This window comes from Melitaea cinxia, chromosome 9, assembly GCF_905220565.1.
Source record: "Melitaea cinxia chromosome 9, ilMelCinx1.1, whole genome shotgun sequence".
In the NCBI taxonomy this organism is placed as follows: domain Eukaryota; kingdom Metazoa; phylum Arthropoda; class Insecta; order Lepidoptera; family Nymphalidae; genus Melitaea; species Melitaea cinxia.
The window spans coordinates 6345290-6475536 of record NC_059402.1 but is presented as its reverse complement, the minus strand read 5'-3'; the positions used below and the strand labels follow the sequence as shown (position 1 = coordinate 6475536).

General features: G+C 34.5%; 4 protein-coding genes across 4 annotated transcripts; 3 read left to right on the top strand and 1 right to left on the bottom strand.

Moving 5' to 3' along the window:
• Positions 1 to 18807: 18807 nt before the first annotated feature.
• Positions 18808 to 37180, top strand: LOC123656255 (septin-2). The gene is made up of 9 exons (XM_045591964.1): positions 18808 to 18976; positions 19114 to 19233; positions 21266 to 21457; positions 22149 to 22407; positions 26697 to 26847; positions 28152 to 28317; positions 28812 to 28968; positions 29100 to 29184; positions 36940 to 37180. Exons 2-9 carry the CDS (start codon positions 19116 to 19118, stop codon positions 37024 to 37026), a joined length of 1215 nt encoding a protein of 404 aa, XP_045447920.1. The 5' UTR covers positions 18808 to 18976; positions 19114 to 19115; the 3' UTR covers positions 37027 to 37180.
• A 12441-nt stretch (positions 37181 to 49621) lies between these two features.
• On the top strand, positions 49622 to 50768 carry LOC123656720 (density-regulated protein homolog). The gene is made up of 4 exons (XM_045592380.1): positions 49622 to 49974; positions 50051 to 50221; positions 50402 to 50541; positions 50618 to 50768. The coding sequence occupies exons 1-4, from the start codon at positions 49797 to 49799 to the stop codon at positions 50660 to 50662; spliced, it is 534 nt and encodes a 177-aa protein (XP_045448336.1). The 5' UTR covers positions 49622 to 49796; the 3' UTR covers positions 50663 to 50768.
• An 840-nt stretch (positions 50769 to 51608) lies between these two features.
• Positions 51609 to 122616, top strand: LOC123656596 (serine/threonine-protein kinase unc-51). Its single transcript, XM_045592266.1, has 16 exons — positions 51609 to 52009; positions 59319 to 59495; positions 98621 to 98837; positions 99131 to 99204; positions 99290 to 99450; positions 101149 to 101285; positions 106383 to 106579; positions 109965 to 109995; positions 111202 to 111457; positions 114584 to 114765; positions 115369 to 115517; positions 117088 to 117205; positions 117443 to 117571; positions 118050 to 118168; positions 120914 to 121052; positions 121768 to 122616. The coding sequence occupies exons 1-16, from the start codon at positions 51881 to 51883 to the stop codon at positions 121851 to 121853; spliced, it is 2301 nt and encodes a 766-aa protein (XP_045448222.1). The 5' UTR covers positions 51609 to 51880; the 3' UTR covers positions 121854 to 122616.
• A 105-nt stretch (positions 122617 to 122721) lies between these two features.
• On the bottom strand, positions 122722 to 125375 carry LOC123656595 (THO complex subunit 5 homolog). The gene is made up of 5 exons (XM_045592265.1): positions 125280 to 125375; positions 124947 to 125084; positions 124562 to 124852; positions 124141 to 124480; positions 122722 to 124064 (listed from the first exon to the last, which is right to left on the bottom strand). The coding sequence occupies exons 1-5, from the start codon at positions 125373 to 125375 to the stop codon at positions 122848 to 122850; spliced, it is 2082 nt and encodes a 693-aa protein (XP_045448221.1). The 3' UTR covers positions 122722 to 122847.
• Between the last annotated feature and the right edge of the window lie 4872 nt (positions 125376 to 130247).

Below are 130247 nucleotides of genomic sequence, written 5' to 3'. Positions count from 1 at the left end.
ACATCAACGCCGCGTCCATCTAGTGCTCTGTCATCATCTTCTACTGAAAGTATGTTATTTTACTATTAATTAATAATGAGCATTTGACCGAAAATAAAGATACAAGTGTGAATATTACGGAACGAGCGTCTTCCTTGTGTTCAACACCAACTTCACCAACTTCACCATCTTCAAAGATAACTGTCGAGAAACCGATACGTAAAAAAATCTCACTCTTATTGTTATTTAGAAGGCATGTATAGAAAACAAATAAAGAAATGTCATATTTGAGACAAAACAATAGAGCTAAGAAGAGCAAAAGAAAAGTACAGGAAGCAAGCATTAAGACTGAAATATAAAACACGCTACATCCAAAACCAAAACAAAGTCATGATAAAGAAATAGAACCAAAGTATTTACATAATAATAATATAGGGACTACTGTAGAGAAAACCAAACAAGACGTCCAAATTTTTGTAGAGCAAGATGAGAACAGTCGCATTTGTCCTGGCAAGAGAGAATATATTTCAAGAAAAACGTGGTGTGAACTCATGTGTCTTGTCTTGCCCATAGTCACCACGCTGGGCAGGTGGGTTGGAGACCGCAGGGCTGGCTTTGTTGCACCTAAGACGCTGCTGCCCGTCTTCGGCCTGTGTATTTCAAAACCAGTAGTTGGATGATTATTCCGCCATCGGTCGGCACTTCCAAGTTCCAGGGTGGTAGTGGAACTGTGTAATCCCTTAGTCGCCTCTTACGATACTCACGGGAAGAGAGGGAGTGGCTATATTCTTACTGCCGTAACCACACAGCATATTTTCTAATTACCGTTACATTAAATATAAAAATTTTCTAATTACCATAACCATAATTTTTTTAAGTCTCATTATCTAGAAAACCACAATTAACTGGTACATGCCAAATTAATTATTGAATTCGTATTTTTGATTTGTTTCATATTTTAATGTGTTTAAGTCAAATCAGTGAAAAATAAAAAACGTCACGGTAATTAGGCAAAGAACGCCGAATTGGAGAATGACCGTTAAAAGAGAAGTAGGTGAAGTGTATAAGCAAAAAAAGTGATAAAAATCCTCGAAATTAGCTTTTATTTTTTTTATTTTACTACTGACTAATGCACGCCTTAAACTTTCTTTTTCCTTTTCGACATTGCTGACACGCTAACCTTGTTAATATGAATTTGTTATCTTAGACTCTCGTTTTTCTATGAATAAGTTGTTTATAAGGGCCCTTTAATTGTTTTAAATCGAAAATTTGTATATCTAAAGCTAGCTTACAAATAAATAGATTACTTTGAGATCTCAGCCAAAAACAATAATAAAATATCATAATACGACGGATGTACGTAAACGACGAATTATAATTTCGTAACAACGGATATCTACTCGTAGAGAAATAATTTTAGTAAAATAAAAATTATGTACAGAACTAAACTTTACAAATTATGTTACATAAAGATTATTTAAAATTAAATTCCGTGAAACTTATTTACCAGTAAAAGTGAAATTAATGTCAATGTTAGAATCTCATACGGACCTTTAGACCCGTTTCATCAGTTGTGGATAACGCTATTTGACGGATGACCAGTACCCGACAGTCAAAACTTTTGATTCATTATTCTTTTTTACCATCGAATATATTTATATATCACCTATGAAACTGCCGTGTTTGATGAAATAAGTTAACGCACTTTTTTTCTATATTTTATATTTTTATTATTTATATTAGGTAACTTATTGATGCCTTTCTTGAAAAACTCTGCTGGATGGGAGGCAACAAACTCTTCAAAGGCATTTTGTACTGCCTCTCGGATATTTAATTTTTTCCCGCCAAAAAGTTATCCAAATTCTGGAAAAGGTGGAAATCTGTAGGAGTAAGATCTGGTGAGTATGGTGGATGTCGGAGAACTTCCAACCCCAGCTCTTGTAACTTGGAGACTATCTGCTGTGCAGTATGAAGTTGCGCGTTATCATGCAGGAGCAGCGGAGCCGAGTGATTGACCAAAGCTGGTTGGAGACATGCGAGCTTCATCATCATTGTGTTTAGTTCTTCGCAGTGCACATCTGCAGTAATGCTCATGCCATTTGATAAGAAGCTATGATAAATTACCCCGGCGCTAGACCACCAAACAGTTACCATCACTTTCTTAGGGGTCATTTTTCGTTTAGGGCATTGTTTAGGTACTGATCCAGGATCTAACCAACTAGCTGAGCGCTTGCGATTGTCGAATAGAATCCTTTTTTTGTCACAAGTAACAATGCGATTCAATTAATATGTCTTCGTTTGTGTGTCTGTTGAATAGTGCAAGGCACGTCTCGACGCGTATTTCGCGCTGGCGTTCATTCAAGAGGCACCCATTTATCGAGCTTCTTTACCTTGCCAATTTGACGAAAATGGACCAATATTTTTTTAGTGCTAACTTCGAAAGCTGCTGCTAATTCAGCTGTAATTTGAGAATCATCAGTCTCCATAATTGCCTTTAATTCGTCATTGTCGACCAACATTTTCAGCCGACCACGTGGTTCATTTCTTAGGACAAAATTTCCGGAACGAAAGCGAACAAAATAACGAACGGTGGTACGATCGTTAGTAGTGTTCGCACCGTAAACGTCATTGATGTTGCGTGCCACTTCTGTCGCTTTGATACCACGACGGAACTCATACTCTATATTAATCACTCGAATTTTTAACATATCCATGATGACGAAAAACGTATAAATGCGATGAAAACAGAACGCTAACCATTAAACAAATTACTAATTATAAAAAAAGAATTCTATCATTGGCCTTAGTCCGTCTACTGCAGACGATTTAGACAGTGTCAGACAGACACTGTGTCGCCTAGGACACTCATCAGGAAAACGCAGAGTTGCCTAAGCTCTGCGTCACTCTCTCGACCTCACTGACTAGGGCCACAGGAACGACGAGTCGACACGTGTGGAGCCAGTTCGGCTGTAAGTCTTTCGCATTTTAGAGCTATGCCACGAATGCTTGACGGCGACCCCATTCCAGGTTTCAAATGAAGTTTTCCTTCTCCAGGACCCTGATGATTTTGAGCCAGGTTTATCCCTCGGTCGCCTTTTACGACTCCCACGGGAAGAAAGAGGGAGGTGCTATAGAATAGCATATATATGTATATATATACAAAAATAGTTCTATATTTGTAAAATAAAAATAATTTGAAATTCGAGTATTTAGCGATTTTTTTTAAAGTTTTGAAATAGCCAATACGACGAAACGGCAATTTTATAGGTAAAGACCTAATATATCCAGCTTTTAAATTGAGGATAAACAGGTCCTACTGGCCTATTCTATGTGCCGCTGTTTAAGTCTATTTGTATCGTCATTCATCAAATAGAACTCTATTTAAAAATATATCCATAACAGCTGCTCGGACAGACTTCATTCTATCAAAAGTTAAAAGTTTTTTTTTTAATTTTTAATTTGTTTTTTATTATTATTAAAACCTTCCGTGGACCTTAAGAAGCATACAAAAAAAAAAAAAAACAAGCCGAATTGGTCGAGTCTTTCTCGAGTTATGCGCTTAGCAACATTCATTTTTATTTATATAGGTAATATATTATATAGGTTGCTTAATTTTGATATTGTATTTAATTTATACAATTTTTTATTCAAAACAGTGTGGAATAAGCAAATATTTACGTTTCATGTTTTGATACTGATTAAAAAGTGTACTGAATATTCGATTTATGTAATTTTTACATTCATCGGATATTCAGTACACTTTTTAATCAGTGAAAGTATCGAACTATAAATACATATGTAAGTATGTAGGTATAAATAACACTGACTGCCTACTATGCATCTATCGTAAAGTGCACTATATATTTTAGCGTGTACCTAATAGTAAACCGTAAGCTTGTAATAAATAATAAAAAAAATCTTCCACTTCTATGCACATTTCACTGATTAGGAGACAACTTTTGAGCGGTATTATGTGTTATAAAATATAAACGAAAGTAGAACAATTTGCAGATTAATAACTTTTAACGGCAACTAAATATATCTGATATTTTTCCAAGGTTGGAAGACAGGTTAAGGAAAACCACTTTACACAAGCACCTAATTAACACGGAACTTAGGTTTCGTATATATGTAAAAATTTGTAAAAAGTTAATAAGAGATCTGGGATAAGAAACAATGTGACATAAAATATATTTTTTATAACAATTAAATTGATAGAACGAGCACTTACTTTCAAAATGGATCGCACCGAATTATATTAAACTGCTAAAAACTGTTTGTTGTCATTGATAGTTAATTTAAACTTTCGTTACATAGGAACGAAATGCAGTCGCGTAAGTGTTGAAGTTGTTTTAACGGCAAATGAGCACTGGTTGTAGTCTTTGCCAGGGAGCGTATAAAACTCGACTGGCAGTCGCGTCGCTTAGGTGCTCCTGCTAGCTGTGAGCACGGCATCATCTGCGTCATCCAAGCCGCCACACGACCGTAAAGTGCTTTCTCTCAAAACAACGTTTCTAAAACTGATCCTAATTCCAAGGAATAAGGTTCGTACTTCGTTCACGTATACATAGAAAAGACTAAAATTGGGAATTTTCTTCTTTACTGCTCTGATTATAAAATTGAATTCACTAAAATAATTAATGGACTCGGCAAGTGACGTAGCTTCGCGCCTTCTCATCTGGCACTTTTCCCGCAGATAGAGTTTCTCGTCTACTCGATATATAGGTAATATGAGAAAATTCTAAGTGAAACTTAATAAGTGTCTACATTGTTTTGGTCCCTTTACTTTTGTTTGTTATTGTGTTTGCTGCAGTTTGTTATTTGGAAAATAATATGAGATTATTGACTTTGAAAAATGTCTCTAGCATAATACATGTTTGTAGAGCTGACATCATAAATAAAATGATTAAAAAGCAGTCTTATATATCTTATTGCATTTTAGTCAGTTTCAAGATGGTTTTATATATCGACGCGAGAAAGCAAACACGTAGTAACCAACACCCATCGAAATATTTTTTTATTGCGTCATTAGAATAAGAAAAAAATTACGCGTCGAATGGTATATGTCAAGTAACTGTACGACTGATAATAAAAAATATAGGATTTTCAAAAAAGCCATATTTTTTTCATTCTTGCACCAATAAAACGATGTAAATAACAAAAAAACAGGTATTATTTCTTACTCTGTGTCTTACGACAATTTGTTTTCTACAAAAAAAACTAATCTAAAAGTTACAACATCAATAATTCCATATCTAATGCGGGTTACTACAGTTTTGCTGCTCGTAAAATTAAGATCACTTGCGTTTAATAGCTTTTAGTAGGTGATATTTTTTTATATTGTGATGCTTATAACGCTTTACACGGTTTATTTTAGTTTTTCACTTTGTTTACACCATTTACAAGGATTCAATGAAACAAGTAACTTTGTTTCACAACACTACTAAAGATTTTAGTTTCAACACAACGCATATATACTAAACTAGCTGTGCCCGCGGCTTCGTCCGCGTTTAAATCAGTGAGTCACAAAGTTTTCCCGGCAAACTTCCAGTGAAACTCAAAATCTCATCAAAATCGGCTTAGGCGTTCCGTAAACCTTCCTCTTGAAGCCCTCTCTCCATTGGTAAAACCGCATGAAAAGCCGTTCAGTAAATTTTGAGGGAATCGATCACATACACTTTTGGGGACTTATTGTTATAATACACTAACTGTTGCCCGTGACTACGTTCGCGTGGTTATGGAGATATAGGTACATTACAATCAAGATGTTTGAGCAAATTATTTTTTTATTTCAGTCACTTGAAATGCTTATCACTCTGAGTAACTTTTTCTAACGCACAATTTAGTATAATTTATTAGTTATTTTTATAAAACCTCTCTATACACCACATTTTTAGTTTTATTTTCAGGCTGCAGTATAAATAACCTAGCAGGCGAACTTATAGCTGCTGTATATGTTTCATACAAACTATTAATCCCAATCAAACGCCCTTAGCAGTGGAATATCAAAAAATCCGTTCTTATCGGACGTTTACTAACTATAATCTACCTCCCTGCTAAATTTTATCTTTGTCCATCCTGGATGGATGTACCATCCAGCGGTTTTTGAGTTCTCGTGATGAGTGAGTCAGTGACCCTTCTCTTTTATATATATATGTAGATTACGATACATTATTTGGACTCCTTTTCACCATCTATAGAGCATACATTTTAAATTTCGTCTCTTACTTTAAAAACATAGGCCTTTCATACAAACTTCCGACCCCCGTTTTATCTTTTACGTCCTATACAAAACCTATTTGCCAAATTTCAAGTTTGTAGGTGTTATAGTTTCGGAGATTTCGTGATGAGTGAGTAAACCTACGATCCCCCGTTTTAACCCCAAAAAGGGGTTGATTTCTAAAGATACATTATTTGGACACCTTTTCACCATCTATAGAGCTTACATTTGAAATTTCAAGTCTCTTACATCAAAAACATAGGACTTTCATACAAACTTCCAACCCCCGTTTTATCCCCTTAGGGGTCGTTTCTCATAAAACCCCACCCCTTTGTGACCCCAAAACAGAAGTTGTACTCTTCAAAGTTGCCAATTTGTCAAAAGAAATATGCAGATTTAAAAAAAATTGTAGAAAAACTGGTAATTCCGAAAAGATTCGCTTTCGCAAAAGAATATTTAGATTTTAAGACCAGCGCAAAAGTCAAAGATTGTTTACCTGACACCGATGTTGAAGACGATTGTTAAAGTAATTATTTTTAGTTTATTGAAGCTAAAGAAAGTACTGATTATTTTTAAAGGTTTGTAGGGTTTATTATAACAAAAATTGTTTTTTATTTATACTTATATGTTATGACAGAAACTGTTGATTGTTAATGTTTTATGGATTAATACGTAATAATGATTGTTTTAATTTCGATTAGTGCAAGAAGGTACATCATGTTTTGTTTAGGGCTTATTGTAATTTTTTTTTCAAATATTAAATTAAACTGATTTGTATACTTAAATTCATCATTACAGCCTATACAGTCCACTGCTGGACATAGGCCTCCACAAGTTTACGCCAAAAATAACGTGAACTCATGTGTTTTGCCCATAGTCACCACGCTGGGCAGGCGGGTTGGTGACCGCAGTACTGGCTTTGTTGCACCGAGGACGCTGCTGCCCGTTTTCGGCCTGTGTATTTCAAAGCCAGCGGTTGGATGGTTATCCCACCATCGGTCGGCTTCTTAAGTTCCAAGATGGTTGTGGAACCTTGTTATCCCTTAGTCGCCTCTTACGACACCCACGGGAAGAGAGGGGGTGGCTAAATTCTTTAGTGCCGTAGCCACACAGCACAGTGCCGTAGCCACACAGCACTTAAATAATCAATCTTAATCTTAAATTCAATTGGTCAAATTATGGTCTAAAAAACGAAACAATATGTTAAAAATACTTTCTGATTTTTTTACATAAACATAATATCAAAAGTACATTTATTTCTATTATATACGTTATATTTCTTTGACTCTTACTGCAGGCTGTTTAGCAACCTCAGTTCAATTGATTTACCTTTACTACAATTAGATTTTTCGGGTTATGCAAAATAATACTAGTTACTACGTACTGATGACAAAATATCAAACATTGTTCATTATTATGAGGTTTTTATAGGTGATGTTACCTAAAGTAATGATGGTTACCACATTTTTGCTTTCCAAAAAAAAGTGCGATTTTTGTCGTTCCATACGTTTACTTACTTCAGTTACTACGTTTTAATGGATTGTAAAATATATTGTCAAATGTCGTAACCCACAAAATATTATTTTAAATAAACTTTAGGTTAAATCCATTTAAGATAAGCTATTTAGCAAAAAATCATAAATATAGTGTCAAAAAATGGCAACTCTAGGTCCATAATAACGCAAGTTATGATTAAAATTAAAAAAAACAAAAAGTTTTTCTGCTCTGGTGAACAATTGTACTTTTGTGGATTACTACCTGTTTGCTTTCTAGCGTCGATATACACAATGGCAAGCATATATACGAAATAATGATCATAAAAACATTTAAATGTTTTTTTTGCATTATTATTAGCCAGGTATATGAATCCGTACGAATGAGTTTTTTTTTTTCAAATTTATGAAGATTAGTCTTTTATAGTATTTAATTTACACGCATAATTTAAGAGACAATGTAAAATCAAATGAAACGACATCGTTTGGCGCCGCTTCGGTGTTAGTTGACTGAGTTGCACAGTAATGGTTTTAGAAAATAGTTTAGTACGTTTTTTCCTAATTACATGACGAAGCAAAATGAAAGTCCCATCTAAATAAGTCACGGCAAACTTAGTCTACGTAAACCGAAGGCGCCATCCCCTGACGACTAAGCCGCAGCTCGTGACGTCACCGCCGTATTAACGAAAACGTAACGTAGTGTGCACTGCCTCCTCACGGAATCGTTTTTTTTTTTAATTTTATAGTAACACTTTTAATGCTATTTCTTTTTACTACATCTTCTATACACGCATCTTACAATTTTTCTTATTTATTATATTAATATATATTAGCGTTTACTATTATTGTAAATATTAGCGTTTATTATAACTTATTGTATTTAGATTCTATTGGCCAGGCCTAGAGAGCGTAAATAAATATGTCAGTCAAAATAACAAACGATTTAGAGTTAGTACCACAGCACAAAGGTATCCAATTCCAATTAGAACATGAGTTATCAGAAATAAATCACTACAACGATATTCTTATGATTCACAATAAAAATCGTAGGCTAAAAAGAGGTTTGGTTAATGGCAGTGGTTATTTAGCAAACAGCTTATTTGGTGTACTCGATGACAGGTTCTTAAAACAATACGAGAAAGACATTGAGAAAATTATAATCAACGAAAGTCACTTACAAATATTGTTAAAAAACCAGACTAGTGTTATAGAAGCACAGTCTAATATTTTACGTAGAAATGAATACATAATGAACAAACATATTGATTGATTTGTTTTGATTATTCAAGATTATATTAGAATTGAATGATGTTCAGTTACATAATAGAAATGCATTGTATATTTTATATTCTTTTTTATCTGCTTAAATAATTATATCAAATATTACGAGTGTTCAACAAAATTTAATTAATACTGTAACCGATATTTGAAATTTAATATGTATCTATTTTATTTTATTTTAATCCGTATCTGCTCTTATTTTCTTTTTGGAGTGGGCAGTATGTACAGAGTATATATGTTACGCTCAAAGATCGAAAACGCTCATTGAGCGGAAAAATAGCTCACAACGCGATGTGGTCACAGTAAAACATCCACATAGCGAAATTCGTGTTATGGCTCCAATGAAAACGCGCACGACGCGTTGTGGCAATCAAAGAAAGACCAAATAGCGAAATTCGTGTCGTGGCTTACATGCTATTCGATCTCAACGCGTTGTGGCAATGAAGAAAAGCCATGACGCGTTCTGAGCATTCATTGTGTTAACCATATCACGACGGACAGGTTGTAGCTTTTCGGTGTCGGCTCGGGTGCAAAGACGCATTGAAACCTCAGTTTTATTCATTTCTTTTCTGTTTATGAGAGTGAATTTTAATGTCAGCGCTAATTATGACGAATAAAAAAGAATTGTTTTACGATAAATTACGTGAGTTTGTGAAAACAAGCACTGATCGCAGTTTCATTATGACTACAGAAAAAGTAAAGAGAGCAAATGTAACTTGTAAGCTCTGTTTCAGAAAGAAAAGCATAAACGTTGAAAGAGAATGTGCTAAATTAGGTCTACAGGAACAGGCAAACAAAATGGTTTCATTGTCTAATTTGAAATTTCCCTTTGTTGAAATTGGTACTAACGTTTTAGTTAGAGTTCCTGAAGTTGATAGAGGACGTGCAGCACCCAGGAATGTTATGTGTGTTGTTATGAGCATTAATCCATCAGGGCTCCAGTTAGGAAACAAGGAAGGTACACTCGATAGACTTTATGCACGTAATGAATTTACACTTTCTGAAACCAACTTTATTAACATTTGCTATATGCCCTCAACTTCATCGTTAACACTTCGCTCGGCATCTATGTTATCGTCTGGAAGTAAGCAAGGGTTTATAATGTGCCACTGTAAAAGATACTGTATTGATAAAAAGTGCAAGTGTCGCTAAAAGAATATAAAATGCAACTCAAAATGCCACAGTAATAGTTCATGTAAAAATAAATAGCAATCAAATACTTATTTTTCACAATTATAGTTATTTCTAATATAGGTACATTGTTGTTGTTTATTGGTGATCAATAAACATTTGTGTTAAATATTTTTATTTCTTGAAAGAATTTTAATTGTCATGATAAAATTAAAGCCCTTATCATTTTATGTGAATTATGAGTAATTTACAAATGATATGAATATTTTGTGTTCAGTGATTTATTACTTAATACATTGATTTTTTTAAATATAAAGTAATCTCAATAAATAATAAATATCGTTTCATTTTAATTTATATAATTATATACTTAATATATTTGATAATGAGAAACACGTTATGCCGTGATTTTATAGAATGAAAAATATTTCTTAAGGACATCTACCAAAACGTTTCCAGCCTAGGCTAGGATCTATATCGGAAAGTAGTGTGCGTTGTAATCAAATAGTATTCCATACGCGTCATGGCTTTTCTTCATTGCCACAACGCGTTGAGATCGAATAGCATGTAAGCCACGACACGAATTTCGCTATTTGGTCTTTCTTTGATTGCCACAACGCGTCGTGCGCGTTTTCATTAGAGCCATAACACGAATTTCGCTATGTGGATGTTTTACTGTGACCGCATCGCGTTGTGAGCTATTTTTCCGCTCAATGAGCGTTTTCGATCTTTGAGCGTAACATATACATAGTACATACATACTCTGTACATTAAATTTGTTTCAATATATATTTTTATGTTAAATTTGTCTACTAAGCGTTTCTCATACATCGTGTATTTAACGTGTATTAACATGAATAAACCAGTGTAAAAGCAGCACTCGTGGAGTAAAGTCATTTCGCACCTTAACTCTTCCTGTAATATCGTACGTGTACAAACAGTTCCGTACAATCTGTTTTTTTTTTTGTGAAAATATATTACACGTGCTCAAGGCCATATCAAGGTGTAGTCTTGACTAATTGACTCTGTTAGCTCAGCACGATGATATATGTATGTGTATAAAAGTGCCAAAGATTTGCCTTGGCTCCGTTCCTCTAAACCGAATTCGTTCAAAGCCGAGGTGCGACCTTGCTAGAAAACGCCCTGAGGACGAACGAATATAACGAGCCCTCTAAAAGGGCTTCCCTTCTTCTTTCACGGCTGGGTCTCAGTACCCGGCCACCTCACCCGGTGACGCTGTTAAGGCGATAGATACACAATCCAAAAAAAATACGAGTGTGAGAAGTGCCTACACAAGTCTACTTTAATTGTAATTATTTATTGAATAAATTTTGAAATTAATCACTACAAAGTCTTTGATATCATCACAGTAATTATAACATTTAAACATTAAAACATTTGACATTGAAAACTTTTAAACAAATCATAACATTTAAACGTTACCATTCTTACCTTTTAAATATTTTTTACGGCAGGACTAACTGCAGTACGTACGATTACTCACAAGCATCAATATTATACTTACTGCCGATAAACATAACCTTTTAGAAAGTCCCCGAATTTTTTCGACTTATGCCATCTTAAGCGACCGGCCATATCACCCTAAATTTCGCTATTATAGTATGTATTAAGTCCGAGAGCATGGGCGTATTTACCTTGGACTAAAAGTACCATGTCCCGGGGCGACATCAGAGAGGGGCGGTGCAAGCCGAGCATTCGAATTAGGGATGTGAAAAATTTATCGTTTTTTTACAAGAATGGATAACAAAAAAAAAGTCAGTCTGGATATTTCTCTTAACTCAAAATTATTTTATGGAATTATTGAATGGCCGGTCAAACAATTACAAAGACCCCCGAAAATTTTCACCGAAAATAATCGATTATTTACTAATACATCCCTAATAAACATCAATATTATTAAGTTACTATTATTGGTTCGGACTTTATAAGTGTTACGGAATTCTAAAATGAAGAAGTTGTCGACGAACAAGTACATATCTATTCAGAATCACTGATGAAAGGTGTTTGAATGATTTATGTTTTGGTCGTTCAGATTTTCATATAAGTATTCTTTATTAAATAATCAAATGGAAGTGTCTTTAATTCAATCAACATTTTGAATGTGATGATTTTGATAATTCTATGAACATATGTGTATCAAATGCTTGGAAACCTAACGACATTGTATTTTCGAGGTCGTGATAACTCTCACCTCAGCTACGAGGTCTTGCATCCCTATCGCATTTGGGTCAGGGTTAAAAAGTTCTATTTTCAACAAATACTACCGTCCAATTAAACACATTCACTTTAATGAACGTCAAGACTACGTAGCTCCACTTCCATTTGACCTCAAGGGAAACTCTACATTTATTTAAAAAATATTTGTGACTCAACTTCGCTTTTATTTTAAAGTTAGATATAGTTATAAAGTGAAACAAAACCTTTTTTCCCACTCGCTCAGTAAAGTATCGGCACATTTTTAAAAAACAAAAATTAAAAAATTTACACAATAACTTGGTTAACTACTGAGCAAAGGCCTCTTTCTCCATATGAAGGGTTGGAAGTTCATCCATCGCTCTGCTCCACTGCCAATCGGCTCGAACATCATACTTTATACAAGAATAGAATAAAAGAATCTATTTTAAGTAAAACTTTGTCACAATGTATATATATCTGTATAGATAAAAATTTCGTGTCACGATGTATGTTAGCGATAAACTCCGAAACTACCGAACCTATTTTTATCCAATTTTGTAAGCATCTGTAATTTGGTCCAACTACATGTAGATAGTGTAGTTTTTATCTCAATTATTGATCACTTAATTATTGATCTCAATATTTGTATTAAATGTTTATTGTACGACTTTAGTGTGTATTTATCGGTTAGTTCTATAAAATCCGAATAGATGGCGACTTCAAGTTGCACTTATATCCGGTAGATGGCGCCGTATTTCTATTTCTAGATTATAGATGGCGCGTTTGAATATAGAATTTACATATATTTTAATAAATTGTAATTAATGAGCCACAATAATTCGTGGCTGGGTCAGCTAGTGTAGTAAATAAAAATTTGTATTAGGAATAGAAGAAAGTAGTCGATAATAAATATAGTATATACATAAATAAACTTATTTATTTACTTAATCATTATTTCACACAAAAAAAAATAAGAAACAATTGTGTTGTTGAAAAAAAAATCGACTTTCATTACATACAATGGAACTTTCATGTCATCCATTCATTATGTCCAAGCCTATCCCTTATATTCGTAATAATGATAATTCCTATTTTCTTATGAATGGCATTAGGATCAGAGTATTAAGATTTGATATATAGAGGACTAAAAACCAAACAATACTTTCCTTTTTAACTGACTTCAAAAGATAGCAGATTTTCAATTAGACTGTATTTTATTTAATGTTTGTTGTGTTGTTCTCTTTTTTAATCGAAAGGTAGTGCTTGTCATGTAGTCCCGTTTAAATTTGATTGAGATCTGAAGAGCACTTTTTGTTTTATCACGTATTAATTTGACTACTTTTTCGTCGACCTACGTTGTATTATACTTTTTAAATTTTTACTGGGTGTACTGATTATGATGATTCTTTTTTGATCAAAAGTTGGTGCTTACCATGTAGTTTAATTTGATAGAGATGAAACGAGTAGGTACTTTTTGAGCAATCTTTGATAAAGCGTATTTACTTGACTATTTTTTCATCTACCTACGTTGTGTTATCCCGACTAGAAAAAAGGTTAGGCTCAACCAGATCATGTATCTGGACCGGATCAGGATAGAATGAGGCATGCCAGATCCGGCAAGCTCTATCAGGACCAGGTCTGGTCCAGACAAGGATAGCCTGATGTAAAATACTGGATCAGGACCCGGTCCGGTCCAGATCAGGATAGCCTGAAAAAAATTACGCGAACTGAGCCTGAATCGCGCTATTAATGTTTTTAAGCGCACTTAGTATATATCCAGTTATCAGGACAGTCTAGCAGGGAGTTCATTTCTATACAGTGGAGCAGTCGTAAGTAATAGGAAATAGTTAATTAGTAGTTAATTATTACAAGTTAATAAATAAAATTTAATTAATAATAATAATAATTAATTAATAACATAAAAATAAATAAAAATAATTAATATTTAAAGTAAAAACACAAATAAATAATACACTGAAAAAAATAAAAGGAAACAAATATCATAATAATTATGTTAAGTAACATTTACAATATCAATTCGCTGTTTTTTGTTAAACAATTTTTTCAAGAATATACATTCATGTTTTTTAAAAGGACCGGACCGAACCGGCTGATCAGGATGAGATAAGATTTCCTGATCTGGACCGGATCAGGAAATCTCATCTCATCTTGATCAGGTCCAGACCAATCATCTGCGTTACGTGCCTTATCTAGTCCTGATCAGGCATGCCTGGTCCGGTCCTTCTAAGGAAGACGAAAAAATTTCTACTCGGATACTTGTCAATGTAATTGAAGTCGGTTTTTTTTCATTTGCGAGCAAACACAACTATGTATCATTGCAAAGTAGGTAATTAGGCTGTTATCAGTTTTTTCAACTCGAAAATAGCGTGTTTCACTGAATACTGTCATATCAAAAATAAAATTAATGTTAGATTTTATTTAGATCGTCGTGGGTGTAATAAATTTTAGGAAATGATATTAACCCTTATCATGTTGCGTCTACTGGGTTTATCTTTAATTCCGATCTAAAATAATTTTGATATATGATCATGTGATGTAGAGAATTAATAGGGTAAATTTAGCCGTCGGATATTTCGAGCCCGAGGAGGGTTCTGGCTGTACAATTGTACATGCTGCGTGATTCAAATAATTTACCAGTTTTAATTTAGTCTAGTCACCGTGTTAAACAGAGATAAAGGTCCTTTAAATATGATATATTATTAATTATATATATTATATATATATATTATTATCGTTTTGAACTGATGTATTTTTGGAATGTAAATCTATTTCATTTTACACATATGGTCTTGGCTAAACTAGCTGCGCTGTTTAACATTATTATAGTTGTCTCTAATGTATTTCCTATATTGACAAAAATTGTAATAAATATTATTTTGCTATATGTACCATGTATACCATACGTATTCGTATATACATCCAAATGCATTTATTAAATAGCGGTTATTTTAATATTACGAACAGATTTCAATTTTATTTATTTGTATAGATTATTCAACTCATGTAGAACCTTACTTGAACTTTATGCCAAATTGTAGAGCTACCATGACTAATTTTATCTACTGTAATAATTTGAAATATAGAATTATGATTCTATTTACATTCCAGAAATTAAAAATATATAGACTCGGTAACTTAAGCAAAAGATAGATTTTGCCATCGTTATTATAAGCTTCTTGATTCTTTTCAGTTATCGTCATATTTTTTAAAACTCAAGTTACAAAACTAAACAACAGACAATAAATTGTTTTAAAATACAAACTTGTGTTTGGTAGAAGGACAGCCATCCAAATAGGAAAGAAATTTTCGTAAAAATACAAATATTCATCCCGAGCGGAAATCGAAACCGCAAACTGTCGGTGTTTAGGTGGTTTACATACATTATATACATATTATAGTAGACAAACGCAAGCCTGTAATATCACACTGCTGGGCATAGGCCTCTTTCCATGTAGGAGATGGATCAGAGCTTAATCCACCACGCTGCTCCAATGTGGGTTCCCTACTATGAGTAACGATCGCTATCAGGTGTACACGATAATAACCGGGACCGACGGATTAACGTACTCTCAGATACATATATTTTTAAATATCTCGTATACATCATATATTTGTAACTATCTCAAAAATGACGAGATACAGGATTTTTTTTATATTCCTTACATAAAAAAATGGACGATTTAATCAGTGTTCCGTTAATAGAGTACAAAAGTATAGCAATTTTTCTTCAATATCAAAATGATGATACAAGTGAAAACAAAGCATTTTTCTGGTTTAAGAGTTGGCTATACATTAACAACGACCTTGAAATTATTGGAACCTACATTTGGGGCAACGTAGAATTTGAGCAAAATGCAAACTCGTATATACGCGCGAGCGGGGTAGAAGAAAATCGTGCATGCGCTTAAAGCTCTGCAGTATCGATTTTCCTTCGCCCTTAGCAAGTAAGTGCGCGCGTCAGGGACGCGAGTCGCGGTCGGCCTCTCGCGCAGCCCCGGGCGCCGCGCGCCGGGCGTAGGGGAGGGTCTCGAGGACGCGAGCGAACCCCGGGCCCTCAGATTACGTAACGCACACGCACAGGACGGCGCACAAACAATGTGATTTAATTTTACTTACTTTTTTTGTACTGTTTTAGAATATACAATTTTTAGGATTAGTGTCGTTATATATAGTAGTTTACTCGCGTATTTGTTTTAACTTAGTGTCCCTTTTTGATGTGTAGTTTTAAATATGTCGACATATTTCGCAAATTTTACCGGTGACTCTCTAGAAATCTAATAGTTTATAGTGAATTTTACTCTTATTTTGTATGTTTAGCAAACGATGGAAACAATAATAGGTAGATGTATTAATTTTTACCATTGTGAGAAAGTAAATGTGTAATAAAAATATTATATGTGACTTGTGGTGAAGACGAAAGTAGACAAATTGATAATCCCGGGAAAAAATGATCGAGTTGCAAAAATTAAATAATAATATTAAAATGAAAGAAAAAACATTCAGAAAATTTAATTAAAATTTTCGCTCAATACTTCACATAAAGTTAACGGAAGAAGAAGAACCTCACAAACATGAACGGTAAGGCAAATGAATTGTATTCCTGTACAAATATAATTCTTATAGTTCTTGATACTTGATTTTAATATATATATATATATATATATATATATATATATATATCATATTTTTTTATACATATTTTACATACATCATTGGGATGACGAACCGGGATATCGGTCGCGAACTTGGGGAGGTCTATATGTCCAGCAGTGGACTGCAATAGGCTGAACTGAATGAATGAATTTTACATACGATAATAATCATCATCAGCATCGACGATACGATTTAACCTGTAACATCCCACTGCTAGGCATAGGCCACTTTCTTAATTTAGGACCTCACATTACATACTGAAAAGTATATGTGTACCTACATATTTTGCACAATGTTTACGCATTTCGGCATTAACAATATCAATCCTCGTTCGTTGCAACAATAGATATAGATTTATGAACAAAGACAATATGTTCCCGAACCCCACTACTATATTTACTAAAGTATTACATAAAGCCATTGTTTATGTATTTTACTGCGTACATAGTAGGTACATACGTTACACTGCTTTACGCAACGGCTTTCAGTCAAATTCGGAATTCGGCTCACTTATATTTTCTTTATTGTAGAAGTTATCGCTCTATTCCCAGAATAAAAACCGCGGCCATTAGCTATGAGAGCTATTATAATAAAAGGAATATAGGTATATTAAAATATACGGACTCGTATGTTATGATAGTCACAATTTTGACATAAATAATACGGCGACCATGTTCATTCGTCCCCTCTGTACAAAGTAATACAAATCAGTTGATTTGTTTGGTTTTTAGCCGATTTCCAATAAAGGAGGAGGTTTTCAATACGATTGTATTTTTTTTTAAGTATTAAATGTTACATTAGAGCTTTTGACTGGGTGAACTGATTTCGATGAATTTTGTTTTAATTGAAAGGTGTTGCGTGTCATTTGGTCCTATTTAAATGTAATTGAGACCTGACAAGTACTTTTAGAGTTATATATCTAATACTCGTGATGCGTATATCATCATTTCAGCCTATTGCAGTCCACTGCTGGACATAGGCCTCAACAAGTTCGCGTCAAAAATGGCGTGAACTCATGTGTGTTGCCCATAGTCACCACGCTGGGCAGGCGGGTTGGTGACCGCAGGGCTGGCTTTGTCGCACCGAAGACGCTGCTGCCCATCTTCAGCCGCGTATTTACTTGACTATTTTTTCGTCGACCTCCGTTGTATTAAACCGAATAAGTTTTTTATTGGGTTTATCGATTTTAATGATTCTTGCTTAATGATGAAAGCTTATGCTTGTCATGTGGTCTTATTTAAATTTGATCGAGATCTGATGACTATTTTTGGAGTAAACTTTGATAGCGCGTATTTACGGGACTATTTTTTCGTCTGTTTACGTTGTATTACTAGTCGATATAATTGAAGTAGTTTTTTTTCGTTTGCGAGCAAATACAATTATGATAATACTCGTATTTGTCTATGGTTCTAATGTTTACGTGTTTCAATACCAAACAACAACATAAATAATGGAAAACACACAATAATGGAATCCAAAATACAATAGAATACAAGCAAATTTAGTAAGTAAAACATAAAGTCGCTACATGTTTCTTTGCACCGAGAAAATTGCTATATATGTATTACTTCACTTCTCAAATAAATATTATCATTTAAAATATATGCGTGATTACTCATTATATATATATTATATTACATTACTCAGTCTTCTTTTTTGTAAAAGTATTTATACAACGTTTATAATAAAATATATAGATATATTTCCTCGTTGATATCATTTATAATTGAATAAAGATGGGCATATAAAAGTTAATTCAATTCAACTGAAGTTAATTAATGACGTAACGACATGCCTGTCTAAATCTCACAAGTGACAATATGAGTTGTCGCTTTGTACAAAGTAGCCAAAGTAGGTGCTATCGTGCAGTTTCGTCGCGAGCGTAGAGCTAGTAGAGCGCGCGAGTGGCTGCCGTCGGCGCCTGCGCCGCTCAATGCGTTTATATCCATTATACCTAAATACGTAATTCCTTGTATTATAGAAATAATACAACTCATATTGTGTAGTTATTTCACACTATTGCTTAATAGTTTTCCCTAGTTTTTATTCAATCTCAAATGTAATATGCCGACATAATAACACCAAAAGAAAAGTATTGTCTAATCAATTCGTAGGAATACGTATAAATTATATTTCCAGTAATGGAGCAGAGCGAGTCATACGCAATATTAGATATAAACATATATGATAAGGATTCGGAAAAAACAGAAAACAATGATAACAAGAAGAAGACACCTCTCACAACTGTAATAAAGATTCGTAAGTTATTTATAAGTAAAAGAAAATTGTACATCTATGCATATTTTATAGCATATATAACAAAAAGACTAAAAGGCTATTATTGTTTTTAACAAAATTTCATACAAGGAGGAGGTTCACAATTCGATTGTAACTTTTTTAGCATATGTTACGTCGTTACGTTGGGTCGTCCGATTTCAATGATTTTTTAACCGACTTCCAAAAAAGGAGGAGTTTCTCAATTCGACTGTTTTTTTATGTATGTTACTTCAGAACTTTTGACTGGGTGGACCGATTCAACAATTTTTTTTTAATCGAAAAGTGGTGTGTGTCAATTGGTCCCATTTAAATTTATTTGAGATCTAACAACTACTTTTCGAGTTATATCTAATAATGCGTTTTTACTTGACGCTTTTTTCGTCGACCTACGTTATATTATACCGCATAACTTTCTACTGGATATACCGATTTTGATAATTCTTTTTTTGTTCGAAAGAAGATATCCCTAGTTTAGTACCATGATAAGGAAACCTGGATCTGATGATGGGATCCCAGAGAAATCGAGGGAAACTCTTGAAAATCCGCAATAACTTTTTACTGGGTGTACCGATTTTAATAATTTTTAATTTAATCGAAAGCTGATGTTTGTCATGTGGTCACATATAAATTTTATTGAGATCTGATAACTACTTTTTGAGTAATCTTTGATAATGCGTAGTTACTTGACTATTTTTTCGTCGATCTACGTCGATGTAATTGAAGTCGGTTTTTTTTTCGTTTGCGAGCAAACACAATTATTAATCTAAAGGTGGTGCATATCGTGTGGTTCCATTTAAATTGAATTGAGATCTGATAGGTAGTTTCAGAGTATATAATAATGCGTATTTACTTAACTATATTTTCGCATAACTTTTCAATGGGTATACAGATTATGATGATTCTTATTTCAATCGGAATCTGATGCTTGCATTATGGTCCTGTTTAAATTTGATAAAAATCAAATGACTACTTATTGAGTAATTAATAACGCGTATTTGCTTGACTAGTTTTTCGTGTAAGTTAGGTATATTTCTTATCGATGTAATTGAAGTCGGTTTCTTTCGTATGCAAGCAAATACAATTATAATAACATCAAACAATTCACAAAAAAAGTTATCATGTCGTTATTTCAAATAACAGTACTTGTTTTCGTATTTATGTGAGTCTATCGGAAAATATAACAAGTCTATTGTCTTTATGAAGATCGTGTGCGTGGGAGTTTTGAATAGTTGTATTTTTTAATGTTCCATTTCATAAAAGAACACGAGTACTTGAATCCATTGAATTCTTTTTACTCGAAACTGTTGTTATATATGTAGAACTAAAATGAACTGCCATCGCTATGTTGCAATTAAATAGTTTAACAACAACATAAAATGTTACATTGATGAGCACGTATGTCGTTTCCGCTCGTTGTCCTTAATATTTGATGCGCACGCGCTGTGTCCCTGGGGCCTGGTACTCAGGAAACCCGACGTGTTCCGCTTCGTCGCGCCCACTGCACTGAGAGTCAGTATTTACATCTTCACAAAAGAACAACATAATATGTATAAGCGATTTGCCTTACCTACGCTTTCTCGTCTTATATGAATCAAATAAATGTTCTAAAGTGGTCACTATTATCTACAGGAAGTCGCTGAGTTCGTATTTCCGCATTAGTTCGCAGTAATCAAATATGAAAGAATGCTTACCTACATAAAAGTCATAAGCTTGTACTATAATAATATTTATGATTTGTTTTGATGAGCAGAATATGATGAAAATGTCTGTAACTGTAATTGTTATAACCTTTTAAAGTACCATAACTAGATAAATACCTACCTATATTTTTAATTTAGACAAAAAAAAAACGTTATTATAGACTTATTTATTATTTAGAAGAAAATTTTTCATTTTGATTTAACAAGTGAATAATTTTAACAGAGGATGGTCTAGTGTTATGATTTCTAGCTATTGTAGTCGATATTTATAATAAATATTTACAGGTCTAATATAAATAAAGCCTTGTTTACAGAAAGAGAACGCGGTGAACGCGATTACATTGGATTTGCGACTCTACCAGAGCAAGTACACCGCAAATCTGTTAAAAGAGGTTTCGACTTTACACTCATGGTAGTCGGAGAATCTGGGCTTGGCAAGTCGACATTGATCAATAGTCTCTTTCTTGGAGATCTTTATAAAAATAGAAAAATATCCGATGTGCAAGGTAAGAATTTTAAAATAATGTCATACTATACTTTAAACCAACTCGGTCTAAAAACCTTTTCCATATAGAATTAACTAGAACAAATATAGGTCAATGCGCGCCACTTCACAGAATGTGTGTCCTACACAATCGTTTATTTAATGAAATAGATATGTTTTCCTGCTCCCGGCGTTTTTTTAAGACTAAAGTTAGGAATTTATTTGTTTAGATCAATTAGTTGCCTTGGTGTTTTCATTTGTTCTAAACTATTAATAGTAATAATCATCATCTTTACTGTCCTTGCTGAAAGTGTTATCCTTATGTTCTTAGTGAGACATAAAGGGGACAATTTGTATCTATTTTTCTGTTTTATGCTACGCTGTTATTCTTGTAATTCTTTCTGTACCGTTCTCCAAATAAATAAATATAATTCTAGGATTCAAATAGCTGGAGGTAAGTTTTTTGTTCACAATACTCAAATTTTCTTTGATTTAAGACAATTTATAAATCGAGAATTGAACTGGTTAAATAAGGCAACCATTGATTAAAATTGATGATGTTGTGCATTTTTTATTTCATTGACAAATAGGCTTTCTGTGCCGGATCTGTATTCGTCTATCATTCTATAGTCTGAGCGTTTCATTTGCATATAATACGTAAGTAAAACCACTTTTGTAATTTTACTTTTATTAATATTTAATTACTGCAATAGACAGAATCGAAAAAACAACAACAATCGAGAAGAAAACTATGGAAATTGAGGAACGTGGTGTTAAGCTACGATTAACAATAGTAGACACACCCGGTTTTGGAGATGCTATCAATTGCGAAGACTCGTGGAGGGTGTGTTCTGCATACGTCGATGAACAATTCCGACAGTACTTCACGGACGAGAGTGGACTAAACAGACGCCATATGCAGGACAATCGAGTTCACTGTTGCCTCTACTTTGTTCCGCCGTGGGCTCACAGGTAGGAATTATTAACAAATAAATAGATACTTATTCTAGCACACGTAAGCTGGAACTGATCTTCATACTTTACGATACATTTAGGTACATTTCAACCATAGAAGTATATGATAAAGTCACAAACATTAGAACACTTAACAAACTAGTAGAGTTTCTATATTTATAATTCAGTACCTGGGTGACCGAGCTTGGCTCGGTATTTTTAGTAAATCGTGTTTTTTGGAAATAATATTTAAATACGAATTACATATATCAATATCAAAATATGAATAATATTTTTCGATTTTACCAACATAATAATAAAACATATGAACTGGCTATTTAGATTATAAATCATGAGTGCAATTAGAAAAAAAAGGAAAAAAATAAGCGACCAGACATGGGGATTTGAACTGTGGTCTTCTTGGTCGTTTCCGACCGGCCGATTTCCCACCTAAGCTATTACAACTTTATTAAGAGGTGCCAAATTTACCTTCGTATTCTAAAGATATTGTAGCCATGAAAAATCGTTGCCTAAAAACAGGGTAAAACAACATTTTCTAAAAATGAATCCTAGCTATATCTATTTATCGCCCCCGAAATCCCTTGCATACTACATTTCATGAAAATCGTTGGAACCGTTTCTGAGATTAAGATTATAGATATATATATATATATATATATATATATATATATATATATATATATATATATATATATATATATATATATATTATAAAATAATTGCTCGTATAATAGTATTAGATAAAAAATATGTATTTGATGCGAACCCATTTTAATACGTCCGTAAAATCGATATTAAAAAAAAAATAATTTGTTTAGGTTAATCTATACAAATGAATAAAATTGGAGTGTCTGTTTATAATATTAAATTAACCGCTTTTTACTAAATTTATATGTATGTATACACGGAACTTATACCAAAATAACATTTTTTATAATTTTTGTTTATCTGTCTTTCTGTTTGTTCCGGCTAATCTTTGAAACGGCTGAACCGATTTTGATTTAGTATTATAATATACGTAAACTGGCATTGCACTACAATGGTATTAAAGCTGGGTCATGTAGTGATGAAAGAATTTATAGCGCCGTCTTTAGGTATAGTAATAGTCAATAAAATCTCGTTGCGTTAATATCCCTGATAGCCTTGCATGGCATTTCGATTGATACATATTTAGTTATTTAGTCACAACAGATAATGACTATCAATCAATAAACATGTGTGATATCGAGCAATCACATTAGGTGAACGATGCGTAGATTTATTTAATAATAGATACGACTTATAACTTTTTACGTTTTTAATATACCTTCGTTATTATAAAACAGTTAGTTTTTAGAACATTTTACACAAAGATTTTCAAAATTCATTATTCAGCTGACCTAGAAATAGTTCCATAGTTAAAACTAGAAAAATATAACCTAGCTCGAATACATTATTTTCATACCTATATACGCTATAGAGGCTCAAAGAGTGTAAACTTTAAAATACTATAATCGATTTTGAACACAATTTTATTATGGTTTCTGGTAATAATGATGAGATATGTAATTCCTGTTATTCTGATTTAATAAAATAATAAAAAAACAATATCCATTATTTTATTATAGGTATATTCGGCTATATTTACTATATAAAACCTACGAAACTACTTGACCGATTTTAATGAAATTTTGCACAGATTTTAATGAAAATTTGACAGAACTTTGTCCAACTTAAAATATAGGCTATGCACCTTTTTGTTGATATAATAAATTTTTACGCGAGCGAAGCCGCGGGCAACAGCTTATGTATATATATATATATATATATATATATATACACAGGGTTACAGGAAAAGTCGACCTAGATCCGTTAAGGGCGTGTAGTACACACCATTTCTGAATGATTTCACTATGGAACCCCCCATCCTAAACTTAACCGTTTTCGAGATATTCGAGTTTTAATTTTTTTTATGAAAATGCCCAATTCTTCGGCTATTGAATTGAATATTTTGAATTTTTTTGACTCTTATGATTATTTTTTTTGTTTTTTACATGAAGAATGAGATGCTTAATGACCTCAATGACTAAAATTGCACGTAAGTTAACTAAATAGGTCGTTGTAGACGAACGAAACTTAAGAAAATAAGTACAAATTATAAAAAAATATTTTTCTTTTCTGGATATCTCAAAAAATTATTATGGCACTTGCTCTGCAGATGTGCTTAAGAACATCTACATTTTATCAGCTATCCAACGAAGTATAACACTCTAGGTTATTTACTAACCTCAAAGGTGAAACTTAGTTTCTAAGACTACATGGCAATCAGAATAAATAGCGCTTATTTAATTAATTTGACTTAAGTTCAGCATCATCATCATTACAAGATCGTCGGTGATTGTAGTAAGCTAAATGAAACAATAAATCAGTTCAAAATAACATTTATTCACCTAATGTTTTTGAAGTTCATGTTCCACGTGTCCACCTCTATTTCGCACACATTTTCTCATTCTTTCACGTAGTCCACTTTTCACTACACCAATGGTTAATGTCCTTCTTATGTCGTCTTATGAGAACTTCCACTGACGATATGGGGTTGGGCTCACTGTAAACGAGGCTCTTCATGTGCCCCCATACATAAAAATCGATGGGGGTCCGATCGGGACATCTGGCTGGCCAGGGTAAAGGCCCACCTCGTCCAATCCATTTGTTAGGATAGTTAGTGTCCAACCATTCCCTAACGCTTCTTCTGAAATGAGCAGGGCAGCCATCATGTTGAAACCACATGTCCCGCAGTAATTTTAATGGGAGATCATCTAGAAGGTCACCTAAGTCACCTCTTAAGAAATTTTCATAAGTATCACCATTCAGATCTTGTTTTTGCACATTATTTTTCTCACTCTCACCTGCATAAATCTTAAGTTGTCTCGCTCACACGCACCGGATTAACTTGAAGGACAATAGCCGACCTACGTTAGACCTACTACCTGAACCTTTTCAACTATGTTTTTTTCTATGAGTTTAAATACAACCCTAGGTTGTTATACCTCATTGGATAGCTGATAAAATGTAGATGTTCTTAAGCACATCTGCAGAGCAAGTGCCATAATAATTTTTTGAGATATCCAGAAAAGAAAAATATTTTTTTATAATTTGTACTTATTTTCTTAAGTTTCGATCGTCTACAACGACCTATTTAGTTAACTTACGTGCAATTTTAGTCATTGAGGTCATTAAGCATCTCATTCTTCATGTAAAAAACCAAAAAAATAATCATAAGAGTCAAAAAAATTTAAAATATTCAATTCAATAGCCGAAGAATTGGGCATTTTCATAAAAAAAATTAAAACTCGAATATCTCGAAAACGGTTAAGTTTAGGATGGGGGGTTCCATAGTGAAATCATTCAGAAATGGTGTGTACTACACGCCCTTAACGGATCTAGGTCGACTTTTCCTGTAACCCTGTATATATATATATTTATATATATATATATATATATATATATATATATATATATATATATATATATATATATATATATAAGCTGCAAGCATATGTTATATCATAAAAAAATAAAAAATTTATCTAAAAATTAAAAAAAATTAGGGGTGAACTACCTTTAACATTGAAGGGGGTGAAAAATAGATGTTGTTCGATTCTCAGACCTACCCAATATGCGTACAAAATTTCATGAGAATCGGTCAAGCCGTTTCGGAGGAGTTTAACTACAAACACCGCGACACAAGAATTTTATATATTAGATATATATAGCAAAATAAATTTTTATTTCATTGTAAATTTTATAAAATTCTGTAAATCAACGTATGTGTGTATTTATGTATGTATGTATATTTGAATATATATATATGTATAGATTTATCAAATTTATTATCTTTTCTTTTTTTTACGTTTTTTTTTTCTAGTTCTTAGTAAATCTTCTTGCACTGTTTGCCTCGCTATATTAAACACTTACTAATGACCATGGGTTGACTGGAAGAAATCTCTTTCAGAGATAAGTCCATCTTTGCCATAAATATTATTCTTATGTTGTTTTTACATGTATTTTTTGAGTGCAATAAAGTATATAATAATAATAATAATAAATCAATTATTTATAAAAGAGTTAGTTTAATAAACTATATTGCAATTCATCACTACGAACTATTTTTTGTGTACTAAAATATTATTTGGAGTACCACCTGTACACTTTTTGACCTATTTATAGACAATTGCTATGTAACTTACTAAACGAGCTTACAATTATTTTTATACAATCATAGATTTACAATGATTAATAACTTACAGTTTGCGTCAAGTGGACCTGGAGATGATGAGACGATTGCATCGCAAGGTTAATATAGTAGTTGTGATTGCGAAGGCGGATTCGCTGACTGCTGCAGAAGTAAAGCGACTGAAAACTCGCATACTTAACGATTTGGAAGAACATCAGATTCAGGTAGATATTTCAATCTTTCACATTTCATAACAGAATAATAATGGGTAAGTATTCATTAATTAAACAATAGTTTAGTCTTTACCTATATTCAAAGTTTGTTGAATGGATTCATTTATTTCCAAAAAAAAATCTTCAACATTGAACTTCTATAGTAACTTATTTATCCTTTTTAATTACCTTATGGTTTGGGTGTCCTAAAAATAATGGAAATAAGAAAAGTAAAAACAAAAAACTAAAATTGGTTTGCGAAAATAGTTTTATTAGAATAACGAACTTAATTTTCATAGTTTTTCAACCGACGTCAAAAAAGGAGGAGGTTTCTCAATTCGATCGTATATATTTTTTGTGTTCGCGGATAACTTTGTAGTTTATGAACCAATTTTGATGTTTCTTTTTTTTAATCCCAGAGAAATCAAGAGCAACCTTCGAAAATCGTAGTGGCGACTAGTGCGTTTTGCTAGCAAACATAATTTTTTCCGTATAATTATGTACTAGGGAAATTCAGGTAAATAATAAGGACAACAATAATTGTTGTGACAAAAATTACATGAACATAGACGATCAAGTTCTGTGTCACCTTGAGGAAATAAAATCAAAATTAGTTTAAAATTGACAACGACGTACTAATATCTGAAAAATGTCGATGATCATGCAAATACATAGATATAGATACATATACATGAATGTAGAACGAAAGTAATCGTTTTTTAAAGTAGATTAAAAATAAGTAAAGCTATTTTGGTTTAAAAAATATACGCAAATCTTTTTTTAATATATTCTATTGACCTGTTAGGTATATTTCGTTTTGTTTTGAGTGTCGTCTAAACTTGGTGGTATGTACGTGCTTATATAAAACTTATTCTCCTTCTATCGCACGAAGCAGTTTATGTTTTATCATTTTGTAAACGCAATACAAAACCTACGTATTGGTTTTTATTTCACTTGTAGTGAGGATAATATAATTGTGTTGCTCGAAAATGAAAAAAAAAACCGATTTCAATTACATTGGCAACTACCTAATACAAAGTAGGTAGACGAAAAAATAGTCAAGTAAATATGCAAGTAATTTACATGCATCAGCTTTCGATTAAAAGAAGAATCGACAAAATCGCACAACATCAAATCGACCAAATTAGAACAAGTATTAAGTTATGGGGTAACACATAAAAAACAGTCGAATTGAGAATTTTCTTCTGTTTTGACATCGGTTAAAAAGTTTAGAAAACGTTTAGTAATAAATTTTTATTTGAATTTATTTCAAGTTTATGAATTTATTTCAAGTATTCCCCAACTTCTTTCTTTAGGTGTATCAATTCCCCGAATGTGATAGCGATGAAGACGAGGAGTTTAAGCAACAAGATCGCGAGCTCAAGGCAGCGGCTCCTTTTGCCGTCGTAGCGTCAGACACTGTGCTGGAGGTGGGCGGAAAGCGCGTGCGAGGCCGACAGTACCCCTGGGGTATTGTTGATGGTAAATATATATTTATACGTTTCTCACTGTTCTCCACGGTTTCGTCTTTATAAACTCTTAAAAATTTCTAGATATTAGGTAGACTATGTATTGATACGGGACTTTCATTATCTATTCATATATTTATTCGTATTTACAATTATTTTTTTCCGTTTTGGATGTATATCCTTGTGAGTCTCACCACCGTATCACGTTATCATAGATACCTGATAGCGATCGTTACTCATCATACAAAATATTTCCGCCAACCCGCAGTTGAGCAAGTGGAGAACAGCAGTGAGACATGACTCATATATTAACTTTAAAGTTCATTACTTTTTTTAAGCTTAACAAACAAAAATCGTAAGATATAATAATAAACTTAAACAAAAAAAGGAAATTCCTAAACTCTTATTATTATATTATTTTTGTTGCAAAGATTTGGTATATTTAAATAAGATTATTATATTAACATTTAAGATTAGTAAAAATGACAATAACAATTATTTGAACAGTGGAAAATCCCCGTCACTCCGACTTCACGAAACTACGGACGATGCTGATCTCAACCCACATGCAAGACTTGAAAGACGTAACGCAAGACGTCCATTACGAAAACTTTCGAGCCCAGTGCATATCCCAGATTTCCCAACATGCAATGCGAGAAAGAGGGTATGATTGATTAGACTATTCCTTGAAATAGTAATTAATTAGTCGATTGTAATACCATCTAAACATTGTCAAGATTTTTATTGAGTATGACGGGGAGATTTCCTTTAATATGATGATATTTTTACCAACAGAAAACTGAAGAGAGATTCGATGGGAAATAATACCGATGTCGTGTTTACGGACACTGATCGTCTACTATTGCAGAAAGATGAAGAGGTTGGTATTTGTAAGGGTTGTTTTTTTAGAGGTACATAAGTTTAAAATTTTAATATTAACGAAACGGGCTTTATTGGATAGAAATTTTTATGACATTAATGTTTCGGCCATGCGTCTGCCACGGCTGGTGCAATCTGGAACACCTATTTTCACTTCTCGCAGCATTCGCGACCGTATTTCGCGAATAACTCTTCGAATGTTGATTCCAGGTGATCAATTGTCTCTGGAATATCGACGTAGACAATTGACTTTACATAACCCTAGAGAAAATAATCCAAAATAAATAAATTAAATCACACGATCTTGATGGCCAATTTATTGGAACCCTGACGTGAAAGTATTCTTTCATCTAAAGTTTCTTTGAGTAAATCAATTGTAGCGCGCTCTATGGCATGTGGTTCCGTTCTGTTGGAACCACGTGTTAGCAAGATTAATGCTAGCTAATTGATGTACGTAAAAAATTCTAATCATGTCTCTATGCCGTTAATTTTTTGTGGACGTAATGGTGTTTCGACAAAAGTTTGTGGGTTATTCTCACTCCAAATATGACAAGCTGCTTGTTTACATACCCATTCAACCAAAAATGGGCTTAATCGGAGAACAAAATTGTGAATGGAAATTTCAGAAGCCCATTCGCTGAATTGGTGGCTCATACGACGGTTGTTTGGTTTAAATTCCTGCATAAGTTGAATCTTGACATCTTTTAAGTACTTTTTACTTACTTTACTTTTTAATTACTTCCGTAAAATATTCCATAAAGTGGAAGAACATAACCCTGAGAACGGCGACGAATTGATTGGTTTGGATCTTCTTCATTGCTTTCCTGTACAGCGTCTACTTCAGTGCGTACTGTTCAGCATCTCACTTGACGCATATTATCATTAAGTAAACGTAGACCAAAAACGATCCATTGTTATTCGAATTAGTCTCGAAGTCTTCGAATTAGATAAGTTTGGCGCACCGAACCATTAGTTTAGTAAAAAATTACAAAAACATAAATACAATTTGCAGGAGTTCCTCTAGTTTAGATTGATTCATTAATTGATTTAACGGCTTTCGGTTGTGCTAGTGGAGCAGGATTGGTTCCGCCAATGTCAAGTAGAGTGGAACACGAAGGAATATTGATATGTACACGAAGGAATGATTAGTGTGGTTGAAAAAACACCCTCAATATACATGTAAAAAATATCTTCCTCTGGTGTATGGAGTGTAGAAGGGAGAAGCATAATTTTTATATAGCAGAAAGTGTCCGTCGAAATATATTTACATACATTAGGGTGGTAGCACAGTAGCATTAGAGTAAACCTTAAATGGAGATGGCGGGTATAACTTGTAGTTTTTAATTCAATACCAAACGAAATTTTCCAATTTTAGAATCTCGCCGGTGTCTGCGAAATTAGATAAATAAAAAATTATATGCTTTCGTTGGTTAAAAGAATTATAAATTAAAATTTTTATAAAAAATGATTTACGTACTGTTGGTTGGAAATACGATCTTTCTAGCTGGCTGTGGCGAACCATTTTTTTTTTGTTTTTGGATTTACGCCACTTGGACATCTTTTCAAAACACAAATTTTACCCATAACTGTTGTTATTCACATACTTTTCATGAAATGAAATGTTTATAAATCAATGAGCGTACCTACTATTCGGTTTATGAAATTTTAGGTAATATTCATATAAAAATGAATGTTTGCCTGTATGTCCTTTATAGAATCGTAAAGAATGTATTTGATCATGTTATAATCTTCAGCAAAGTGTTGTGCACGAGCGCACAAAGGTTTCTGAGTTGGTACGACCAAAAAAAAAGTGTAGCAATGCGCGCAGGGTACAGCTAGTACCAAATATTTTTCGAACTCTGCATATTTCGGCTTACTAAATTTGGTACCACTTTTTTCGATTTTTGATTATCTGTTCGTTGTTTGTTCGTTATTGTTCGAATGTAAACATTGTTTGTTCGTCTCTTATTTATTTATAATTAATTAGGTAAACAAATGTTTAATTAATTTTTACCTTAAGTTGACCCCTCTACTAGCTATCTTTATTTTTGTCGCTCAGATCAATTAATTTTGATTAATTACCGTTTGTTCGACCACTATTGATGATTGTTCAATCGTAAAAAAAATTTAATTTGTAATTATTGTTTTTGAAAAATCAATTTGTGTTATTAATTTAACAAAGAATCATTAAACAACGAACAGTAGCTGGTTTTATATTCCATCATTTTTTTACAAAATAGAAAAGAAATATTCACACTAAAGAAGCAAAGCGCGTTCAATAATGTTAAATATGTTAAAAGATACTCAATTATTCGGAACAACAGAAAAACAGCTGATCGGGTTTACAACTCGTTTAATCCCAAAACATCTGACAGAAATCCAATCTACCCACAACCTCGATATTATAAAAGACAGAAAATATACAACAACCCCTTCCCCTTATAACAACAAAACATTAAAAAATAAGAAAATTTAAAAAAAAACGCTTATAATCTACAGGCGGTCGCTCGCGTTTGGATCTTTGTCTCTGATAATCAGTGGTAGCTTTGCTTGACACAATAGTATCCTCAGCAGATATTGTTGTGGTGTTACTTGGCGTATGATCTGACCCACTGAAACCCGGTTCCATACACTCCGATGTAGAGGGAGGTGAAGAAGAGTCATCTCGATTGGAAGCCGATACTACATCGGTGGTAACTGATGTGGTGTCATTTTTAATATCTTCAATAACATCCGGGTCCCACGCATTCTTTCTTTCTTTGTGCCTTGAATTCAAAACCCTTGCATGAATTTGATCAATGTGCCTTATAACTTTACCACCCAATTCCGGACAATCAATTTCGTACATTACATTTCCACATTTCTTTTTAATTACTCCCTTCACCCACGAAAATTTAAAATTACTTGTAAACTTCTTTACCCACACTGCTTGTCCAATTGTAAACGTCCTGAACTCACTTTTACATTTCTCCTGTAAGCACTGTTTATTGTTCACTGAGTGAGAAAAATTTTTGGATGTGGAAAGAACAGGAAAACGTCGCGTTGGAACAATTAAATCTAATCTAGACCTTAAGGGTCGACCATACAACAATTCTGCAGGTGACATGTCTGTGGTACTGTTTTTCGAGTTTCTATAGTCGAATAAAAATTTTGCGATTTGTGTCTGCATAACTTTATTATTAGGACTACTTAAAATTATACTTTTTATTCCCCTCTTTACGATTTTTACAAAACTTTCCGCCTGGCCGTTACTCGACGGATGATATGCCGGTGATAGTATGTGTTTTATTCCATTAATCAAACAAAAGTTGGAAAATTCCTGTGACGTAAAAGATGTACCATTGTCGCTAACCAGTGTGTGCGGAATACCTACTCGAGACATTAATTCGCACAATTTCTCTATTACCGATCTAGACCCGTAAGACGCATTCATTGAGTAACATTCCACCCATTTCGAAAAAGCATCTACAATTATTAAAAACATTTGATTATTTATTGGACCTAAAAAATCTACATGTATTCTATAAAATGGGTACGGTGGGGTAGGCCAAGGCGCCGGCGGAGCACGTGGAGGGGAGGGGCGAAGCGCAGCGCACACTCCACATGTTTTAGCCATTCGCTCCAATACTGCGTCGATCCCGGGAAACCATACTCTCTTTCGAGCCTCTGCTTTCATTTTGACTATTCCGAAATGACTACTATGAAGCTCGGTACATATTTTGTCACGCAAAGAAAACGGAATAACGACCTTATGTCCACGCATAAGACATCCATTTTCAACCGATAATTGTAACCTACAATTAAAATACGGTTTTAAATCAGGATCCAGTACTTTCCTAGGCCAACCTTTAATGACATAAGATATGACTTTTCCGAGTATTTTATCATTTTCAGTCTCACGGCGTAAACTATTCAATGTAACGGGTAAACTACCATTCATTACAAAATTAACATAAGCTGCGCGATCCTCACAATCAACGACTTTACTACTCGCGCAGGTCTCCCGTTCTAGGCTACATATAGATGAGCGAGACAGATAATCCGCATTGTTATTACAACTTCGAACAAACTCAATAACGTAATTATAAGCCGAAAGAAATATTGCGTATCGCTGTAACCTGTTTGCAGATATTTCCGGTATACCTCGATGCGGTCGAAAAATACTAATGAGAGGCTTATGGTCAGTTCGCAAAACAAACGGATCGGAACGTCCGTAAAGGTATTGATGGTATCGTTTTACACCAAATATTATAGCAGTTGCTTCTTTTTGTATTTGCGAATAATTTTTTTCTGATTTTGAAAGAGTACGGGAGGCGTAGGCAATAGGTCTTTCTATACCGTCGTAACATATTTGAGACAACACGGCACCCAGCCCCGTCGGCGAGGCGTCTACTGTCAAAATCAGCTGTGCATTAGAATCAAAGTGCGCTAATATTTTTTCTGATGCTAGTAACCTTTTTATTTTTTGAAACGCCTCATCGTGAATTGACGTCCATTGCCATTTTGCCTTTTTATGCAACAAGTCATACAGTGGACTGAGTATCGACGCCGCATCGGGTACAAATTTCCTATAATAATTAATTAATCCTAGGAATGACTGTAACTGAGAAACATTTTCAGGTTTACGTGCTTTTAAAATAGCTTCAACTTTATCAGGTGATTTCCTTATACCATTTTTGTCTATTATGTGCCCTAAATAGGAAATTTCGTCTTTGAAAAAATCGCACTTACTTTTTTTTAGAGTTAATCCAGCCTCCTCTAACCGTCCTAAAACTGACAATAGTCTATTTTCATGTTGCTGTCTATTTTTACCCGTAATTAAAATATCATCTAAAAATACTACCACCCCTTCAAGACCCGATAATACACATTCTATGGTGCGTTGAAAAATAGCGGGTGCGCTAGATAATCCGAAAACTAATCTAGTGTATTTAAATAAACCTTTATGAGTATTTATACAAGTGAGGCTTTGCGATTCTTCTGATAAGCACAACTGATTATACGCCATAGATAAATCAAGTTTGGTAAATTGCTCGCCACCGTGTAATTTTGCGAAAAGATCCTCGACCGTCGGCAACGGGTATTGTTCGATAACTAGATATTTGTTTATTGAAACAGAAAAATCTGCACAGATTCGAATCCCACCGTCTTTTTTTAGGACCGGCACGATTGGCGATGCGTACTCAGCGTGATCGACCGGCTTCAAAATACCTAAATCTATCAGACGGTTTAATTCGGAATCAATTTTATTTTTCAAAGCATATGCTACTGGCCTAGGCTTAAAAAACATAGGTCGAGCATCGGTTCTTAAGTGTAAAACTATTTTAAATTTGTTAAAGCAACCTAATGAGTCTGAAAAAAGCTTTGGAAATTTTGAAAATATTTTCTTATCGATAAATTCATCCCCAGCATGTAAATAATAATTAGTATCGTTAGCAGATACGGGTGCGAGTTCTAAGTTAAACTTCCGAATAAAATCACGACCGAGGAGCGGCGGCCCGCCATCCCGTACTACGTACATATCCAATACGCGTGTAACGCCGCTATACGATACGGGCACTCGCACTACTCCTAACGTCTCGATGATTCCCCCCGTGTAATTTAATAACTTCTTATTTGATGTTGATAAAGTTAAACCTTTAAAATAAATATTAAATGTTTTTTCTGACAATACACTGACAGCAGACCCACTGTCGATTTCAAACTCTAAAACCGTACCACAAACATTAACCCGCTCCGTCATCGGTTTACCTTTTACGCATCGAATATTATAAAACAACTCACCGTCACAGTCCTCATCCACATTACTTTTCTCGATAAAGTGAACCTTGTTGCCGATAGAACACATCCTACGTAAATGACCTTTTTGACCGCACTTTTTACACTTATAGGACTTAAAACGACATTGGTTAGCTTTATGACTCGTATAGCCACATACACTGCACCTTTCCCCTTTGAAAATTTTGAACACTACGTCGTTCGCTGCGCCGATCACTGCGGCTGAGCCGGCCGGTGCCGCCTGCGCGGCCTGGCGCGCACACCGCACGCTCTCTGCCAACTCCACAGCCTTTCCTAACGTTAGCTCCTGTAGATCTTGAGCATATAACTTGTCACGCTCAGGACCTGCTACCATACCCATGACAAATCTGTCTAAAAGTGCTTCTTCCAAATTTTTAAAACCACAATGTGCAGCTAATCCTCTAACCCTAGCCGCCCACTGGGTATGCGTTTCACCCGATCGTTGCGTCGCCGAACGAAAATGGTGTCTTTCTGCAAATCCACTTCGCCTTGGTGTGAAGTGATTATCCAAGAGATGTAAAATTTCTTCGAAATCGCATTCTTCTAACTTTTTCGGTAGCGATAAATCACTTGCTAGCTTGTAAGAAGACTCGCTGAGCGCGCTGAGTAGTATCGCCCTGCGTTTGACCTTTACTTTGTCAGACACGTCGTTAATGTCATTTGCGATAAACCATTGTTGGATTCGTGATTTGTATGTATTCCATTCTTGCGACAGGTGATCGAATGTTGAAATCACACCAAACGATAATGCAGCCGACATTTTTACGTAGATTCGCTCGTCGCCACTTGTTAAATATGTTAAAAGATACTCAATTATTCGGAACAACAGAAAAACAGCTGATCGGGTTTACAACTCGTTTAATCCCAAAACATCTGACAGAAATCCAATCTACCCACAACCTCGATATTATAAAAGACAGAAAATATGTACAACAAATAATAATAATTTAAAAACTAATGAAGATGGTTTTAAATTACAAATCTAATCTGTCTGTGATAATTTTGTTACCTTTATTACGGTGACGTTAAATATAACGTTATATAAGTAAATACCAGTAAAAATATACCAATATAATGGATCCAAAATAACGTTATTCAAGGTATCGGTATTTCATAAATAAAGTTATATCTGCTGAGACAAATTAACTTTACCGAATTTTCAACGGTTTTCCAAGCCCTGCTTTACAGGTAAAGATAGCAATTAACGGTGAGAGTATAGATATATAACGTTATATATACTATATATATATATATATATATATATATATATATATATATATATATATATATATATATATATATATATATATATATATATATTTATATATATATTTTTATTTAATGACAACATAGGTAATGTTACTGATATCGTTACCAAGCCCCGATTTAAAATGTTAAAGAAATGATTCATTTAAATGCCTTAACAAAAACGAAGTACATAATTTCTATAATGTTTTATGATTTTTCACTACATATAGGACTATCGTGGACCTCGTACGTACGAACAAGGTGAATGGTTTTAAGTAAAAGCATTAATCCTGTTCATAAACATAATACAACATTTATTAGATGTATTAAACATAATGTCATCCCAACTAGACTTATACGTAGGTACATCTTAAATTGTAAGATAACGCATGGATCTCTTTAGGTCAGGCGGTCGGCCTACGAACTCACGAAATTTAATAAAATTAACGACACACTCATCTTAACTAGGTTATATCATCAGTATATAATGCATGTGTTTTTACGAACTAGTAGATATACTAAAACTAGAAATATACATAATAAACTACAAAAATACTAAAAATATAAAGTCTTTTAACATATTATATTAGATATTACTGGTTATTCTGTGTTCATTTTTCCCTTGTACTGGTAAATTTTAAAGTCTTGAAATCGCATGCCAAACTTTCACGTATTATATTTTATAATAATACACTAATTTCATTTTCAGATTCGACGTATGCAGGACATGTTGACGCAAATGCAAGAAAAACTCAAAGCTTCCGATAAGAAACATGACAGTATTATCGATGTATAGAATATAGACTGCGAATGTAGCTGAGTACTGAAGTAATGTTTTTAATTAGTTGTAATTATAATAATAGAACATGTGAAGGAAAATTGGAGAATATTAATTTATTGTAGTCTGTTAACAATTAAACGAAAAAATGTGTTAAGTGAGTATAAGGTAATTGTTTTTTTTTTTTTTATAGAATCGATTAACATTCTACATATATTTATTTATTCCAAACTAAATAGGTATATAAAGGTTTAATATTCTTAGAAAGTAAAACGGGTTAGGAGCACTTTTGGTGAGACTTTTAATATGATTTTTAATATGATTTATGTACCTAAATAAAATTCAAGCTATGGACCTACTTACTAAAAATACCTAAAGCCCTTCTTATCTTCACATTTCATAAATACTGTTGTATTTATTTTTGTTAATATGAGGTAATGTCACTTTAGTTTAGTTATCTAGCTATGTACCTACTTGCTCCCTCCTCATTAAATATTGGATATAAGGTAGGAACGAAGTTCTTTCGGATAGTATAGGAGCAACACAATTCGAAAAAAAAAGATATTGAATGTTATATATATTTTCTAGTTCTTGATTTTTTTTTTAAATATTGTTGATTGGTTTTTAATTAAGTACATAAAAGTATTTAGGAAATTTAGTATTTTAGAAAGTAACAAATACCGTAAAATAAAATAAATCAAACATAATAATAATAATAATAATTCAAACTATTCAGTGAAATAAAAAAACATGTGTCTTTATTTATTAATACACTGTAATACTTTAGTTTTACAAACGTCATATTATAGAGTCGTGTGACTGATATTACGTCACTTCCGTTATATATTTTTCTTACGGTTTTAGTATCACATTTATTTCAGTTCGGTCTCCCAGCCAAATGTCAAGCCTGCCGTAAGGAACTTCGTTCGAAAAATATGAAGTTTAGTGTATTTATTTATATATATTAATAAAAATATTATTAACATCAAAAACTAACAAATCTGTACGACCCTTTTTATTTACTGCATTTTATTTGAGACAAAATATTGTATAAAGAACAGATAATAAAAAGAGATTCTTATTTGGATATCGTTCTAACACTCCTTTACAATTTTAAAATTCAATTTTGGGAAATTTTATGTATATAAAAATATTTATTATCTTTTTCTGAATTTCGTGAATTTAAACGTCGACCAAAAACTACTCGAGAAACGAAGAAAACATAAATAAAAATATATTTTTTGTTTGTAACATTACTTTGTTTTATACAGATGGCTAAAGAATTTTATTATAATTATTTAACTGAGGAATGATTCTCTAAAAATATACCGATACCAAAGGATTATAAGCCTACTATAAATTTTGTATTAAAATTATTACAGTAAATTGATACTTTACTTATTATTGGTTTTCTTTCATCATGACAGTATTTTTTACCTACCTACGTATTTTATATCGTACCTACATGTTCCTATTTTAAACAGTCTTGATGAGTAAATTTTGAATTCATAACAGAAAATTCAAAGTAATGATAAGGATAATATAGGTTTTTTTAAATAGGTATCGAAATTGAGTAATAGAACTAAATCATACATTTCACAAGCTATCACAACTTCGGATAAATATTGGTGAATACAACGACTTGGAAACTGAAAAAACAAATTAGATTTTTTCTGGTATTTGTATAATTTTCTACCAGTATAATCTATAGATTTCATTAGCACTCCGCTCCTACTAGTCTTAGCGTAATGATATATAGCCTATAGCCTTCCTCGATAAATAGGCTATCTAACACTTAAAGAATTTTTCAAATCGGACCAGTACTTTCTGAAAATAGCGCGTTCAAACAGAAAACTCTTTAGCTTTATAATATTAGAAAGAAAGAAGGAAAGAAAGATTTCTTTTTTATTGTTCACTATAATAAAAATTAAAACAATACAAATACGGTTTACACACAGGTATTACGAACAATACAGGCAGCCACTCAATATTTTCCACACCATTGCAACAATGGTGAGACGCTGATTTTCAGTGACTCCTCATTGTCACTCGCTTAGAGCGACAGCACTGACAGCACACAACCAAACACACACTCACATATATTGTAGCTCACTTAACCGACACCAACATACACCACTAGTTCCCTGCACTTATCAGAAAAACAAACATTCACAACTGCCACACACCACCTACACCCACAAAAAGAGAGCAGCACATTCACACTGACAATAAATATAAGTACATTTGTATACACGTGCATATACACATACATGCACACATATACACGCACACACACATATATATATATATATATAGAGCAATTAGCGATAGTAGTGTTAACATGTCCTTTATACGTACTAAAGGAATATTATGTTCTATTCTTTTAACCTGACTAGTGGACCAGCGTGTTCTTATCAGATCATGAAGAAATAATTCCAAGTCACTTTTAAGCTTCGCGATTGCTTGCTGTGTCTCAGAAGGGCGAAAAGATATATAAACTAGAATATCATCAGCATATAGGTGATAATTGCTGTAATTAATGCAATTGACGGCGCTATATAGGATAAAAAGTAAAGGTTCCAGAATAGAACCTTGAGGAACACCTCGATTAACTGCAGAGCACTGAGAGAAACACTGAGAATCATCCTTTTTTGTAACTACTACTATTTGAGATCTAGTTTTTAAGTAGCTGTCGAACCATGCAATTGTAGATCTACTAAAACTATAATAGCACAATTTTGAGAGCAACAGGGGAACATTAATGGAATCTAATGCACGTGAATAATCGAGCAATACAAGCACTATACCCATCCCTTTATCTTATGAAGTTATGGTGTTGTCGACTACATCAATTAATCCACCAACAGTAGACCTGTGTCTTCTGAAACATGATTGCATTTCAGGTAGAATCTTATTAAGCTCCAGATACTTTAATACTTGCATATGAACGATCTTTTCAAGGATTTTAGACATACACGGAAGACTTATAGGCCGGAGATCCCTGACTTCTAGAGGATTCCCGTTTTACGGGATAGGCTTTACCAAAGCCTGTTGCTAGATCGCAGGAAAGGTATTTGTTTCAATAGATCTGTTCATGATATGAATGAGATGGGGTAATGCTTCTAATGCAACAGTATTAGTATTTATATCAGCTATCATTTCTATAGTACGTAGATATAGTCTTCTTATGAAGTAAACTTTGTTATTTTTTTAACATAAGAATTCATAACCATATGTACCTATAGTCAAACTGACACCAGAGTCGGAATGTAGATTTTGTCAGGGGAACCACCAAGAAACTTAACATCTTATTTATATATATTTATACGTATACGGCACATATTATTTTTGATAAATTGGAAATCTAATAAAGTACCTACATCACAATTTGATCAACCTCATATTTTCAACGATGCCGTCTTTTTCGATATTTTATAGATAAAATAATAAAATATTTTTACAAAAACTATTATAAATAGACACACAAAACCTCCACTAGAATTTACTCGTCTTAGAGTCCATCAGAAACATACAATATGCAAGAGAGAAAGATGTAGCAGCCCAAACTGGGGTAACCTTACATAAGATCACAGCTAAATAATACTGCTTTCAACAGTATTGTGTTCCTGTTGGTCAGTAAGGTGACCAGAGTTCCTGGGGAAATCTGGCAACGATCTGACCTAGATAGAACTAGGATCATATTTAAATCGAGCTTTAGCCTTGTTTATTAGGTCCTGCAATGCTCTTATTTGAGCCGTGAACCATGGAACGGGAAGATGTTTGATACGTACTGGTTTTACAGGAGCATGTACGTCGTACAACTGGGTTAGCAAGGAATTAAAAACGTTTAATTTTTCATCCACCGTAGACGTGCTAAATACCTCAGACCAATCAATCTTTGTAGCATCGTCACGTAAGCAATTCAAATCCATCACCCCAAAACTGCGCTGCAGAAGAACTCTTGACTTAGCTTTTGGTGGTCTAATTTTATAAGAGATATGAGATCATGGTAGGAAAATGCATCAGCTGGACATTGTCCATGCTTATCAACATGGTTTAAGGAAGAGACAAGAATGAGGTCAAGAAGAGAAGGAGAACAATTAGGAAAGGAATGGGTAACTTTCAGAGGCAGGATATGCAAATTTGCAAAATTTACAATAGAGCTAAGACGTGAGGCTCTATTAAATCTTGTTTAAAGAGGCAAGTGTTAAAATCACCCATCACCAGTGTGTGACTCTATTGAAGTGAGTATACTTCTAGGTGATTCTCCAAAGAAGCAAAGTAGTCAACAGCAAGTGATGGGCTATAATATACACCTAAAAGGAGTTTGGTTTTAGAGATAATAATTTCTAGGAAGAGGTGATCTGGACCATGCCCATCGTTGGATACGGATTTACTGATAATAGGGTAGGGAATATGCGCGCGAAGGTAGATGGCAACACCACCCCCTGGACGTCCAATGCGGTCGTTTCGGATTAAATGGAAACCGGGAAGGGAAAAGGAAGTTGATAGCAAACAAGGCTTAAGCCAAGATTCACTCACCGTGATCGCATGAATATTTTTGTTTTCAAAAGAGGACAACATATCGAGATAGTGCGCAGGAATACTTTCTGCATTAATATGAACAATATTCAAGTTTTTGGGAACCTCCTAATTCGAAAGTTTCGCTAAGGGAGGGAATGCTGTTGAAACTTCGGTCATCGCTACACACCTCGGATGATGAAGAAAATGAATGAAAGATATCGCCATCGTCACTATCCATAAAAATAAGTATAAAATAAAATTGAAGAAAAAAAATATATAATTAAGTTATATAGAATAAAATAAAATACAGATTAAATTAAATAAAAAATTACAAAGACGAAATTAAATAATAATAATATAAGTATATATAATAAACGATATATATAATAAACGATATATATAAATATATAATAACAATATAATAATTACAACAAAAAAATTAACTTTTCATAAAATGATGTCTGTACACCCGCCAGCTTACACGATAAAAAATGACACAAATACATGATTCACAAAACGCAGTATAACAGAAAAATAAAATTTAAATAATTAGTACAATTTATTAACTATACTGAGAATGATTCCGAACAAGTGACAAAGACTACAAAAATTTGCTATATTGAAATGTCTATATTGCTACTTTTAAGTTTAATAGTAGTGGGTAGATGTATAAACAGATTTGAAGTCTTTCGACTCTTGCAAGCTCTTTCCATATTTGCAGGGCGCGGACGTAGGTTATACTTGCACTGTTTACAATATTATGTAGGTAGTACTTAAAAAGGTTATAACAAAATTGTTACGTCCACCGAACACGTGGATGCGTACGCGCTCATCGGCGTTCCGATCGAGACTATCGTGTGGCGGAGGGAGTAACTCAGAGCAGTGCCTACGACTTGCGACCCAGGTGTAGGTTTGAAGAGATTCCCTTTTAGATGCGCATCAACGCTCACCTTCACTGCAGCTGAGTTTTTAACAATTAATTCGTGTGTACAAATTAATTATCGAATGAGTCTAGGTTAAGCTACTAGCAGGATACAACAAGTGTATCGTGCCAAGCCAGAGCCAAGACTGCCTTAGCGGCGGTTGCACTGTTCGTTTTATACACGTCAGAATAACTCGAGTAATATAATAAATGAGGGTAGGTGACTATCGAACGATATGCTAGGTGGCGCAATCGGTGCATCTGTTGTTTATAAATTCCTTTCTAATTGCGTATGACGACAGATGAAAGTAAAATTAACCATTGATTTATCAACAAAAAATAACTATGAATAGCAAACAATTAAAAAGAAACTTACAGATACAGGTAAAAACTAATGACATAAAGTTGAAAATTGTAAAATTAGAATAAAAAAGTATATAAAACGAAGAAATATAACAAAAACATATCCGCTCACAATATCTTATTTTTTAAACCTCGCTTCGTTCGCGACGTTGTAGCCCGCTGATCAGCAGCCTTAGTAGTTGTACTATTCACCTGGAACGGAGACTTCTGTGAGCACTGATTGGGGACATCATCCAGATCCATAAGACATTCCGCCCTGTGATGCTGACCATCTGATGTTAAAATATGATCTGTCATGTACATATGTATAAAAGTCCCAAATAAAGATAAAAAAATAAAAAAAAATAAAAAAATATGAATACAGCCGTCACGGGTCCAACAGTTTTTGACCCCAAATCGCTGTCTCGCTTCCAAGAACACCTGATTGTAATATATTTGATGATTATAATAATAATAGTAACTACGAAAATGAAAAGAACGGATCGTCAGAGAATGTGTCGCAGTGTGGCACGCAAAACGTGCATTTCAAGACATGTGCAATAAATAGGATTTGGTCCTAAATACAGCTCGACATTTCGAAATAGATAATATCGTGGCTCTGCGACTTGTCAAATCAAAGGATTTGACGGTGCACACAATTTTTCATGTAAAGCTAGAATGTCAAGTTTGAATTTACCATCTAATGACCAGGAAATACAGGCACCACGCGTGCCCAAAGAAATTTGTTCTTATACTGGAGCTAGTAAAAACCTGTATTCCTTAAGTAATTCCAAACATCTGTGTCTAATTTTTTTATTAGGTATAGCTTCTGCGCGCGATTTCGTCCGCGTGTAACAGAGGCGCGCACAATACTTGATCATTATTTTGCTGCGATGTTATTATAAAACTGCGATATCTCCTGAGATACTCATTGAAATCGAATTATGTAAAAGGCTATTATGTTTTAAATTAAATACTTGTGATGAGTAACGTATTTATTTAGATAAGGAGTAATATCATGTTTATAAAAACATCTTCGCAAATAATGCATTATTTTAGAACAAACTTGGTGAGCATAAAAAAGGTTATAGTGAGCCAACCTTAAAAGATAGATATATGCTGTCGCGGACTTTATTTTAGAACTTTTAAAGAGGATCAATTCTGTCATACATGATTTTTCCGAAACTTTAACTGTTTTCACAGCGCACGCAGCGGAAGCTCTCAAAAGGAAAAAAGAACCCCCGATTTTGAAACATTCTTCATTACTGCTCCGCTCCTTTTGGTCTTAGCGTGATGATATATAGCCTATAACCTTTCTCGATAAATAGGCTACTTAACACAAAAAGAATTTTTCAAATCGGACCAGTAGTTTCTGAGATTAGCGCGTTCAAACAAACAACAAACAAACTCTTCAGCTTTATCTTAATACTTTTTAAATTACTCAATTATCTATAATCTATAATATATATAAACGCGAAAGGTCACGATTCATCACGAAATCTCCGAAACTATAACACCTACATACTTGAAATTTGGCAGGTAGGCTCCTTATAGGAAGTAGACATCCGCTAAGAACGGATTTTACGAAACTCAACCCCTAAGGGGGTAAAATGGGGGTTGGAAGTTTGTATGAGAGTCCCATGTTTTTGACGTAAGAGACTTGAAATTTAAAATGTATGCTCTATAGATGGTAACAAGGTGTTCAAATAATGTATCTTTAGAAATCAACTCCCTTTTGGGGTTAAAACGAGGGATGTTACGTAGACTCACTAATCACGAAATCTCCGAAACTATAATGCTTACAAACTTGAAATTTAGCAGGCAGGCTCCTTATAAGGCGTAATCTATTGCTAAGAATGGATTTGACAAAACTCGACCCCTAAGGGGGTAAAACGGGGGTTGGAAGTTTGTATGAAAGTCCCATGTTTTTGAAGTAAGAGACTTGAAATTTAAAATGTATGCTCTATAGATGGTAACGAGGTGCCCAAATAATATTTCTTAGAAATCAACTCCCTTTTGGGGTTAAAACGGGGGATGTTACGTTGACCCACTCATCACGAAATCTCCGAAACTATAACAGCTACAAATTTGACATTTGGCAGGTAGGTTCCATATAAAGCGTAGTCATATGCTAAGAACTGATTTAACGTAACTCGACTCTTAAAGGGGTAAAACGGGGGTTGTAACTTTGTATGAAAGTCCTATGTTTTTGAAGTAAGATATTTGAAATTTAAAATATATGTATAGATAGTAAAAAGGTATCCAAATAATGTATCTTTAGAAATCAACTCTCTTTTGGGGTTAAAACGGGGGATGTTACGTTGACTCACTAATCACGAAATCTCCGAAACTATAATGCTTACAAACTTGAAATTTAGCAGGTAGGCTCCTTATAGGGCGTAATCTATCGCTAAGAATGGATTTGACGAAACTCGACCCCTAAGGGGGTAAAACGGGGGTTGGAAGTTTGTATGAAAGTCCCATGTTTTTGAAGTAAGAGACTTGAAATTTAAAATGTATGCTCTATAGATGGTAACAAGGTGCCCAAATAATGTTTCTTAGAAATCAACTCCCTTTTGGGGTTAAAACGGGGGATGTTACGTTGACCCACTCATCACGAAATCTCCGAAACTATAACAGTTATAAACTTAAAATTTGTCAGGTAGGTTTCTTATAAGGCGTAGACATCTGATAAGAACTAATTTTACGAAACTCGACCCTTAAAAGGGTAAAACGGGGCTTGGAAGTTTATATAAAAGTCCTATGTTTTTGAAGTAAGAGACTTGAAATTTAAAATGTATGCTCTATACATGGTGAGAAGGTGTTCAAATAATGCATTGTAATCTATATATATAAAAGAAAAAGATCACTGACTCACTCATCACGAGAACTCAAAAACTGCTGGATGGTCCATTCAATCAGGATGGACAAAGATGAAATTTGGCAGGGAGGTAGATTATAATTAATAGACGTCCGATAAGAACGGATTTTGCGATATTCCACCGCTAAGGGGGTTTAATTGGGGTTGATAGTTTGTATGAAACTTATACAGCAGGGTCGGTTTAAAGCAAAATAACCGCGTTGCAACCCTATGTGTTCAAGAAACATTTATATTGATCACTTATACACTTCAGCCTATCGCAGTCCACTGCTGGACATAGGCCTCCCCAAGTTCGCGCCACACATCCCGGTCTTCCGCAATCCTCATCCAGCCTACACCGGCAATTTTACGTAGATCGTCGGTCCAACGGGCCGGAGGACGTCCCACACTGCGTTTGCCAAGACGCGGTCTCCACTCTAGGACCCGTCTACTCCAACGGCCATCGGTCCTGCGACACAGATGACCAGCCCACTGCCACTTCAACTTGCTAATTCTGTGGGCTATGTCGGTTACTTTCGTTCTCTCGCGGATAGTCTCATTTCTAATCCTGTCTTTGAGAGAGACCCCAAGCATAGCCCGTTCCATTGCACGTTGTGCGACTTTAAACTTGTGGACCAGTCCCTTGGTCAGTGTCCACGTCCAAGGTCAATCAATCCAATCAATCAATATTTACACATACACTTATAAGTACATACACTTATAAGTAGTACAAAAAAATATATTTTTAAACATTTTTTGAATATCATATCAAAAATTGACCGCTCCAGCGGGATTCGAACCCGCGTCTCCGACTTTCGCTTAAACCGTAAATAAAAATCATCATATCAAGAATTTCGCTCTGGCGGGTAAAATGGCAAAGCCCCGATACTGTGACGAGGAACGAGATAGATTTCATCATAGCGGATAAAAGGCATATATTCAGAGATGTCTCAGTGGTTAACAGGTTTAACACCGGCAGCGACCACTGGCTAGTACGGGGCACTCTGAATATATGTCTCCGAAAGGAGCGGACCCGCTTGATGAAATCTACTCTCCGACCTACGCTGCCCCAAATACTATGTGGCTCCGAGCAGTTTCAGTTGGAACTCCAAAACCGATTCGATTCGCTGGAAACTACTAGCGACGTGGACGAGATAACCGACAACGTGGTGAAGACGGTGTGTACACTGGGTCGCAGGCACTTTCCACCAACAAAGCCAACGAAGCAGTCCAAACTTTCTCCCGAAGCCTTGGATCTGATGCGGCGGAGGCGCGAGTTGCCGGCTGCTTCGCCAGAACAGAGGGCTCTTTCCAAGAGGGTACGGAAAATTATTCGCCGAGACCTCCGCTGCTCAAATACGAGAGAGGTTGCTACTCTGATAGAGCAGAATAGGGGGTCCAAAGTTTTCCAAAGACCATGTGGGAGAAGCCTTCTTGCGAAGCTTAAAACAGCAGATGGCAAAACCGTCTGCTCTCGCCCTCAGGTCCGAGAAGAGGTTGAGAATTTTTATGGACAGCTGTACTCGTCGAGCGCACGCAAGCCTGCGACTTGGGACACCGAAGATCCACGGGCACCATTGTTGCGCCATTATTCGGAGTGTATCCCGGACTTCGAAGAGGGTGAGATTGGTGCAGCGCTCGGGCAGCTTAAAAACGGGAGGGCCCCGGGGGATGACGGAGTTACCACTGAACTCCTTAAAGCCGCAGGGCGACCTGTCCTGAAAGCCTTGGCAAGACTATTTAACGCCGTCATCCACCGAGGTACCACGCCGGAGGCGTGGTCCAGGAGTGTGGTGGTGCTGTTCTTTAAGAGAGGCGATAAGTCTCTGTTAAAGAATTACAGACCGATCTCACTTCTGAGCCACGTCTATAAGCTGTTTTCGAGGGTTGTTACGAATCGTCTCGCCAGAAGACTCGACGAATTCCAACCACCAGAGCAGGCTGGGTTTCGAAATGGCTACAGCACCGTGGACCACATCCATACTGTTCGGCAGATTATCCAAAAGACGGAAGAATATAATCAACCGCTGTGTATGGCATTTGTGGACTACGAGAAAGCCTTCGAGTCCGTTGAGACCTGGGCTGTCCTGGACTCTCTGCAGAGATGTCATATCGACTGGCGATATATCGAGGTACTAAAATCTATGTACGACGCGGCGACGATGACCGTTCATGTCAATGACCAAAGAACAAGACCTATTTCCCTCCGGCGCGGGGTAAGACAGGGGGATGTAATATCACCGAAACTGTTTACCACTGCGCTAGAGGATGTTTTTAAGACCTTGGATTGGGGGGAACGGGGCATCAACGTCAACGGTGAATTCATCTCTCACCTTCGTTTCGCCGACGATATTGTCATCTTTGCGGAGACGCTGGATGAGTTAGGCCAAATGCTGGCCGGCCTAAACGAGTCCTCCCGACGTGTCGGTCTCTGTATGAACTTGGATAAGACGAAAGTTATGTTTAACAACCAAGTCATACCGATACCGGTATCGGTCGGTGGTACCCTTCTCGAGGTTGTTCAGGATTATATTTACCTAGGCCATACTATCCAACTAGGCCGCAACAACTTCGAGAAGGAGGCCGATAGGAGGATTCGGTTGGGCTGGGCGGCGTTTGGCAGACTCCGTCGAGTCTTCACTTCGAAGATTCCGCAATGCTTGAAGACAAAAGTTTTCGAGCAATGCGTCCTGCCTGTGTTAACATACGGAGCCGAGACGTGGACACTGACCAAGGGACTGGTCCACAAGTTTAAAGTCGCTCAACGTGCAATGGAACGGGCTATGCTTGGGTTCTCTCTCAAAGACAGGATTAGAAATGAGACTATCCGCGAGAGAACGAAAGTAACCGACATAGCCCACAGAATTAGCAAGTTGAAGTGGCAGTGGGCTGGTCATCTGTGTCGCAGGACCGATGGCCGTTGGAGTAGACGGGTCCTAGAGTGGAGACCGCGTCTTGGCAAACGCAGTGTGGGACGTCCTCCGGCCCGTTGGACCGACGATCTACGTAAGATTGCCGGTGTAGGCTGGATGAGGATTGCGGAAGACCGGGATGTGTGGCGCGAACTTGGGGAGGCCTATGTCCAGCAGTGGACTGCGATAGGCTGAAGTGAGAACAAATTACACTATTTTTTGTGGGCGTCCAGGTTAGTCTGCTATTACAATTTTTTTTCCATGTATCCCTTAAATTTTGATTTTTAGAAAACCTGCCAAATTTTTATATAAAACATTATGGTCGAAGTTCACATTAAGTAATTCTAGTAAAATGTATTAATACTCATAATACGTGTATTATATTTAGTTTAATGCAATTTTATTATATAACAATGTTTATTAAAAAAGCTAGCAATATAATATTTTAAATAAATCAAAATCTCAAAAATGTCTGTCTCCTCTTTTGCCTTTGCCGTTTTTATCGATAACCATCTACAAACAAACCGGTAACAACACTATCGCTCGTCGACAGTGACTTCTCGGAAATAGACTCCGATCAGTCGCTCGACCGATCCGCATATTGTATGCGGGCGAACGGCCTGTGTTGGTAAGCAAATCGAGTCAACACGAACGATAATATTTGTAATTTTTAAGTTTAAAAAAAGTTTAAAAGAAGTATACAAGTAATAATGTGATTAAAAAATACTTACGTATGAAAGGTAACGTCATGTTATAGTAAATTTGACGTGGCAGATCTTTTTTTGCAGCAAAAAACAGAACAACTTAGCATTTTTTGAAGGACGTTGATTCAATCGCGCAACTAGATTTAGTCTAGTGATCGGTGCGGCTGCAACTAGTTTTATGTTTGCATATGGCCATTTGGCCTTATATCTTGACAGAGGGGAACGCCTGTACATGGCTACTCCCCTCCGTGTTGCTCTTTGAACTAACCATTGAAAGATTGGGCTTAATTTCCTGACCTTTATATAAGACCGTGGTCAAAACTATCAAAGAGACATTGACACCTATTAGACAATAGACACTGCTGTCTGTTGTCTCTTGTCAATTGTCATTTGTCAATTTTCGATTCCAAAATCTTGAACATTCATCTATCTACCCAGACTTTTTTATAAAAATTGTGTAGAAAGTAAATACTTGTCTTATAAGAAATATGTCTATGCAATAATTTTACAGAAAAAAGAAAACAATGGCGGATAGAGATTTGTCGCTAGGTCCTAGGGAAGGTGTAACGTACCCAATAAAGGTACAATACTGTGGGAATTGTTCTATGCCGATAGAATATTGCGAATATTATCCGGAATACGACAAGTGTAAACAGTGGTTAGAAAAGAACTTACCGACTGAATTTGAAAAAGTAAAAATTGGTAAGTTCATTGAACTGGTGGTCTCAAGTTATGTAAGGTTATTAGAATTTATTTAATGAAATTTTATCTGTTATAGATGATGATGATAATGCTGGTGGTGAAGAAGAAAAGAAAAGGCAAAAACGAGGTGGCAAGGGTATGCTTAAATCGAAAAAAAAAGAAGATGTTCCAAAATTAGTACAAGTATCTCGAGCTCCACGAGGCAAAAAGAAATCAGTAACTGTTGTGTCTGGCCTTAGTACTTTTGGTACGTTGTACATAGACTGCCACATGTCTTTATTTTTTATTTTTTTGAGACACATTAAATATGTGTAATACATCTAAGTATTAATCTAAGTATTAAGTATATAAGTATTACACTTATTTATCTAATGTCCCTTCAAGTTCACATTAAATTCAATAATAACCATTTTTTAAACTCTGGTAGATATAGATTTGAAAGTAGCAGCTAAATTCTTTGGAACTAAGTTCGCCTGTGGATCATCAGTGACAGGAGATGATGAAATAGTAATTCAGGGAGATGTAAAAGATGATCTATTTGATGTTATTCCTGAGAAATGGCCTGAGGTAATTTATTTAATAAACTTTATCAATTATTTATTTTTTTACTCTAATAACTTTACTAACTAATATTTTTTTACAGATTGATGAAGACAGTATTGAAGATTTAGGAGACCAAAAGAGATAGTCATTATATAAAGGAGCTTATATTTCCTGCTTCTGTTTTTCAAATTAACGTGACAATTATTGTTGTATGTTTTTTATCAATGTGAAATATAAATGAACTCTTGTCATTTTTTTTTACTTTCCTAATTTTTTATTAATAAACTGGTACTTTAAATTACTGTCACGTATCTTAAATTTTTATAATATTCTTTAAATTTATTTACTATATATATATAGGTAGTGTAATCAATATATATATATATGTATTTGTTACACTACCTTTGTTTCCTTTGTATATCTATGTGTTCTCTAGCAAAAACTTCAACAAGCTTGAATACAAGGACGTTTTAATTCTTACTTACATGAAATAAATACTAAATTATTAAAATACATAGATTACTTAGGTGTATACAGAATTTATATTTTTCACTTGTACTAAACTGGAAAATAAAATCAAATATTAATACTGACTAGCAATAGCTGTGCAAATAATTCGCTCTAAATAATTTTAATAGTTACCTAATTAATTTTCAAAAACTAAGGCAAAGATAAGTTTTTAGTTGTGGATGCTGGTAGAGCAAACAATTATCTATAAATTGATATTTAATTTATGTGGAGTAATTGTGAAGTTTTTTTTCTTAAAAAGGCAGGCAAATATCTGAGCGTTTTAATTATATGATAAAAAGTATGTTATAATGAGCAAAAAGTAATTGAAAATATAGTAGCGACATCTGTTATGTGTCAATAAGATCAAAAACTATTGACCTAGAGTAGTACAACAGATGGATGATCTTATATAGGACTTAATTCTAATATTGTCAGATTACTAACTACAGTACCCCTGTAGATATTAATTCACTTTTATTCTATAATCTTTTCGTATTTTATATTGTGAAAATTAGATATAGATAATATAGAACTGATAAATGTATACCGTATACGTTTATAATATTTCATATGGCAATACAGTCTTTACTTCGCAAAATCAAACACAACACCATAACACAAAATAAAATCACTTTTATGCGTTTTACGTTCAATGTATGTAGTGTATTTCCAGAGAAACAATGGTTCACTAGTGCTGTACTCTAATAGTTTATAGATAATACGGAGAAGCTAACAGGAAGTGATTAGGAGCTCTAAATCAGAATGTAGTGCTTAGTCAAGTTCCTTAAACGAGTTTCTAAAATTGTATTATCGATCTTTGTCTTTAGTAAAGTGTTATTTTATCAAAACCAAAATGTCAGTGGTAAAAGCAAAAGCGCTAATGAAAATGGAACTTATCCAAGTTGGTGAATACGAATACACCAAACAAGACATGTTAGGTCATGGAGCTTTCGCAGTGGTGTACAAAGGCAGGAAAAGAAAGGTATGCTTCCATCATGCGGTTCTCTGTTTTCACCGTTAACTAAATAGACTAAGAAACGCAGTATCAAATGCTGTCCGAAACAAAGAAACACATTTTTATTTACGATGAAAATATTTATTGATTTGTTTTACCTCTGGGTAGGGTAAATGTCATTTTGCTTGAGATGAGGCAATCTTATAAAACGACATATTATGAAGTTGATTTATATATATATATACACACAATTAGTGGGACTGTAACTATTGTTTTCCATAATATTTTTGTTTTTAAGATTATTTAATTCTATAGCCACCATCACCTCAGATCATTCAGTTTTAACAATAAATAGTATACAATTAAAAACCTCAATGTAAACAATAATATGAACATGACAAAACCTGGCTTGACATATCCTTGAATAGCTTGCTAAATGTTATGTCATGAATATTAAAAACATTTTTATCAAATACCTATTTGGATTATCATATTTGAGAATTCATTATATATATATATATATATATATATATATATATATATATATATATATATATATATTTTTTTTTTTTTTTTTTTTTTTTTGTATATTTTATTCATCTAATTTAATGTGAATCTTAAATAGTTATATAAGATTCAATAAATAAAATTATAAAATTAGCAATTTCACTGCTTTTTTTTCTTTTAAATATGTATAATTAATAAATAAGTAATTTACATTGCCAAAAATCTGCTACAATAATATGCGTATTTTATTTTTAACTTTACATTCTCTTTAGATTTGTTTGCTTCTTACATAATATGTTTATCCAAGTTTATGTCTAACAATAATAACAACACGTATAAAAATAAGGTAGGTAGATAGGGTAGCCATAAATTAATTATTGAATTTATTATTGTTTCAAAAGCAAAAACTAAACTAGACATAATAATAGTAATTTAGCAATAAGTCATACATTAGTAACTAAATACTAAATAACAAAAAAAATGTTTCACAATAATAATAAAAAATACAGTTCATTAAACTGTTTAAATCATCATCATGTAATCATTATTTAATCATGATGATGTTCATTTAAATAGTTTGTCATTTCTGATTATCTCTCCTTATAATTTCCATTGTATCAATAAAATATTCTTGACATTATTTGTTTATAGAATATAAAATTATCATTATTTAAATATAAGTAATATATAAAACAATACTAAAATAATGAGTGATTAGGTAAACATTCAACAGCCAAAAAAAGTGTAATTTCATAATATGTTATTTTTTTATTATATTGGTTTTTTAATTTTCTTTTTATATATTTTATTACTCATTTTTATATACATGACATACAATGAAAACATTTTAAAGACTTCATTATAGCTACTTATCATTTCCTTAATAGATTTGAAGATGTAACAAAATATGGTTGTGTGTGGTTTCATTCTCATTTAATAGTTCATCAAAATTGGTATGGGAGATTAGTAAAAGAAAAACAGTAAACTAGTAACAAATGTAATAGAAAACTAGTGCTTATCATATTTTGAGCAAAATTTGTAAAGCAGAGATTGTCTGTATTTTCTTAATGTTTTGTTGTCAACAACAACAACAAATATAATTAAGAGTAGTTAATTTTATTGTTATTTATAAATGAAATATGATCACACACACACACACACACACACACACATTAGGCCTCCACAAGTTCGCGCCCAAAACTCGTGTGAACTCATGTGTTTTGCCCATAGTCACCACGCTGGGCAGGTGGGTTTGTGACCGCAGGGCTTGTTTTTTCGCACCGAAGATGCTTTTGCCCATCTTCGGCCTGTGTATTTCAAAGCCAGCTGGCTATCCCTCTATCGGTCCGCTTTATAAAATAGTCCAAGGTGGTCGTGGAACTATGTTATCCCTCAGTCGCCTCTTACGACACCCACGGGAAGAGAGGGGGGGGGGGCTATATTCTATTTTATAGTTATTTGCTATTTTATATACACACACACACACTTCAGCCTATCGCAGTCCACTGCTGGACATAGGCCTCCCCAAGCTCGCGCCACACATCCCGGTCTTCCGCAATCCTCATCCAGCCTACACCGGCATATATATATAATCTGAATCTCAGAAACGGCTCCAACGATTTTTATGAAATTTAGTAAGGAGGAGGTTTGGGGGGCGATAAATCGATCTGACGAATCGAATGACGAAATGGCGTTTTATCCGTGTTTTTGGGCAATGAAAAACTGCTACAATATCATTAAAATACAAAGGTAAATTTCGACACCGTCTATAAGGTTATAATAGCTCAGGTGGGAATCCGGTGCTAATACCAGAAGACATTGGTTCGAATTCAGATGTCTCCAGTCCTATTATTTTTTCCCTTTTTTTTCTTCAAGTTCTAAGGACTATTATCGGGAACCCCTTTTTTTTTGTTGACCCAGAAGAAATCCCTAACGAATGCCTCCAGTCCGAGGGAGCTGAAGGGTATGTCCGACTCGCACGGACTAAAATCTCTGGGGTGTTCCTTCGCTCTCCTAGGGTGGGATCACGGGGACGCTAAACACTTCCGCGATCCCGCCGGCGTTGCCCAGTTAGGGGCCGTCACTATAAGCCATCGCTCCTCGGGATTGTGAAATGCGAACGATGGATCCCCCGGTCTATCACCCGCTGGTTCGGCGTTATGGCAGCAGGTTGGCTAGGTAAGCCCTGCGTCGCCGATCGCGCCTTCCGCGACGAGCCGAGAGCGAGTTTGGGTTCTATTCCTGCTCCCACTTAGCCGCTGCCTTCCGCAGGATTACGGCGCTGCAGAAAGTGGAGACTGCGTCCCAGCTTTCCTCACTGCCGACCATGGCCATTATTGGGAAACCTTTATTAACACATCTAATTCGTATATGAAAAAAAGTTCATATTTTTTTATTATTATTTAAAAGAAAAAAAATACATTTTTGCTATTGCACGTAGCATTTATTACTATTACAGTTTGTTACTAATACATTAATATAAAACCATTAAAAATAAATATATAAAGCTTATTTGAAGTGGTCTTCATTGGCTTCCAGTATAGTCCTTACAGTTACACAACTTTGAGGCCAGTTATCAATAGAAGCACGCACTCTTTCCATGGGATAATTCCTTACTGCTAATCATATGGATTGTTTTAGGGATTCCAAATTATCATTGCATTTAGAGAAAGCCATACTCTCTAAAAATCATAATCCAGTGGTTTAAGATCGGGCTACATGACGGTCAGTTTTCACTCTGATTAAGTCCGATATGTTGGTTTCTAACCAAGATTGGGTGGATCGAGCTTTATGACCCGTCGCCGAGTCTTGCTGAAAGAACCATTCTTGGTTATTGAACATTTTGTTAAGGGGCCTAACTACCTTCTTAAGAATGGTATCTTGATACACTTGTGTCAGTGTTTTGATACTTTTTTCACAAAAATATGGCATAGTCACTACTTAATAGCTAACACCCCACCAAACCATCACTGAAGTCGGATAATGCCCACGTCGTAGGGCCGTACTCTGTTGATTAATTGCGAAGCTTCCTTAGTAGAGATTTGAGCATTAATATGGTCATTTTGTTTGTTTAAATATTATTCAATTGTAAAAAATTTCTCATCCGTAAACAAAAATTTTCTGTGACCTCCCTTTGCGTACTGCTTAAGTAGTTGTTGTAGTGATTTTACCACCCTATTCTTTTTTAAATTATCAGTTAAGAAATGACCAGTGCGTTTCGTATAAGCTGCAACTCCCAAGTCATATTTTAACGCTATCCTTATCTCCCGAGACAAAAATTTTTGCTTTCGGACAGGATTTCTTCGAATTCTTCCCTTACTGCTTTGATCGTCTTTTTAGTACGAGCACTACGGGGACGGCCAGATCTTTTTCTGTCACAAATAGATATTTCATTGTACCTATCAATAGTCCGTTACACAAACATTTGACAATACCAAGCGAATGTCGAGTTTTAAAAGTTGTATTTGCCTCCATATCTATTTTGTGTAATACAATCACAGCGATTCGGTTCTCTTTATCACCCCACTCCATTTTAATATCACAAAATATTTTACAATGTATTGGCACGAAAATGAGAAAACACAATGAATGAAATGAATCATACAAAAATGACAGATTCCAAATTCAAATGTAATATTTTGTTTATTTTTACTTGTAACAGTGTTGACGGTCAGACTATGTATTTATAATTCCTAAAAAAAAAACATGATACATACCATTTACCAAAAAAAAAAATACCGAGCAAAGTTTGGTCATCCAGCTATTATTATTTATTTATAAATCAAACTGAAGACAAAGGTATGACGAGTCTATTTTTTTTTTACCTTTGTTATACAGTTAACTTTTAAGAACTAAAAATACTAAAATAATTGCTTCAATTATCTTTTATAAATAAATATTCTAGACATTCATAATAAATAAAAAGCATATTCTAGACATTCATAAAGATTATTATCAGTTGTTTGTTGTATCATTCTTGCAATAACTGGAATAGGAAGACTAATATTTAGGTAACATGTTTTTTTTTTTTACTTTAGCTCATCTCTGTATGCTTCAATATGCAATTCTAAAAAATATTGTAGGAAATATTCAAAGCAACAGCTGACTTATTGAGTCTGATTAGACGTAATGGCAATAATTAAAGAAGAAATAATGCATTAAATATGTCTCAATATTTTTTGCAGGTGTCAATCTTGTATACTTTTGCCATCCATATATACTAATGTCTGTCTCTCTCGTTTTATCTGCACGTGTCTGTAATTTACGAGCGCGCTACATTAAACCACTCCCAACAGCAATTCATGTGGTATTTTATTAACTGTTGCAACTTGCAGACTTAATCCTTGCCCTACTCAAATTGTGAAAGTTTGATTAGTCTTTATTTTGAGAACTTATTATTGATATTCATAATTTTATTTCATACTAAAAATATAACTGTCTTACAATATAATAATACCGAAGAATGTTACTTACTTGTTACTTCTTCATTATTACTATATAGCAAAACAGATAATTAATAAAAATAATCCAATTTAATTTTTAGAATGATCATGGTGGATTTTGTTCATTAGTTCGTTAATCCTGTATTTAGAATGGTAGTACGATGCATTGTCTTAGGATTCAGTTTCACAGCTTTGTGTATAACCAGTGCAGACAATGCGTCGCTGCACAATACGACACGCGCAATGCCCTCCAAGGGCGTACTATCATAAACACGTGCCATGTATAACAATCAAAATATCATCTGATTCATTATATTTGATATAAACATGTTACCCTCGGCCAAAACATAAGGTTTATTATTTTATACAAAAATTTGGTATTTAAATGACCTTACGTTTTTTATTTTAATGTTATTATGTAAATATATTTCGCACGTCCAAAAGATTAAATATTTATTAGATAACTCAGTACCATTTATGCTTATGCCTGCCCAACAAGTTTTTCTTATCTTTAAAATGATAAATTTGCTGAAATTAGGTCAAATTGAAATCGCTACATGAGCCTCCCGAGTTCGGAATTTAGGGCGGGCTAATGTTAGCACAACTCCGGCGCACCACCGACTCCCTTCTGCATGTATAAGCAAATAAAACAGAATAAGCTAATAAAGCAGAATAAGCCCGACGTCCCCTGCTAAATATATCCTTAAAACAAATATTCCTCATGCTTTTATAGATAGATACGTTTGATATTTATACATTGCTACGTGAAGCAAAAACTTTGTACACCTTTTACGAAAATTGCGCGAACGGAGGAGTATAAAATTTGTCTTACTTATAATTTATATAGAGAAGATGTGCAGAATGCTAAATTTTAAAACATGCATAAAAATATATTAAATCAATTTAAAAAAAAAAACATTATACACTACCATGTATGATACACACACGCATATTATACTCTTTTGTTGATTGTTTTAGTCGGTAGTCAAATTGAATTTTTTATTTATTTAAATGTTTAAATATGGTCGAATTTCGACCAAAAGGCGACCACTAGTTTAAATTAATTTTTCAATATATTTACTTTTAGCAAAAATGTTTGCTGTATTAATTTCGTTTATTATGATTAACTACTATACTACATTATATGATTAACGTACTAGTTACTAAACAAGAAAAAAGGTAAAAAAAGTAGTACTTACGTCACTTTATGTCCTCAATATAATGTGAAACCATATAGAATATAATCAGCGGACAATTAAGACGCTTTTAATGATACCTCATTTGTCTAAATTTGGCAAGTAAGTTGGGAAATATGAGGGAACAGATGAAAATACTTACAAGTACATACAAACATAGACTGTTAAAATTATAACCCTCCTTTTATCTTTGCCATAGTCGGGTAATACTTTTTAGCTTCTACCCTGAATATGATATAAGGTGATGAAGACTGTCATAGCCATATATCTCGTTATCGTTTTTATATATATGTACATATGTATGTGAGTTATATAACAACGCAATTATTCTCAGTAACTTTCTGTTTTATACGTTTATACTTTAACTGCGAGATTTATACGATAAATAATCACTACCCACGCAACAACTTAACTTATGCAATTGTATCCAACCTTTCATAAATGGATATTCATAGTGTCTTATTACGATTTTTTATACAAGGACATCAAGAAAATATTTTATTATTAAAATACTATTTATTGAATCACAAAAATACTACTGTATTCAGCTCTCGGATACTCACCTGTTCACAATTATGTAAACATTCATTTATTACAGCACATTTAAATGCGTATAAATTATTTCTGTAATTAAATTAAAAATTTAAGGGACCAACCTTTAAGTCAAATAATATAATCGCCTTTATAAGATCTTTTGATTTCTCTAGCAAAAGCATTTTAGAATTCCGTGATGTAAAACGTAGCGCGTTTGATACTTAGCATTTTAGAATTCCGTGATGTAAAACATAGCGCGTTTGATACTAGAATTTGTGTCGTTTTTTTTCTATACATCTTATATTAAGAGTCTGCTGAGTCGTTTTTCATAATTGTGTTACATTTATATCTATGATATTTAGAATCATCAAGGGCTATGAAAAAAAAACCTTACACTTCACAGGAGTAATCGTAGATGTTTATCTGCCAAGGAAACCAAAAAAATATCTTAGTAATTTTCTTTTATACCCAATGCGTCGAATGCTTCTTATTGACCATTCATTATGGGGATTAACGCAAAATCCCTGTAAACCTATGATCAATAGTTGTAAATGAATGCATCTCGACAACAAGTAAACGACACATCAAACGGCAACCTTAGGCAAACCTTACAGGATTTATTTGAATTTTACAATGTTTTTTTTTTTTGTAATACAGAATCCATCACAATCAGTGGCCGTTAAAATGGTCACGAAAAAGGGTATTCAAAAGGCGTCAGAGATTCTCGTCAAAGAAATCAAAATACTGCGCGAGCTGACGGCACTGCACCATCCCAACCTCGTCGCCATGCACGACTGCATGGACAGCCCCGCTTATGTCTACGTCGTCATGGAGGTGAGTCTCTTCATACATTTTAAAATATATGGAAGACTATTTATAAACGCTATACAAACTTATACATTATAATGGAACTATTTTCACTATCTGAGAACATCTATATATACAATTATATATGACATGCACAATTTGTAAGGAATAAAGAAAGCAGATAGCCCGAGATACTGCTTATATGTTTTACGGGAAATATACGTATGTACATTTACGATAGAATTAAAGTTTATTAATATAGGGTAAATATTATTGTTTATTAAAATATAAAACCTTTCGTGTTGAAATCATTTAAATAAGTAACGCTAAATATAAATAATAAACGCTTCACATTCATTCAGTCTTTATAAGATATTTTACAAAAATATGAACGAAATCTCCTCCGAGATCTCGAAAACCTACCGAGATAAGCCTTCATATCCAACCGTAATGTCTGTCATTGAAACAAGTGAAGTATGTACTAAAATTTTACAAAAGCAAGTTTAAAGACTTTTTGTAAAAGTTGTTTAAAACGTTCTGTCCACATCTACAAACATATGTAAGGATTCAGATATTTGTATGAAACGGAACCATTAAATTAACACACAATATCACTTTGGTTCATTTCCTTTGTTTAATGCGATGCTTTGTATAGCAACAACAATAACCAGGAAATGTTATAGTTGTTAACGGGCATTAGGTGGCGTCCGTAACCCACTGGCCTTGCCCTTAATCCGTCCATCGATAACGTAGTTACGTAGTACATATCACATGTCGTTTTGACGCAATAATTTTTTCTTATTTTAATCAAATATTCCATAGCAATTAACCTCATTAAAAAATACTCTTACAGAATACTCAAACAAGTTCAAAGTTTATTTCAACAAATTTAACCATTAAAACACTTTTATTAAATACACGAACTAGTCAAGTACCAATGAATTTGAAAATATTAAAATTATCAATCACATGGCCTATAACTACGTGTCGAATAGTCTATTATTTGCGATAAGAAAATCGTCTGTGCGTGCGAATTTAAAACAGCACGCTGTCGAAGCGTGCTGCTTCGATACCAGCTCCAAAACTCGCCGAGTATTTAGTCGAGTCGAAAAGCTCAAGATAAAATACGCATCGTATCACCAAACCAAATACCGTATTGGGTTAATTATATATTATTATTTTAAGATTTATGTAAGTAACTGATAACGAGGCATTATCTCACACACAAAAGCTACTTGGCACTCTTAGTTCTGCCCTTTCGCTGAACGTTGTCACTGATGCCCCACTAACCTTTATACATATATCGTTTACTCACTACTTCAAAACTCTTTATACTAATTATCAGTTGAGATAAGCCTTTTGTTATGCTTTGTAAAATACGTTTTGTTATTTACTAGATTTACAACAAATCAATTTACTATTTTGTATTAATTATTATGAAATTTTAGATTATTATTTAAGTTAGGAATTAGATTGGAGCATAAAATTCATATAATAACTAGCTGACCCGGCGAACTTCGTATCGCCTAACAGTGACTTTTAAGTATTATCACAAATCTTTTGTATGGGAGTATAGAAAAGTGTTGTTTTTAGACTTTTTCAGAAAATTTAAAAAATTTTTTTTTAGAATTTTTCTCTCCGTAAGAACCATCCTCGTACTTCAAGGAATATTTAAAAAAAAAGAATTAGCGAAATCGGTCCAACCGTTCTCGAGTTTTGCGCTTAGCAACACATTCAGCGACTCATTTTTATATTATAGATGGACAGACACAAATTACAATGACATATAGTTTATGTTGACGCGCTTATTTAAGTAATTTTTATCCTCAAAAATGCGTATATTTAATGTTTCTTTCTTTATAATTAATAATTTTAATCAAGCAAGTTTATTTTAAAGTATGGAATTCATAATATCTCATGAAAATATAACGTATTTAATAATTTACTAAATAAACAGAACTTGTTATTATTATTTTGTAAAATGTGCAGACAAAGTAATCGTCATAAGTTTTATTGAGGAGAATGAGTAGCAACGGTCCATGACGCAATCGATTCCTGCCCCGTATAAGAGCTAAAAGGTAGAGGCTAGAGCCACGTTTCGCGGGATTGCACGCGCACGTGCTGACTCCAACCTCGTGTAGGATATAGCAATCTGCGCCAGTCTAGATTATTGCGCAGAATCTGCAGACACGCGCCGTCATAGCTATCACTTGAGAAATTTAAATGATGTGAAAGTTTTGAATGATTTTTATATTGATAGTAACACTAGTATTGCTAGCTATTGCAATATTTTTCAACAATGCTACCTATAACTGTGCAATTTTATTTAGTCATTGGATATCCTATAGAATATTATAAATAAATAGATCTCTATGAACATGTGATTGTTATGTTTTCATACCATTTTTTTAATGTAGATGTCGGTTTAAATTTTTCGATAGTAAAAGTGTACACAACATAAGTTACATGCAGACTATTATAGCTAGTAGATTTGTGGCAAGTAAGAAATACATTCCAATGTATATTTACAACTTCAAAATTATAAAATATTTATTTAATCATTTCTGATTAACTAAATCAAAATACGAATTACTTTGTACTAAATAAATTTTTGTGCTGCGTGGCTACGGCACTAAAGAATTTAGCCACCCCCTCTCTTCCCGTGGGTGTCGTAAGAGGCGACTAAGGGATAACAAGGTTCCACAACCACCTTGGAACTTAAGAAGCCGACCGATGGCGGGATAACCATCCAACTGCTGGCTTTGAAATACACAGATCGAAGACGGGCAGCAGCGTCTTCGGTGCGAAAAAGCCAGTACTGCGGTCACCAACCCGCCTGCCCAGCGTGGTGACTATGGGCAAAACACATAAGTTCACGTTATTTTTGGCGTAAACTTGTGGAGGCCTATGTCCAGCAGTGGACTGTATAGGCTGTAATGATGAAATAAATTTATTTTTCACTTTTTAGTTTCCTGTTTGAAGTCGGTTTTTTTTTGTTAAAAATTATATTATAACTCCCCCATATTTCATTACACCTTTTTTTACATTAAAAAAGTTCGACTATACCATCGTTACACGCGTATTTATTATATATCTGCTCATTTCATAATTATATTTAGTAAAATATTTTACATGTGCGCAAAAAATACTGTCGTATGTTAGAATTGGATTCCATTTTAATAGTAAATAATTGTACTCGCTCACAAACGAAAAAAAAAACGACTTCAATTACATCGACAAGTAATATAATGTAGGTAGACGAAAAAAATAGTCAAGTAAATACGCGATATCAAAGATTACTCAAAAAGTTGCTATCAGATCTCGATGAAATTTAAATGTGACCACATGATAAACATCAGTTTTCGATTAAATTAAAAATCATCAAAATCTGTACTAACCCAGTAAAAAGTTATGCGGTATAATACAACGTAGGTCGACGGAAAAATAGTCAAGTAAAAACGCATTATTAGATATAACTCGAAAAGTAGAGTTGGAAGTCAGCTAATGATGTAGATAGCCGTTCGTCCTTGATTTCTGATTCCATAAAAATAAAACACACCTACACAGAGACTCACAAACACCTTATTGACGGTAATAATTATTCACATTTTAAGAAACTTGGCCTCGAATTTATATTGTTGTCTTGGAAGTTTACTTGACAGCGTCTACAAAAAAATTTTACTCAACCTAAGTACATGTATCAAGATAACTAACCTTTAAAATTAGTTTAACGGAACTATTATTAGATCTTCAAGGACGACATATCGCACCTTTAATAAAACAAAGATGTAACTCAAAATTTGTGGATTTGGAGATTTTACAAGAAAACCCGTCTTCGTCGCATAAAGAATAGGTAGACTTCGACTCCGGCGTTTTAACTATAAGATACAGAGAGATACGCGACTGTTGCTCTCTTTTCTATGAACTGGAACTGACAAGTCAGTTCTTATAAAGTGGCGTGATTCAGAGATGCACCGGCAGTGATCGGAGATTAAAGTGCTGCCGTTTTGAGTAATATCAAATAATTCGATATTAGATTAAAAGGGATTTAAAATAAAAAGATGATTTTTGTTATACTTCATTCTCTCAGAAAACACATTTGATAATGATGTGTAACATTTGGATTTACTTCGGTTTTGTTTTAAAAACTGACAAATTTTACAAAGTTAACGCCTAACACTTCAGTTTTATATTGAAATATATGCCTTAGTTGTTGGAGTAATTGGTTAAGTATCACTTTATTGTAATAAATAAGGCTATTTATAAAAGTCACTTTTGTTTACTTCTTTTTATTATTTAGAATGACGAAAGATAAGTAAAAACTTTCAACATTAATTCCCTTTTCGTGTAAAAGTTAAGAATAACTTGTAACTGTTGTGCTTATTTGTATAGGTTTTGAAAACGGAGTCGTCTTAGAGCTCACAATTTTTGTTAAGTTTCAGCGTATCGAGCGTAAAAGTTATAAGATAAACATAATAGTGTATCATTACAACCTATACAGTCCACTGCTGGACATAGGCCTCCATAAGCTTTCGCCAAAAATAGCGTGAACTTATGTGTTTTGCCCATAGTCACCACGCTGGGCAGGCGGGTTGGTGACCGCAGGGCTGGCTTTGTCGTTCCGAAGACGCTGCTGCCCGTCTTCGGCCTGTGTATTTCAAAGCCAGCAGTTGGATGGTTATCCCGCCACCGGTCGGCTTTTTAAGTAATATAATAATAATGTAATAAGTTATAATTTTTTTTCATCTGATTACTGTAATAAATGTGAAAGTTTATGAGGATGACGTATGGATGGATGATTGTTACTCTTTTATGGCAATACGACTGAATAGATCATTGTCATTCAACAATGCTGCTATTTTGACATTAAATAATTATGATTATTATTCATCCTTAAAATATACTACAGTGTTATCAATTATTGTTATATTAGACTAAAGAAGTTATGCAGGTTGAAGAGGAAAATCAACAAAATACATATATCTCCAGAGGCCAAAAATGTAACTGCAGAGCTGACAAAAATGATGACACCGACTCAATATTTTACTGTCACTTATGAGTTGACGAGAAAAATGCCACCTAAATAATACTAGCCATTTACAGTCCTCTGGTTCGTCTTCAAGATCATCTTAATCTAGTTCCGATTCATCTAGCTCATCATCGTCAAGCTCTTCTAGCTCATCTTCATCCAGTTTTTCAAGCTCCAATAGTTCAATGCCTACCCAAAACCCTGCGCCACAAAACTTTACAACGGATTGTGAAGAAAAGACGTCTTACACCAATTAACCACAAAATACTGAGCAAAATATGAGCAAATTCAGCTGAGAGAGCGACGAAATTACAATAGTGTGGCCAGTTACAATATTTCTCCAGTATAATACACAGATCTAAGTGACGTCGACCTGAGTGACGACGATGCACTGTAGATTTTAATACGTTGTTTAATAAGCCTGTCAACAGAAGAAATTTTATGTTTGAAAATCAAAGTTCTTCTGACTCTGACTGCAATAATAAACCAAATATTTGTCAGTCAGTTCAGCCTATTGCAATGCACGGCTGGACATAGGCCTCCCCAAGTTCGCGCTAGACATCCCGGTTTTCCGCAATCCTCATCCAGCTTACACCGGCAATCTTAGGTAGATCGTCGGTCCAACGGGCCAGAGGACGTCACACACTGTGTTTGCCAAGACGCGATCTCTTCTCCAGGATGCGTCTGCTCCAACAGCCACCGGTCCTGCGCCACAGATGACCAGCCCACTGCCACTTCAACTTGCTAATTCTGTGGGCTATATCGGTTACTTTCGTTCTCTCGCGGTAGTCTCGTTTCTAATCCTATCTTTGAGGGAAACCCCAAGCATGGCCAGTTCCATTGCACGTTGAGGGACTTTATATTTGTGGACCAGTCCCTTCGTCAGTGTCCATGTCTCGGCTCGGTAATGTTAACACAGGCAGGACGTATTGCTCGAAGATTTTTGTCTTCAAGCATTGCGGAATCTTCGAAGTGAAGACTCGACGAAGCCTGCCAAATGCCGCCCAGCCCCACCGAATTCTATCGCCTCCTTCTCAAAGTTGTTGCGGCCTAGTTGGATAGTATGGCCTAAGTAAATATAATCCAAAACAACTTAGAGAAGGGTACCATCGACCGATACTCGGTATGACTTGGTTGTTAGACATAACTTTCGTTTTGTCCAAGTTCATACAGAGAACGACACGTCGGGAGGACTCGTTTAGACCGGCTAGCATTTGGCCTAACTCATCTAACGTGTCCGCAAAGATGACGATATCGTCGGCGAAATGAAGGTGAGATGTATTCACCGTTGACATTGATGCCTTGTTCAAGGTCTTAAAGATATCCTCCAGCGCAGTGGTAAACAGTTTCGGTGATATTACATCTTGCTGTCTTACCCCACGCCACAGGGAAATAGGTCTTGTTCTCTGGTCCTGGACATGAACGGTCATCGTCGTTGCGTCGTACATACATCTCAGTACCACGATATATCGCCAGTCGATATGACATCTCTGCAGAGAGTCCAGGACAGCCCAGGTCTCGACACAGTTGAAGGCTTTCTCGCAGTCCACAAATTCCATACACAGCGGCTGATTATATGTCTCTGTCTTTTGAATAATCTGTCGAATAGTATGGATGTGGTCTACGGTGTTGTAGTCATTTCGAAACCCAACCTGCTCTGGTGGTTGGAATTCGTCGAGTCTTATGGCGAGACGATTCAAATGTGCAGAAAATATTCATTCCGACGGTATTTAACTTAGGGTTTCACCAACCAAAAAAAGGTCAGTGTGATATATGTGTATCATATGATAATTCAAACAATGAGCAAAAACAAGATGATAGACAATATAAGAAAGAAGAGACTGCTGATTTTTATACTATTTACTAGCTGACCCCGCAAACGTTGTTTTGCCATATATGATAACTTAGGGGTATGAAAAATAGATGTTGTTCGATTCTCAGACCTACCCGATATGCACACAAAATTTCGTGTGCATCGGTCTAGCCGTTTCGGAGGAGTTTAACTACAAACACCGCGACACGAGAATTTTATATATTAGATTATTTGTGGTTAGTAATTATTTGTGATTTTAGGAGATATTTACTAGAGACTCATCATCATCATTACAGCCTATACAGTCCACTGCTGGACATAGGCCTCCACAAGTTTACACCAAAAATAGCGTGAACTCATGTGTTTTGCCCATAGTCACCACGCTGGGCAGGCGGGTTGGTGACCGCAGTACTGGCTTTGTCGCACCGAAGACGCTGCTGCCCGTCTTCGGCCTGTGTATTTCAAAGCCAGCAGTTGGGTGGTTATCCCGCTACCGGTCGGCTTTTTAAGTTCCAAGGTGGTAGTGGAACTGTGTTATCCCTTAGTCGCCTCTTACGACACCCACGGGAAGAGAGGGGGTGGCTATATTCTTTGGTACCGTAGCCACACAGTACCCGTAGCCACACAGTACCCGTAGCCACACAGTACCCGTAGCCACACAGTACTAGAGACTAATAGTACCTAATTCTTATAATAGTGTATAGTTTTTGTTTTGTTTAAAAAACAATATTTGTAGCCATAAAGAGATATATAAATATCGGATGATTAATAAAAATTTGTTTAATTTAAAAAAAAGGTGATAAATTTCAGTTTTCGTTTTATAAAAAAATGATGCATTAGTACATACAACATCATAATTACAATTAAATAATCATAAAACGAAACATTGTGATTTATTTTTAAAACCTTTTGTTATGTTTTAATACTAAAGAGATTTTCTTTGAAATACTACCTAAATTATTAAGTAATTTTTGGCATTAAGAGATTTAAGTCGGAACATTTTTTTCATCTCCATTTTACAGCTATTATAGATTTTAACACAGTTGTTTTTCTATTATTCTATTAATCTCTGTACTTTAAACTACTGATATCAATAATAAAAGTCATTAAAAGCATTACAAATAATTGGTAATTTTTAATCAAACACAATGCGGAAAAAGTGCTAAACTTCAAACGCCAATTCCCACAAATTGCGATTTTTGAGTTACATCTTTGTTTTATTAAGGGTGCGATATATGTATCTACGCTTCGTTTTTAAACGAAATTTAGAATACGAGTATAGCAGCTTCTCCGTAAAAACAATACAAATCTAAAAAAATAAATAAAATTGGAGTGTCTGTTTGTAATGTTAAAATAACCGCTTTTTACTAAATTCATACACACACACAGTATACACGGAACATATATCAAAATAAAATTTTTTATTTTTTATTTTTTGTTTTTTCCGGCGAATCTCTGAAACGGCTGGATCGATTCTGATGGGACTTTCACTGACAGATAGCTGATGTAATAAGGAGTAACTTAGGCTAATTTTATTTTAATTTTTTTTTATATTATAACTGCAAACTGAACAATAACTTCTTTGTTAAATTCCACGCGGACGAAGTCGCGGGCACAGCTTAGTCTAACAATAAAAAAGTTAAATTTGTAATTAGAAAGATTTTGATCTATATAATTTGATCAACTTAACAAAACAATTTTACTCAATATATCGCACCCTTAATAAAACAAAGATGTAACTCAAAAATCGCAATTTGTGGGAATTGGCGTTTGAAGTTTAGCACTTTTTCCGCATTGTGTTTGATTAAAAATTACCAATTATTTGTAATGCTTTTAATGACTTTTATTATTGATATCAGTAGTTTAAAGTACAGAGATTAATAGAATAATAGAAAAACAACTGTGTTAAAATCTATAATAGCTGTAAAATGGAGATGAAAAAAAAGTTCCGACTTAAATCTCTTTATGCCAAAAATTACTTAATATTTTAGGTAGTATTTCAAAAAAAATCTCTTTAGTATTAAAACATAACAAAAAGTTTTAAAAATAAATCACAATGTTTCGTTTTATGATTATTTAATTGTAATTATGATGTTGTATGTACTAATGCATCATTTTTTTATAAAACGAAAACTGAAATTTATCACCTTTTTTTTAAATTAAACAAATTTTTATTAATCATCCGATATTTCGCACCCTTAATAAAACAAAGATGTAACTCAAAAATCGCAATTTGTGGGAATTGGCGTTTGAAGTTTAGCACTTTTTCCGCATTGTGTTTGATTAAAAATTACCAATTATTTGTAATGCTATTAATGACTTTTACTATTGATATCAGTAGTTTAAAGTACAGAGATTAATAGAATAATAGAAAAACAACTGTATTAAAATCTATAATAGCTGTAAAATGGAGATGAAAAAAAAGTTCCGACTTAAATCTCTTTATGCCAAAAATTACTTAATATTTTAGGTAGTATTTCAAAAAAATTCTCTTTAGTATTAAAACATAACAAAAAGTTTTAAAAATAAATCACAATGTTTCGTTTTATAATTATTTAATTGTAATTATGACGTTGTATGTACTAATGCATCATTTTTTATAAAACGAAAACTGAAATTTATCACCTTTTTTTTAAATTAAACAAATTTTTATTAATCATCTGATATTTATATATCTCTTTATGGTTACAAATATTGTTTTTTAAACAAAACAAAAACTATACACTATTATAAGAATTAGGTACAATTAGTCTCTAGTAAATATCTCCTAAAATCACAAATAATTACTAACCACAAATAATCTAATATATAAAATTCTCGTGTCGCGGTGTTTGTAGTTAAACTCCTCCGAAACGGCTAGACCGATTCACACGAAATTTTGTGTGCATATCGGGTAGGTCTGAGAATCGAACAACATCTATTTTTCATAACCCTAAGTTAAAGGGGGGGGGGGGGATTAAGGGGTTTAATAACATATATGGAAAAACAACGTTTGCGGGGTCAGCTAGTAAATAGTATAAAAATCAGCAGTCTCTTCTTTATATTTTTTTCTTATATTGTCTATCATCTTGTTTTTGCTCATTGTTTGAATTATCATATGATACACATAGATCACACTGACCTTTTTTTGGTTGGTTAAACCCTAAGTTAAATACCGTCGGAATCAATATTTTCTGCACATTTGAATCGTCTCGCCATAAGACTCGACGAATTCCAACCACCAGAGCAGGTTGGGTTGCGAAATGGCTACAACACCGTAGACCACATCCATACTGTTCGACAGATTATTCAAAAGACAGAGACATATAATCAGCCGCTGTGTATGGAATTTGTGGACTGCGAGAAAGCCTTCAACTGTGTCGAGACCTGGGCTGTCTTGGACTCTCTGCAGAGATGTCATATCGACTGGCGATATATCGTGGTACTGAGATGTATGTACGACGCAACGACGATGACCGTTCATGTCCAGGACCAGAGAACAAGACCTATTTCCCTCCGGCGTGGGGTAAGACAGCAAGATGTAATATCACCGAAACTGTTTACCACTGCGCTGGAGCTGCGCTGATCTTTAAGACCTTGAACAAGGCATCAATGTCAACGGTGAATACATCTCTCAACTTCATTTCGCCGACGATATCGTCATCTTTGCGGACACGTTAGATGAGTTAGGCCAAATGCTAGCCGGTCTAAACGATTCCCCCCGACGTGTCGTTCTCTGTATGAACTTGGACAAAACGAAAGTTATGTCTAACAACCAAGTCATACCGAGACAGGTATCGGTCGATGGTACCCTTCTCTAAGTTGTTCAGGATTATATTTACTTAGGCCATACTATCCAACTAGGCCGCAACAACTTTGAGAAGGAGGCCGATAGGAGGATTCGGTGGGGCGCGGCGGCATTTGGCAGGCTTCGTCGAGTCTTTACTTCGAAGATTCCGCAATGCTTGAAGACAAAAGTCTTCGAGCAATACGTCCTGCCTGTGTTAACATACCGAGCCGAGACATGGACACTGACGAAGGGACTGGTCCACAAATATAAAGTCCCTCAACGTGCAATGGAACTGGCCATGCTTGGGGTTTCCCTCAAAGATAGGATTAGAAACGAGACTACCGCGAGAGAACGAAAGTAACCGATATAGCCCACAGAATTAGCAAGTTGAAGTGGCAGTGGGCTGGTCATCTGTGGCGCAGGACCGGTGGCTGTTGGAGCAGACGCGTCCTGGAGTAGAGATCGCGTCTTGGCAAACACAGTGTGTGACGTCCTCTGGCCCGTTGGACCGACGATCTACCTAAGATTGCCGGTGTAAGCTGGATGAGGATTGCGGAAGACCGGGATGTCTAGCGCGAAATTGGGGAGGCCTATGTCCAGCAGTGGACTGCAATAGGCTGAACTGACTGACAAATATTTGGTTTATTATTGCAGTCAGAGTCAGAAGAACTTTGATTTTCAAACATTAAATTTCTTCTGTTGACAAGCTTATTAAACAACGTATTAAAATCTACAGTGCATCGTCGTCACTCAGGTCGACGTCACTTAGATCTGTGTATTATACTGGAGAAATATTGTAACTGGCCACACTATTGTAATTTCGTCGCTCTCTCAGCTGAATTTGCTCATATTTTGCTCAGTATTTTGTGGTGAATTGGTGTAAGACGTCTTTTCTTCACAATCCGTTGTAACGTTTTGTGGGGCAGGGTTTTGGGTAGGCATTAAACTATTGGAGCTTGAAAAACTGGATGAAGATGAGCTAGATGAATCGGAACTAGATGAAGATGATCTTGAAGACGAACTAGAGGACTGTAAATGGCTAGTATTATTTAGGTGTCATTTTTCTCGTCAACTCATAAGTGACAGTAAAATATTGAGTCGGTGTCATCATTTTCATAAGCTCTGCAGTTACATTTTTGGGCTCTGGAGATATATGTATTTTGTTGATTTTCCTCTTCAACCTGCATAACTTCTTTAGTCTAAAATAACAATAATTCATAACACCGTAGTATATTTTAAGGATGAATAATAATCATAATTATTTAACGTCAAAATAGCGGCATTGTTGAATGACAATGATCTATTCAGTCGTTTTGCCATAAAAGAGTAACAATCATCCATCCATACGTCATCCTCATAAACTTTCACATTTATTACAGTAATCAGATGAAAAAAAAATTATAACTTATTACACTATTATTATATTACTTAAAAAGCCGACCGGTGGCGGGATAACCATCCAACTGCTGGCTTTGAAATACACAGGCCGAAGACGGGCAGCAGCGTCTTCGGTGCGACAAAGCCAGCCCTGTGGTCACCAACCCGCCTGCCCAGCGTGGTGACTATGAGCAAAACACATAAGTTCACGCTATTTTTGGCGAAAGCTTGTGGAGGCCTATATCCAGCAGTGGACTGTATAGGTTGTAATGATACACTATTATGTTATAACTTTTACGCTCGATACGCTGTAACTCTTCATTGTGGTATTCAGTTTCTGAATTTGGTATTAAACTTAAAAAAAAAATGTGAGCTCTAAGACGACACCATTTTCAAAACCTATACAAATCGCACCCTTAATAAAACAAAGATGTAACTCAAAAATCGCAATTTGTGGGAATTGGCGTTTGAAGTTTAGCACTTTTTCCGCATTGTGTTTGATTAAAAATTACCAATTATTTGTAATGCTTTTAATGACTTTTATTATTGATATCAGTAGTTTAAAGTACAGAGATTAATAGAATAATAGAAAAACAACTGTGTTAAAATCTATAATAGCTGTAAAATGGAGATGAAAAAAAAGTTCCGACTTAAATCTCTTTATGCCAAAAATTACTTAATATTTTAGGTAGTATTTCAAAAAAATTCTCTTTGGTATTAAAACATAACAAAAAGTTTTAAAAATAAATCACAATGTTTCGTTTTATGATTATTTAATTGTAATTATGATGCTGTATGTACTAATGCATCATTTTTTTATAAAACGAAAACTGAAATTTATCACCTTTTTTTTAAATTAAACAAATTTTTATTAATCTTTCGATATTTATATATCTCTTTATGGCTACAAATATTGTTTTTTAAACAAAACAAAAACTATACACTATTATAAGAATTAGGTACAATTAGTCTCTAGTACTGTGTGGCTACGGGTACTGTGTGGCTACGGTACCAAAGAATATAGCCACCCCCTCTCTTCCCGTGGGTGTCGTAAGAGGCGACTAAGGGATAACACAGTTCCACTACCACCTTAGAACTTAAAAAGCCGACCGGTGGCGGGATAACCACCCAACTGCTGACTTTGAAATACACAGGCCGAAGACGGGCAGCAGCGTCTTCGGTGCGACAAAGCCAGTACTGCGGTCACCAACCCGCCTGCCCAGCGTGGTGACTATGGGCAAAACACATGAGTTCACGCTATTTTTGGCGTAAACTTGTGGAGGCCTATGTCCAGCAGTAGACTGTATAGGCTGTAATGATGATGATGAGTCTCTAGTAAATATCTCCTAAAATCACAAATAATTACTAACCACAAATAATCTAATATATAAAATTCTCGTGTCGCGGTGTTTGTAGTTAAACTCCTCCGAAACGGATAGACAGATTCACACGAAATTTTGTGTGCATATCGGGTAGGTCTGAGAATCGAACAACATCTATTTTTCATACCCCTAAGTTATCATATATGGCAAAACAACGTTTGCGGGGTCAGCTAGTAAATAGTATAGAAAATCAGCAGTCTCTTCTTTCTTATATTGTCTATCATCTTGTTTTTGCTCATTGTTTGAATTATCATATGATACACATATATCACCCTGACCTTTTTTTGGTTGGTGAAACCCTAAGTTAAATACCGTCGCAATCAATATTTTCTGCACATTTGAATCGTCTCGCCATAAGACTCCACGAATTTCAGCCACTAGAGCAGGTTGGGTTTCGAAATGACTACAACACCGTAGACCACATCCATACTGTTCGACAGATTATTCAAAAGACAGAGACATATAATCAGCCGCTGTGTATGGAATTTGTGAACTGCGAGAAAGCCTTCAACTGTGTCGAGACCTGGGCTGTCCTGGACTTTCTGCAGAGATGTCATATCGACTGGCGATATATCCTGGTACTGAGATGTATGTACGACGCAACGACGATGACCGTTCATGTCCAGGACCAGAGAACAAGACCTATTTCTCTGCGGCGTGGGGTAAGACAGCAAGATGTAATATCACCGAAACTGTTTACCACTGCGCTGGAGGATATCTTTAAGACCTTGAACAAGGCATCAATGTCAACGGTGAATACATCTCACCTTCATTTCGCCGACGATATCGTCATCTTTGCGGACACGTTAGATGAGTTAGGCCAAATGCTAGCCGGTCTAAACGAGTCCTCCCGACGTGTCGTTCTCTGTATGAACTTGGACAAAACGAAAGTTATGTCTAACAACCAAGTCATACCGAGACAGGTATCGGTCGATGGTACCCTTCTCTAAGTTGTTCAGGATTATATTTACTTAGGCCATACTATCCAACTAGGCCGCAACAACTTTGAGAAGGAGGCCGATAGGAGAATTCGGTGGGGCTGGGCGGCATTTGGCAGGCTTCGTCGAGTCTTCACTTCGAAGATTCCGCAATGCTTGAAGACAAAAATCTTCGAGCAATACGTCCTGCCTGTGTTAACATTACCGAGCCGAGACATGGACACTGACGAAGGGACTGGTCCACAAACATAAAGTCCCTCAACGTGCAATGGAACTGGCCATGCTTGGGGTTTCCCTCAAAGATAGGATTAGAAACGAGACTACCGCGAGAGAACGAAAGTAACCGATGTAGCCCACAGAATTAGCAAGTTGAAGTGGCAGTGGGCTGGTCATCTGTGGCGCAGGACCGGTGGCTGTTGGAGCAGACGCGTCCTGGAGAAGAGATCGCGTCTTGGCAAACACAGTGTGTGACGTCCTCTGGCCCGTTGGACCGACGATCTACCTAAGATTGCCGGTGTAAGCTGGATGAGGATTGCGGAAAACCGGGATGTCTAGCGCGAACTTGGGGAGGCCTATGTCCAGCAGTGCATTGCAATAGGCTGAACTGACTGACAAATATTTGGTTTATTATTGCAGTCAGAGTCAGAAGAACTTTGATTTTCAAACATAAAATTTCTTCTGTTGACAGGCTTATTAAACAACGTATTAAAATCTACAGTGCATCGTCGTCACTCAGGTCGACGTCACTTAGATCTGTGTATTGTACTGGAGAAATATTGTAAATGGCCACACTATTGTAATTTCGTCGCTCTCTCAGCTGAATTTGCTCATATTTTGCTCAGTATTTTGTGGTGAATTGGTGTAAGACGTCTTTTCTTCACAATCCGTTGTAAAGTTTTGTGGGGCAGGGTTTTGGGTAGGCATTGAACTATTGGAGCTTGAAAAACTGGATGAAGATGAGCTAGAAGAGCTTGACGATGATGAGCTAGATGAATCGGAACTAGATTAAGATGATCTTGAAGACGAACTAGAGGACTGTAAATGGCTAGTATTATTTAGGTGTCATTTTTCTCGTCAACTCATAAGTGACAGTAAAATATTGCAGTTTGCTCTGCAGTTACATTTTTGGCCTCTGGAGATATATGTATTTTGTTGATTTTCCTCTTCAACCTGCATAACTTCTTTAGTCTAAAATAACAATAATTCATAACACTGTAGTATATTTTAAAGATGAATAATAATCATAATTATTTAACGTCAAAATAGCAGCATTGTTGAATGACAATGATCTATTCAGTCGTTTTGCCATAAAAGAGTAACAATCATCCATCAATACGTCATCCTCATAAACTTTCACATTTATTACAGTAATCAGATGAAAAAAAATTATAACTTATTACACTATTATTATATTACTTAAAAAGCCGACCGGTGGCGGGATAACCATCCAACTGCTGGCTTTGAAATACACAGGCCGAAGACGGGCAGCAGCGTCTTCGGAGCGACAAAGCCAGCCCTGCGGTCACCAACCCGCCTGCCCAGCGTGGTGACTATGGGCAAAACACATAAGTTCACGCTATTTTTAGCGAAAGCTTATGGAGGCCTATGTCCAGCAGTGGACTGTATAGGTTGTAATGATACACTATTATGTTTATCTTATAACTTTGACGCTCGATACGCTGAAACTTAACAAAAATTGTGAGCTCTAAGACGACTCCGTTTTCAAAACCTATAAAAATAAGCACAACAGTTACAAGTTATTCTTAACTTTTACACGAAAAGGGAATTAATGTTGAAAGTTTTTATTTATCTTTCGTCATTCTAAATAATAAAAAGAAGTAAACAAAAGTGACTTTTATAAATAGCCTTATTTATTACAATAAAGTGATACTTAACCAATTACTCCAACAACTAAGGCATATATTTCAATATAAAACTGAAGTGTTAGGCGTTAACTTTGTAAAATTTGTCAATTTTTAAAACAAAACCGAAGTAAATCCAAATGTTACACATCATTATCAAATGCGTTTTCTGAGAGAATGAAGTATAACAAAAATCATCTTTTTATTTTAAATCCCTTTTAATCTAATATCGAATTATTTGATGTTACTCAAAACGGCAGCACTTTAATCTCCGCTCACTGCCGGTGCATCTCTAAATCACGCCACTTTATAAGAACTGACTTGTCAGTTCCAGTTCATAGAAAAGAGAGCAACAGTCGCGTATCTCTCTGTATCTTATAGTTAAAACGCCGGAGTCGAAGTCTACCTATTTTTTACGCGACGAAGACGGGTTTTCTTGTAAAATCTCCAAATCCACAAATTTTGAGTTACATCTTTGTTTTATTAAAGGTGCGATATGTTTTAGCATCAAAACATTGTTCGTTGCATCGTTAATTTAGTCTAGATAATATCGCACCCTTAATAAAACAAAGATGTAACTCAAAAATCGCAATTTGTGGGAATTGGCGTTTGAAGTTTAGCACTTTTTCCGCATTGTGTTTGATTAAAAATTACCAATTATTTGTAATGCTTTTAATGACTTTTATTATTGATATCAGTAGTTTAAAGTACAGAGATTAATAGAATAATAGAAAAACAACTGTGTTAAAATCTATAATAGCTGTAAAATGGAGATGAAAAAAAAGTTCCGACTTAAATCTCTTTATGCCAAAAATTACTTAATATTTTAGGTAGTATTTCAAAAAAATTCTCTTTAGTATTAAAACATAACAAAAAGTTTTAAAAATAAATCACAATGTTTCGTTTTATGATTATTTAATTGTAATTATGATGTTGTATGTACTAATGCATCATTTTTTTATAAAACGAAAACTGAAATTTATCACCTTTTTTTTAAATTAAACAAATTTTTATTAATCTTTCGATATTTATATATCTCTTTATGGCTACAAATATTGTTTTTTAAACAAAACAAAAACTATACACTATTATAAGAATTAGGTACAATTAGTCTCTAGTACTGTGTGGCTACGGGTACTGTGTGGCTACGGTACCAAAGAATATAGCCACCCCCTCTCTTCCCGTAGGTGTCGTAAGAGGCGACTAAGGGATAACACAGTTCCACTACCACCTTGGAACTTAAAAAGCCGACCGGTGGCGGGATAACCACCCAACTGCTGGCTTTGAAATACACAGGCCGAAGACGGGCAGCAGCGTCTTCGGTGCGACAAAGCCAGTACTGCGGTCACCAACCCGCCTGCCCAGCGTGGTGACTATGGGCAAAACACATAAGTTCACGCTATTTTTGGCGAAAGCTTATGGAGGCCTATGTCCAGCAGTGGACTGTATAGGTTGTAATGATACACTATTATGTTTATCTTATAACTTTTACGCTCGATACGCTGAAACTTAACAAAAATTGTCCAGGACCAGAGAACAAGACCTATTTCCTTGCGGCGTGGGGTAAGACAGCAAGATGTAATATCACCGAAACTGTTTACCACTGCGCTGGAAGATATCTTTAAGACTTTGAACAAGGCATCAATGTCAACGGTGAATACATCTCACCTTCATTTCGCCGACGATATCGTCATCTTTGCGGACACGCTAGATGAGTTAGGCCAAATGCTAGCCGGTCTAAACGAGTCCTCCCGACGTGTCGTTCTCTGTATGAACTTGGACAAAACGAAAGTTATGTCTAACAACCAAGTCATACCGAGACAGGTATCGGTCGATGGTACCCTTCTCTAAGTTGTTCAGGATTATATTTACTTAGGCCATACTATTAAACTAGGCCGCAACAACTTTGACAAGGAGGCCGATAGGAGAATTCGGTGGGGCTGGGCGGCATTTGGCAGGCTTCGTCGAGTCTTCACTTCGAAGATTCCGCAATGCTTGAAGACAAAAGTTTTCGAGCAATACGTCCTGCCTGTGTTAACATTACCGAGCCGAGACATGGACACTGACGAAGGGACTGGTCCACAAATATAAAGTCCCTCAACGTGCAATGGAACTGGCCATGCTTGGGGTTTCCCTCAAAGATAGGATTAGAAACGAGACTACCGCGAGAGAATGAAAGTAACCGATATAGCCCACAGAATTAGCAAGTTGAAGTGGCAGTGGGCTGGTCATCTGTGGCGCAGGACCGGTGGCTGTTGGAGCAGACGCGTCCTGGAGAAGAGATCGCGTCTTGGCAAACACAGTGTGTGACGTCCTCTGGCCCGTTGGACCGACGATCTACCTAAAATTGCCGGTGTAAGCTGGATGAGGATTGCGGAAAACCGGGATGTCTAGCGCGAACTTGGGGAGGCCTATGTCCAGCAGTGCATTGCAATAGTCAGCCTACTGACTGACAAATATTTGGTTTATTATTGCAGTCAGAGTCAGAAGAACTTTGATTTTCAAACATAAAATTTCTTCTGTTGACAGGCTTATTAAACAACGTATTAAAATCTACAGTGCATCGTCGTCACTCAGGTCGACGTCACTTAGATCTGTGTATTATACTGAAGAAATATTGTAACTGGCCACACTATTGTAATTTCGTCGCTCTCTCAGCTGAATTTGCTCATATTTTGCTCAGTATTTTGTGGTGAATTGGTGTAAGACGTCTTTTCTTCACAATCCGTTTTAAAGTTTTGTGGGGCAGGGTTTTGGGTAGGCATTGAACTATTGGAGCTTGAAAAACTGGATGAAGATGAGCTAGAAGAGCTTGACGATGATGAGCTAGATGAATCGGAACTAGATTAAGATGATCTTGAAGACGAACTAGAGGACTGTAAATGGCTAGTATTATTTAGGTGTCATTTTTCTCGTCAACTCATAAGTGACAGTAAAATATTGAGTCGGTGTCATCATTTTCGTCAGCTCTGCAGTTACATTTTTGGCCTCTGGAGATATATGTATTTTGTTGATTTTCCTCTTCAACCTGCGTAACTTCTTTAGTCTAAAATAACAATAATTCATAACACTGTAGTATATTTTAAGGATGAATAATAATCATAATTATTTAACGTCAAAATAGCAGCATTGTTGAATGACAATGATCTATTCAGTCGTTTTGCCATAAAAGAGTAACAATCATCCATCCATACGTCATCCTCATAAACTTTCACATTAATTACAGTAATCAGATGAAAAAAAATTATAACTTATTACACTATTATTATATTACTTAAAAAGCCGACCGGTGGCGGGATAACCATCCAACTGCTGGCTTTGAAATACACAGGCCGAAGACGGGCAGCAGCGTCTTCGGAACGACAAAGCCAGCCCTGCGGTCACCAACCCGCCTGCCCAGCGTGGTGACTATGGGCAAAACACATAAGTTCACGCTATTTTTGGCGAAAGCTTATGGAGGCCTATGTCCAGCAGTGGACTGTATAGGTTGTAATGATACACTATTATGTTTATCTTATAACTTTTACGCTCGATACGCTGAAACTTAACAAAAATTGTGAGCTCTAAGACGACTCCGTTTTCAAAACCTATACAAATAAGCACAACAGTTACAAGTTATTCTTAACTTTTACACGAAAAGGGAATTAATGTTGAAAGTTTTTACTTATCTTTCGTCATTCTAAATAATAAAAAGAAGTAAACAAAAGTGACTTTTATAAATAGCCTTATTTATTACAATAAAGTGATACTTAACCAATTACTCCAACAACTAAGGCATATATTTCAATATAAAACTGAAGTGTTAGGCGTTAACTTTGTAAAATTTGTAAATTTTTAAAACAAAACCGAAGTAAATCCAAATGTTACACATCATTATCAAATGCGTTTTCTGAGAGAATGAAGTATAACAAAAATCATCTTTTTATTTTAAATCCCTTTTAATCTAATATCGAATTATTTGATGTTACTCAAAACGGCAGCACTTTAATCTCCGCTCACTGCCGGTGCATCTCTGAATCACGCCACTTTATAAGAACTGACTTGTCAGTTCCAGTTCATAGAAAAGAGAGCAACAGTCGCGTATCTCTCTGTATCTTATAGTTAAAACGCCGGAGTCGAAGTCTACCTATTCTTTACGCGACGAAGACGGGTTTTCTTGTAAAATCTCCAAATCCACAAATTTTGAGTTACATCTTTGTTTTATTAAAGGTGCGATATGTAGAATGGAATTTTTTTAGTTTCTTATTTATTTTTTATTTAATGAAATTTTATTAATGAAGGACTAAATTACCATATGCTTTTCATAACGTAATACAATACAAAATCCACTTTCGTAAATTATTAAATGATCCAATAAAACATAAAATACTCGTAAATTTTGTAACCAATATTAATTTTACGTTGATACAGAAGGTTAGTCTAATTTCAATGCTTTCGTTACTTGATTGTAAAATAAAATTAATTATAATACATATAATTATTATGTCATTATTTGTGTTTTATTATATTCTGCCTACATATTATAACGTCCTCGCTTTAAGAAAATATGTAGGAGGAGCAATAGATGATCATCATCTGACGACGATGAATTTTAAGGAGATATTTAGACATCTAAATCTCCAGTCATTGTTTAAAGATATATATAACAATGGCATATTAAGTTTTTGTATTTTTATTTCTCATGTGCAATTCATTCAACAGTAATTATAGGAGGTAGCAGTAAAAGAGAGAGAACAACAGTTACAACAATGATAATAATCTTTCGGAAAATAACTTTACTGTTCGTATAGACTGCTTGAATTAAGAGGAAAGGGTACCGAAGAGACTTTTCAAAAATAGGTATTTGAATAAAATGTTTCTGTCGCGCTGCATGCTGCTACCGCGCCCCGCGCCATCTCCACTCCGTTTTTTCTATGTGTGACTGTCGTGTTGTTAGTGTGCGTGCGCCGGCTATTCTGACGATATTTTAGTATTCGCATCTTTCGTTTGTGATTGACTACGAGTACATATAGCGCATAGTGCTATTTTTCTGAATTTGGCTTGTTTTATTGAATTTGTTCTGCATCGTATTGCTGTGACTCGGCTTACTATTATTGAATTTCGTAAACTACTTATTATTATGTTTTATTATTTTGACTTGGATACTCTTTGTGACTTGATACATGTCTATATTTTTGTGGGTAATTATCGAAATACTTAGGTACTTTATTTATGAATTAGGTATGTAATTACATGGTTGAGGTGTGTGTAAGAATGGGTAATGAAATACATACATAATTATAGTGTATACATGTAGTACATAGTATAAGTGTAAGTATAGTATATATATGTAATGTAGTACATACACAGTATAAAATGTTTGCCTTAGTACCTATATAATTTGTAATGTCTCATGTTTGTCGCAGTTATTAATACATAGGTATAGGTTATATATATTAATTAACATATAATTGCGGCGATATAACAATGGTTAAAAATAATATTATAATTAAAAAAAAAAAAACAAGAAAAGCCGCCTGCGTGAAGAACAACTATTAGAAAGTCAATTGAAAAGGCTGGAACAAGATAAAAATTCAATAATTACACAAAGATAGCTAAATAAATCACACCAATTTCATACATTATGTACTGTACACTTACAAAAGTCATGAAGGCGACTTTTTCAATTATTATTTTATTTATGTTTTTTTAGTTAGGCAAATTACGTAATCGATTGAATTTTTTTAAAGAGTGGTTGATTAACATGACATAACATAACAATACACTTTATTGTACACCAACAGAAAATAATAATAGGTATCAGATTGATTTTTAACCGACTTCCAAAAAAGGAGGAGGTTCTTAATTCGACTGTATTTTTCTTTTTTTTGTATATATGTTACTTCAGAACTTTTGACTGGGTGGACCGAGTTCGACTTGTACGCAAAGGAAAAAAGTCGACTTCAATTACATCGACATGTAATACAACAAAGGTAGACGAAAATATAGTCAAGTAAATACGCGTTATTAAAGATTACTCAAAAATTTGTTATCAGATCTCGATGAAATTTAAATATGACTACATGATAAACATCAGCTTTCGATTAAATTAAAAATCATCAAAATCGGTACACCTAGTAAAAAATTTATGCGGTATAATACAACGTAGGTCGACGAAAATAGTCAAGTAAAAACGTATTATTTATATAACTCGAAAAGTTGTTGTTAGATCTCAAATAAACTTAAGTGAGACCAAATGACACACACCACCTTTCGATTAAAAAAAAATTGTAGAAATCGGTCCACTCAGTCAAAAGTCCTGAAGTAACATACATAACAAATACAGTTAAATTGAGAGCTTCCTCCTTTTTTGGAAGTCGGTTAAAAATAGAAACCGATTTTACACGTCTATAGAATTCCTAAGTCGACAAGCTTGAACAGTGAAAGATTTAGTATAAAAGAAAGAGGAGTGAGAGGGAAATTCAAGAAGTAAGCTTTCCTCAGAACGAAAACTGCGTTCATTGGAATCACTAAGAAATTTAAATCGTCGTTTTAGATAAGCAGGTACAACAGGGTTAAAAAGAATAGTGTAAAGTAAGTTGAGAATATACGTATTCCCGAAGTAGGGAATTGGGTGCCACTCAGGGCGTAACTACTGCCGTATCAGCCGTATCAATGATACGGGGCCCCCTATTTACAGGGCCCCTAAGGTGTGTAAGCAAAAATTAGTAAAATGTTATCCTCAATGTCACTTAATCTTGTGCTTCCTGGAAAAAAGAATAAAAAAACTGTCATACATACCTATAGAGTTTTCACTTCAGAAATGACTGAAGTCTGAAAAGCAGTCCCCTTTTATCCGAGTCAAGCGTGCGCCCAATTGTTGATAACATTCTGTATCGTTTATTTCGGGATTCAGTTAATCATTATGAACAATGAAATAATCTTTTTTATATAAGAATGGGGCACACAAGCAGACGAAGCCATCTGATTTATAACGACTACCGTCGCCCATGGCCTTTAGAGAAAAGATGTAGACACTAGACGCTTTAAAACCCCCAAATTTTAGCAAGGTCATTCCACACTTTGAATGTACGCGGAAACATTGCGCACGAAGCTCGCACATTGGTTGCAAACCACTGGTGGATACAATTAGCACCACTAGACTTCTTGACATCGAAAGAATGCAGAACACGACAAACGACACTGCTCATAGTGCACATTACGCATCGCGTGCTCGCACCGTGGAATGCTCGATGGTGCTTTTCCCTCATCGTCAAGAGTTGAATTCGACGCAAAAAGAGTGCAAAGAATTTTCGCTTACTTTTTCGCATAATGTGCCTTCAGGTTCGCGCAATGATGGAAGTGCAGACTAAAAAAAGTTACCTTCGACAGCTTTTGTAAGAAACAAAAGGCACGAGTTCCATTTGGAAAGCCCAATAGTCTCTCGCCAATTCTGCTGTGTTTGAACTTTGCCCTAGCGATTTACTACCTGTAAGACCTGGCAGCGTTGAATCTCTTCTTCAGGTTATGCGCCTGTGAATCCCCCATATAGATGCGGAAGATTCATAGGAATTCACTAATAGTATTGGCCTCACAGGCTGAAGCGAACGATCGCCCGCATCTATTGCTGCAGGTCAAGGCTAATAACTCTCCAGCTTGGAACTACAAGCTCTTTAAATCAGCTTAAAATCCGAAATTCAAAACATTCATTCAATTAAAGAACTCATGGAATTATTACTGATAAAATTCAATAGCCTTGCATCCAGTTTTCCGGAGGTATTAACTTGATGTTTTTCAAAACTAAAACTGATAAAAAATTACCTAAGGATTTCGATGGAACAGGAACAGCTACAGTAGACTACACTCACTATTGTCTATTCTAGGAGGAAGTTATAACTTATAATCAATAAATATTTATTTTAATTCAATGCAAGCATTTTTTGTGAGAAATCTTTACCCATCATTTGCCTGCCCCCCCCCCACTAATTTTGATACAGGGCCCCAAGGTTCCCGGGGTTCCAAGGAATGCTACGCCAGTGGTGCCACTTGAGTTTTTTACGCAATTCAGAAATATGATTCTATTTGCGAAGTCCAAATACGAATCGCATAGGTACATAGATTCGACCAAATTTAATAATCTGCTCCTCAGTAATGTCAAGAAAACAACTAAGCAATTCTTTACCGATGAAAAAAAACAGAGGAGGTTCTAAAGTCGCCACGTACCTGTATTTATTTATGTTTGACCATGCATAGCTTTTTACAAGGTATTCCGAAATTGATAAAAAAAATATATTGGAAGAGTAAGTTGTTTTTCGCCTAGGAGGTGAGGAAGAAGCGCGGCTCGCAGCTTGCTTGGCATAGGCATGGGAAAGAGCAGTCCTAATTTTTTAAACTTTCTTATTGTATTTTTTATTAATATTACGGTAATAATAATCATAATATACTTTTTTGAAATCCTGTATTGAGTCCTTTAATTTGATACCAAAAACAAACAACACAGTTATTTACCATAATTATCATTGTTATTTGTTAGCGAAACCCTTCGTTAGCCCAGGTTTGCACAGTGTTACAATAAAAACCGCATATACTAATACGGTTTTATTGTAGTTATGAAAAGAGAAATTATTTAATTTTGTTAATACGAATTTTAGAAAATATCGACTAAAAATTACATCACTAGTGTATCGATATAATTGTCGACTATGAGGCATCACTTCGCTGGCGTATATACGTATTGCTTTGACCCTTCCCTCCCCCAGACCTATCCCCCAAAAAGCAAGAAAGGGACAACTGCAGCTCAGACCGTTTTAGGTATATAATTTTTGACCAAAACAGTGTTTCGTAGTCGACTGTTTTCTCCTCAAAACATGGCAATTTTTTTTACTTTTTCTTTTAGAAAATAAAAGAAGACTTCGGCTATGCCCCTATGTTTTCATTTTTTTGAAAATATGCATATATTTTTTTTAATGAGTGTCTGAAAATGTACAAAAAATTATGCAATATTTCGAGTTTTTGAAGTCTCCTAATTCCTATGATAATAAGAATATGAAAAAAATCAAAACATAGGGGCATGGTCATGGCAGCAAAGAGTTCTATGTCACAAAAATATTTGATCTAGTGTCATTATCCAGGGAGAAAACAGTCGACTACGTTTGTATGGAGAAAGACCTGGTACCCTTTCCTCTTAAAGAGGAATTTCTGTATTACTCGCAAGGTTAAAAAATATTTTGCCCGTATATAAGAACAAACGCTTGTTCTTATATTAAAATAGTTATTCAACTATAATAGTATAGGTGAATGAGGAACTATTCAAGAGACTAGGTATCTTACATCACTAATTTCTTGGAAAATTGTGTTATATAAATAAATAAAAAAATGTCTAAACTTACAAGAAATGCAAAAATATTGCACAAAAATAAATGGACATATTTTTTTACTCTTCTCATTTTACAGATTGTGTTTGAGATCTAACACCTCGAACTGTTAGAAAGTGACCTTCTTCCGCTAATTAGAACAATCAACTTTGATGGGATTTTGTAATAGTATAAAAGGTAATAGCATAAACTTTATCATTGTTAAATTGAGATTACACAACAATGACAATATTCTAATTGATAACATATTATTTTATTTATAGAATTTCAATTACAGTACGCAACATAACTAATTTAGTTTCAATACAAATCTCAAGCATTGTACATATCAATCGATTTATGTTTTGAATATGTTACAAGGGTAAAAAAAATCTAGATATTATTTCGTCATCGCGATAGTTATGCAACGATATATATAGCGTAATATTTTAAAAAGCTTTCACCGGCTGCTTTGTTATCTTTGATTGGCAGTGTGCCCTACAAAACGTCAAACTAATTAGTAATGTACTTCTGTCGTCAAAAGTTATCTTTTTATATGAACGGGTGATTCGATAACCTGTTTGAATCAAGGTAAAATTGTGCATGATTGCGCCAGATCGGTTTCTCTGTGCGTTGAAACTCGATTGAGCTTGAAAGTGAGGCACAGGAAATCACTTATCTTTCAGCTTTCTAGCGAACTACTAAATTATTGACGCCGTTTGTTTTGTTTTTAGCGCTTTTTTATTACAAAATAAAAATGTCAAACAGGCATACAACCAGATAGTTTTTAAATATTTAATTTGTAAAGTGATTTATCCGATCCCTGAGTTCTGAAAATAATTATATAGTTTTTATTTTATTTTTACCCTTCACCGATGATTTTTGATATAATTATGTTGATAAGTTAATCAGTATATGTGTTTTCACATAGTCACACATAGATAACAACGGTTTAATAATGGGGACAGTAACCTTCGAGTCGCAAAAAGTACATCTTGATAAAAACGAAGCAGACGATATAAATATAGCGCATTACCACCGAATTATTGCCACTGCGCAATACGTAATGCATTGGACTTAGGCCTGGCGCTCTCTCGGTCATCAACCCCTTTCGGATTAAACTATATCTCGGCAACAGAAACCCTATCCCATATTTACGTCAAGTTCAGTGACCGATACATGAAAAGACTTTTTGCGATATAAGAAAACATCGTTGACCTAAGTCATGCTATATAGTTCACTGTCGGTTAACGGAACAGCACGGTTTGTCTCGGTAAGACAGGCACGCAGTCAAGCATGCATCCGCCCGCATCTTTGATCTTAACGCGACCTGTTCTTTGAGCACCAGTCAACTGCACATTAATTTGGTGCCTTTCATTTTAACCTTTCAACTTCTATTCTTTTGTCTTTTACTAACAAATATTATTATGTGTGTGTTTGAGGTCGAAATATAGTGTACTGAACACACTAAACCTAAATTAAGATATATCTAGTGCACACACTCTAATAATTAATTATTAACCCAGTTTAATATTTTTGGACTTAGCATTTGGGAATATAAAATATAATAATTTAGTTTCAATACAAATCCTAGCTAGATTTATTTATCTTCCCCGAAATCCCCTGCATACTAAATTTCATGAAAATCGTTGGAGCCGTTGGCTGCGTGGGTTATCGCAACACACTCGCATTGGAAGATGATATGGATACTTGATATATTAAATGTAACAATTATTCTACTTGCAACTAACTATCTATGTGCGGAGTGTTATAGAAACATAGTAAAAAGTTATGAAAATATAGTAAAAGGCACCCCACGTTTTTTACTCTGAATTCAATTATTCTCTTAATAACTTAAAGTTTATTATAAATTTACTAGCTGACTCGGCAAACTTGTTGTCTTTCCGCTAAACGCTATTTGGAAATAGGGGTTGATTGTAGAGGGTTGAAACTTTAGGGTCGTATCTATTTTTTAATGTTGTATCATAAAAAACTAAAAAATAAATAATTTATCTACAAATTAAAAAAAAAAAATTAGGGTTGGACTACCCTTAACATTTAGGGGGATGAAAAATAGATGTTGTTCGATTCTCAGACCTACCCAATATGCACACAAAATTTCATGGGAATCGGTCAAGCCGTTTCGGAGGAGTTTAACTACAAACACCACGACAACACGAGAATTTTTATATATTAAATTTTGAAGTAATTAATTATGATTCATTGTTCGATTTTTCTACTGCTGTAATAAACTCTTTGTAATTAAAAATTATTTTCTACTTTTTAGTTCGATTAGCTATAAAAGCGTGGTTTTTTATTTTTTTTTTAAACTATAATTCAGTAATATTTTTAACTAGCCCGTTGGCGCAGTTTGTAGTGACCGTGCTTTGTGCTGCGGGGTGGGCTTGTGAGTTCGATTCCCACCCCCGAGTCTGGGTGTAATATATATATATATATATATTTATTTATTTATTTACATGTGTATTATTTTTATGTATGTTTATCGAAAAAAAATGTAGCTATACCAGTCGACTGTTACCTATAACACAAAGCATTAAGTTGCTTACTTTAGGAACAGATGACCCTGTGTGTATGTTGTAAATATTTAATAATTTAATTTAATATCTCCCTTTGGCATAAGAAGTGTGTTGTGTGGTCACATTTAAATTTTATTGAAAACTGACGTGTAGTATTCGAGCTATTTTTAATAATCTCAAAAGCGTCGTTAACGTCTATTTTAACAAATTGATGACCCTGCCTTGTTGTAATTATTTGTAAATTGTTTTCAAATGAAAATTATGCTTATCGTTGAATTCAACGTCCAATAGAACGCCAAAGACTCAGGGAGGATCTTTGCTTTCAAATCCGCTTTTTACCTGACACAACACTTATCAATTGCTTTTTTTCACTGTTTTAACACTGAGAGTGTGAAAATACAACTTTAATATTATTAAGAAACTAAAATTTATGATTGCTCATTTTTGTGCAGGATTTATAAAAATAACACTTTCTAGAGATAGCCATTCAAGGCGACGACTACTAACTATTAGAATATAATTATAACCTGTGTAAGAATTCGATAATGTATGTCTAAAACCTATTTGAAGATAAATATTTTTAATTTAACAAAATTACAGTTTCTATCAAAAAAGGACCAGAAAGATTAAGCTGAGGGAAAAGGAATTTTATTTATGTATGCATGCCTGCTGACACGAAGTTATCATTGAAAAAGTACCCAAGTCTGGAAATTGTTCATTTAATTTTTGTTACATATCCAATAAGATAAGGGATTAGAAACTAATATAATTGTGGATCTTTTTATAATTCCAAAAATAAAATAAAATTCACGAAAAAAACGCTGGTTATTTTAGTATTCTTTTTTTAAAACTTTTTAAGACTGAAAGGTTTTTGTTTTTAGTCAATAAAAGCAAAACCACTGTGTATTTTGTTTTTATTGTATATGTTGCAGTCAGAACTCTTAACCAGTCAAAAGTACTATTGACTAGCGAAATCAGTCAAAAGTACTTTTGACTGGACAAGTTGGTCAAAAGTGGTTTTGACTGAAAATTATTGGTTATTAGGACTTTTGACTGCAAATTCGCGGTTAAAAATACTTTTGACTGACGCTCTCCGTCAAAAATAGTTTTAACTGCAAAAATGCGTCAGTCAAAAGCACTATTAACTCGTTAGATGTGAATAAATTTAATCAAATGATCCTGATAAACCATAATAAATTTATGCCCGCGATCTTCTTGCGACTGCATGTCAATTAGATCGACTTGGCAGCGGCTGTTCATTTCAGTGTGCAGTAATGGTGTTTCCTTTTCATTAAATTTCGCGTCTTCCACATCCATTGCAAACTTTTCAAATTTTTCTTTTGTCATCACATTGAAATGACTATCTTTCATATCTTCCATCGCTAAAATTCTTTGCAAAAAGCCTTCTTTCTTTTCGTAGTCACTCATTTTTGTTCTAATATCAGCACGTTCTCCACTAATAATGAGTAATATAAAAGTTTATATGTGCGTTCGTCGTTATTTTTATCGACCACCTTACTTTTTAAGAGTTTTGACTGATACAACCAGTCAAAACCACTTTTGACGGAATCATTTAGTCAAAAGTACTTTTAACCAGCTCCATTGGGCAAAAGTACTTTTAACTGTTATTTTAGTCAAAAGTATTATTGACTAAAGCAAACGGTCAAAAGTACTTCTGACTGATTTTGCTAGTCAATAGTGCTTTTGACTGGTTAAGAGTTTTGACTGCAACATATACATAACTTATTTCGGTTCTAAATAACCAAGAATTGTATGAACAATTAATGAATGAAAGTTTTCAAATGGTTGTTCTAGTTCTCTTTCAATGTTCTATACGCATGTTTCTTTGTTCCATGACCCAGAGACACGCTGCGCATATCAGCCAGCACATATACTATATAACATTTTATTAAATGTAAATCAATGTCCGCACTTATTACAATTATTATAATCCGTTCATCCTTCCTTTCCACGTGGTACAAGTAAATGTAACATGTTAGAAAAGCTTAGTATTAATCTTAAAAGAAAATTGGATTATATTTTAATACTAGCGACCCGCCCCGGCTTCGCACGGGTGCAATGCTGACACTAAATATACTACAGAATGTCTTTATTTATAGTATGAAGCTAGCTATAGCATGGTTATTAACATAATAACAACATTCAAATATGCGTCGTTAGATTACACGTTGTTACAGAATGCGTTGAAGAAATAAAGATTCACTGCTCGTTCCCCGTAGGTGATAGCGTGATAATTTGTAGCCTATATGTTGACCCGACTTCTTAATAATATTCGTGCCAAATTTGAAGTAAATCCATGCAGTACTTTTTGAGTTTATCCCGGAAAACATACAGACAAACAGACAAAAATTCTAAAAACTATATTTTTGGCTTCGGTATCGATTGTAGATCACACCCCAAGTATTCTTTTACAAAAATATTCAATGTACAGTTTTGAATTTCCTACCATTTTATTATATGTAGAGATACTAATAATTATAGAACGTATAAAGCTAGTGGCTACCTAAATTGTCTGACTTTGTACTAAATATGTAATTTATATGTACTCATAATAATTATGTTACTTAATTGTTTTCAAATGACCACGTTAATCAATCTATTTATCATAAATGTTTTATTTAACGTATACTTAAGTATTGCTAGACTATAATCATTAATGAGTTATCACATTTAATTTGAAACTTTTTAATTATTACATTACCTTATCTATAAATACAACAAAAGTAAAAATTCTTTTCAAGTTTAATTATTATTAGATCAAAATAAATTAAAATTAAATTAATAACAAGTTTTATTTTCATATTTCAACGTAACACCAATTTGTATAAAACGAAAAAACTGCACCGCCTGTAAATATATTTACATTACGACTATCTTATTATTTATACCTTATTCTAGTTTAGTGCCTATACAACATATTATTGTATAGTCTTCCACTTACAACCGAGCAAGCTCAAAACTTTGGCTCAATCGCTAATTTTTTAATCATAAACATTTTTTCGTTCAGATCGAATCCCATTCACAACATTGTTCATTCAAATTATTGTCAAACATTATAGTAGTGTTTTCTTGTTTTAGCTACTAAACAGGCGATTTGTCTGATTTTTCTTGTAATGGAACCTCTTCAGGTGCGGTACCGTTTCCATTTGCTTCATACCTGTCAGCTGGTCTGTTAGGCGTTGAACTAAACCTTTTCTTTATAGAGCTCCAATTTTTCTTTATTGTTATTCCAGCTACGATCACTATCATACCGGCGACAACGATACCAATTACAACTTTGTCAACTCCACCGCCTATTTTGGTGTCAGATGTTGTAGCGCCAACTTTTACGTGTGGTTCCTCGGTAGATGAGTCTTTAGAATGGTCGGAAATGGTATTAAGCGCTGTTATCTTTTTCTCCGGAACATCTTTCACAGCGGTGCGTAAAGAAAACTCGTTAGCAGATATATTGTCTTTCGAGCTTGATGTCTCAAAAGATGTTGTTTGTGTCGATAATGTTGCTGGTGGTGATGATGTCGCGGGTGGCGAAGATGTTGCAGGTGGTGACGATTTTACTGAGGGCAATAATGTTGTTGGTTCCGATGATGTTGTCGTAGAGGCGTTTTCTTTTTCTGAATTTTCAGTTTTTTCAACATCTTTCACAGCGGTGCGTAAAGAAAACTCGTCAGCAGATATATTGTCTTTCGAGCTTGATGTCTCAAAAGATGTTGTTCGTGTCGATAATGTTGCTGGTGGTGATGATGTCGCGGGTGGCGAAGATGTTGCAGGTGGTGACGATTTTACTGAGGGCAATAATGTTGTTGGTTCCGATGATGTTGTCGTAGAGGCGTTTTCTTTTTCTGAATTTTCAGTTTTTTCAACATCTTTCACAGCGGTGCGTAAAGAAAACTCGTCAGCAGATATATTGTCTTTCGAGCTTGATGTCTCAAAAGATGTTATTTGTGTCGATAATGTTGCTGGTGGTGATGATGTCGCGGGTGGCGAAGATGTTGCAGGTGGTGACGATTTTACTGAGGACAATAATGTTGTTGGTTCCGATGATGTTGTTGTAGAGGCGTTTTCTTTTTCTGAATTTTCAGTTTTTTCAACTGAGCCTTTGTTGGATTCAAGAGGAACTTCATATGGAATCATACCAGGTAAAGTTGCATCAAGTAAGTCATCATCAATAATGTGTGGTGCATCTGGACAATCTACCGTTTTAGCATCGCACGTCTCTATACACACCGTTTCCAAAGTTTTCTTTAAAGATTTGCATAAATCTAAGGCTAAATCAGCGGAACTGCCTGCAGGCAACGTAATTTTTCGGAGTGTTTCAAAATTAGAGAAATTCTCAGAAGAAAGAACCTGAAAATTAATTCAAATAACCTCAAATTATTTTATTAATACCAGAAATTATTTTAGTTCATGCAAATACATTTCTTTTAAAGTAAAATATACGAGTATAGACAATGCATATTGGCAATAGCTTAAATAGTAATAAGCTTTCACATTAGTTTTTATTGTTCGTTAAAACAATGCAGCATATATATTTTAACATAGTGCCTTCAATAATATTATAAGTCATATGATAGTATCTGAAAATAGACATACTGTACAACCTTCTTAATTTCTTACAACTAAAATGTCATTTCGCATGTTAATTTTTTTACATATGCCCCTTCTTTTATTATTTTCGTATATCATATGTTTACTAACTTTTGTTGTAACGTCAACGTTTATCTTCTAAGGAGAGATTCAAATATGAAATATATTTCCTCTGTCCTTTTTTACAAGAAAAAAAGGAAATGCTATTAAAATTGTGTGATATAAATAAAATAATACATTCTACATTACCGATCTCATGTCGTTGCCCCCTAAATCCAGCTCTTCTAATTTAGACAAAGAGATACTGTTCTTTAAGTCTTTTGGATATTCAATTAGTCTGTTACTGCCCAATTTTAGGACGACTAATTCTGGTAGTTCACTGACTGACTAAAAATGAAAATAAGTAAAATTATTAAATATTATTTTTGTATAGATTAAATATAACTATTACTAATTAACATTATTTTGTACTTACTCCAAGTGCTAAATCCATTATTAAATTATTATTTGCGTTTAACACTTTTAGGCTTTTTAATTCTGATATTGTTTTTGGTATTTCAGTCAATTTATTGTTATGTAATTTTAAAGTAGTCGTCCTTGGATCTATTGGAGATGGAAAGTCAGTGAGACCATATCCTGAACAATCTACTATGTAATTAGTTGTATCGCCCTCTGTGTTACACACACATGGTTTAGGGCACGGCAACTGAGTAGAATTGGAAACTGTGGCAGAATCATTGCTTTCATTGACAGATGCTCGTAAGCCTTCAACGCTTTCAAGTACAGGTATTACTTTAGATTCAGTAGTACTATCAACTATTGGTTCTTCGACTGCTCCATTTCCGCTGCCTTCAATAATACTATCTGGTTCTGAGTGATCAGGAGGAAATTGGTTGTCAGCCTCGACAGGTATAGTTAAATCATCTACGTTTTGCGAAGTAGCTGTGAACGCCCTGAAAATTTTGTTATTGACATAATTAAATTTTAGAATGATTGAGATATTGAATAAATGGGTATCATTTGTTTATCATTACTAGCTGACGTAGAATTTCTAGGTACAAAGATAAGCATCGAGATAACTGTAAGGGTGTATCGAATAGAAGTCTCATTAATTAACTAGCCTTGCCTGCGGTTTCACCCGCGTTAAAACGTACAAAAATATTTTGAAACCATTACTGGGGCGACATAAACGTGCGGCGCGACGCCACGTCATTTACATTGATTGTCCAAATGAATTGCTATAAAAAAGACAATGTCTTCATCAAATTGCCCTGTTGATAAAATCATTTTCATTCCTAAAGCATACGCTTGGCTAATACCCTTTAATTTTTCGCGATTATTAATTAATTGCAGAGTTAATTTAAAACTATGACATCTAAAATATTCATTGAAATCATTCGATTTCGAATTATGTGATTAATACCATGTTTATTTGGAAAAGGATTTATAGCATGTCTATAAAACCACCTTATACTTAACATAATGTCTATAAAACTTGATTACCATAAAAAAGATTGTAATGAGCTAACCTAAAGAGATACTTTTTTAGAACTATTAATGCCGATCAATTCCGTCATACCTACATAGTTTTTGGGTAGGTTTAACCGTTTACGCAGCGTACTCAACGGAATCTTTTTAAAAATAATATTTTTTCCCCTTATCCGTAACATTTTTTATGAGTGATCAGCTTCCTCAATTTTTTTTTTTTTTTTATTTAAAGATTTTGATCCACGGGCTCAAAGTACCCATGCCTTTTGTTAGTCATGCATGCATTATAATAATACCACAGGCGATTTTTCTTTATTACTACAGATCGACAGTCCTGTGACTGCCAAGTAAAACTAGGACGTGGTCCGACGCTGGCAACTTTTTTTTCCTTACTAAATACTGTTTATGGAGAAGTATACACATAATTTCTTTCTAACTTCTGAACATTATTATTTTTCTTATCTATGTCTATATTTACACTTTTTTGCTAGTTATCATATATGTACACTTATTTCCTAGTTACCATATATGTACACTTATGTTCTACTTACAATATACACTTAACCTATGTTACTGTTAGTAAGGGATTTTTTTATTATATATATATATATATATATAATAAAAAAATCCCTTACTAATATCCCTCCCTTATATATATATATATATATATATATATATATATATATATATATATATATATATATATATATATATATATATATATATATATATATATATATATTAGTTATTATTTATTTTAGTTATTATTAATATATATAGTTATTATTTATATTTACCTATTTATAATTTATTTATTTCTATTATTTACTTAATTTAACTACATAATTATTTATTTATCTATTTATTTATTTTATTTTATTTTTTAGGTACATCCACAGAATACATATAAAACATTGTATATGATTCACTATTACATTATTACATAGCTCCCTCTATTGGTCGTAAGCGTAACGTAATATTATATAGCGCGTTGAAACAAACAAACAATTTAACTTTCTAATATTAGTATAGATGAGGTTAAAATTGATTTTTAAATGTAACTTCGACATATCTATTAATATATTATTTGTTAATGTTATTTATATAATGACAAATATTCAAAACATATTTTCAATAGTTTAAAAAAATCATATATGATTATGTCATAATTTGTTTTCTTATCGGTCTAAATATTGCATATCGTTTCAATGAGTATTTAATTGTTACACAGACTGAGATCATTTAAAATGTATAAAATTATATTCATTTCATATATTATTTAAGTAAACATTTAAATCTTATTAAATTTTTATTTAAAAAATATTGAGTTGTCTACGTAACACGTAACGTGATATTACTTTATACGTACTATTTTTGTTTTAAAATTAAAATAAGACGAATCTCTAATTGAGGTACATAAAGTTATGAAAAACTGTGCACAATTACTTACATCGCAACCATCGCCAGTAACACGTAAAAAGGTTTCGGCTTCATCATTGCTTTTCCTAGGAGTATCGTTCAGGTGTTTTTGCCTGCAGTAAACTAGTTCTTTCGGATTGCAGAGTACGAACTCACTGACACTTATAACTATTATCATTCAATGATAAGATTACCTGCGGCATGGCGCAGCTTATCGCGAATCAAACTTGATAACATGATACGAATAGACGGCAAAAATGTTTTGGACTTTACTAACACTTTCTTTAGAAGATCATTAAAATATTATACTATTTGTGTTGCAGTCAGGTATCAAAATAAGAAATGATAAAAAGCATACCTCATTTCAGTCGTCTACTATATGTATATTGTATGTATGTATGTAATATGTATAATTATATTCTACTTATGCTTATAAAAATGATGGATGAGATGCAGTCGCCATGTTCGAAAACGTTAAAATTGCGTTCTTATCAGACTTACCTGTATTTTTATAAATGAATAACACTACCCATCTTTTGTCGGACGTAATGCAATTTATCTGTATTTAACAAATTAATCTTAAGCCTAACTGAAAACTTGCAGTAGGTTTGGTGAATGTGTCACTTTGAATGCATGTATATAGAAGATGCGCAGGCGTAAATTTTTATTGCTTGTGTAATACTTAACCTTTAACTTTTTAAATCATTCAACTGGGTATTTCCACGTAACGGAATACTACTTTTCCCATTACCATAGAAAAAAGTAGATAGGTTTGAGTTGAATTGATTTTTTGTTGATTTGTACTTCCATGTTATTATTATGCATGCTGTATTAATCTTAAAAGGCAGCACATTTAGTTTTAAGTTTATTTTTGTATTTACATTCATTGCTTTGTGTTGATGTAATTGTCACTGGTGGATTAAATAAATAAAACCCCTACATAAAATGATTATATTAATACTAGCTGTGCCCGCAAACGCTGTTTTGCCATACATATTATTAACCCCCTTAATCCCTCCCTCCTTATAACTTAAGGGTATGAAAAATAGATGTTGGTCGATTCTCAAACCTTCCCTATATGCACACAAAATTTCATAGAAATCAGTCCAGCCATTTCGGATGAGTATTGTAACCAACATTGTGAGGCGAGAATTTTATATATAAGATATTCTATAGCTGATTTTATATGGTACATAAGAAAAAGACTCGAATGAAAACTTGGTTAATTCAATATAAGTATAACTTTTATAAAGCTAACTATATATCCATTAATAAGGAGATTAGCGACATTCCTTGGGAGGATACATTGGAGAACGCTGAATCTGTCGAAGAAATGGTTGTGATGTTTTACTCTATACTGAATAATATTATTAGCAAACATGTTCCAAAGATGCGAGCAAGCAGACGTGAACAGTATCCAATTTGGTACAATAAAGGCTAAATAAATTTGTTGAAAGAAAAAGAAAAACTTTGCAAAAGATACAAAAAGTATAAGAACCCTATTGACAGATACGAATTGGCCAGATCCAGATGATGACATCTCGATTAAATCGTCAGATTAAAATCTCATATTCCATATATTTGAAAATATTGAAAATTCTATTAATAATAATATTAAGGCATTTTGATCCTTTATAACATCTAAACGTAAATCAAGGGGTCGTTATTCATCTCCCATTTCCATTTGTGACGCTTTCGCTGATCAACTCTCACAGGCTTACAGAAGCATAAGAGTGCCGCCTACCTTAAGTACTGCAAATTTACACACAGATATAAATAATCCCCATAACGCCCCTTGTCGTTGCATTAGCGATATTACCATTTAACAAGATGCAATCGAAATATTAACAAAAAAATAAAGAAAAATACAAGTTCTGGGTCTGATCATATTTCGGCTATTTTTGTTGTAAACTGTGCGTCAAGTCTCCCGGCCCCTTGAGTGGAATTTTTGCTTCAACACGGAAGAACGCTAATGTCTCTCCAATTCCGAAAGGTGGGGATGCCAATATTATTCAAAACTACAAGCCTATTTCAATTTTATTTTATTATGTGACTGAAGTAATAAAAGCCATCGACAGAGGGGAATAAATTGATGCCATTTACACTGATATTGGTAAGGCTTTTGATAGGGTAGACCATTCCTTACTTCTGAGTAAATTAAGCTATGGCATCCATGGAAACTTACTAAAATGGTTTTCGTCATATCTGTTACCTAGGTTACAAAAAGTTGTGGTTTGTGGCTATGAATCTAAGGAATTTGAAATAACATCTGGTGTTCCACGAGGCACACATTTAGATCCTATTCTATTCTTGTTATTTATAAACGACTTGTCAAATGAAATTCGCCACTCAAATTTTTCTTTATTCGCGGATGATCTTAAAATTTTTAAAACGATTAAATGTCCATCTGATGCTGGTTTGCTTCAAGAAGATCTGAGTCGTATTTTTGACTGGACGTTAAATAATAAATTATCCCTTAATATTCAAAAGTGCAAGCATTCACATTCACACATTCACATTCAACATTTACTAAACAACAAAAACCTATTTTAACAAAATACCATGTCAAAAACGATTATTTAGACGTAGTCGATCAAATTCACGATTTAGGAGTAGTACTAGATAAAAAGATATCCTTCACTACTCACATTGATTCTATAGTCTCCAGATCCTTTAAGATGCTAGGGTTCATATGGAAAAACTGTAAGGACTATAAAAATAAAACTGCTCTAAAATGCACCTATAATGCCCTAGTTCGTTCAATTTTAGAATATTATTCTAGTGTTTGGAACCCGCACTACCAATGTCATATTGGTCGAATAGAGCGTATACAGAAGAGATTTCTTTTCTACCTTGCGGTTAACCAAGGCGAGAGAACGAGAACTAAGAGAACTGCGTTCCTATGAGGACCGGTTAAAATACTTAACATCACCGCATTGGTCGATCGCCGTTGGATTGCTGACCAAATCTTGTTGTACAAGATTTCTAGAGGCCTATTAAACTGTCCACGACTGTTGTCTCGGATTAGTTTCGTTGTTCCTAGGCGTAACTCTGGGATTGTTAACTTTAAGCCATTTTATGTCAAAGGATATAGAACCAACTTGGGCTTCAATAGCTTGTTACTGAGAATTTGTCGGGATCATAACGTTTTTTATCAAAAAACAATGATAGACAGTAGTTTTGGTGCATATAGAAAATTAGTCAAACATTTTAAAGCTCGTAACTTAACCTAAAAAATGATTCTCTTGACTTAACCTTTTATAAATATTCTCTCGCCTTAATTATTTTGACTTGAAATGAAGAAGCTGTTACCTGTAATTGGATCTACATCCTAACATGATGATTTATATACACCGTACTCTTAATACTATATTTGATATATATCTGTTGGTAAACCATTAAATAAAATAAAAACAGCAACTTATCTAACGTTTGTTTTTTTTTTTGGTATTTGTGTACTCGTACATCATATCTTAGGAAATGAATTTAAAAAAATGCTTCAAAGAGCCTCTATACTTTACATCATTATATTCATGCGTCTGTTCTCTCAACTCCGAGTTCCATGCTTGAAATATAAAAAAATTACGTTTGTCGCGTATAGTACTGTAACGGGGGTGACCTGGCGGACTACCTGCAAGCTAACGGGCATCTCAGCGAGGGTACGCTCCGTATCTTCCTCCGGCAGCTGGCGGAGGCAATGCGAGCAATGCATACGAAGGGCATCGTCCATCGAGATCTCAAGCCGCAGAACATACTCCTTACACACAATGTTATGCCGCCCCGCACGCCACATCCTAATGAAATTACTCTCAAAATCGGTAAGTTTTATTGTAAAAGTAAAGCTGTACATCCATTTTTGCTTTTACAGACAGAAATATTATTCCTTTTTTCTACCAATTTTGCCAATCTATCCTTAAGTATTGTCATAAAAAGTTATCAAGTGTGATTCGAACGTCGAGGTAGATATTTTTATGACTAATACTGAAATTTGTTTGAATATGTTGTTGTTTCCTCGAATTGAAACTAAATGATGAAAATTTAAAGAAATGGTGTCATTCTTATATATCCAGTATTGAAATTTCTAAAGTTCATTAATAATTCCTATTATCAGCCGACTTCGGTTTTGCAAGATTCTTGGAGGAAGGAAACATGGCCGTTACACTCTGTGGATCACCAATGTATATGGTAATTAAATTTTCAGCAACTATACTTTATTCGCTTTTGTTCAATAAAAACAACGTGTAGAATATTACGTTTTATTTCTGTTTAGGCACCCGAAGTGATAATGTCATTAAAATATGACGCAAAAGCAGATCTATGGAGTCTGGGCACGATCGTGTACCAGTGTGTGACTGGCAAAGCACCATTCGTAGCGACCACGCCACAAGAACTCAGAGCGATCTATGAAAAAAGCGTCGACTTACAACCCAAGTAAGGCCTGATAGTTGCAAAAAAAAAGTTACAGTTAACCACGTTATATAATTATTTATTATAATTAAACAACTCTTTCGCATTTTATCGCGGTTTATTAGGTTGTCCTCCCGTGACCATGGTTGCTGTAAAGTATCCGAAACGTCGGAAATTTGAAAAACCTGAAAACCGCGATAAAATGCGTAAAAGTTTTTTCATTAGATAAGTGAAATTCGCGTAAACATTAGAAAACACGTTACATAATCTTTAAAGCATTATAAAACACGTGGTTTTATTAGTTCAAATGGCGACTCATTTTTTTTTTTTGCTAATTTTAACCAAATATCTGCGCAGTCAGTGGGCACATTCAAGGTCTATTTTAAAGTGCCCGATATGAGTGTCGCTTCCTTGTTCAACACTGTCTTGCTTTGCAAATGAAGCCACGAACAAGTTATTACTCACAATTCTGTTCGTTTAAAAAAGAGCTTATATCGTGCTTTGGCTTAAAACAAATATGTATAATGTATATATTTAGATATTTATTTAGTACATACGATTATTACTGAAACATATGTGTTTTGTTTTTGTTTCAAAGTTCTTGTTTGTTATGACGTATTCCGTACCTTCGTACGTAATTCTATTTCAAGGCATAATAAATATTCGATAAATATCGTTTCCTAAATTAACGAGATTAAAATGTTCGTAAATTATATACATGTCACTATAGCGTCTTCATACTTTAACTTGATGATTAGATATAAAGTTTTTTATTTTTTCTATAATTCTTTATGTTATTTGTATTTGACTGGAAAAAGATTCGATGTTAATTTTAAGATACAATGAAACCATGTCAGCTCTATATTTATTCCGTCTTTGTCTAATTTTCGTTCAGGATAATGACAATAATGAGAACGCAACGCGAACATTAACGTGGAGCTTGGTTATGTACCGTGAATATTTACTGTCTGACAAAAATAATTAACGTTATATTAAGATTTATATTCAATGTTAGAAATGGAATGGAAGTGACTCAACATAAGAATCTTACAAAAACAATGTGTTTCTTACATAAATATAATAGATACGATTTGTGTCAACAGCGCTAGATATCCCTTTACCTACTGTTCTATATGCATTCGAAATATCTGGGTTGTTATATTGAGTAAAATTTTATTACCAAGTTACATAGGACACACCAATGTTTTCGTTGAGTATATTGATGTATTGTAAACCAATTTCTTTTAATAACAAAAAATATATTTAAATTGTTAACCGTCTTAATCAAGTCAATTTATTATTAAAAAAAATAAACAATTAACTTCATCGAATACAAATTGTTGGTGCTTTTGTCAATTATACTTGACGTATGTTCACACATAACCGTTTAATATACTTGTTTTAATTATTCGAAAAATAAAGCGTATTCTTAAGATAGAAAAATTAATGTGAATTTATTTCGTTTTAGTTATTATAAGTATTGTAATAAATCTCCTAATAAATTTGTTTATATTCAATTTTTATTAAGATTTTGATTTTATTATTCTGGCGTCGTTTGCTCTCATTAGAACTAATTAGTGGCCTTCTTGTAGACAAAAAACTGTATACATTTTTGGCATATTCATATATGATAACCTTAAATTAATTAATCATAAGTTTAAATTTTATCAGTTTTTGCAAGAAATATGAAAAATGGTTATTAAAAATATTTACAATTTGCAGATTGCCGTCTGGGACTAGCCCCGAGCTAAGCAATTTACTCGTTGGTCTACTGCGAAGGAACCCGCGCGAGCGCATGGCTTTCGAGATCTTTTTCAACCACCCCTTTCTACAACGACAGCGAAACACGTCTATCACAAGTACGTACCATTTTGTGCTACACTTCCGTTAACTCATACTTTCCTGGTAGCTTATCATTTTACACGTGTTTTAATATTGAAAGTAGATGTCTTTTGACCCACATTATCTATATAATTGCTTCTTATTTTATCTTAATTAATGAAATAAATCCGTAAGTAAGCACACGTACGAGTGCGAATTGTGATAAATGATCGTATTATATTCGGCCACTATTTACTCCACCCTATCGTAGACGTAGTATTAAATAAAATATTGACCCTTATTTACTATACAGTATACACGCTCACCAGTTGTGGCATATTTTTTTTGAGTTATTATTATTCACCAATATTAATATAACCGCTGTGCCGTTTGGAAGAATAAGTTTAGCCTTTTTCAGTCAAATGACACTGCACAATAAGGCTTATATTTGTGTGCTTAAGATTCTATTTGGGTTAAGTGAGTTCCTTTCTTGTAATAAATTCAGATACTTATCTACCCAAGTGACTCAGTGGGCACTATTCTATTGTTCAGTTCTTTCGAAATTGTACCAATATCTAATTATTTTACGTAATTTAACATTTATCCGCTTTACTTAACTCTTTTTAACACTTATATAAATGAGTTGTTAGCGGAGCTCAGCAGTACCAGAGTTGGCTGTTACATAGATGGTGTATGTGTGAACAACATTAGCTACGCTGACGATATGGTGCTGCTGAATGCGTCTGTCTGTCGTATGAGAAAGTTATTGTCAGTATGTGAGTCGTATGCTAAGTTACACGGCTTAGTTTATAACGTCCGAGGCAAGTGTACGAAGGAACTATCACCGGTATTTCTAAATAATTGTATTCTGGATAGGGTGGATAATTTTAAATATCTCGGACACTATCTGACTTCCGATCTCAAAGACGATACTGATATTGAACGGGAGCGGAGGGCATTGTCGGTGAGAGCGAATATGCTTGCTCGTAGGTTTGCACGTAGTTCACCCAACGTTATGATAAAATTATTTAGAGCATATTGTACATCTTTTTACACGTGCAGCCTATGGACGGAATATACTCAAAAAGCTTATAGTGCTCTCCGCGCTCAATACAATAACGCGTTCAGAGTGTTGTTGGGGCTGCCTCGATACTGCAGCGCCTCAGGGATGTTCGCTGAAGCGCGTATTGATTGTTTTTACGCCCTCATGAGAAAAAGATGTGGTCTCTGGTGCGTAGGGTACGGGGTAGTGCCAACGGAATTCTGGGCATGATATCTAGTAGACTGGATTGCATAATCATTTATGTGCCGTTGCAAATGGAACGGTGTAGCGGTGATTCGTGTGTATTGTAACATTTACTTGTAAGATTTATTTATTTATTTAAAAAATTGTAATAATTCAACTAACATAGTATATAGGAAATATTGTTTACTAACCAAAATGAGTCACTGGTTGCTTTAATAAAAAATATTATTATATATATATATATATATATATATATATATATATATATATATATATATATATATATATATATATATATATATATATATATATCTTTGTGACGTTTGAAATGTATAAAAAATATACCCACGTATATACGTGTAATTTAATGTGCTAAAGTAATCCACAATTTAAAAATAAAATTACCTACTTGTCTAAAACAGTAGTAACAGCACTCGGTTGTAAAAAATATGACCACTTAAAATATCAGTCATGTTTTTAGTTCATTGACCTTTTCAAACAAAAATTGTATGACATGACATGCGAAACTGCGAACATAATTACTCTTATTAACTCTTGTTTTCTTAACCGTCGTTTTAATTTAAATGTAGAGTTTTTAAAATATACAAGTACCAGTTATATATTAAAAATTAACTTTGAAAGAATGGTAGGTACTTAAAAACTAATGAAAAAACTTGAAAGTTATTTCCACAACACAGGGAATCCTAGTGGGAAAATTTTATCTTGTATTTTTGCAATAAATAAATAAATTTAAGGTTAACTGAGCAGAAGAATTTAAAGTTTATTGAAATATACGATTGTGGTAAAATCCCTTCCTTTTTAAATAATTTCTAATCAAAAATTATATACATCAGTTATAGTTTTTTTTTTAACCTAAGCTCTCTTTTTCTGGAGGTAATTTTCAAAAGAAATCAAGTGTACTTATTCAAAAATCCTCGTTTGTATTAGAATAGTTTTTGAAATAGGTATAATGATAAAATTATTTACTTTTTTTTAGAATAAATGACATTGGTACCAACGTGGAAATATCAACTAGTAAATTTTGTTAAAAAAGTTTAAAATAACTGATCTCTTTTGAAAAATACCTTTAATTTTTCATACAAGCACCATAATACACATCACGCTTCCTCGTCCATGAATTTTTGAACACTCGTATAATTAGGGTAACCAGTATGCTTAAGTTACGGTTTATGAATATTGTTCAGGTTTGGATTCGGATCTTCCCGACATAATGGAAAGCGATATCGAAGGCTGTGTCGAAACTAACTGTGTCCTAGAGAAGACTTGGTATAGTCAGGGTATTTACTTGTTTATTAAGCTTGATATGTGCATGGGGTGGTACTGTCTTCTGTATTCGTATCCGGATAGTTTTGATATCTACCTTATATGACCGCATAGCAAATAATAAATCGCTTAAACCGCATGGCTTTTGTCGACCTGGATATAATTGGGCAAAAATAATATCACTTTACCGCTCGGTTCAAAAATTTAAGGGACTAGATAATAGGTGTATCTCACTAGCTCGCCGTTTTTTCTTTTGTCGCATCACCGAATCTTGATACGCGTCGCGACTTGAACGCTGATAACTCGAATGACCTTCAACGTTCAGAATATTTTGATAAAACTAAAAACAGTCGCGCTGTATCAAGACCTAGAAATGTTTATCGATTTGTTTTATTAGTAAGTTAGTGGGTAAGCGATTTTATTAGTCATTCTAAAGATGATACAAGATTTATCTACAAAAAATGTACTCTTGAAATCTTTGTAAATTTTTGCACATGATGGGTTCTATTGCACCATAATAAGTGTAATACTTAATTTTTAGTATATACTAAAATTAGCCAAAACGTCGAAAACAACAAGGTTTTTAAATATAGATATTATACATTTTCGAGTTATCGTTGGTTACCTTACAACAATTTCAAAATTTAGTTTATTTACATCTCTCATGTTCGGTAAGTAGGTTCTTATTATGGCCTCCAAATGGGGCTTGTAGGTGACTAATTAGCGCTCTAGGGTAATAATGTAGCTAGAAAAGCCCTTGGGTGGTAAGTAATTAAAAAAAACACTTCTTTCTTTCAAAAAGTTCGCGTACATCTAACCATCATACTGGCAATAGACATCATGCATTCAGCCCAATGACCAAAGAGGTCGCTTTGCTATTCAGCCTTGTCTTCGTGTGAGTATAATAATCATCAATTTTAAATATCGAAAGGCGAAGCTCAATTTCGATCTTGAAAAAAAATTTTTTATTGAAACATTAATGAAAAAAGGCGGGAATAGAAAACTTTTACTTTAAATTTGTTATATCTCGGGCTGCAATTGATGCCTTACAGCCCTTGGCTACTAATCTACTATTAATTATTTCTCGTTTAAACAAACGTAATAATTCACATTCTGTAAAAAGTTTAAGGTACCACTTTTAACGATTTCTATGGTAGAGTCTAGTGAACAGGGAAGGATTGATAATGAGGTCAAAATAACATAAGTGTAAAAATTTATACATTTTATTAAATAATCCTTTATTATTATTCTTGGGCTTAATGGCTTTCAGTTGTGCCAGGGGGCACTGCCGATTTCGCCAATGTCACGTGCGATAGAAAAGACACGAAGGAGAATGATCAGTGTGGTTGAGATTGTAAGCTATATTGATTATTGCAGACAGAGAAAAAAAAATAGTCAGGCTTTTGTTGTTAAACCACAACCTGAAACAACGGACAATAACATTAAAAGTACATCTAATATTCTAATTATATTATATATTATACATACTAAGAAAAGAAAAAACAGGACGTTCACATAGTCTACCTACAACTTAATTTTAATAATCCTTTATTTCTCTCAAAAATTATTCTTTATTTTGGTAGTACTGTTAACGGTGTCATAAGCATAAAGTTTTAAATTATATCAGTTTTGTATTTTTTAATATTCAAGGTAAAAAGCAGAGATATCAGATAATCTCGCCTTTTTATTTGAAGATTAGAAGATAGAATATTTATGTAGGTACCTACGTATATTTTTAATTATTAAATAAATGTAAATCTGGAAGAAAAGTGTTGCCTTATTGTATGTAGATTTATATATTTATTACAACTAACAAATCATTCATTGAGATATGGAATCAATTTGTAATTGATAATGATATCGATCGTTGTACTGGTCACCAGCGATAAAAATCAAATAACCAAAAAGAAATCGCTTACCCACTATTTAAATTTTATGACAATGTAATAGCTAACTAACTACACGTAAAGCACTATTCTACCCGATGTCACTTTAGGTTCTGTGTTAGAAAATACACGTACATACGTTCGTGCAGTAATAAAATCGTTTTTTTTTTTTTTTCTAATAAAGGTATGTGAAGTTTAACAGCAAATTGACTATTCAAATATACAGAGTATTTTAGTTGTATGGAAATTCACGTCAGACGTGTAAAATTAGGTCTTAAATAATTGTCCTTGACTACCGCGACTAAAGCGATTTGTTAATTAAATTTCGCTCTATCCGAATGCTCTGTGATGGTATTCTTTAGTTTTGTACGATCGTGTCTACTACAAATTTTATATCTCTTTTTTTTTTCGTTTAATTCTTTCACCTTTACTCATCATTCATCAATATCAATTAAAACAACGACTCTTATGAAGCACGTGTGCGATTTCTACAGCTCTTAAGCCTGGTTCCTATATTCAATTACTATTCGTTTCGCCAGCGAACCGTCAAATTATCAAACGACAATCATGTTTGAAATGGAACGGTTTGTGTCTCCGGTTGCTGTTTTCATATTTGGAACTTTTTTTTTTTTTTTTTTAATATCGAATCCGGGTTTTAAAATATATATCATTATCTTTTTAAGAATAGTAAGTTGTATGGTAGTATTTTATTCTTTCAGAAACTCATTCGAGTAACGCAATTCCCACGTCATCGAGCCCTCGCGCGCCTGTGTCGGTGCCGGCGCCGGCGCCGCTTCCGGTCGCTCATCCGATCAAGAAGCCACAGCCTACGTCCTCTGGTAATTCCCTTAAAAATCTCTCTGCAGAATCTACATTCCGAATTAGTAGCAGCTTCACTTTTAAAAATAATAATAATCAATAAAAATTACAAAAAAAATTATGTGGTGTCATGGGACACCAGGTAGGAACGAAGTTCCTTCGGATAGTATAGAAGTAACACAATTTGAAAAAAAAAATTTTGAATTTTATATATATTTTCTAGTTCTTGATTTTTTTTTGTTTGGTTTTTAATTACGTACATAAAAGTTTTTAGGAAATTTAGTATTTTAGAAAATAACAAATACCGTAAAATAAAATAAATCAAACAAAATAATAATAATAATTCAAACTATTAAGTGAAATAAAAAAACATGTCTTTATTTATTTTTGTCGACAGTATAAAACTACATAAATAATTTTAAAAAAGTTTACTAGTAATATTTTAGTTTTACAAACGTCATATTATACAGTCGTGTGACTGATATTACGTCACTTCCGTTATATATTTTTCTTACGGTTTTAGTATCACATCTTTTTCAATTCGCTCGTCCAGCCAAATGTCAAGCCTGCCGTAAGGAACTTCGTTCCAATATTTTAATTTGTAAAATTTATGATTCGAAAGTGCTTTTGAAGCCTATTTGAATAAAGTTATATATTGTTATGCTGTGTGGTTTACGGCATTAAAGAATATAGCCATCCCCCTCTCTTCCCGTGGGCGTTTTGGAAGGCAACTAAGGGATAAGACACGCCTTCAGTCAAATACAATCTACTGCTGGACATAGGCCTCCACAAGTTTGCGCTAAAAATGTAGTGAACTCGTGTGTTTTGCCTATACCTATATCACCACGCTGGGCAGGCGGGCGGGTTGGTGACCGCAGGGCTGGCTTTGTCGCACCGACGATGCTGCTGCCCGTTTTCGGCCTGTGTATTTCAAAGCCAGCATTTGGATGGTTATCCCGCCATCGGTTGACTTTTTAGGTTCCAAGGTGGTAGTGGAACTGTGTTATCCCTTATTCGCCTCTTACGTCACCCACGAGAAGAGGGGGGGTGGCTATACGATTTGCTGCCGTAGCCACCCACCACAAGTATTTAACGTATTCTAAAATATACAATCTAGCCACTGTGTAATTTTAATGTATTTAAGTTTTTTATTGATTTCGATTTTGATTAACCAGTTTGTAGTGGCTCTGGTTTCTGCTTCGAGGGTTGTGGGTTCAATTCCCGCCTAAATGTGGATGTATTATTTATATTTAACTATATATTCATTATTTCTATGTATATTTATCTAAAAAAATATATTTAGCTACAAACAGTTTTCTGTTACCTATAAGAGTAGCATTAAATTTCGTTGCTTACCTTAGGAACAAACAACCGCGTTTGTGTTAAGTGTATTATATGTATACATACATTTGATATTTTTTTGGTTAACTTTGCTTTGGTTATTTCGTTTTTGAGTCTTATGTTTCACAAGAAATATGAGTAATTATCAAAACTAGTGGTCGTCCCGTGGTCGAAATTCGACCATAAATACCTAATTTAAATGATTTGTTGTACTTATAAAGGTTCTGATGACAAAGACTACACTTCTATAATAATAAACAAAAGAGTATATGTATATGCGTGTGTGTGTCAAATACATGGTAGTGTATGTAATGTGTTTATTATTTGTGTGTATGTGTAATGTGTATTTTTTATGCATAATTAAAAAAAATATTAGCATTCTGAACTCTACTCCTTCTCTATATAAAATGTAAGTGTGCGAAATTTCATACCCTTCCGTCAGCATAGTTTTCGTAAAAATGGTACAGTTTTTAACCGACTTCCAAAAAAGGAGGAGGTTCTCAATTCGACTGTATTTTTTTTTATGTATGTTACATCAGAACTTTTGCCCGTGTGGACCGATTTCGACATTTTTTTTAATCGAAAGGTGGTGTGTGTCAATTGGTCCCATTTAAATTTATTTGAGATCTAACAACTACTTTTCGAGTTATATCTAATAATGCGTTTTTACTTGGCGCTTTTTTCGTCGACCTACGTTGTATTATACCGCATAACTTTCTACTGGATGTACCGATTTTGATAATTCTTTTTTTGTTAGAAAGGAGATATCCCTAGCTTAGTACCATGATAAGGAAACCAGGATCTGATGATGGTATCCCAGAGAAATCGACGGAAACTCCCAAAAATCCGCAATAACTTTTTACTGGGTGTACCGATTTTGATAATTTTTAATTTAATCGAAAGCTGATGTTTATCATGTAGTCACATATAAATTTTATCGAGATCTGATAACTACTTTTTGAGTAATCTATGATAACGCGTAGTTACTTGACAATTTTTTCGTCGATCTACGTTGTATTACTCGTCGAAGTAATTGAAGTCGGTTTTTTTTTCGTTTGCGAGCAAACACAATTATTTGTTTCACGTATTAATAAGTATATAGATGTGTACATTTTGAGATTGTCAAAATGTATACGTTTTGAGATACGGAGAAACTGCTGTTATTTTTATATTTAGATACTATTCATTTATCACTGGATTTGATATGTTAATAAGCATTGAAAAATTATTATTTAAATATAATCAGGTACTACATTTCGTTTTTCGACGAATTTACAGTGAATGAATCACTAAAATTACAATTGTTCTGAAATACTTTGTATAATCACTTATTAATTAACGTCTCTTTGTCTGACATTCGCAATAAAAATACTTTGCTTCATTTTCAATGACCTCTGCCACAAACTTTTACGATTATTTATTCAAACCTTTAATTTTGTAATGTCGCCATTAAATGCGCATTTTGTAAACATATAAATTATGAAAAAAAAGTTAATTAGTAATTTAAATTTATTACTCATTGTGTCGTCGGTCGTGTTAAACGTACCTACTAGATACATTGACCGCAGAAAAAAATGAATGTCTTTGTTATTCTGCAACACTTTCGTAAATATACTACGCACATAATCCCTTAACACACTTATTTTATTAAAACTTTGTCAATAAATAAAATGAACGTTAGGTAAAATTTGAATTTAGTTTTGTTCTATTTCGAGTGTTCAGATAACCTTCGCCGATGTTGGCGACTCTCGGCGCGTATATATGATATTTACTGCAATAATTTAATCGTTACCTACTCGTAAATTCGATACACAATTCCAGATATATTTATAATTTATTTGTTTCCTTTGTCGTGTTTTAACCTAACGAAGTTCAGTTCAGTCAATTAAATTTCAATGCTTATTTTACGTTAACCTTGACGTACGAAAAAATTACAAAGTTTGTGAATATTGTTTTGTGTCTGAATATACATACTTTATGTCATAGATAGACAAAATCTATTTATAATACTAAATGGTAGATAATGAGCAAGTTGGCGCAGGAACAAATTCGCCCAGCTGCTCGCCTCACAATACAGTTTCTAATATTGTTCATTATTTTGTTTAAATTTAATATATCTAATCATGTACTCGGTGTTGAAGAAAGCGATGGCTAAGCTGCGTAAAAAGATCGGTGACTTATTTTATTATTAGATAATATAATTCTAAATAGTTAACATAATTTGATCTATACCAAAAATTAAAATACAATTTAAAAGATGAAGTAAGTACATATAAAAACACATTACTCTATTAGCATTATTAGTAGAACGTTAAAATTCAAAAACTGTTTTTAATATGAAAGCTAATAATATATTAAGAAAAAACTGCTGTCTTGTATTTTTTTATGTTGTTGAGTAGATAAAAAATTTGTTCGTAGTAGCTACAGTAATATCGAGCTTCTGGTTTCAAAATTTGATGATCACATTAATGACTGTTACGGAAGTAGGTCGTTATAATACACATTTCGAGATGTACGACGTTTCAACGTAACACAGCTATCCTCGCGGCGCACGAGTATATCGATCGAGTGTATAGAACGGACGCGGAGCACGAAGAATTTCGTACAATGACCTTTTTGCCTAGTGCCAGTGGTTCTCAAATTTTTTTATATAAAGTACGAAGCTTTAAAAAATCGGTAGAGTTTGGGATTTTGGATGTCTTAGAACTCGTTTTTTTGCACACTACACTAAATACTACTAATAAATTAAAAAATATTTTTTGTTTAATCATAGAAAAGAACTTATATATATTTAATACTATGTGTACAATTTGGTGGCTTTACTGTGTGAAAAAAGACACCAATAAACACACATTCGTATTGAATATAAGTATTGTTAACTTTTGAGTTAAATTAAAAATAAAAAACGATGAATTTTGTGACTTAAAATTGGTAAAAAAAAAAAAAAAGTAAAAAGGTTGACAATCTGTGAATACGGCTGTCACACCTGTGAGAGCGCAACGGCAGTATGTTTATACGCGAGCGACAAAGACAAAAAGATGAGGGGTCAATGTACGAAATTCTTCGTGCTCCGCGTCCGTGCTATAGCAGCGATCGATCGAATAGAGCTTATTGTTAGATCGCTATGTTGAGTAAATAAGCCTAGACGAAATCGAAATCAAAAATAACTTCAAATAGGCTTCAAAAGCACCTTTGAATCGTCATTTTACAAGTTAGATTTTAGTTACAATTAAAAGTGAATCTACCACCGATTCTGAATGTTTCGGCAAGAAGAAGAATCGGCAAGAATCTCCGCAGTTATTCTTATATAAAAAAACTGTTTTTGAATATAAAATGATTAAACGATACGAGTATAAGACGCTATGTGTCGGTTTACAGCCGAGTCGTCGGACACGACGTGGGCGGGCGCCGAGGACTTCGTGGTGGTGGAGGCGGAGAGCTCGACAGAGTCGCACGGGTCGCACGGGTCGCACGGGTCGCTCGGCTCGCACGGCTCGCGCGGCTCGCACGCGTCGTCCGCGTCCGAGGCGGCGTCACGCCCGCGCTCGCTCGCACTCGCCGCACTACCGGACGCCCCGCCTGTCCCCGCGCCGCTGCCGCCGCGGGTGAGTACTCGCGTCTCTGCTGTACAAGGGTACACGTTAAACACGCGTGCGTCACACCCGTGGGGGGACATTAGGGTGTGGGTCAAACTTTCTTTCTATTGAGTATAAAACATCCACTCCGATGTACAAATGTTTGTATATAAAAGATATTTGGAAATAACAAATTGTTTGGAATTATTTATAGAATTTTTGTCTGTATGTTTAATCACGCATCATCAAAATCTCCTACAGAAATAGATAATTTGAAAAAAGTGTCTGTCCCTAAATGCACAACAGCGCACAGAATGTGCTATGCGCAATTAAATGAAACTAAGTATGTATATTATGTACAAAAAAATAGATCTGTCTGTCTGTATGTTACTTTATCACGCTTAAACTACTGATCTTTCGATGATGAAATTTTAAATAAATAGTTTGAAACTTGGGAAACACAGATAGTTTGAGACTTTGGAAAGTGAAATTTTAACCCGGTTCTATATGTACCTTGAAGATATGAAAATATGGAAGGGAATTAATCATTTATAAACTTTTTATCTTAATAAGAATTATAAAACTTAGCATAACTGTACTTTTGGTGGGGAATAAAGAATTAACCTATAGTAGGTTAAAGATATCAAGAGCCATCATGAGAGGTAGTATCATGGATGATACTTTAATCTCGTAATTTAAGACACCTTTCTGCTGATAGTAAGTACCAAAAAACTGACAGATTAATGTATTTTTAAAAGACTACTACGTTTGCGGGTATATAAAAAAAATTATTCAACTACTTGCCACATGCGAGTATAGTGGCACTCGGAGACTCCTAAAAAAATCGGAGAAAGGCGTGTGGCAGTAAATAGAATTTGAGTAATTAGTTTGAAGAATAAGTTCTTTAAGCCTAAAACAGAATTTAAAAAACAACATCCGTTTCGATCTAAAAATTAAATAAAGAAAAGAACGGTTATTTGAACGATAAATTTTAGCTATAACCAATGAAATTGTGAAAAGATCAAGGATAACTCATGTCTAATTTGGAAGGAGATATTGTCCAGTCCAATGGGTGCAATGTAATGTATAAAAGAAACAAGTTATGTCACATAATGTGGAGTTTCTCAACTCTTTGGACTCTTTATGAGGTATTTTCTATAAATTAGGGCTGGAAGTTGGTGTCAATAAAAGCAATATTCGCAATGTTAATAAACAAAGATCAGAGAAAATAAATAATCCTGGAAATATCAAATTCTAAAACGTTAAACGGAGGAAAAATGTGGAACGCAGATTACGAAATGTGTTGTATCAACATATTACCTAGACTATTATCTATATATTATCGCATTCGTTAGCTTATTTACTTAAATCTTCAAACTTTAGATATTAAAAACGATATACGTGAAAACTACCGATCTGATTTTTAATTGTTGTAATAGTATGGGAATTGATGAAATTTTAAAACAAAATAGGCTACTCTAATTAATAAATATACCCAAAGGAAATCATAAAAATGGCTTCTATTTGTCTGTGGTACTTACTAACCCTACCCTTCCCCCGCTACACTCATGCCTTAGCCGTCTCGACGCACTATTACGTACTGACCCACCTCGAGCTAATTATATCGATATACTCGAAGAAAGCGTACCAGTGACGCACAAACGCTCTCATAGTAAGGGGTCACCCATTAATCACGTGGAGGGAAGGCTGTAATGAGATATCAGTTGTGTGTGTATGTGTGTTTATTTTACGTTCAACGCACGAGTTCTTAACAAAACAAACAACCAACAAAGGCCCAGCAACTTTGATGTCTATCTGGAACTTAACGACCCCTAACGTGTAAAGAGCTTGCTAGCCAGTACTGACCAGTGCCCGTGCGAACAGAATCTATCGAGCGTGGCGACCAACGTGCCTCGCTCGCAGCCTATCGACGTGCTCCGATCTAATCACAATCGAACTGACATCGGTTCGCTATCGCCGCCGACTGTGAGCATTTATTTGTCTTTATTACCGTGACGTGTTTTGAACACCACGTAAAATTAACAATAGCCTGTAAATATTCCACTTCTGGGCAATGGTCTCTTCTGCATATAAAAGAGGAGTTCTAGCTTAACCACGCTATCAGGCGTGTGTAAGAACTGGGAGAATCGGTATAACATGCTCTGGGAGCCGTGGAGAGACCCATAAGGAAACACACCCAGACCAGGAACTATTATTTGTACACGTACAAATATCTGCCCCAAACGGGAATCAAATCCTCTACCGCCGCCGTTAAGGTGACTGATATCATTACACCAAAACAGTGCTCAAGGCTTAATCTACTACTTAGTATACATATAATAATTACCGCATATTTTCTTCTAAATCGAATAGAAGCTAAAAAAATTTAGATTTTTTGTCTGTATATTTGTCTGACTGTATGTTAGTTTGTTTCTGCATCACGCAAAATCTGCAGCAATAAATTTGATGCAGTTTTCAAAGTTATGGAGGTCTCACTTAAAATTTGTTGACGGTTTCACCTTGATGCACAATAAAATTATTATTACTCTGTAAACAGTTGTAGTGATATCGTTTGAAAGTCGTATGAGCAAAGATATGCACAAAAATATTTTGTTTAACATCGACTACCATTGTCTTCACTACAAATGCAGATACAATGTTTACAATTAAAGATATTGTTTGTCTGTTTGTCGCTATCAACATCGTGCTATGCATATAAGCAGAGGAGTACAAAATTAAATTCAAAGAGAGTTAAACCCCACTGGTTGGCTACTTGTATATACTATATTACAAAGTTGCCTATTCATTATTTAATTTATTGGAAAAAAGTAAGCAAAAACGTTGTAAAAGGTGAAAAGGGGACCGAATGACAATAAATAACTAGACAGTTAACAGTTTGATCAGAATTTTTATTTCAAGCAGCAGCAGTTTGTGTGTCGTTGTCAGCTATTTTTTGTGCAAGTTATTTACTCACAGGGCCGGATTTAAAGGTCTGAAGGTCTCGGGGCAACAAAGGAGTTGAGGCCCCTTGGCCCCAAATTATTTTCCTAATAAATGGTCTTTTGTGGAGGCCTCGGGGCTGTATGCTCGGTTGCCTTCCTTTTAAACCCGGTCCTGTTTACTCATTATAGTATACCTGAAGGAAATAACACATTTACTCTAACTCTATGTGATCTTGTTTGAAGAGATTATATAAATATTCTTCTAAATGGTGACTTCAACTATAAGAGGTTGGGCCCTGGCTTTCAGGTACCGTTCACAATGAGGACTCCGCCTTCGACTCGACGACGAAGTGCGTCTGGAAGTTCCCCACCGCCTTCACTGTGGCAGGTTTCCCCCACCAACAATAGTCCGTTAAGGAGATCAGGTATATACATACGAGTATACATATATCATTGTCATAATAAAATTTGATTCATTTTAAAGTGTATTGATGGAAATTTGTTGTTCTGTCACTTAAAATTAAAATCTACTGAAATGTTTAAGGTAGAATTCGGTATGTATACAATTCGAGACCTTGAAATAAACTCAAGTAAAAACCCCAATTCCAAGAAAACCCCATTCAAATCGGATTATACCTTTTATTATCAAAATCGCACACATAAAAGTAGAAAAATGTCGCTAAGTATATGCTTCAAAGTAGGTTAGCAAGATCCCACCCCAAGAAACATAGTAATAAATAAATATAAATAAATATCTACACAATACACACACGGTCGTCTGTTCCTAAAGTAAGCAACTTTATGCTTGTGTTATAGGTAACAGCCGACTGGTATATAGCTACATTTTTTTTTCTATAAACATACTTATAAATAATACATATATAAATATATAAATAAATATTTATATTACACCCAGACTCAGGGTGGGAATCGAACCCACAACCCTCGGAGCAGAAAGCAGGGTCACTACAAACTGCGCCAACGGGCTAGTCAAATAGTGCCTGCAAGTTAAACGAAAGTCTGTGTAGGCTCGTCCCCGCCCGTGCCGCTGGCGCTGAAGGCGAGCGGCGAGGCGTCCCCCAAGCGCGCGCTGCCCGACGCGCTGCTGCGCGGCCTCAAGCTGCAGCACGAGCCGCCCGTCTACATCCCCAACCTGCAGGAGGAGACCATCCTGGCGGTGAGTGGCCCCGGGGACTACATATTACACGGAACAGGAACACGTTATATGTACGAGGAATACGTTCATTACGGTGACTTGTATATGCTGAGAACGGATCAAAGACCGTCCCGGCGGTGACTTCTATATCCTGGGGAATAGAACAAAAGCTCTGAACGACCTTGTCAATCAAGGTCGTTCAGAGTCAGTCAATTGGCAGCCGTCGATGACCAGTTCTGTCAGACGACTCAGAAACGAATGATATTTATATGGAAAATGGCAATAACTGTAAACTAGGTAACATCATATTACAATTGCTTACCGTTTACTAAGTGAAGCATAATTCTTCGTGTAGTATTTATGCGTAGTTAGGAAGAATAAATTCACAGTATATCTGCATTCCTGAAATACGTAGGTAGAGTGCAGTAAGCCTGAATATCGTCGGTGATACTGCAATACCGCGTAACAAACACTTGCTCATACCGCGAGACAATAAAAATATTAAAAATTATATTTCGTGCGTAGAGGATCTTTATAGCATTTGGCATCGTCCAGTGAGATCAGCTGAGAGCTTCACCTGATAAAAAACGAGTTTGCTTTTATAGACCACACTACTGAAGTAAAACTTCTTTAGCAATAGGCCTGCACTGTGTCTTAGATATATGAAACGTAACTGGCTATGAGAGAAAGAAAATGTGTGCTCGCATCTCTCTCTTTTGCTCCATTTGCCACGCCCGATCACACTTTTCGTAACGCTCTCGTCATTCATTCACTTGCTTACTTCCATACCACCATAATGCTTATATCACAAAAGTGTGTGTACAATTTTTAGTAACAGTTATGCGTAATCATGAAATCATACAATTTGAAACAATTTGTTGTGATAAATTTATAACAAATAAGTTAAATTTACAAATTTATTCAAATCCAATGTGATATCCCGATCAATGTGATCCCGTCCAAAACTTTAATTAGGTACGTGTATATGTGTATAAGTTGTAGTAGTTGTTGTTATAAGATAGCTAAATTTAATTTCGGTTCGTTTTGTAATAAGAAAGGAGGCAAAAGTGAAGTGAGAAAGTGAGAATCGTTGCATATGAATGGAATGAACACTTATCCCAGTAGGTACTTCATCCAAATTTACCAACGGTGCACAGTGGTCCCGCGCTCTAAGAAGGATGGTCATAGGAAGTCAATCTAAGAATTACCGTTGATACTGTGTGCTAACGTTAGTAAAAGTATATTTTGGTGACAGTTGAAGTAATTTACAACTAAAAGTCATATTTTTTTATATAAACGGGCATTTATTCGTATAAAAACGAATGTAAAAATAAAAAAATTAAAGGATGTAAAAGTTACTACTAAGTACTATATAATAAATACTAAAATTTAACTTATAGATTTTATTTATTTATTTTCAGGTCAAAGATATTTTTTTTAACTTATATATCTGACACCTCTCTAGATAATGTAGATTTCTTTTTGGCAATTTTCGCAAACTTGATGTAAAAGGGACAGATTTTAATAGAAGTCTTATAGTCTATACTTTACGATTTAGCGCCCTGGGCTTATGAAGTTTGCCTGTCCGCAGGAGGAGCACAGCAAGGTGTTCTCTCAGCTGAACTTCGTGTTGATGCTCTCGGAACTGCTGTCCGACTTGGCGCTGTCGTGCGGTGCGCCGCTCGCCGCATTCATGGAAATATCAGACGGTTCGTTCCTACATTTACTTCAAATGTAATATACCTATAACAGTCGCACGATGAAAAGTGGAAATAGAAAGAGAAAACATGGCGTTAAAAATCGTTTCTATTTGTGATGTACAGGATTTGATGGTTTTTTGGACACATTTTAGCGAAATTTGTCTATAGTTGAAATTGGCAAAACCTTGAACCGTACGATCCATGGATCACGAAGATTTTTACCTAACGAGTCTACGCTACCCACAGAGCGCTGCAGCGATAGCGTGCGGCTAGGGCTGCTAGTGCAAGCCATGCAGGCGCTGGCGGCCGGCCTGCGCCTCGCCGCCGCGCACTACCGCCTGCGTACGCTGCAGCCCACCGCGCAGGTGCGGAACGGTACGTACGACCCCACATTTCACACAAAAAATTTTGACTAAAATCCCACTTTTCACACAAATTTTTCCTACTAAAATATCACTTCATCCCGTAATATCCCACTGCTTGGCATAGGCCTCTTTCCCTGTGTAGGAGATGGATCAGAACTTAATCCACCACGCAGGCTCCAATGCGGGTTGGCGGATATATTCCCTACTATGACTAACGATCGCTATCAGGTGTAGATGATAACAACCGGGACCGATGGCTTAACGTGCTCTCCGAGGCACAGTGGGGAAACCCACTAGGACTGCACAAACACCCAGACTACGGCAAACATCTGCATGGCCAATACAAATGTGTGTCATGTGCGAGGAACCGCAACTACCAGCGCAACAGCCACAAACCAGTGCTGTGACCGTTGCGCCACCGCATCGTTAACTAAAACATAAATATATTTAACAATTACTTTTACAACTATGCATCATATTTTTTGCAGTTGTGTCTCTTATGAACGGAAAGTACAAGTGGATTGTCAACGAATCTAAACGACTACATGAATCAGGTGTCACACCTGCTGTGTGTGATAAAATCCTTTATGAACATGCTATCGAATTGGTAAGTTTTAATATATTTTTTGTCAATAAATTTTAAAATATATATATATTTACTAGCTAACCCCACAAACGTTGTTTTGCCATACATGTTAATAATCCTTAATCCCCCCCTATAACTAAAGGATATTAAAAATAGATGTTAGCCGATTCTCAGACCTACCTAATAGGCACACAAAATTTCATAAATATCGGTCGAAGAGTATTGTAACTAATATTTTTTGTAACTATAACTTTTATATATAACGTTTGGTTTTTTTGGTATTTGTGTACTCGTACATCATATCTTTGTGCTGTGTAGTTACGACATTAAATAATAAAGCCACCCCCTCTCTTCCCGTGGGTGTCGTAAGTTCAACACAGTTCCACTACTACCTTGGGACTTAAAAAAGCCGACCGATGCCGGAATAACCATCCAACTGCTGGCTTTGTGCTGTGTGGCTACGGCACTAAAGAATTTAGCCACCCCCTCTCTTCCCGTGGGTGTCGTAAGAGGCGACTAAGGGATAACAAGGTTCCACAACCACCTTGGAACTTAAGAAGCCGACCGATGGCGGGATAACCATCCAACTGCTGGCTTTGAAATACACAGGCTGAAGACGTGCAGCAGCGTCTTCGTTGCGACAAAGCCAGTACTGCGGTCACCAACCCGCCTGCCCAGCGTGGTGACTATGGGCAAAACACATGAGTTCACGTTATTTTTGGCGTAAACTTATGGAGGCCTATGTCCAGCAGTGGACTGTATAGGCTGTAATGATGATGATGATGATGCTGGCTTTGAAATACCCAGGCCAAAGACGGGCAGCAGCGTCGTCGGTGCGACAAAGCCAGCTCTGCGGTCACCAACCCGCCTGCCCAACGTGGTGACTATGGGCAAAACACATGAGTTCACGCCATTTTAGGCGTGAACTTGTGGAGGCCTATGTCCAGCAGTAGACTGTGGTAGGCTGAAATGATGATATATAAGACTAGCTAACCCCGCAAACGTTGTTTTGCGATATATGTTATTTAAACCCCCCCCCCCCCCCCCCGCCCTCTTATAACTTAGGGTATGAAAATAGATGTTCGCCGATTCTCAGACATACCCGATATGCACACAAAATTTCATAAAAATCGGTCCAGCCATTTCAGAGACGTATTTTAACTAACAATGTGACACGAGAATTTTATATATAAGATTTATTTTTTGACATTGAATTATTTTATTATTTCAATTCATATTTGTTCGGGTGCTTACCACGTTTATTGTTTCGTGGAGGTCCCTATATTTCGGCAATGTTACCTGGAAGAAATCGCTGCATTAGCGTTAAGGTCGCCTGTTGCAACTGACGCAACTGTGTTACTTACAATTGTAATTCTGTATTTTGTCAATTATGTATTGGTGTGCAAAAAGTGTAAATAAACAAATAAATAAAAAAATATTTCAATCGCCATGATTATTATGATTTTATTTTATTATTTTAAATGGTGGTTCAATTAATGTAGAGCATAGAAGAAATATCTTATATAGAATTTGCGGCAGTCTGACTAGGAAAGTACTTAAACATACAGAAGATTGACGACGCGTCGGCACAGCGGTCATAGCACTGGCTGTTGCGCTGGCGCTTGCGGGTTCGATTCCCGCCCACGACAGACATTTGTATCGGCCATATAGATGTTTGTCGTGGTCTGGGCGTTGTGCTTGTGTATTGTGTTTTCGGACCCCCAACACATGAGAAAATCCTACTGGGGGCTGTTGAGTGTGAAGCGTTTATTAATCACAACTAAATAATACCGCTATAAAATAATATTGTGTTTCTGTGTTGAGTAATGCAGTCAGAGCTCCTGACCTTAGTCAGGGTCAGCAATGCGCTTACAATACGTCAATTGCAGATGTTTGAAAGCTACAGTATCTGCTTACCATGTACTGTAATATAATAGTGTCTTATTGATCCTTTGAATATTAACGACGCTGAACGTACCACGGAAAAGAGCACTGACACAAAGCAAAGCATTCCAAATTTCCAGCAACAGTACCAATAGTTCACAGTAAAATAGTATGTTGTCGGCCATTAATCACATGACGCTCTGAGGGAGGTCGGAAAAAAATATCATATGGGGGGGGAGAACTGTAATGAGATCAAGTATATTTGTTTTACATTGAACGCACGATTTCTAAATTAGATTAGATAGAGATTTCTATAATAATACTAGTCGTTTTGGCTGGGGGGGGGGGGGGGGTTGAGTGGGTTAGCCTCACCACATATCACCTAGAGAGGGGGTTAAAAGGTTACTAAAAAACATCTCGTGATTAATAGACGACCCGAAGCAGGTAGAAAAACACTGTATTTAAGAAAGAAAATGAATAATAAGTAAAATATATATATATAAAATATATAATATGTGCTGTGTGGCTACGGCACTAAAGAATTTAGCCACCCCCTCTCTTCCCGTGGGTGTCGTAAGAGGCGACTAAGGGATAACAAGGTTCCACGACCACCTTGGGACTTAAGAAGCCGACCGATGGCGGGATAACCATCCAACTGCTGGCTTTGAAATACACAGGCCGAAGACGGGCAGCAGCGTCTTCGGTGCGACAAAGCCAGTACTGCGGTCACCAACCCGCCTGCCCAGCGTGGTGACTATGGGCAAAACACATGAGTTCACGTTATTTTTGGCGTAAACTTGTGGAGGCCTATGTCCAGCAGTGGACTGTATAGGCTGTAATGATGAAGTAAAATATCAATTTACTCTAATAATTTTTATACAGTGCCAGATGGCCGCCATCGAGGAGCTGTTCGGCGACATAAAGGAGTGCGAGCGGCGCTACGTGTCGGCGCAGGTGCTGCTGCACTCGCTGGTGCAGCGCCAGCCGCTGCACGACCATCACCGCACCATGCTGTCCAAGTGTGAGTGACGCACATTCAATTGATCCACTAAGACCTTACTGTGTGGTTACGCCAGTAAAGAATATAGATAGAAAGAGAAAAATATAGAAGATAGCCCTCTCTTCCCGTGGGTGTCGTAAGAGGCGACTAAGGGATAACACAGTTCCACTACCACCTTGGAACTTAAAAAGCCGACCGATGGCGGGATAACCATCCAACTGCTGGCTTTGAAATACACAGGCCGAATACGGGCAGCAGCGTCTTAGGTGCGACAAAGCCAACCCTGTGGTCACCACGCCCAGCGTGGTGACTATGGGCAACACACATGAGTTCACGCCTTTTTTGGCGCGAACTTGTGGAGGCCTATGTCCAGCAGTGGACTGCGATAGGCTTAAGTGATGATGATGACTGAGACCTTTGCTTTTCATTACTTGAATAACAACTTATCTATAGTAATATTATAATGCTAAAGAGCTTGTTTGTATGTTTGTTTGAACTCGCTAATTTCAGGACTAACTAGCCAGCTACTGGATCAAATTGAAAAAATGTTTTTGTGTTCAATAGTACATGTACCGAAGAAGCCTATATCATTTTTTATTAAAACCGCAGAACACAGCTAGTTTTACTGTAATATAAACGGCGACATCAAAAACCTAGTTTATATTTCAAGAGCAAACAACCTCTAAAACTTTATCCCAATACATTTATCTTGACTTTTAATTTTTTTTTTTTGCAGATAGAGACGCAGTGCAAAGGCGGCTCAATTGCCTCAAGGGGCCGCGAAAAATTATGGATGTGAAGTTAGAGGCTGGGATCTCATAATACTATAGAGCATATTTATCTAGAAATAAGTTAAGCAAAACGCAAAATGAAGTGATTTTATTTTGTTTTTAAATGACTTACAGTGATAAACTGTTGAAAGTGTATAAAAAATAATAAGTGAAATATATCAATTGAAAATAGTCATCATTATGCAACTGTTGTTCAGAAATGGAAATGAGATTTGCAATAGATTTGTAATAGTTATATTTTTTATATATAGTATTGATTTCTTGCAAACAATAGACATGTAGAAACTTCTATAACATCTGATTGTTAGTGTAAAAAGATTTTAGTACTGCTTTAAGATACATTCTAAGTAGACAATTTTCATTCTTGTCATTTCTTCCTACTTTTGCAATAAATGGTAACAATTTTAAACAAATCATCTTTTTTTTTTCGCATAAAAAAATATATGTATTTATTTAAACCTGTCTTTTGATGATATAATAATGCACATCAAATAATTTAAGGGAAATTTAGTCGTCCACATTTTAGAGTTCAAAATCATTAATTAAAAATGTAAAAAAAAAAATATAGGTTAGATGTAGCATGAAAATATTTCATGATTGTATTAACACTTATTATTACTTATTTGTAGTATCTTATGTAAATTAAATATTATAAATATACAACTACCTTACACACTTACAAACCTGATATACTGGAGATCTCATTATATTGACCAATAACAATATGGCATTTTTAGATTAAGTACTATTATGATATTAAGTATTTTTTTTTTCAAATAAACAGTATAATTTTCCTATTTTTATTTATAACCCGAAATTAAAACATATTATATTGCCAAATTGTGATATTTTTTTTCTCATAACATTCTACACTCCAAGAATATAAATAAAGACTGTCATAGTATATTATTTGTTTTAATATTTATTTTTAACACCACTAACACGATCATTGATAGTAGATTAGTAATAAGACGGCAATAGTCAAATATTGTTTATTCACATTCAAGTTTGTTCAAGGGAGTTTTTTAATACTGAACGAAAACCCCAGCACCTTGATTCAAAAATTTGTATGGCTTCATCCTATTTCGCCCTCGAATGGATTGTAGCATTACTTTATCAGGAGGAAATTCTGAGGAGCCTGTAGTTTCTAACAGAATGTCCAAACAAATTAATAATTTCAATATTTGTGAGGACAAGGAAGACTGTCTTGTTTCTGTACTTTGCCAATCGGTATTAATAACTCGTTCAATATCCCTAATGTCATCACTAGTGCCAGCATGATGGGTCCCATTCCAGTGTAAAGTTAAAGAAAAGAGAGGAGCCTGCTTTGGATAATCACAACTTATTGCCACCATTGCAACAAGTTTAGCAGATTGTCTTGTGATAATTGCACGATACAACATGTTGTCAGCAGTTACTAATCCTTCAGATATGAAAAATAATGTTGAAGAGGCTTGGCTATATTCCTGCCACCCCACAGTTTGCCATTGAGTCAAGGAACCAGATAACCTCACAGGACAAGCTTTTTCAGATCCTTTGGCAGGAAGAATTTTTCCACACTCTAAATCTTGCAATTCTTTCATCAAATCAATCCTTGCTTTAAGTCTTTTCTTTAAAGTGAATATGAAACTCTCAACACTTGCTACACTAAGACTCTGACAAGGCTGTAAATTTTTATTATATTTCTTTGTGTCAGTCTCTACAACCATAAAATCTAAGCCACACATTCTCTGTGCCCATATATATGGCTTACCAACTTCAGGAATGAAATGTTGAAACTTTTCTGATATGCCTGCAGCATTTAGCAAATAAGCAGTTGCTGGATGGGGTGAGTCATTACCAGTGTCACCAATATACAATTCATTTAAAATACAATCACCGCTTAAAACATCTGCAGCAGACACACCAGTAACAGGTTTTGAAAAATTCATTGTAAATTTAACCACAACAATTTTAAGATGGAACATGTATGAAAAAATTAAATTAAATGCTGTGCCATCATTATTTTTGATAGTCACTTGAACATTCAATGGATGTTTTTTTAGAACTTCCTTCTTCTTAGCTTCTGCCTTCTCTTCTTTAGATATTTTTGTTGACCTGTGATGTCTCTTCTTTTTAGTTTCAGTTTGATCTTCATCATTATTCTCCTGATCAGAGTCTGAATCATTTGAAACAACTAGCTCACTCTCAACATTTGATAATTGCTCAAGTCTTTTGGCTTCATCTTCATCTCCAGATATACCTGAAAATAACAATAATTTTTATTAGCATTTTTCAAAACTGATTTATAAGATATAAAAATCTATTGCATTACTTACCAACAATTATGTTTTTTACACCAAGAGCATCTGAATATGCACTGGCATTGGCATACAGTAGAAATAATGGTGGTGGAAGAAGTGTTGCAGCTCTAGTTTCATCTCGCTTTTCATCTAGTCTTAAAGCTAAACATTCTTGAAGAGGTTTCGTGGCCTTTAAAACATCCCTCAGATGTGGTGCCAAAGCATCTAATCTAGAGCGTGCAGCAGCTATAGCAGCGGCCACACGTTCTTTTGAGGCCACCAGCTCGCTGCATGCTCCCGCCAGCTCTCTACGTTGTCGCAACTCCCACTCAAGCCTGGCTAACTGTAGTTGATGTTCATTCATCTTTGTTATTTCCTAAAATATATTACATAAAATTGTTAGTTTAGAAGTAACAAATTCTCATTTTAATTATGTATAATTATCACAAATACATACAGGTCGTGAAATTTCACTTGGTGCATCTTTATAAAAATCTTCCAGTGGTATCAATTCAATTTCCTCATCTTTGGATTTAAACTGCAAACATTTTGTCACTTCCTTATTAAGATGATCAGCTTCGTACAACAAGTTTTGTAATAGTAAATGAGTAGAATCCACTCTTTGCTTTTCTTTGTGTAAGGCATCACGTCCAGCTCTTGTACGAACTTTTTCCAAACGATTGAGCTTTTTCAATGCAACCAAGTGTAATGAGGCTTCAATCCTTTTTGCTGCAATTTTTTCCTTAGCCTACAAAATGATAATTTTATTAAATAATTTGAAAAAATAGGTATATATTTATAGAACAAGATATCATCATGCATATATATATATATATTTTTACCTCTTCTGTTCCTTTGACTTTTAATTCAGCAATATCTGCAAAGAGTTGACGGACATCTTGGCATATCTTTTTAAACAAAACTGCATCTTTGTCTGCAGAACGTGATTGTGCTTCTGTTTCCTCAAATTCAACTACTTTCTAAAAACAATGTTTAAACGAAAAAATTACATAAAACTTCAAACGAAATTAATATTATAATAATTATTAAGTAAAAATCTTTTTAGAACAATTGTGAATATACACAATGGTATATTTCCAAAATTTCAGCAGATTTCCAGAATTCATATAAAAGTAATATATCTAGACATAAACATAATTATAAAAAAATATAACCTTGTAAATATCCGTTGGAGACTGTTTAGTATTTTCGGTAGATGTTGTTGTATTTAATTTGCGTCGCTTCTTGTTGGATAAATCGTCTTTACCCATGACTGCCTAAATTAAATATAATACTGATAATAAGTTTTACAAATTAAAATAAGTATTAATGTTAATATAAAAGGTTACAAGTCGTTTATGTTGTTCAGAGTTGTAAATTTTGGAGTTAATAAAATGAAGTCACAATTTTCAAAAATATTATATGCGATGCGAATAATAAAATAATAATAAAATAATAATAAATAAGTATCCGGTCCGGGCTTTCGCGTACGCACATAGATCAAGTCAAAGTAAAAAAAAGTAGATAATGCGGGGCCTTTGTTGTTACTGAAGGTTTCAGTCTGAAGCCACAAAACTCGGCTCCTTCAAGTAAACACACGCGCTAACGCACACATATGCATCAAACTACGCTCATTTCCGTTGGTATCTGTATTTTGCCTTCAAAATGCCGTTCTTATGTAATTAAATGGTGCAAAAACAATACCAAAGTGAACAAAAAGTCTGAAGAATTATCGTTTCACACGTAAATACATACAAAACTTTATATTTTTTGTTATTCCAAAATAATATTGAGGTTATTCGGAACTTATAATTTCTATGCCCCGAAATGACGTACCGAGGGAGTGCTACCAGTAATTTTTATTTCCATTAGCCCAAAATGCGGGTAAGTAAATTGTAGGCAATCATAGAAAAATAATTAAGTAGAAAGTGGACATCATTATTGTTTTTTTTTTTTTATCGTGTGATTTTATGTTTTACCTAAATTGAAGTCAATATGAATTTTTAACTCGTTTTTGTCTGTTTAAATTTGTGAATTAACTACTCATATTTTACTACTAAATATCATGGTTTTAGGTTTCCAACAAATATTTTAATAGGAAATGAATGGGTAGCTGTTTTACGACTGAGCCGAAATGAACTACAACGACAGCCATCCTCATCTAGTTGGTTTGTTCAAACCATTTTGATAAAGCTGACATGTACAGTACAAAACGTGGACTTCGTGGAGTACCATCAAGTACATACTGCTACTTACTACTACGTATTTTAATGTTATATTTTTTGTTCTAGGACCTACCGGATGAGTCTAAATCAGTCGTTAACCAAGATTCAATCTTTGATACACCTAGAAAACATAAACTAATAGAAAAGTTAAAAAAACAGGAACTTAATTTAAAAAAAAATGTAAAAATAAAATCAATTTATTACAGCAAATAGTTAAACGTCTTTAAAGCAGGAACTTGCCCCTCAGAGGAATCATCAATTACTTAAAAACGCAAGTTTTCATTGACACAGATTTATATAATTAAATAAATCAAAACACGGCTACAATAGATTTATGTAACAATTTGAATCGAAAAAAGGAGTAAATATATTTAAAACTATAAACAGGTTTTTATTTCCACATACCCATTTTACCTATAATAAATTAATTGTTTAATAAAAATTTTAGGGACTTTTTTTAAAAAGTGTCAACACTTCACTCACTCACACATCTTTAAAAAAGTGGCTTCACTTTTCTGTTCTAGGTGCGTTATCTATTTTTTTTACTTTATCTATGCGTACGCATAATCTATAACAAATCTATAAGCTATAACTATCTATATTTATAACCCTCAAAAAGTATAACCCTCCAAACCGTAACGATTAGGGCACAGAGCATAGTAATACTTGGTTACGGTTGGTGCCTTTTAGGTTCATGAAGTTGGCACCCAGAATTATGAATTTATAATTTATGATAATTTATTTTTATTTAATCGTCTGCGCGTTAAAATTTATGAAAAAAAGGATCAATAACATTTCAAAAAATTCAAAAATTGGGTGCTACAACGCCAGCACCCAAAAATGAAATCCACTTTTGGCTTAAAAATGGCAGTATTTAATATTTTAATTTATACATATCGATTGCGCACGACACTCGCAGATGGCACCCGAAATAAATTAATGAGCTATAATAAGTCAATAATAAATTATTAATATTTAAATATTTTTTATCGAGAAATAATCAGTGCGTTCCACTACGCCAATCCATATTGAATTAACGTTTTAGTGCTCCGAACTAAATTGAACTTTTACAATTTAGTTGATCAACTTTATTTTGTTGGTTGGTTAGCCGCAGACTATTCGATTTAATCAGTGACAGTGCTGCTAGCACGGTGCGTGTGCGTGAAAGTGTGAAAAAAAAAACGTTCTAATTGCTCTAATAATAAAAAGAAGACGAAAACAAAAGAGAAAATTTTGGGAGCAACCTATATTAAGTAATATATTAGAATATGGGAAGCATCATACATTGCATTCTAAACTCAGATGTTATCCAGATCATTTTTGGGCCTGGCAATCTGGGCCTTTTGTATAAGCTTCTTGTTAGTGCTCCCACACACATACAATTAAGTTGGCCGACTACCGAACAACTAAATTGCGTACGTGTGCGTACGTTTACAATGTTTAACAGCTTTACGAATTAATCAGTGACAGTGTTGCTAGCGCGGTGCGTGTGCGTGAAAATGCGAAAAAAAACGCTCTAATTGCTCTAATAATAAAAGGAAGATGAAAACAAAAAAGAAAATTTTGGGTGCACATATATTAAGTAATAGAGTATAGATATGGGAAGCATCGTACATTGCATTCTAAACTCAGATGTTATCCAGATAAATTTTTTCATACTACAGAATGAGTATTTCGTCTTTTGATGAACTCGTTTATCTGATTGGGCCAGCAATAATCAAACAGGACACACCTTTCCGACTCGTTATAGCCGTTGAAGAATTTTTTTTTAAAATATAATCTATACATATGTGGCTACCTACCACATCGAACCATTATTACTTAAGTAGTAATAGTAATTCAATGAGGCTACTACTATACTAACTTACCTGATACCGATACCTTTACCATTTAACCTTACCGATACCTTTACCATTTAACCTTACCGATACCTTTACCTTAAAAATACCTTCACCGTTCATAACCTTAACCATTACCAAGAAGCATTGACGTGTACGTGAAACAGGAAGTACATAGCTCTGAAAAGAGCTGTTTCAATGTTCGCGAAACAAGATTGTTAGCTCTGAAAAGAACTGTTTGGAAATAGCACAGCACACCATGCAAGCGGATGCACCAGCAATCACATGCACAGATCTTCACAGAAGTCTTCAAGCTAACTTGCACGTATTCTTCATGTACATCTTCACGAAGCACAATCACGCCGCCGCCGAGTGAAGTACACGTCAGAGATCCGTTCGCCGCGCCGATCGCCGCCGAAAAGGGCGAGACGCGGGAACGTATGTTCTATTTATAGATATCGCTCTGCGCTACCGTGCCTCCGACTCGCGACGAAGCGCATGAGTAATCGACAGCGGCACGCGCGGAAAAAGAGAGCCACGCGCGAGAAAGAGACGCAAGGCTTCGACAATAAACATCTGCGATTGGTCATAAAAACTAATCAACTATTGTTATACTTACTTTTTATTGTTTATTATTTTATACAAATATTACCATTTTTTATTCAAATATATTCGATCGACACCTTCTGAGAAGACTTTTATTCCGACACTACAATAGTCCCTAAACATATATAAAAGCGAAAGGTTACTCATCACGAAATCTCCAAAACTATAACACCTACGAACTTGAAATTTGGCAGGTAGACTCCTTATAGGATGTAGACATCCGCTAACGTAACTAAGAACGTATTTTACGAAACTCGACCCCTAAGGGGGTAAAACGGGGGTTGGAAGTTTGTATGAAAGTCCTATGTTTTTGAAGTAAGAGACTTGAAATTTAAAATATAAGCTCTATAAATGGTGAAAAGGTGTCCAAATAATGTATCTTTAGAAATCAACTCCTTTTTGGGGTTAAAACGGGGGGTGGTAGGTTGATTCACTGATTACGCAATCTCCGAAACTATAACACCTAAAAACTTGAAAATTTTGCAGGTAAGCTCCTTATAGGGTGCAAACATGTGTTAAGAATGGATTTAACGAAACTCGACCCCTAAGGGGGTAAAACAGGGCTTGGTAGTTTGTATGAAAGTCCTATGTTTTTGAAGTAAGATACTTGAAATTTAAAATGTATGCTCTACAGATGGTAAGAAGGTGTCTAAATAATATAATCTTTAGAAATCAATTCTCTTTTGGGGTTAAAACGGGGGAACGTAGGTTGACTCACTCATCACAAAATTTCCGAAACTATAACAGCTAAAAACTTGAAATTTGGCAGATAGGTTCCTTATAGGGCGTAGACATTCGCTAAGAACGGATTTTATGAAACTCGACCCCTAAGGGGATAAAACGGGGGTAGGAAGTTTGTATGAAAGTCCTATGTTTTTGAAGTAAGAGACTTGAAATTTAAAATGTATGTTCTGTAGATGGTGAGGAGGTGTCCAAATAATGAATCGTAATCTATATATATAAAAGAGAAAGGTCACTGACTAAGAACGGATTTTGCGATATTACACGGCTAAGGGGGTTTAATTGGGGTTGATAGTTTGTATGAAACATATGTACAGCAGCTATAAGTTTGCCTGATAGGTTATTTATATTGCAGCCTGAAAATAAAACCAAGAATATGGTGTATGGAGCTTTTGTAAAAATAACTATTAAATTATACTAAATTGTGCCATTTAAAAAGTTGCTCACTGTGATAAGCCTTTCAAGTGACTGAAATAAAACAATAATTTGTGTTAAATATCTTAATAGCAATGCATATCTTCATAACCACGCGGACGTAGTCGCGGGCAACAGTTAGAGTATTATAAAACAAAGTCTCTAAAAGTGTATGTGATCAATTCCCTCAAAATCTACTGAATGGATTTTCATGCGGTTCAAGAGGAAGGTTTACGGAACGGCTAAGCCGATTTTGATGAGAGTTTCACTGGAAGTTTGCCGGGAAAACTTTGTGACAAACTGATTTCAACGCGGGCGA

Excerpts from the sequence above, each read along its gene's own strand:
- LOC123656255 (XM_045591964.1), top strand. The coding sequence starts at position 19,116 with ATGGAGCAGAGCGAGTCATACGCAATATTAGATATAAACATATATGAT. Across the intron at positions 21,458-22,148 it reads AAAAATATCCGATGTGCAAG|ACAGAATCGAAAAAACAACA; the intron begins GTAAGAATTTTA and ends TTACTGCAATAG. Across the intron at positions 26,848-28,151 it reads TGGAAGAACATCAGATTCAG|GTGTATCAATTCCCCGAATG; the intron begins GTAGATATTTCA and ends TTCTTTCTTTAG.
- LOC123656720 (XM_045592380.1), top strand. The coding sequence starts at position 49,797 with ATGGCGGATAGAGATTTGTCGCTAGGTCCTAGGGAAGGTGTAACGTAC. Across the intron at positions 49,975-50,050 it reads ATTTGAAAAAGTAAAAATTG|ATGATGATGATAATGCTGGT; the intron begins GTAAGTTCATTG and ends TATCTGTTATAG. Across the intron at positions 50,222-50,401 it reads GTCTGGCCTTAGTACTTTTG|ATATAGATTTGAAAGTAGCA; the intron begins GTACGTTGTACA and ends AAACTCTGGTAG.
- LOC123656595 (XM_045592265.1), bottom strand. The coding sequence starts at position 125,375 with ATGGGTAAAGACGATTTATCCAACAAGAAGCGACGCAAATTAAATACA. Across the intron at positions 125,085-125,279 it reads CTCCAACGGATATTTACAAG|AAAGTAGTTGAATTTGAGGA; the intron begins GTTATATTTTTT and ends CATTGTTTTTAG. Across the intron at positions 124,481-124,561 it reads CAAGTGAAATTTCACGACCT|GAAATAACAAAGATGAATGA; the intron begins GTATGTATTTGT and ends AATATATTTTAG.
- LOC123656596 (XM_045592266.1), top strand. The coding sequence starts at position 51,881 with ATGTCAGTGGTAAAAGCAAAAGCGCTAATGAAAATGGAACTTATCCAA. Across the intron at positions 101,286-106,382 it reads GCGAAACACGTCTATCACAA|AAACTCATTCGAGTAACGCA; the intron begins GTACGTACCATT and ends TTATTCTTTCAG. Across the intron at positions 109,996-111,201 it reads TAAGCTGCGTAAAAAGATCG|CCGAGTCGTCGGACACGACG; the intron begins GTGACTTATTTT and ends GTCGGTTTACAG.